The sequence below is a fragment of the Poecile atricapillus genome, chromosome 11 (assembly GCF_030490865.1).
Source record: "Poecile atricapillus isolate bPoeAtr1 chromosome 11, bPoeAtr1.hap1, whole genome shotgun sequence".
Classification (NCBI taxonomy): Eukaryota; Metazoa; Chordata; class Aves; order Passeriformes; family Paridae; genus Poecile; species Poecile atricapillus.
This window is the reverse complement of record NC_081259.1, coordinates 10179-126122: the sequence shown is the minus strand read 5'-3', so window position 1 is coordinate 126122 and position 115944 is coordinate 10179. Positions and strand designations below refer to the sequence as shown.

General features: G+C 43.6%; 1 protein-coding gene and 4 long non-coding RNA genes across 11 annotated transcripts; 3 read left to right on the top strand and 2 right to left on the bottom strand.

Annotated features, from left to right (window-relative positions):
- Positions 1–1986: 1986 nt before the first annotated feature.
- IQGAP1 (IQ motif containing GTPase activating protein 1) lies at positions 1987–56127 on the top strand. Its single transcript, XM_058846662.1, has 38 exons — positions 1987–2142; positions 3941–4040; positions 16482–16638; positions 16993–17070; positions 18724–18800; positions 20174–20241; positions 21259–21372; positions 21766–21944; positions 22609–22699; positions 23203–23366; positions 24404–24488; positions 25909–26072; positions 26438–26598; positions 27129–27253; positions 30374–30537; positions 33193–33283; positions 34371–34532; positions 34898–35040; positions 35389–35559; positions 36665–36748; positions 36846–36917; positions 37009–37078; positions 37846–38054; positions 39056–39211; positions 39421–39584; positions 40350–40574; positions 41786–41926; positions 42046–42130; positions 44335–44567; positions 45324–45456; positions 45794–45896; positions 47366–47501; positions 48778–48865; positions 49182–49394; positions 50447–50613; positions 52257–52379; positions 53221–53329; positions 54912–56127. Exons 1-38 carry the CDS (start codon positions 2091–2093, stop codon positions 55023–55025), a joined length of 4971 nt encoding a protein of 1656 aa, XP_058702645.1. The 5' UTR covers positions 1987–2090; the 3' UTR covers positions 55026–56127.
- A 9578-nt stretch (positions 56128–65705) lies between these two features.
- LOC131583062 (uncharacterized) lies at positions 65706–70510 on the top strand. 2 transcript variants are annotated; one of them, XR_009278436.1, is made up of 10 exons: positions 65706–65728; positions 65812–65891; positions 65969–67046; positions 67147–67188; positions 67283–67445; positions 67529–67608; positions 67686–68905; positions 69000–69162; positions 69246–69325; positions 69403–70510. It is a non-coding gene; the product is annotated as an uncharacterized LOC131583062 (long non-coding RNA). The 2 variants fall into 2 exon arrangements; XR_009278435.1 differs by having other exon boundaries at positions 65969–67188.
- A 24445-nt stretch (positions 70511–94955) lies between these two features.
- Positions 94956–99380, bottom strand: LOC131583234 (uncharacterized). The gene is made up of 3 exons (XR_009278469.1): positions 99205–99380; positions 95866–96159; positions 94956–95048 (listed from the first exon to the last, which is right to left on the bottom strand). It is a non-coding gene; the product is annotated as an uncharacterized LOC131583234 (long non-coding RNA).
- A 1230-nt stretch (positions 99381–100610) lies between these two features.
- LOC131583202 (uncharacterized) lies at positions 100611–102996 on the bottom strand. The gene is made up of 3 exons (XR_009278466.1): positions 102970–102996; positions 101501–101573; positions 100611–100655 (listed from the first exon to the last, which is right to left on the bottom strand). It is a non-coding gene; the product is annotated as an uncharacterized LOC131583202 (long non-coding RNA).
- An 855-nt stretch (positions 102997–103851) lies between these two features.
- On the top strand, positions 103852–112232 carry LOC131583321 (uncharacterized). 6 transcript variants are annotated; one of them, XR_009278482.1, is made up of 6 exons: positions 103852–104134; positions 106372–106518; positions 107448–107632; positions 109453–109497; positions 110710–110827; positions 112163–112232. It is a non-coding gene; the product is annotated as an uncharacterized LOC131583321 (long non-coding RNA). The 6 variants fall into 6 exon arrangements; XR_009278485.1 differs by lacking the exon at positions 103852–104134 and having other exon boundaries at positions 106005–106518; positions 107448–107510; positions 107589–107632; XR_009278483.1 differs by lacking the exon at positions 106372–106518 and having other exon boundaries at positions 103856–104134.
- Positions 112233–115944: the final 3712 nt, after the last annotated feature.

Below are 115944 nucleotides of genomic sequence, written 5' to 3'. Positions count from 1 at the left end.
ATAATATTTGCAAGACCATCTGACTAGTGCTCATTCAACATTAAGGAAAAAAAAAGACAAGAAACAGGAAAGACAATAAATTAGACACATAGATACATGACTCCTAACAAAAACATTTTGCAGTCAATAACAATCACCAGAAATCTTAAATGAGGGAAGCTGTTATAGATACCCTTGAATACAACCTTGAAGAGGTTCAAACCCGTTCTTCGATTATAAGCAATAATTGTGTTTTATTTTTCTTTTCAGAATGAGATGTTTTTGATGGAGGGTTATGGCACTGTGCAAAAAATGTTATGAGATTTTTAGGTGGAATAAAATGAGTTCTGCACTCCACAGTCTACATATAAACATTATTCTAAACGTCTTCTCATTGTGTAACTTCCAAGTGGCCACATGTGAAGTAATGCAAATGTGAACAATTAGAACCTTAACTGCATTATAAGACCTTTCGTTTTGTAATTTATGTTTGGCGTTCCCCAATGTAGTTATTTCTGTAATCATTCAATTGTGTCTTCCTTTAACCAATTAGGTTCTCTAAGACTGTTGAGTCCAACCAATGACTGAACACCAACCTTGTCAACTAGACCAAAGCACTAGGTGCAACATCCAAACACTTGCAGGGATGATGTCTCCACCACGCTCCTGGGCAACCCATTCCAATATCTAATCAGCCCTCCTGTGAAGAAATTCTTCCTAATGTCCAACCTATACCTGTCCTGGCACAGCTTAAGACTGTGTCTTCTTGTCCTAGTGCATGTTGCAAGTAAATATACTTTCTGATGGGCTTCAAATTCACTGAATTTGGAAGTGATCTCTGGAAGTCTCTAGTCCAACCTTGTTTCCTCAATGCCAGGCGAATTCAAGCGGGTTTGTCAAGGACCATGCCTAATTAGGCTTGAACTATCTCCAAGGGCAGAGACTCCACAACTTCTCCAGATAACTTGATCTAGTGTTAATCACCTTCAGAATACAAATATTTCTTATTTTGTTGAAGTGGGACTTTTATGTTTTTCAGTCCATTGCCCACTGCTTATTGGCATGTTCTCTCATGCTCTCGTCATGTGTCAGACCCTCCAAGCCCTTAATCAATTTCATTGTACTTGTTCCATTATGTCCATGTCTTCCTTGTATTGGGGAAGCTGAAACTGAATCCACTGCTGGGAGGATGAGAATGGTTGACTCCCTTACCTGCTGGTGATGCTTTTCCTAACAGGCTATTGGTCTTCCAAATTACTTAATTTGTGCTTAGGTAGTAAATTTACCTCCTGGCAGTGAAATTCATGGGACTAATTGAAATGGACACGTGGTGGCTGGCATTGTCGTGCTCTGACCCTTGAACAAGAAATAGGCAAAGCCAACAGTAGTATGTACTGAGGGGAAGGAAGCTTTCAGGGCACGATTCTCCTGTGGCAGCACTGCTGGATGTTGCTATTGTTTTGGGGCACCCTGTTTCAACTTCAGGCTGACAGTTGAGTTACCACGGTTTGGTCAGCAGAGCTGTTCAGATGGAAGGACACGGCTGCATCCAGCAAGGCCAGGCTTTGCTACTGTGAAGGGCAATGCAGCTGGGGAGCCTGGCAGGACAAGAGGGCCAAGGCAAAGCAGCACGTGGGAGGCAGCCGGGCTGCAGAGGCTGAGCTGATGAGGTTGCACTGCACACAGTGGGGCTAGCATGGCTGGGCTGGGAGGGTAAGATATGGGTCATGACCACGTTGAGCTGGGCTGTGTTCCGCACAATATGCTGGCAGAGTTTACATCAGAGCTTAGCTGGGTGTGTTACGAATGAGGCTAACGGGAAGATTCAGGGCCAGGGCGCTGGCCCTGTGAGGGGGAGGGACGCCGGGGAGAGACAGGGCGGCCAAAACGGCTCCTTCAGGTCTACGGGACGGGCCGAGCTAGACTGGGAGGGGGGCTGCGCAACTCCTCATTTCTCTCCAGCGGCGGCCGAAGGTTGCGGGGGCGTCCAGGGCGCAGCCGGGGCGGGGAGAGAGAGTGCGGAGGGGCGACTCCTCCCCCGCCACACCCGGTGCGACAGGAAGAGGAACAGCCGCGCCCAGCTCCCGCCAGCGCCGACCCAGCGCAGCACCATGGCGGCGGAGGAGGTGGACGGGCTGGCCGTGTCCCGGCCCCACTATGGCTGTGAGTGCTGGGGCCCTGGGGGTTCGGGAATCCGCGTGGCCGCTAAGCGACGCCCAGCACGAGCTGCCCGTGCCTTACACGGTCCAGCGCTGGGAGGGGAGGCTGGGCCGCCGCAGGCATGGGGGGAGCCGCGGGGTCCGGGCTCCGGGACTGGCCCGGGGGCGCAGAGCGCCTCGCCGGCTCTCCTCTCGGGCCGCGGTGAGCCGCCAGGCGGGCGCCGTGCTGCGCGGGAGTTCGTCGAAGCTCGACGGTCCTCCTGAGTGCTGAAGATGAGTGCTGGGAGAAGGCAGTGGATGGGCAGCGACGAGGCGTCCTACAGCTGTACCGCCGTCGTCTACCGCGGGTGGGTCCGGGGCCTCGCCCAAGATGTCCGCCGCGGGCGGGGCGGGGGCGGCCCTGCCTTCCGCCTTCCCGCCGATTTTGGCGACCGCACCCGATTTGCCGGGCGAAACACCGCTCCCATCGGACACCTTCACTGCCTTGTCATAGACTTGCTGTGGAGATGGAGGCTTTGGGTCTTGGTGTTCGACGCGCGGGCTCGCTTGTGCTACGATACCGCGTCAGAAATGATCAACGGCGGAGGAGAAGGTGGTGCTGTGAAGGGGCGATGTTGTAAGCGGCAGTCGGTGCGACCTGGCCTTTAACACTTCCAGGCATGGGGCCGCCACAGCTTCTCTGGGCAACCCGTTCCAATGCCTCACTATCTTCTTGGTTAAGGAATTTCTCCCTGTCAACTGGTCTGAATCTCTCCACTTCTAGTTTAAAACTGTTCCCCCTTGTCCCATCAGTATCTCCCTCTTCTTGTTATAAGCTCCCTTTTAAGTACTGAAGGACCACAATGAAGTATCCTTGGAGGCTTCTCTTCTGCAGGCTGAACAACCCCAGCTGTCTCAGCCTGCTTTTGTGAGAGAGGTGTTCCATCTTTGTTGCCCTTCTCTGGACTTGCTCTAACAGTTTTTGTGCTGAGGATGCCAGACCTGGATGCAGTGTTCCTGCTGGGGTCTCACAAGTGCACAGTAGATGGTTGTTGATGGCATTTTAGATGTAAGTTAACCTTTGCCTAATAACAGTATGAGACATTTTCTATTTGTCAAATTGGTCCATAAAACCTAAAAAAGCTGTGGGTTTTTCTTCCTTTTTGACATGAGATGTACTTAGCTGTAAGTATGGGAAGAGGAGACTTTTTCACTGAGGCTTTGAAAACACAGAATCTGGAAGATTTAGGCATATTACGCCTATGTAGGTCTTCAGCTTGGTCCGAAAATGGCATGCAGGTTGTAAATCCGAATGATTCCGCTCCGTGCAGGGAAGCCCTATATGAACTCCCATATAGGGAGTGTGTATTATCATTTCTACCTTGTTTTAAAGGTGGACTATAAAGATACAGAAGGGATTATATAATGTGAATATGTATTTGTGTCCTTCCTTAATCTTTTGCTATCAAAATCAGAGGATAGGTGAGGGGACAAGTGGTCACTGATGTGCTTTTGAAGAAGACAAAGGGAAAGCTGGAAGAAAATAAGAAAATAAAGGATTGTTTCTAAGAAATTGTACGAGGGATGGACTCAAATTAAGAAATCAGGAAGAAGGAAGCTGGCAAATTTATGTGACAAGGATAAGGAAATGGGGCGTCCTCTGTTGCTAGCAAAGAACAAATCATCAAATCCTTAGTTTTCTGAATAAAAAAAAAAACCGTGATGAATTTCTGTGGGAGAGGTTGGATCTGATTTTTTTAATGTGCCTGTTCCATTACATTTGATCTTCAGCCATCTGAGGGCCATGTTTTGTTTATTTTCAGCTGTCTTGGATAATGAGAGGTTAACAGCAGAGGAAATGGATGAAAGGCGACGCCAGAATGTAGCCTATGAATACCTTTGTCATCTGGAGGAAGCAAAGAGGTGAGAATAATTGATTTTTCAGCTGCTGGTGCTTTAAAAAAAGATGCGACCTTTGGTACGGGAAATAATTTGGATGCATCTTACCTCTTGTCTCAGTTTCTCAGTGGCTATATAGTTTCACTAGAAAAAGCAAGCAACTAAAAATACCAAAGAAACTCCCTTCCTCCCCGAAAAAACCAACCGACTTCTTATATGTGTATCTAATGTTCTCAAAGACTTAATGGCAAGGCCTCTGTAGCTGTATTGCTCCCTTGTTCCTAGCACTGGATGGATTCTCCTGATGCCATGATGATTTTTTACCTTTTCTTTTTATATACCTCTTAGATATCCTCAATACCCTTACCGTGCATACTTGAAATCCTTCAAGTCTAATATCTTAGCAGAGTCCTGGTATTCTATTAAGCCAGAAAACCAAAAATCCTAAAGGCCTCGCAGTTGGGAGGCCAAAAAACCTTACGCTATCTTGAAAATCCAAGACCTCCTCTAAAACATATCCTGTAAATTAAAATTAAGCCCATCTGGGGAAAAATACTTTAAGATAAGAAAATGTCACACTGTTCATTTAAGCCTCACTGGAGCATCAATGTCAAATATACTAATTAACAAATTCTATAAAATTGTATATGTGATCTACTGTGTGTGTACATTCGGTATATTCCACCTTAGTGAATTACTGCACCATAAAAATTCTTATTAGATATTGAGATAAGAATCTCTTTATCCCTTAACCATGTCTAACTCTTAATTCTAAACCCAAGAAAAGGCATCACTCCCTGTTGTGTAACTTGTATATGTCTGGTGCAATATTGCCTCCTGGTTTAGCAGTGCACATGAAAAACAGTTATTCCCTTCCTTTTAACTGAAACATTTTACAAATTTAAATTGTAGCAGTGTATATCCCTTGCACACTGAGAACTCAGCTCTTGCATATTTTTCCATGCATCCATTTATTTAATAGATCTGTAGTACTTCATCCTGGGTTGCTCAGACTTCTCTTCAGGTGCTCAGTGTCTTTCTGGAAGTCCACTGCCAAAAGAGAGAAAACTTTTTCAACAGGGTGTTAGTGGGCATACTTAAAAAAGAGTGCACCGATTATTTTGTATACCCCAATAGATTTGATAGTATCATACATTATTGCATGCTATCTGCTTTTTCATGATGTTATGGTATAGTAGAGTTTTGCTGAGTTGTCACCTTGTGCTGCTGAAATCTGTTTCTTGTCTTGTGTTTATATGGTGTTTATATGGTCTATTGTGTTTTCCCAAGTGTGTTACCCTTCACTTGATCCTGCTGAAGTAGATTTTTCCTGATTTTTGTTTAAAATATTGAAATAACTTTTATCTTAATTTTGTCTTCCAGACTGTGTGTAATCTCCACGTTTAATAAGCATATAAACATACTGTATATGTTCATTCAGACAATTAATTGAAAGTGTGATCAGAACACAGTAGATACTGTGAAAGAAAAAGGACCAGTATCAAAAATGGATGCATGAAGTCCTATTGTTGCTATTTTAAAAAATATTTTGCAAAGATTAGATCCTATATGCCCTATGTGAAGAATAGGAATGTGACATACATAAATACATATTTGACATAGCCGAGAGTGTGTTTTGTCATGGCTTATTGAACACTTAAGTCTCCCTTTGTTCTTCAAAAGATGATATGGGTTATGAGCCAGAAAACTTTTCTTGGCCGCATGGTGAATTTTGTATAAATCTGTGCAATTCTTTCTTAGCAAGGCAGACACGTTCAGCTGTAGTGACTTTATCGGGGAGGAAGTATTAAGTTTGTACAAGTTCACTGCTGGCAGAATATAAAGGATTTAATTCCTGGACTTTAATTTTACCAAGAACATATAGTATATTTTTGAAGGGGTGGGGAGCACTCAGTTTATGCTGTAGTCCTTTAAGTGCTTTATGAGAATTATCACTACTGTAAGTTCGCAGAGAGTGCTTAGCTACTGGAAGGTAATAATTTTCCTTCCATATGGACTTGAATGAAGTTTGAAGTAGTAAGATCTGACCATGTTTCAAAATAACTCCCTTTGAATCCAAAGTCTTTAGCAGCAAATGCTGGGCAAACAGGCAGAGATGAGTTGTAGTGTAGTAACTGTCCAAGCTTGAAGGAGCCCCAGATCCTTCACTTGTGGACTCTTCCTGTCATCAACCTTTGAGTAAATGCTTGAGGAGGTGCTGATTCTCTCTTGAATTCCATGCCCAGATCTGCAAAAAAAAACAAAAACCAAAAAAACCAAAAAACAAACCTCAGGCAAAGATATGTTCCACAGTAATGGCTTTAATATTTTCATCAAGCTCTTGCTCAATTGTAAATTTACTCTAAATAAATCAGCTTTGACTCTGAAGTTCTTAGTGATCTTGTCTCTGCTTCTGAGTGTCTTGATGTGGATGAGATTGAGCAGCTGGGCATTTGATTTTTGCCACACCTCGTCAGAAAAACAGCAGTTTTCACACTTGTCTCTGGGTGAGCCTTGAGATGTTTCAAATAATGCCTAGTGGTTGCCAGTATGTTCTGTAAATTATGAAGCAACACCTGTGTTGCTCAAAATGGAAGTAGTGGTGTGCAGCCTTCCTTGTATCCACCTTGGCAGTTGGAGCACTTATTTTTCAAGTGGAAGGTCTGCCTGGAGAACCTCAACCCTTATCCAACCTTGCTTAGTGGCATACAAACTATTAATGTATATGTGAGTGGGAGTTCCTTATTCCTATAGTTAAGGCCGAATCACTTAACGTAAGAGTTAAAGATTAAATTACTAGGAGGGGAGCAGACTTCTGAGTTTAATAATTAAGATATATGAAGGAGAGCAAAGGCTCGAGTTCACTGTCTGCTTCCAGGATTTTTTTTCCTTCCTGAGAAGTTATTTTTTAAATTGCTCTTTGAGTTTTATTACCACTAGTACAGTCTAGAAGAGGGCTCTTGGCTGCTTTGTTGGTAAGGAGTTTATTTAGCAGAAACAAATAAGAGCTGTAAGAGATCAGTATGTTTGAAATGAATGCCCTCGATAAGAGATTTTCTATATTTGACTTGGCCAGTAATGTAACTTGAGCGTAGCATCTGAATTAGATACTGTGGCATTTTGCTTGTGCTATTGATTACAGTCCCTCTGAGCTGTGAGAGGGCTAATAGTCTTTCTTCACAGTGAGAGAATGTCAGATTGGAAGTTATATTTCTAACGGGAAGAGGAGGACCTAAGAGCAGAGGAAGGTAGCTGGTGTACTCTGTGTCACGCACAGAAGCTGAAAAGGTGAACATAAATAAATATAAGTCATCATAAAGTTGATGATAGCCAAGGCAGGGTGGGAGGCAGCTGAAGAACAATACTTGATGACTCCTCTCCTCTTCCCCATAATCACATTATATTATTACAGTATAATACTGCATTCAAACACTGTACTTCGTATTTTTTTTCTACAACGTAAAGACACCTAAAGTAACGTGATTAACAACACACTGATTTGCATTGCATCAGCATTGTCAGAGGCTTGCTATCCCTTTAACTGAGCAACAGATAAGGAATATAGAAGCAAAGTGGGGTTTTTTTAAATATTAGAAGAAAGTAAAATGAAAATTGGCTAGCACATGATTTCGTACTGAAATAAAAAGTTTAGAAAAGTTTGAATTTCTGAACTGCCTGATGTGACAGCCCACGTGCAGTAACTTCGGGTGCTTCTGTACTCAATTTACAGCTATTTGCAGATCCATCTGCTAATGAGCATACATCAGAAGCATTATCAGAGGAATAATTTAAACTAACTTAATGATACTTCAGCATGTTGTTTGGTTGGGGTTTTTTCACTGTCACTGTTCTATTGTTATTTAGTAGTTTTTTATTTCAGTTAATAATGTGCAACAGTCTTGTGAAACAGGAATTAGTTCTTGCTAGTTGGAGAAAGGGAAACGGAGTGTAACTAAGTTGTTCAGGATTGTGAAAGACTGAAATGAAATTTGGAGTTAAAATGAAGATTGTGAATAGAGTGATTCCTCTACTATGTGTGGACCAGATGCCTCATTCTTGAAGAAAATTTTCTTTATTAATAAGTATTATTTAATACTTGAAGTTTTCTTTTTCACATTCTTTTTTGTTTGTTTCTTTGGATTGCTTTCCTTTTTTTTTTTTTTTTTTTTTCCTGTCTCCAAATCACAGTAGTCTAATAAAAAAGCTGTGGCAGTGCAGATAAAACTGTAAGAATATACTCTGTTCCGTTGGCAGCTCATGCTCACAGAAGGGTAGGGTAGGGGTGTATTTATCTCGAATAGAAGCAGCCTGAGACCTGATTTTTGCGGTCCTTATCCAGAAGTCAGGGTATTTTACTGTAATATCCTTCTTTGGTGTTTCTACTTGCAGATTTGGTCAGGTACTGGTTATGGATTGGTTGTTTGGATTAGTTTTTCATAAGTGTTGTTTTGTGGTGGTTTTTTTTTGTTTGTTTTCTGCTTCTCAGATATAATGCAAGTGCCGTGATAGATTGTAATCCAGGAGTATTCATAAATAATATTTTATTATCACTAGTTGGAAGTTGGAGTAACTTCTACTCAGTTCTTACCACTTTATTTGGGCTTTTATCAGCTCCTTTTTGAACTGGAGATACTAATTTACAAATCCTGTACTGTTTTGTATGACCTCATGCAGTTGGCAGGGAGTGGCTGTCTGGACTGGAAGTGGCTTGGAATGCACGTTCAGAACTGTATTTTTCTGAGAAGTGGGTGGAGAGAAGTACAGAAAGGATAGTGGTGAAGTACCACCATCTTTGCCTCACTGGATATTTCTTTTATGACTCACTGGAAATAGTAATGAAAGGCAGGCCAGGAGGAAAGAAACAACCGTTTGTTTAGAGATCAGGATTTTTCTTTTTGGAAGGTGCTTTCTGAAGGAATACTGTGTGTAATGTAAGAAGAGCAGCCCAAAACAACCAAAACAAATAGATGTCACTAAAAGTTCTTGGCTGTGAGTACTGTGGAGTGCTTTGTAATAACCCTTATTTACAAGAAATCAAGTTGGTCTTGGGGTGTGATAACTTCAGTGATGCTGTAGCTTGTAGCTTCCAAGCATTTAGGTCTATTTAGTTGCTAATGCTATGTGATCAAGGCAATTAACTTGAAAATGACTGCTATGTTTTTGATAATTATGTTCCTGTTGACTGTGGGCTTGGTACTAGGCTGAAAGCTCTCCAGGACAAATGACAAATCTTTCTGGCAAACATGGCAAATGCAGTAGTATCCTCATCAGCAAGAGCAGCTAAGGGAATTTTTACAGGTTGATGGCAGTGATTGCAAGTGAGCAGAGAGGAAACTCCTATTTACTTGTAAGGAGGCGGGAAGTAGTAAGGATTTCCATGCCAGAGTGTCAGTTTTGTCTTTGGTTCAGCTGCATGTTGCCAGGAAGAGTACATCAATCGCTGGGAAAAATCTGGCCTATGTTACTAATTAATTTCTTGTTCTTTTGTATCTTTGAACTGAAAATGCCTGTGTGGATAATGAGAACATTGTGAAACCTTTTAGCTGTGGGCAGTACTTGCTTTCCTAGCCCTCCATCTGTACAAACCTTACTGAAATGCATTTAAATATCCACCAGCTTTTCTAGAGGAGAACACTCCTGATGTGATAAATTTATTTTACTTTGCTGTTAACTCTCTGAGAGATCTTTTATCCTCAGAGGTGGTTCCTTGATTTGTTTAGAGTTGGAATAAGTTGTTTTTGTTAATTGTTAGAATAAGTTATTTTGAAGAGATGTTTTTGTTAGTGTGTTTTCCATGGCTGTCTAATGCTCTTGTTCAGGTGAACTGGATGAAGAGCTGAGGTTGTCTTCCAGGTTTTCTCTTCTTAACGTCTGTGAGAACGCCTGCCAAGTCTACATTTGTAACAGCACTAAAAATATTTGAGACACATGTGGATGATCTGCTGGAGTGTGAGAATCCTCATCTTTCAATAAAATGTGTAGTATCGTTAGTCCAAAAAATGCCATACCTGTGGTGCTAGCAGTAATGAACAGTGAAAAAGCTTTTAAGCCATAATTTCATACATTCTTTTGGATGGTTTATGTAGAGACTTGGGTGGGGAGAAAAAAAGGTGCTGCCCTTTTGCTCTCACTTCTTTTTCCTCTGCTGTGGTGCTGCAGCAGCCATGCATCTTTTTCTTGGTACACCTCTGGGGAATTGCAGTAGGAGGGCTACATGGTCATGAGCAGAAGCATCTAGATGTGAAGGCACCAAGTGCCACAGTTGGAATGACTTGTCTTTCAAAATGCCTGGATTAGCTGCTTGTCATCCAGATCCCAGCATGTTTGCGTTCGGTTTCACTAGATCCCCTTTGGAGGCAGAGCATTGTGAGCAAACGCTGGTGAATCCTGGAGGTGGTGCCGGACAGAGATAGTCATCGCTGTTTATTATCAAAGGGTATGCAAAGGCTTATCCTTATCTGTAACCTGTAAATTCTGCATGTGGTTGCCAGCTGAGAAAGTGCCCAGGAGATGTGAGGAGAGCTTGATGACTGGTCACCCACCATGTCAGGGCAACAGGTCCTGGACCTCCTGATGCTTGTTGGACGAGGTGTAATGGCTCTCTCCTGGGTGGATAGCTTGAACATCCTTTTCTTGCTTAAGTGATTGCAGGACAGTCTTTGTGGGCACCAGTTACTTTCTGATGTTTTTGAGTATAAAGTTGAATGAAACATGGGGGTGGGTGTTTCAGTTTTTACATCCAAATGCGAATCAGCTTCCCTTTTCAACAAGGTCTGGCAGATTTTGCTATGGTGTTGGTACAGGAGTGTAACTGCATTTCCTGACTGACTGCCACATATGGGTTAAATAGAAACTGGCTTTAGACTTAAGTTGAAGGCAAGAGGTTTTTCTTCTCTGGGGCAAGTGACAAAGATTAAATTTCTATTTCAGCTTGTTAGATTTTTCAAAACTATTTGAGTTGAAAGTGAAATTAAGAATGATGCTTTTGGTAGAGAAATAGAGGGTTGTAGATCAACAAGCAGTCAAAATGTGTTTTAGCAAACACATCTTTCTCAATAGAATAATTCAAATTACAATCCTGATAGTTTTATGGTAATTACTGGTGTAATTTTAATGGTTGTAAAGGTACCTGACCATGTGTCATACTGATACGAGCAAAGTCCTGAGTGTTAACAGATGTGATTTCAGATTTACCTGCATCAGAAGACTTTAAAGGACTGTTCTTGAGCATTGTATCTCTTGATGGTGATCTCGTTTCCCAGGATGTTAATTGTTACACCACCATGAAAGCCTTCCTGTGCTTCTCTTCCCCCCACCCTTCCCTGGGATGTGATTATGATCTTTGAAGAGTGGAATTCTAAATAAGTATTGTTGGTACCTTCCTTTAGATTTGACACCTGCTGTCTGGAATGTGCTGGTGTCTCTTAGTCTTTTTTTGTGAGCCTTGTTTCTGTAGGATGAGTTCTCGGGCGAAAGATGATAACGCTTTAAATTGTGTCAGTGCCGGGTGCTAGACAAGATGGGTAAAAAAATGGATGTGTTATGCAAATATGGACCTTGAGGGTGAGCAAATCCGTTGGAGAGTTAGGGACAGGGAGACAGTTTTTCTTTCTCGAGGTTTTGTTGTTGAGTGGAATGCTTAGTATTCTGTAAGTCATTGTGTGACATAATTTGTCATTTTTGTAGTAGGTATTAAATGGCAGGCTAGTGTCATTCACTGTCTCTTTTCCAGCTTCTGACTGATGGTTATACTGTGATCACTGAAACTCCGTTTGTCAGAGGGTTCTGACCTCTTGAGTGTTTTCTGCCATCTATAAGATTCTTGACAAATTCTCCTGTTACAGCAGCCACATGAATAAGATGCTATCACAAACTGTTACCTAAGGAGGTTTATATTGTTTACTGTTTGTCATAAATCCTGTGAAACAAACTACTTTCCACCGAAATAAACGTAGTTTTCAACACAGGGGCAGGTTGATTGTGTTACAGGTCCTTCATGTTCAAAATGTAGTTGTACTGGAATTGTGCAACTGGCAAATTAACTACCAAACACTGAAGCATAGGAATATTTTCAGGTCTTTACTGCTGCAGGCTTTCATACTGACTTTGGCAGATCAAGAGCAAATTTTTCATGAATTTTCTTGTGAGCAAAACTATTACCATATGTTTTGGGTTTTTTTGGGGGGGTTTTTTGGGTTTTTTGTTTTTTGGTTTTTTTTTGTACTAGACAACTTTAGGAACTTTTGCATTAGCACTGACATTTGAGAGTTACATTACAAAGGTATCCAATGTTGATTTTCTTGATGCTCCAGGCACTTTAAAAGTGCACAAAAATTACCTAATTTCAAGAATTTGTACCCATGTGTGAACACACACATGGAAATCACATGTTGAAGATATGTTTGAGGAATGTGATTTTGGGCAAACAGCCTGTGTATGTAATGGTTGTAAGAAGGAGATATTTAAGGCTGTCTAACCATGTTGGTAAAGCACAGGTTTGGGTAGGCTTGGTATGGTATAAGGTGTTACAAATATTGGAGATTAAGAGTCATACGCACCTGGAAAGAGAGTTAAGCTCTGTGCTCCTCTAGTCTATTTCCAGGCCTCATTCAGGAGGAAACAGAGCATATGCTTCTTGAAGAAGAAGACAACAGCCTTCTGAAATGTAGTTGGTAGGGGAATGCTAGAAGCAAAGAGGTACTGCTGTGGCACTGACATGCTTACAAAGAGAAGCATGATTCTGACCAATGATCAAGAACTCTGTGGCCAGTGCTCTCAAACTGGTGGCTCAGTTCACCACATGGAGGTTCTGTTTGCAGCTTTCCTGCTAACGAAACTGGTGAGGTGTGCAGTAAGCAGAATGTGATGTGGAACTGAGCTTCAACCAACAGTGTTGGTACCAGACCCGGATACAAATTGTACCAGTTATTCTTCGGCATGATGTGTCAAGGTTACATATTTTATCATCTTAGAGTTCTTATTTGCTAGGAGTGTTGTAATGTCACTCTTGTGCCCTGCGCAGCGGAGGTGACCACCAGGTGCAGACTCAGATGGTGTGTTGGGCTGCTGTGTGATCTCAGAATTGAAAAATGTCACTGGCTAGGTCTGTGTAAAAAAGGAAAGTCCGTTTTTTTGGAACTGTAGGACAATTGAAGGTTAGAAAATGTTATTTATATTTCCAATCCCTTCAAATAATTATTTTTACTTAGAAATTATTCCTACTTAATGATGACCAAGAAGTGAGCTTTCCTCATTGGTGGATAAAATCACTTTTTTCCAACTATTGGTGCCTTTTGTATTCTGTATGCCATGGTCAGTTTTCTTTTTGTGCTGGAACATACTGCATGGTATGAAGTGAGCAGCCTTCCTTAGAGGCTTTGTCCATTTTTAAATTTTTCTGCTCTAGTATTTTTGTTTATTCAATTTGATACTCTTGCAACAGTTACTGGAGAAACTAGCAGTTATCTAGTTCTGCTTCCTCAGGCTTGTCTATAATCAGTCTGAGAGCAAAAGAGTGACTTTTTATTTCTTTTCCACACTATTTCCATTGTCTCAGGCTTAGCCAGACTCAACATTTTCACAAGGGAAAGAGCGAAAGGTATTCCGTATGATCAGTATTAGGTTTTTGCTGTGTCTAAACTCCAGTTCTGGTTGAAAAATGCCTATGATACTTTTCAAACATAGGATACGTTTGTGTAACTTGTCACTATCCTCAGTAATGCTGTATTGTTGGAGAATAAAAAAGTTGTTAGTTGAGATGACTGATGTTATTTTTTTCCAGTCCTTGGTAATAGAGCAGTGTTTCCTTTGAAAGTTTGAACACAACCTTACTTGGGAGACTGGCTGCCCAACAATACCTGATGCTACATTTTTACTGTCGTGTCTTGTCAGGAAATGCTGGCTCTAAATTGCAGGTGATGATAGAAGCTGCATGAAGGTATTCAAGAATCATTTTCTAGGAGGGGGATTTTGTAACATCATGATTAGCTGATTGGAAATGTGCACTTACTACTTTAATTAGAACTAGCTTCAGTAAAATTGTAAGTCCAATGTTATCTATGCAGTCATATGATAAAACTTGATCGAAAAAATAATTCTGGGTTAAACATTGTTTTCTGTACTGATGAGAGGGAGGGAGCATAGTGGAAACAACCAAAGTAGCAGAAAAGAATTGAAAAGTTTCTGTAAAAAGCTTATTGATGGCATATTGTTCTAATGTTGAAAAGGAGTAGAGGTTGTTGCCCATCAGCCAGGTTCCCTGCTCATTGGGAAATGTATTTGTCTTGTTCATCTGTAAATTCCACAAGTATTTATGCCTTTTAACAATGACATGTGTTAATTTTAATCCAAGTATGTGAGCTTTTAAATATAAATGTGCTGGATGATGTTTTCTGAAAACATAGCTTTGTCCTCTGGCTTAGCAAATGGTTAAGCAATGCCACACCAAGCAGGAGCATTACTGTATGCAAATTGCTTTAGTTTTGCAGTTATATTAACACCCACTTAAGAACCTGTTGAAACAGGTATGAGTACATTGAGATGGCTTATGTTCTAATTATGGGCCATTTATCTTTCTATGGAGCGACTGGCTGCCTCTGTGTCCTTCCATAAGATACTAATTAAATGGCTTAGTCACATGTCCCTTCTGCTTCCATTTTAGGTCTTCTAGTCTGAAGGAAGTGGGTGTTTTTAATTGGTTTTTTTTTTTGTTTTCCAAGTAAAGTAGTTGGGAAGGTACTGTGAAAACTTGCTATGATTTGGACTCTTCCAGCATCTGAGTAGCTTTGTGTCCTCTCAGGAATCTTTGGTTGTAATGGTCTGTGGCATACAAGTGACAGTATCTTTTTGGTAATGGTCCAGAATTTTTAAACTTATGTCATGTTTATCACATATTTGGTTAGTATGTGCATCTTTCTAGAACTCAGTATTCAAGAGCAACTGAGTTCTGAGAAGAAAGTAGCGAAGCTTGAGAAAACAGTAGTTTTAAGAGGAACGGAGTTTCTTTTTGTAGCTTATGGACAGATGTTGGCCAGGTGTTCCCAGAAACCTTTTCTTCCTGGTAAACACTACTACTTGGTGCTTTTCCAGGTCCTGCTTTGGGTTGCAATCCCCACGCCCCCCCTTCTCCTGGGCTCAGGCTGCAGTCCACAGTGCAGTGGTATCTCATTTGGGATTTAAGGTACACTGGGTTGAAGCAGGATCATCTGCTTGCTTGTGTTTCAGATCAGTGCCAGTAATGTGGGCTTATCATCCTTGTGAGCCAAATTACTAACCTCGTTTACGTTATACTATCAGCTCTGTTTTATTGTATGGACTATTGCTATTTTGGACCCCTGTTGTCTTGAAAGCCACCTTTCTGTGATGTTAATTGATCCAAGGCTCATCTGTCCTGTAAGAGCTTTTAGAGCTCAGCTCCAAGTGAGGCATGATCTAAGTAAGATGCTTTAGAAAAGAGGCCTGTGGTTATGTAGGTCCCTTTTTTAGAGACCAGAGCAGTCAGGTAGCATGTCATCTTCAGGAGAAACTGTAGCTGAGCTTGCAATTTGCAGCCTCCAATAACTTGTAAAGAAGAAATATCAAGGTGCACTTCTGTTTTGAGAGCAGTGATTTTTCAAAATGTTTTGCTGTAGTTTTTATTTTTGTCATGAGATCCATGATACCATTACATGAGATGGAAGGCAACGGTATAAAGTGAGTTGTGAGGAGAAGAATGCCTGCTCCATGCTTTTTCCCCTGTTCTTGAAATGTATAGTAGGGTGGGAAAAGATATATAGGAAGATTAGACTGAGAACATCATCTTCATACTGAAAGAGGGTAGGTTTAGATTAGATATTAGGGAAAAATTCTTTACCATGTGGGTGTTGAGGCACCTGGAGCAGCTTTCCCAGAGAAACTGTGGCTTACCCTATCCCTGTAAGTGTTCAGGACCAGTCTTGGATGGAGTTCTGAGCAACTTGGTCTAGTGGAAGATGTCCCTGCTCATGGCAGAGGGTTGAAATGAGATAGGCTTTGAGGACCTTTCTGACTCAAACCATTCTACGATTCTGTGAACATTGTAGGGTAAGTCACGAAATAACTAGCAAATACTTAATAAGAGTAAAGAAATGCTTGAGATAAACCTGTAGAAGATTTAAGTTAGTTAAAAGGATGGGATGGCCCCTCTGTGTAGGCAGACTAAGTTGTGGGCTGAAGGAGAAACATGGAGATGATGTCTTAATCACTTTTGGAAAGCTGGCTGATGAATTCTGTACTTCTCCTTAATATTTTGTCCGACGTGTTACCGACTAGCATTTTAATGATGCAGATCCTGTGTTAGTGTTATATCCATTTTCAACCCCTAGTGCTAAGTGAATAGTATGCTTGAGTATGACAGCAGCAGCCGCAGGAGACTTGTTTGGCATGGGGTTGTGTTCACAAATTGGAAATATACTCATGTGACCAGCTTTGTTGTTCTTGCACTTCCAGATGGATGGAGGCCTGTTTGAATGAGGAGCTGCCTGCCACAACAGAGCTGGAAGAAGGATTGAGAAATGGAGTCTACCTGGCAAAACTTGGAAACTTTTTCTCCCCTAAAGTGGTTTCTGTGAAGAAAATCTATGACAGGGAACAGACTAGGTATAAGGTGAGTGCTGTTGACCATGGACATCTAAAATGGGAATATGCACACATGGAGGTACTGTGAGAAAATAAGCAGAAAGTTAATTTGTATTAGTCTTACCTGAGAAACTCTGCCTTCACTCTAGAACAGTGGTTAAATGAGGGGGGGGGTGGACTCTTAGTTTTATATCTAAGCTTGCACTTAGATTAAGTATTTTGTCATAAGCAGTCAATATAAGCATATATGAAAGACTTCAGACTTTCCTGCAAAAGTGCTGTTTTCACTATCTGTGTTAGTGAACCTTACTGCTGTTCTTGACAGGTGTTATATTTTATTTCTTACTGCCCTCCCTCTTGTTCCTGGTGGTTTTTATTTCAGGCAACTGGTCTCCACTTCCGACACACAGATAATGTAATCCAGTGGCTGAATGCTATGTCTGAGATCGGTCTCCCCAAGGTAACTTCTGTCTTGTACATCCAAATAAATAAATAATCTCAGAAAAGCTTTGCATTCTGTGGAAGCATTTGCTGTTATTAAAAAATCGGCACATTTACTCTAGTTATTCTTTGATTTCTAGATTTGTGTCCCTGTAGAAACTCTCCCCTGAAACTTGCTGAAAGATTTCATTCTCCTACATGTGTGAGAATGACTAGGAGCAAAATAATTTATCCTTGTGTACCACATCTCTGATATTACTTATCTTGCATAATATCTGCATTACGTAGTTCTTGACATGCGTTCTTTTGAGCAGTATCCAGGCTACAGTTTGATTGTGGAATTTTTTTAGAAATCAATGCTAAATGTAGCAGCACAACACAAAATACTGTGTTCTCTGTTTCTTCAGATTTTCCTATGAAATTTTCACGTTGAGTTGAAATGTTCCCATTGTAGCTCAATCAAATATAAATTACCAGCTTGACTAGAGAAATGGCCAGATAAGCTTCTCGGAGCTAATAAACACAGTTGCCTGAAAATATGTGGAACTGTGGTAGCACTGGGCTGATAGTCAAGTTTTCTTGTAGCCATGTTATGCATAGTTTCACCAAAACTGGCATTGTGTAGTTTAATCTGATGTATGTTTTCTTTGCATGTGTGCTTGCCAGTTGAACACTTCAGTTTTGGCAAAGAGCTTTAAATACCTTGTTGTGATTTACTAGTTGAGCTTTCCTGGGATCTGTGATGATCTTACAGAAACACATTTGGGATTAGGAAATACTGAAATATGTTGTTGGGGTGGTTGGGTGAAAAGAAATGAGGAGTGATTTAGACAGAGGGACATTAAGTGCCAGGTATGAGGTAATATTTTCAAATGCAAGTAGGGTTTGGGTGGAAGTAAATGTGTGAGATGTTAAAGAAACTGGGGCTGGGATTCAGTACATTTACACGAGATACTGATGCTTTAGGTATTTTCCCATGCAGAACAGCCAGGAAACTGATACTGTGGAATTGAGGGTCATTCAGTTGCTCTTGCCTTTACAGAAAGAGCAACACTGTTTTGTGCTCACAGGCAACAGCAAGGAACCTTCAAATAACTGGAAAATAACATACTTTATTATGTTATAATAAATCAGGACTTCTAAAATAGTTGAATCTTCAATAACAACCCCTTTTGTTAAACCTTGAAGAGCTTTGTGTTGGAGACTGACTGAAAGTTTTTGGGTCCAGCTAACTGAAAATACAGTGTGCAGAGCACCTCAGTGCTGGTTTGCATTTCCCTTTGAAACTGTCTCTGCTCTTGTTTCTCAACCACATTCAATCCAAACAAAATTCTCTTTTCTCTCTTCTCCTGGGTTTTTTTCATCCTTTGGCTTTCACCAAAGTCCTCCGTAATACCTCATGACCCGGTATCTTGGTGTACGCACAAAAGAAAGGTTCTACCCATTCACATACGTAGAACTTGTCAGGAAAAGGGGAGCTCTGATTTGCCTGTTAGAAACAAAAGGAAATATTGACACTTCAAGTAGGAGAAACATTGGTCCAGGGCAGAGAAGCTTGAGGAGTTTTGTTCCATGACCTGTTTCTCTAGTGTAATGCAGGAGAATTGAGCTGACGTGATTTAGTTGTATAGAGTGAATATAATTCAGACTGCTAACTTTGTTTTATCTTTAGATATTCTACCCAGAAACAACAGATATCTATGATCGCAAGAACATGCCACGCTGTATCTATTGTATTCATGCACTCAGGTAAGGAATACTAGACAGTAATCTGATTGCTTCTGAAATCTTTCTGCAAAGCTGAAAGGTGACAGAAGAGAGAGAGCTGAACTGAAGGCTGGATGAGGGCAAATTTTCTAGCAGAACAATCTTAACAGGTCAGAGCAAAGATCCATGAAGCCAATATTTTGCCTTGGGCAACAGCCAAATCAGATTCTGAAGGAAAAAAACAGTGAAGTATGTTGAGATTACTACCTTTTCATTCCAATTCCCACCCTCTCTGCTGTCTGAGGCAGAGCTAGACATTCTTTAACCAAGAAGATAGTAAGGCACTGGCACAGATTGCCCAGAGAAGCTTTGGCTGTCCCGTCCCTGGAAGTGTTCAAGGCCAGGTTGGATGGGGCTTGGAGCAGCCTGGGGTAGTGGAAGGTGTCCCTGCCTGTGATAGTGGGGTGAGTTGAAATTAGATCATCTTGAAGGTCCCTTCCAACCCAAGCCATTCTGTGATCTGTGTTGAGCTAGCATGACAGTCGAAAACTAGGAGTTGCATTTCTATTCACAGACCCATCTGTACACAGCTGTATGGGTCCATCCCTCCTTTGTAGCAATTCCATTTCTCAGGCTGCAGGTGAATACATTAACCCCATTTTTAGTAGGCCAAATCAGCCTAGTGAATACTAAACTATTGGAGATACCACATCTGCAGTCCTGAGTCCAGTTCTGGGCTCTCCAGCATTAGAGGGACACAGACATGCTGGAGAGAGTTGAAGGAATGGTCACTAAGATGATTAATGGACTAGAGGATCTCTCCTGTCAGGACAGGCTGAGACAGTTGGGACTATTCAGCCTATATAACATATAGTGCCATGGGAATCTCAACAATATGTGCACCTGTCTGAAGGGAGGATGCAGAGGAGATGTGAAGCCAGGCTCTTCTCAGTGATGTCCCATGATGGGACAAGAGTCAAACAGCATAATCTAAACCACAGGAGGGTCCCTCTTAGCATCAGGAAATGCTTCATTTACCTGAGAGAGTGACCAGGGAGTGGCATGGGTTACTCTGAAATGTGTGGTCCCCACTGTTTTGATCCTCAAAAGCCATCTGGACGTGATCCTGTGGAACTTGATCCTGTGTGACCTAGTTTGAAAAGGGAGCTTGACGAGACAAACGTGAGAGTGCCCTTCTAGCCTCAACCATTCTGTAATTCTGTGAAGACTTCATAGTGGTGGGCCAGTTATGTTCAGCTGAGGGGGAAAGAGAGTAGTCAGCTCACTCTCTCGGTGATTATCGGGTGTTGTATTGGCTTATCTGTCCTTGAATCTGTATCTCCTAAAATTGTGTCACTGTCAGAACCACAAGGGAAAATGACTAGTTCTAATTCTTTGCTTCTTTTCTTTTCTAGCCTGTACCTTTTTAAATTGGGTCTTGCCCCCCAGATTCAGGATTTATATGGCAAGGTAGACTTCACAGGTAAAAAAACCACAACACTCCTGTATGCTGCCTTTATCTGACACCCTTCTAGATCAGTTGTGGAACGCTTGTTTACATCAATTAAAGGATTGTTACGGTCGATGTACTAAATGCAAATAAAATTATAAATAATGGCTGTGAGGAGTTTTAGTAATTTAAGAAAAAGAGGCTTCATCTGCCAGCTTCTGAACCAGGCAGTTAGACAGTCGTTAGTTCACTAATCATTTACTTTCACAAACAACGTCTTAACTCTTTTGTCACTGTTGTAAGATGCTTAAGCCTTGCATCCGTCTCCTTGGGAGAGTTTTCAATTTGGAACTTAGTATGTGGTTCTGACCTCTCCTGGCAGTTTAGAGGTGCCATCAGCTGAAGAGGTGTTTGACAACTGATCTGCTGCAAGAGATGCCAGCACAAAGTTGTGTGTTCACTTCCTTAATTTTGCACAAGTGTCAAATTCCGTTTTGCATTAGTGAGGCTCTTGCCCGAGGGCATACATCTGGTTTAAAAGGTGTATAAGCTTTATTTCCCTGCAAATTGGTTGTTGATTATACTTATAAAATGCTTATCTACTAACGCTCTTTTAGAGTTGTATGGTATTTAGCGACAGCATGTGTTGATGCATTCCATTCACTCCTCTCGGTGTAGTCTGTTTGTGGGAAGAAAGAAAATGTTAAACTACTTGTGTGCATTTTCCTGACCTGTTGGCAACAATAGTTGAGGTACCTCAGAATGGAGTCTGTTTCCAGCTCCTCATGAGAGTTCTTGCATTGTTTCCTAGTAAGAAAAACAACAGAATACTCCCACACGAGTTTCTGGGAGAAATGTATAGTTTAGAAAAGTGTGCAAAATGTCTTAGCATTTTCATGTCTTGTTTCACTTACTGAGTTATATTCAAAGTATTATTTAAATAATAATTGTCATCTATTGTAGCTGTCCTTTTTCTTTTTCCAGCAGCAGTTAGTATAGCAGTGCTAATGCATTTAAACACACGTAACACTATTTTAATGTATGTTTCAGAGGAGGAAATCAGTAATATGAGACTTGAACTGGAGAAGTATGGTATTCAGATGCCTGCCTTCAGCAAGATTGGAGGAATTCTTGCAAATGAACTTTCTGTGGATGAAGCTGCATGTAAGGAAAAATGGCATTGTGTTTGCTTATTCAAATCAGCAGATCAGTTAAGTGTTGATTTTAATGCTGCATGCTTTAAGCCTAGTACAGACTTTCTGATAGGCCTTTTGGAAGACTGGGAAGATGTTTTTATTCTTCCCCTTGTGTATTTTTCTTTTTTCTGGAGCATGATAATTCAACTGCTTAAAATATTTTAACTACAAAGTAGGTTGCTATTTTTTTCAGCAACACAAAGCCATGATGAAATGAGAGATACTTGGATAACTCTTTTGCTTTCCAGTTAATTTTCAGATAATTTTTCTGCTCTTTTCAAATAAGGGATTATTGATTTCTTGATTTTTAACAGTGCTGTTTTGTTTGGGACTAACTGGCTGACTATGGCTTGTTTTTCAGTGCACGCTGCTGTCATTGCCATTAATGAGGCAATTGACCGTCGGGTTCCAGCTGACACTCTTACAGCAATGAAGAACCCTAATGCCATGCTAATAAATTTGGATGATCAACTTGAATCCACTTACCAAGCCACACTCTACAGAGCAAAGCAAGACAAGATGGAGAACGCTAAAAATAGGGTAGCTCAGTTCTTCTTTCGAACCGTTTGCATGCATTGCTATTTTGTAGTGCAGTGTGGGGCAAACTGTGGGGAGTGTGCTGAATGTGTGTTAAGGTCCTGTATGTGTAGTCTTAGGCAGATTTACACCTTGTGGCCTTCTATTATGTTCCCATGTCTTCTTGCAGAAAACAGGCAATAGTTAGCTGCATTAGTCTGTTTAGCTGTCTGAAATATGTGCCACAGAGATACAGAATTCCTGTCACCATTTTTTATGTTGGGAATGCATCCCTCTATTTTCATAGATATATTTTCCTAACAATGAAATGATGAGCAAAACTGACTTGATGCTGGAAGAGGTCCATGTTGCTTTAGAACACTGTATAACACATGCCTAGCTCTGTGTACTCTGAACTTGCTATGTTCTGGAGCTCTACTGTGTGTTCAGTTGAGCCATTACATTGAAATAAGATGTTTCTAAGCTGTCTGTATCAAGAGTTTGACTATAGCTGCTCTAAATGTATTTATGTCTAGGGCTTCTTTTTGCATGTGTAGAGGTAGTCTATGTATGGCCTATCACAGCTCAATATGGGTAAACAGTTACTCTTTGTGACCTTTTCAATTAAAAGGTCTGTAAAGGAGAAGGAAGCCATAGAAACCCTGATTAGTTTTCATTTCGTCTTCAGATTGCCTCAGAAAGTTCAGATAGAGAGAGAGATGTGTATGAAGAACTTCTGACTCAAGCTGAGATTCAGGGAAACATCAATAAAGTGAACAGTAAGTATCATGTTATAGTAATAGTCTTAATTAAAAGGGTACTTCAAAATGATACCTGTGCTCCTCTTTTTCTGTAATGCTGAAAAAAATTAAAGGCAGCTCCTCTTTTTGTGGGTTGTTTTAGTGGTGGGGTGTTTTGGTTTTGTTCAGTTGTGTGGTTTTGTTGTTGTTAGTTGGTTTTGGTCTTGTTTTGTTTCTGTAGTCAGTATTAATACACAGTTGTAAGCTTAATTCACTATGACTTCTGTTACCCTACCTTTTGGAAACGGATTGTCCGTGTTGCTGGGCCCTTCAGTTCTTCATCTTGTATACTGCATGCCATTTCCAGGCATTAGCCTGTTTTTCAGACTAATAATTCATAATTGACTTCATAATTGACTCTGGAGGTGTTCCTTTTGGATTGCATACCTAACTTGCTATCTGTCAGGTCTGAGAGTATTTCTTGCTGAGCGGTAGGTTATGTAAACCATGGGACCTTCTCAAAACTGTTTTACTGTTAATAGCTCACGCAGCCGTATCAAAGATTGACCTGGCTTTGGAGCGAGGAGATGCATTAGCACTGTATGAAGCTTTGGCAACACCAGCCCTGGGACTCCGAGGATTGCTACGAGAAAATTGTGACTGGTATTTCAAGCAGTTTATGAGTGATAGGCAACAGAAACGGGAGGTATGGAAAAGTGTAAATTACCCTGATTTGTGAGATTTTTCCCTTGCTCCTGCCTTTCACCATACAACTGTGTACTAATCACTTGGTGTATACCTGCATTACAGTTTAGTGTTGGCTAGAAAAAGTTAGAGAGATGTTAAGAGATGGAAGTGTTCAGTAAGCCTGTCTATTACTTAGGTTTTATCTCTGCATGTGAAAGGCCAGTATAATGTTTGTATGTAGGTGTACGTATAATTGACCAAACCTGAAACTACCAACTTGTATGTGTCTAGAACTATGAAAATTAAGGTGTGTCCTCCCTCATTTTACTATTGTCAGTGCCCAAATAATGTGGATATATGGGTTTTATAAACACCTATCAGATAAGTGTGAACTACTTTCACTTGTAAGAATACCATCATATGCCACTTGTGGGCATGGTGCTTAGGGACATGGTTTAGTGGTGGACTTGGTAATATTAGATGTGTGGTTGAACTCAATGATCCTAAGGATCTTTTCTCAGCTTCAGTGATTATTAAAAGCCTTTCTGCCTCCCTAGTTACTCAGTCTCATTTTCTATTTGTATTTGTGTGGTATCACATAGTCCAAGAAGCGTGTACGTATAAGTCAAAGTCGCATGTTGTCCATTTTGATGTTCTGCAAACCCTTTAGTTGCTCAGAGGTAAAACGCAGCATTACATAATGGATTGTTTCATGCCAAACTGCGCAGTTGCTAATCTCACTCCAGCACGCAGCTCATGTACAGGGAGTCCTTTCCTACAGAATCGTGCCTTTTGTCTTAAATATTTTATCATTTTGGAAGCAGTCTTGTCTTTAAATTGCTATGCTCATGAGACTGCAGTTCTGATATAATTAAGATCAGGTTGTACACACACGGTCTTTCAGCACCTGAACCGAGAATCTGCTGAGTAATTTCTGATTTCCTTATGTATATGGCGTTCTTTCTGTTTTAAGTTCAAGTGGAATATTTTTATTGAGGTAATTGAAATTAATAACTTGGCACTGTTTCACCCTTACAGTTTCTGTTTTCTCTTTAGACTGGCCTTACAGGTCCTCTGCAGAAGGAAGAGTTGCAGTTGGGAGTGGATGCTGCTAACAGGGCAGCACAACAGTACCAGCAAAGTAAGATCAGCAGAAATTATTGCAGCAAAGTCACCATGGATGTTATCAAGAAAATGAGGCAGCACCATATATGGGTCTATTATGAATGGTCATTATGAATGTTCTTTAAGTACTTTACAGCTGCTAAGAACATGAAAGAGAGTTCGTTGCCCTGATTATTTGTAGTGTCTTTTATCCAGCTCTTACAATGTGGCTGGAGATAACAGCATATAATTTGAATTAAGAAACATAGAATTTTTGCATCAAACTTAAATAACCTCTTTTTATAGAATGCTTTTATGAATTTTTGTGCTGCGGCTTTGTGTCGCACTATTGGGAATGGTGAGACAATATGACACGGACTCTCCTGTGAGTTGAACAGGAGAGTGAGGTTTATTACCTCAGATCTTCTTTTATAGACCGATATGCGAAAGTCCAGAAAGGTAAAACTCCTATTGGTCAGTGAACTATCACCACCATTGGTCGGTGGTGTACACCACCCCTCGACCTTCTCTTGCAAGAAAACAAGAAACTGACAAACAACACCTGCAAGGCTGTCTTCTATCTCTGGGGATTGTTTTGATTCCTCCTGATGATTTCCCAGGCCGCTTTCTCAGGCGAGTCTGAGAAAGTTACGTGGCCTGCTTTTCCACAGGCACTGTGCTCCCTGCTTGCTGCTTGCATTTAGCATCCGTAGCTCTGCATAAAAAATCTGGATTGCTCCAAGAGATGTGAAGGATAGGTTTATCTGCTGATCATTTACATTGAGCTACAGAACCGTGACTGTTTCTGAATATCATGTAGCAAATAAAATGCAGGTAATTTGCTGATTGTTTTTTGATAGATGCTTCTGAGACCACTCAGAGCTCTCTTACTGTGCAGGAGCAATTCACTTTGTGATAGGTAGAAAGGAGGCTACCAGATATTTGAGGAGAGAAGATTTAGAATATGAGAGGAAAATAGTGAATGCTGAATTAAGTAGGCAGCTGCCTTCGAAGTACCTTACTTGTTAGGCATGGAAGGCCTAACAAGTTTGCTTACCTACTTGCAGTGTTTTAAGTTAGCTAGCATGTACCCACTATGGAGTGCCTGTGTGACTGCCTTGAGCAGGATAGAGGTAGAAAGGAAGAGAAAATTGGTGTGATTCACCCATCCAAAAATTTGCAATGAGGCTTCTTACTAACAGAATACTGAAATGTTAAAACAGTCCCTTGATAACCAGACAAAAAAGGTGAACTAATACTAAATATGAGCATTGTGTGTTTTGTCTTCAGTACTGGAAGGCTAACTGGGGATGTATGGATCTGAGTTTTGCTCTTTCCCTGCAATTTGGGTGTTACTCTTTCTCTAGTTAAGCATTTGAGCAAAATAAAAGTGCTGTTATTATGGGAGTCTCAACTGTCTGCCTTCCTTATTCTTTATGCTCTTTGATTATTTCTAGGACTGGCAGCAGTAGCCAGAATTAATTCAGCAGTTCGAATGGGTGATGCTGAGAAGACTGTGGCAGAAATGATGAATCCAGAGGCCCAGTTACCAGAGGTTTATGCATTTGCTGCAGATCTTTACCAAAGGGAGCTGGCCACCTTACAGCAACAGAGTCCTGAAGTAAGTATCACCTTCTCTGTTATTTCCGGAAGTTTGCATGGGTCACTGGGTCTACCTTGTCTGTTTTCTTAACTGTATTTTCTGGAGCAAACCTGTCTTGAGTCTTCACAGAGCTGCTTTGGTATTCAGTCTGTTCTGATGAGGTTTAATCCTTAAATCTTGATCTGCTTGGCCTTGTAAGACTGTACCTCAGTTCCTTACTTGGTGCTCTAGCTTTGTTTATGATACCCACCTTTCTACGTTGTTATCTTAAAGGGTGTCCCTTTGCCTTGTTACATGTCTGTTCTGACAGCTTCTCCACTGTTTTTTATGTGCAGCAAATTTGTATAGAGCGAATGGAATTAATTTGTCCTTTTTGTACGCAGGGTCACCTCACCCATCCAGAACTATCTGTCGCTGTAGAGATGCTGTCTTCCGTGGCCCTGATTAACAGGGCTTTGGATTCAGGGGATATGAATACAGTGTGGAAACAACTGAGCAGTCCTGTCACAGGCCTTACAAACATTGAGGAGGAGAACTCGCAGAGGTGAGTAATTCAAGGAATTATGCCTGTCCTTGATGTTGCTTACATTCTGTGACTTCATGAATTTTCTTTTCCTTCTTTTAAATTTTACATTTCTACATTATTTGTTCCAGTATGGATTTAATCTGTGCTGTCTCTTGCATCTTGTTTTTGCGATTACTGTTTCTTACTGGTCTGATTCTCATGCTGTCTCTCAATGCTTTCTCATGGATTTCACATTAAAGCCACGCTATAATACCATTAGGTTGTCACTAGTACTTAACGCCAGTTCACCCACTGTTTTCTTTGCCCTGGACCCTTATTCAGTGTTTCAGTGCATTTTTCTGTTTGGAGTTTTGTCTGTTTGAACGTACTTCACATTTGTGCTGACATGCTCCACACATGCAAGCATTTCTCTTTTCTTCCCGTTTTCAGTTTCAACCCTTGTGTTACCTCTCCCACTTCATGTGCAGTTCTCAGTGCTCGGTTGTGTTCTCCCTAAGCAGCTTGTTGCAATGTGATGTTTACTGAGTTTGGGTTTTGTTTTCTGACAGATACATTGATGATTTGGTGAAGCTGAAAGCTGAAAGAAGTGCAGAAGGAAATGAATTTATCACGTGGAATGATATCCAGTCATGTGTTGATCATGTGAATAAAGTTGTGCACGAAGAACACGAAAGTAAGTTTTTCTGTTCAATTCATGCTAGACCGATTGTAGCTTATAAGGAGTTCTAAAATTAGTTGTGTGTCAATACAAAAAGTTACTGATTGACTTGTAGTTGTGTTGTACGCTAGATATCTAGGAAGATCTTAGTTGTGAACAAGACTTGGTGATCTGTAACGTGAAAGTCTTGATTGCAGGACTGCTTGTTGGAGTGATCAGGCAGTCTCTTGTGTTTGTGGTATTGACATCAGTATTTCAAAACTGTTTTTTAATCCTTCCAATGTAAATTTCAACCCTTTTTGGATTGGAAATGCATTGTCTGGTGTCAGTGTCTAGGATTAGTCTAGAATTTTCTCATTTTGCTTCAATCCCCCAAATTTAAGGTAATATTATCAAAATCTCTCAGTTGTAGCCTTGTCTTGGAGTGCTCCATCCTTCTTCCTAATTTGCTGCTTTCAGTAGAAGATATTTTCCTTGAAGTTTTATCCTTTCTTTGACGGCAACTTTTTCCCCTGTTCAGTTTTTCCTTTTACTCCTTTTTTTTTTTCATCTGCATTGGTCTGTTTACCTTCTCAGTATTCCATTCCCCAGTTTAGTTCCCAGTTTAGCTCCCTAATTGGAAGATGTGCAAAAACCCTCTGAAGTTACAAGTGTCTAACGCCAGATCACTGTTAAGACTCCAGCTCTCTGGGTGCAGGGACTGTGATATTTGAGCTCTCACCATGACCATGTTTCTGGAGTCAATCCTTCAGCTGTACTGTGTGTGTTACGCCCTGCAATCACACTGCTCAGTGTTTCCCTAGAGGGTTTACTGACCTGGAGCATGGAAACCTATTTCTTTGCAGTTATATAAAAGGTGTGATTGAGGAATCACCAGTAATACATTGCACTCACTTAGGGGCGTTTGGTCAGTAGCCCTATATTGAAGAGAACGGGAAGATGTATAGTATATACATATACAGTGCCAGGTTCAATGGGGCTTGGAGCAGCCTGGTCTGCACTCTTCTTGGTCTAGTGGAAGGTGTGCCTTACCTGTGGCAGGGAGGCTTGGAGCTAGGTGATCTTAAATGTCCCTTCCAACCCAAACCACTCTACGCAGCAAGTGTGAGTGCTGAAAATTATGTACTTACGAAGGAAAAAAAATCACTGATGGAAACTGAAAATGGTGAATGAGTCTTAATAATGTATTTTCTATACTTCTAGCTCTGCATGTTTTTTACTTTCTATTTCTCAGTAGTATTTACGTTAATACCAGTCCTTTAGCAGTGATAAAAGACTGAGCCTGAGTGTAATTATGAAAACTTCATGAGAACAAAAAATTGGAGTAATTGTTCTTGTGCTAAGACAGAATTCGTTGACTTTAAATTCAGAGTGAAGATAGAGGAGTCCTTGAAAATAGTAAAATTAAACAAACTTATTCTTCAATAGACCCTTGTGATGTTCTGTTTCAGATAGTTTAATATTTTTTTTTCTCATTTTCAGTAAGAGTTTTTAATTTTTGTTTATGACCTATACTGAAAACCTCCTGGGTTTGACACTAACTTTCAAGCCATCTTTGTAATATTTATAATTTTGTAATATTTAATATCTCAGCAAGGCTCAGAGCCTTGCACCATAAGGCAGGAGAGATTTGTCACAAGTCTGGAGGTGATCCTAATGTTTATGTTGTACACTGTGGCAAGCAGATGTCTTCTGCCATTCTTCTTGTGAACTTGGTGTGTTGTCTTTCACTGTGCAAAGCTTATACTCTAGGGAGGGTTAACTTTTAAATTAAAAGCTTGTTGTCCTGGTTAACTTGTTTCCTGCACCTCCAGGTAGACACTGTGTTTCCTATTTGGGTCACATAAGCAGATTTGTTGAAACCACACAAACAGGGCACCACACTGGGGGTGCACACGACTGTGTTAGTTTAATAGTAGGCGGTCGCAGGGGAATTCTAAAAGTCTGTGTAATCCCACCATCCTTGGTTCTTTTAATGCTCCTTATCCTGTAAGAAAAGGTGCAGAAAATCCTGTGTAATGAGGTAAATTGTTCTCCTGGGGAATTTCCTAATTCTTTGGTCTGCTTTGTATATGCCCTTATGCAAAGATAAGTTTTATTGTCTCTCTATGAATAAGTTAAATTAGTCAGAGAAGGTCCTCAAGCTTTGTGGCACTATGTGTAGGTGTATATATATTTTTCTCTTAAGTTATTGTAACTGTTTTTTGATAGAAACCATGCCATCATTTTAGTGATGCAGTTCTTGAAACGTCCTCCATATATATTTTTCCCCGATCTCTACTCAATCCAAATATAATCTCTAACCCAAGGTGTTCTATTCTTTGTATGAACTTCTTTTTTGTGAGCCTTGTGTTGAAGAGTCACAGTCTTTGAATACAATAACCAAAGCAGGAGATTCCCACACAGAGCTCCTTTCTTTTCTCTAAAAGACTTATTTGTTCTGCACTGAACAAACCACGGTTGTATACTTCTTTAAGCAGGAATTGAATTGGATGAACTCTGGGATTCTTCTCTACCTGAATTATTTAATGGTTTTTGGGACACAGTTGCTATAGATGTAGACTCTGTTTGCATTTAGCTGACGGTAGGGTCTTAATATTGCTGAATGGCAAATTTTACTGTACTTGGATAGCATCCACTTTTCTGATAATACAGCTGATACTACTTATGTCCTTAATAAAAGAGTTTTCTAAAATACAAAGTTACTGTATTTTTAAATGGTATTCCATGCAATCTTTAGTTTCATGTGAGGATTTCTTTCTGGAGAAGCCAGAACCTTGGAATATTGTGAACTCTGGTTACTCGGGCTTTGATAATTCTCTTCTAAAAGCTCTGAGCTGGGTGTCTGAGGATTCAGTTTTGTCCCTACATGTGATCTCCCTGAGGTTTTGGGTTTTTTTCTTTTAAACTTTATTTTTTTAATTGCAATGCTCAAGAATCATGACTGCTTTGAGTGGGAGAAGTAGCCTTGGTTTCTTTACTAGTAAATAATGTTTTCTGTTAAAAATGTAGTGGTTCTGAGCTGTTACTTGATTTAGGAAGGACTAACCGCACTTTACTTCTGAAGTGAAGCTTATGATTATTGTTGACCAAGAATGGAAGTTTGTTTTTCTCCCCCTTTGCATTCCTCCCTAGGGATTTTGGCGATTGGTCTTATTAATGAAGCTTTGGATGAAGGGGTCACCAAGAAGACTCTCCAAGCCTTACAGACTCCTGCAGCAAAATTGGAGGGTGTAGCCCCGAAGGTAGCACAGCATTATCAGGATACACTACTTCGAGCCAAGAGAGAGAAAGCACAGGTAAGTGCAGTTAAATGCACCTCTTGAAAGACCTGTGCATTAGTGTTACTGGATTCTTACTGGTCTTGAAAGACTGGAATCAAAATTGGCAATGGTGAGAGAGGTGGACATTCTGCATACCTTCAGCAGATCCTAACTAATCAGTTTGGATCCTTTGGTACTAGAGAAAGAGATTTCAGCAAACAGTGTGAATCCATGAACTGTGGAGATGGGTATAAGGATATCAAGTGTACGTTGTGGTTTGCTGCAACTTGGGTCCCCAGTGAGATATGTATCTTTTTTGTGGAAAAATAATATTCATCACCTGTTTTTGTGAGGAGACCATGTTCATTCCAGGAGTACTGAACTTTTGATTGCAAGTTTTCTGAAAGTTTAAGTATTTTCTTCTAATGTTCTTTGTTAAATGTAGTCTTAGATGTAGTTATATATGGCAAAAAAGAAAGTTTCGGAAAGCAGAAAAATCTGTAAATTGATAAATTAGAAAAAAGATGTGAAGCAACATACATGCTACCAGCATATACAGAAATATATGGTATTTCTCACCTGATGACATTTTCATGGCTTATGACTTTTGGGGCAGAAGTTGTCCTTATCCAAGGACTTCTACCTATTTGTACATAGTTGCAGCTTTCACTAACTGAAAGGTGAAGATGAAGAGAGGAAGAGCAAGTTCCGTCTTACAGGTATAAGAAAGGATGAAGAGTGCACATGTGTATACGCAAGTGGTTTTTGGGTAGTAGGGATAGGACACTGATTTTTTTTTTCCCCCTCATCTATTTACAGAGAAGTAGCAGATGTCTGCGTTCAGGGGCTTGAGAGTGTTCGGTTTTCTTTTTTCTGCTGTGGAGCTCATTGCTCTAAGTAGCAATGCACAATTTTGTAGAGTGGCTAAGGTCTAGATTTTGTTGAATGTTTTGTTTTTGACTAAAGGTAAACCGGTGTGATGACAATAGCGGAACACTGTATGCAATTCTGATGAAAATTGCTAAGCAGCTTTCCCAAGGGTCTTGACAGGGTTAATGTTCCTCAGGATCCATTTTGTGCTGAAGCATTTCCTCTCTCTGAGTCAGAATGAAACAATGACATCTTTTTATCCTGTGCTTAAACTTGTGCCAGACTGTGCTGGTAACTTCTGAGTGGGTATGAAATTACCTTATTTAGGCATAAGATAAATAAAGGGCTCCTCGCAGAAGCATGGGAGTAATTCCAGAAATGGAAGGATCATATTATAAAGTAACAATGTGGGGAAAATAAACACAAGCTGAAGCCAACTGTTACGAACTAGTGTTGGGGCTGAGAGGGATTATAGTTCACCTGAAGATGTTGCTCAGTTGCTTATTTACATGGGAAGTGCTGTATCATGCGTGTTTCTGATGTGATGAGGTGAAAGAGAAGAAAACAATAGACTCTGTAGTGTGTTACACTGTGTGTACCTTGCAGAAAGCCTTTCAGCAGTAAGACTAGAGAAGCACAGGATGGTTTTGGTAGTCTTTGGGTTGACTTCTATGGGTAGATAGTACAGTAGAGTTACAGTGTCCCCCATACCCTGGACAGGAATTTAGCTGTTGCTGGTACTCTTGTGGGACTGTCTGGCTTTCAGATGAAATCTGCCTGTGAAGGTCATGTTAAGCTCTGGAATGAAGTGTCATTTAGCCAGTTAGTTTCAGATCTGCCAAAAGCATGTAAGGAAACGTTCATTTTAAGTCTGGCCTTAAAGCTCTTGGGTGTTGTAAATAGTGGTTCTTTTGTGCAGTGTGATTACTATTCCATTCCAGAACTAAACGTTTCCTGTGTTCCGTTTGTATGAGGAAAGTTGTCAGAGGGATGGCTGTTGCATCTTGGCATTTCTTTCAGTAGTTACCTCCAGGAAGCACCAGTAGGTGGGGAAAAGCTTATGCTTGGCAACTGCTGGCTCATTGTTCTTTATGTATATTTTGGGACTTGCAAAACACTTGTCCCTTTCCTCCTCTCAAATTTCTGCATGTAACATGAGCTCATTTGGCTGGATTTCCCAGCCAAAGTACAGAATACTGTGTGATCACTCCTTTACAAGCAATCTGTTAAAATAAAGATTTAAAACATGGCTTTGACTGCTGTGTGTGTACACCTGTCCACAATACGTACAATGCTTTTTGCTTTGCTAGTTTGTACAGGTTTGTGAAGTGTTGTGGTCATGGAAATGAGCAGCCTAATGTGATGTTAGTTACCCAAAGGTTTATTAATTTCTGCACACAGGTGTGCATCAGCAGCTCTGTGTAGTCATCTTCTGGTGAAGGACCAACTTCCTGGAAAATAATATCCTTTTAGCTAGTATGGCTTTAGGACTAACTGGTACCAAGTCCCTGGCCTTGTGTTCGCTCAATTATTAGAGTGATTCCCACTGGCAGGATTTCTTGTTTGTTCTGTTTCCTGAAAAGATTTTTTTTGTCTAGAAGAAAGAATTGAGTTTGGTAATGCCATAGTAGTCTCTGCCAGTCACAAATCCACATGATGTCCGTGTGCTGAAGTCAGTTAGGAAGACTGAAATACTTCTTATTCCCTCTGATACGGAAAAGTCCTCTATTGGCTATTTCTGAATATAGGTTATCTTACTTTGCAAAAATAGTGATACTTTTCTCCTGATACCATATATTTTTCTTGTTGTATTCTCTTCAGGACACGCAGGATGAAACAGCTGTTCTGTGGCTAGATGAAATTCAGGATGGGATTCATAAGGCTAACAAGGACACAGAGGAGTCCCAGAGATGTAAGTATTATTGCACAGTATTGCAAGTAATCCCCACTACCAGCCAAATACCAGTTAATTAAGGAAAGGTTGGGGGCTAGAAATGTCATGTACACGTGGCAAAGGAAACCAAATGAAACTACAGGCTTCTGGTGCAGGTGTGTTTTTTTGAGAAGTGAAATTCAGATTCTTCAAATACTAGATGTCTTCTATTGTGGCGCGATATGCAATTTTTTTCCCAGTTTTGCGTGTGAGCATTAGGCAGACGTTACCTCGTTGGACAAATCTCTATCAAGTTGTTTGTCATTTGTGACTAATTGTGCATGTCTGTGGATGGTTAGTTAGATGCGAGAGTGTTCACATGCACGATTGAAATGGTGAGAATTCTGGTGAGAATGAATGAACGAATGACCTTTTATTTGCGTAAGGTATTGTTGTCTTGTCTTGGTTCTCTTGCATATGGGACTGTTGTCTTTTCTTGGTTCTCTTAGGTACTACCAGACAAACACTCACATGTTTTTCAGATACAGAGGGTACTATACATGTACACTATACTCACCTTTTCTCCTTAACGTAGTTTGCAGGTGGACTGATCCACCCATTGTTGCATCCCAGTCTTTATAACAATTTTGTTTCTGTCTGCAGAAACAATTAAGTAATTACTGCTCTTGTTGGAAAGACCTCTTTTGAATTGTGACTGGACTCTGCCAGAGGAAACTGTTAACTGAATGTAGTGGTTTAGATTTAGTGTGGTCAAACCACCACACTGAAACAGACGTCAGAGAAGAGCTGTAGCTTCGTGTGTTGAAAATTTTCTGGTGGTAAATCAGCACCATGCTGGGACTTATGGGCACACAAATTACATGCTGTCAGGTGCAGTTCCACATATGGTTGGACAGTCTGTACTGAAGAGGCCTCTATACCGCAAATTGTCCAGTTTGTTTTTTATTTATATTTCATGCTTAAAATGTACATTTAAAATTTGCATTGTCTTGCACACACCCCAGCTCTAAGGGTGTGTTCATGTTGCCTTGCTCTGTTCTGCCATTCTGTGCTTGCTGTGAGCTACTGAGCCCCTGAGCTAACCTGCTTCCTGGTGTTATCCAAGTCTCCTTAGGAATTCTGGCCATTAATGAAGCAGTAGATCATGGTGATGTTAGCCAGACCCTGAGTGCCTTGCGTTCACCTGATGTTGGGCTGTACGGAGTCACTCCAGAATGTGCTGAGACGTACCAACAAGAACTGTCAGAAGTCAAGAAAAGGGCAGCAGGTACACCTTAAGTAGCTAACCGTTAGTGAAATAAATGCAAGGTTATTGTACATGGAATTGGAACCAGAGGTAAAAAAGCTCCTGAGAAGAAATCTTGTGTTGTAAATGGTAGCTGTGGATGCTTTGTGAAATAAGGGGTTTCTTTTTCAAAGAAAGTGTGTGAGTAGTATAATGTTCTCCACGTGTAAAATGTGTTGTGTTTAGGTAGCTCTCTTATGATGTCATTAGGGACTCGGAAACATTCCTTTCCTCACTTGGAGGAAGAAGAATCTGTGAAGTAGATTTCCTGGCTGTAATGTTTGTATGTGTGAAAGGTAGGACACTTGTCAGATTTTCAGACTTCTAACTGCAGTTTCTACTCGTAGGGGGCAATGGCAGTGAGTGGGTGAAACACTGGGTGAGAGGAGGTTATCATTATTATCATAACCTACGGACCAAAGAGGGAGGATGGGATGAACCAGCAGAATTTGTACAGAATGACACTCAGCTGTCACGGGAAGAGATACAGGTAGAGTAGATTAACGCATGCCCTTTTTCTCAAAAGTTGATTTTGTACCATTCCCACCCTTAATGCAGCTCTAAGATAGAATGCTTCAAGGCTATAATCATGTTAAAAAGCTTAGTAACTCATTTGATTTGCTAGGCATCATCAGACTGTGTGTGTCACGACTCCTTGTCCTGTTTCAGAAGAATTTATCCTGTCACTAAAAGAGTACTGGACCGTCATGTCACTGTTTTTTGAATGACAAATTTGGAGTTTCTTGTAAGCATAATGTGGAAAGCTGATGTAACATCCTTTTTCTTGTATTTCCATTTTCTTTTTCTGGCATCTCTTCCTATCATAACATTAAATCAGAGCACCATATCCGGAGTCACTGCAGCATACAACCGAGAGCAGTTGTGGCTTGCGAATGAGAACCTGATTATGAAACTTCAGGCTTGCTGTCGAGGGTATCTTGTTCGCCAGGAATTCAACTCAAGAATGAATTTTTTGAAGAAGCAAGTCCCAGCAATCACTTGCATTCAGGTAATGAATTAGTTCTGTTTGGAACTTGTGTTCTGCAGTTGTATTCTGTATTTGACGGTTTTTATTCAGTTCAAAACAATCGCTACGGCAAAACAATAGCTACAGCACACAGCTGTCTTTGCCTTGTATTGTAAATTATCTAAAAACATTTCCTTCTCCCAGTGAGTTTTGGTATATTATTTGCTTTTAAGTGTCATATATAATCGATCCAATAATCACATGGAATGGGAGACAGAAAAACTTATTTGAGGAAGCTTTACCAATTATTTTTTTGCATGTTTCAGTGTTTTGGGAGTAAGGCAATGTGAACTGTGTTGTATGTGTTGATGGTGATAATACCATAAGACGCATTGCTGCTGTTATTCGTCATGAATTTGAGAGGAACAACAAAATTTTCAGTATTCTTGAGTAAAATGCTTCTCTTCAGATTTGTTCAGGGATTTGGAGGATTGAGGACCTGAAAGAGATGGTAGGATAATTCAGCATGAAATTGGGTGCATTTACAGGACAACAGCAAAAAAACTCTGTGGTGTTGTAACTGAAATGCTTGCAAGTTAAATAGCTGCTTTGCACCCTATTACCATTTTATTATTTCAGCAGTGTGTGTCTGTTTGTTTCTGCCTAAGTAGCACATACTCTGACTGTATATTTAACAAAACATACCTCCACACCCACTCCCAGCTCATTAAAATAAGGCTCTCTCCCTTTAAGTGTAGTCCAACCCCTTGCCTGACTTCTCTTCCCAAGTGTCCATGGCAGTGTGTCTTGGAAGGCTTAAATGTTACATCATTGTTCTCACCAGCAGCAGCAGCTAACACATGATCCTCAGGTAGAACAGCTTCTGTCAACTTGACTGTTTCACTGTGTCCTTGACCCCTAACTGTGCTTCAGAATCCTCTTCATGGGGTAGTTTCAAGTCTCTTATGATTACTGTTGGGAAATAGTTAATGTTTCACACAGTGTATCTCTTGGTAAGACAAGCATGTCTCCTTCATGCTTCATTTAGTCAAAAGGGCAGGTGGGAGCTGAGGAACACAAAACTCAGATTTGTAACTACGTCCGTTTAATTAGAAAAGTAAAGTGAGCGTGCCTGTTTTGATTTCAGTCTCAGTGGCGTGGCTACAAGCAAAGGAAAGCATATCAAATCCGATTGGATTACCTTCGCGCACAAAAGGACCAAGTAATAAAGGTAGTGCAGGTTCCCCGCCGACTTTTTTGGTAAACCTTTGGGGTAGTGAACTTTGTAGATAAGGTTTCTGTCTGATGTTTTGGTTGCCTTTCAATAGATTCAGTCAATGACCAGGATGTATCAAGCCAGAAGACGTTACAGAGATCGTCTGCAGTATTTCAGAAACCATGTAAGAGGCTATCTTGTTAAATGTATTCTGTACCTAACTTTGGTACTGTTTCCAGAGTGATGTCAAGTGCTTTTTTTTTCTTAAATCCTAGATAAATGATGTTGTAAAAATTCAAGCCTTTATCCGAGCAAACAAAGCACGAGAGGACTACAAAACCCTCAGTAAGTATTGCCAAGAGTATAAAAACTGATGTGCCTCAAATCTCTGTGAGGGATCATAGATTCATAGAAGAGATTACCCAACTCTCTCTGTCTCCATAGGAGAGATGCTCCAGCCCCCTGATCATATTTTTAGCCCTCCTCTGGACCCAGTCCTGCAGCTCCACATCCTCCTTATTATGTTGGGGTCCCCAGAGCTGAACACAGTACTCCAGGTGGGCTCTCATGAGAGTGTAGTGGAGGAGGAGAATCACCTGCCTTGATTCCTGACCACACTGCTTTTGATGCAGCCCAGGATGCAGTTGGCTTTCTGTGCTGCAAGTGCACATTGCTGCGTCATGTCAAGCTTTTTCTCCAACCAATAATATGATGTTGACTTATATGGCTGTGTGATCTATAACAGCAAGACAGCTTGGAGGAACAATTGGCATGAAGTTGATAGGGCAGCACAGGGAATAGGTAGTTCCTGAGGCTAAAGGAGAACTTTATTCTAGCTGTCTTTTTTTTTTTTTTCCTGCTGAAAAGTAGAACTATAGCTTTGCAGTTAGCTCTGACAGTGTGACTGCCCTATAGTAATACTGACTTCGTTTTTGATTTACTTCTCTTACATTTTTCTCAAAACAGGAAAATCAAAATGTCTGAAGCTGTCTAGACATGATGGTATTAATTTGCCTCTGGGTGCTTCTTGATATGCTGTTTAAATAGATAAGGCACATATTTATTTCTGTTTGCCATCCTCTAGTGTTGTCTATTTTCTTGCCTATTTTTAGTTAATGCTGAAAACCCACCTATGGCCGTGGTTCGGAAATTTGTCCACTTGCTCGATCAGAGTGACCAAGATTTTCAGGAGGAGCTTGAGCTAATGAAACTACGTGAAGAAGTTGTAACCTTGATCCGATCCAATCAGCAGCTGGAAAATGACCTCAATCTCATGGATATCAAAATTGGTTTGCTAGTGAAAAACAAAATCACATTGCAGGTAAGAAATGTGTTGTTGAGAGACCAGCTACATATTGAATTGAGCCCAGTGGTAGTTAGCATGGAGAGCTCCTGGCCTCAGATGTCAGTTGCTCGGGCTCAGTGGAAAACGTTACCCCAGACTTAGTTTTTACTCCATGTTCTTAGTCTATTCCACTAATTTAGTCTGTATCCCTAGAAAGAAAACTGTAGGAGGAGAAGAAAAAAAGTCCTGAAGCTAAAAAAGGCAACAAGACGATCTTGATCTAATGAATGCAAAAAGTTTTGTATTTAAGGGCTTTGTGACTCTTGTTGAACGAGTCACATGCCACAAGCCTGCAGGCAGGGGGGTAATTTTGGAGGCAGGAGACGTGCTTATGTCGCTCGGTTGCTTGTTGGTTAAAGAAAGCCCCCTCTATCTAAGCTTGGCTGGTGTGATAAATTTCAAAAAAAAAAAAAAAAAAAAAAAAGGCTCTTGCTGATACAGCACTGTCTTTTTCTTCAAGGTGAAGTACTGGTCAGCTTTTCATGTGGTCCTGGATTCATTACAATAGGCTTCTCTGAGTGCAAATTCTATTGGTGTAGTGGAATTTGTCTTAGAAGGAAGCTGCAGTGGTTGGGCTGGTGCTTGCAGTGAAAAGTGCCATTGCTGTCAGAGTATGTGGAGGTAGTGAGCTAGCTGAATATGGAACAGTATTTTTAAACCGTAGGCCCAGTTTAAAAAAGGAAGACATTTCCAAGCATCTTCAGAATGCTACTAGCTCTGATAGTAATTGCTACCAAGAGTGACTAACCCTTCTAGGGTTTCAGACAAATTCACAAAATCAGGAACAAAGCAGAACATGTATTTCCAGCTGGAGAAACTGCTGCCATAGCAAATAATGCTTCACTTTAGTAGACCCAGGCATTCCTTGACCCTGCATTTCCACGTCCAAAAGAAGTGGCTCTCAGATGCAAGTGTTCTCCATTGTTGCCTGTTAGAAACTTCTCAGAGTGAAATCTATACCTGTTTTTTCTTTCCAGGATGTTGTTTCTCATAGCAAAAAACTTACCAAGAAGAACAAGGAACAGCTCTCTGACATGATGATGTTGAACAAACAAAGGGGAGGTTTGAAAGCACTGAGTAAAGAAAAGAGAGAGAAGTTGGAAGCCTATCAGCATTTGTTCTACCTACTTCAGGTAAGCAACTTCTTACGCTGCTCGGTAACCTTTTGTCGTAGGAGGTTATATGTCTTAACACAGTCTTTGCTTATGCACTGTAGTTGTCATACAAGCAGTAAGGTTGGAAAAGACCTTTAAGATCAAGTCCAGCCAGCAACTCTTGAGCCTTAGTTTTTAGCGACACCAGCGGGGACATGCACACTAAGTAATTTTTCTTGTTGTTGTAGACTAACCCAACCTACTTGGCCAAGCTGATTTTTCAGATGCCTCAAAACAAATCCACAAAATTCATGGATTCTGTCATCTTCACGCTGTATAACTATGCATCCAATCAAAGAGAGGAATACCTGTTGCTGCGACTTTTCCAAACAGCACTGCAGGAAGAGATCAAGTATGTGGTAGCATACGGCACATTCTCACTGTTGAATCAGTTTTGGCAGTTCTTGAGATTGAGGCTGTTTTCATGTAAAGTCTAATTCTTACATGCAGATAATGCTGAACTGTCCCTTCATTGTCCTCTTCCCCTTTCATATCTGTCAATGTAGTCTATAAAAGAAGAATCAAGTATGTCTATTGAAGCTGAGGTCTTTTCACTTCAGTCAAGATTTCACTGCTCAACATGGCAGCTACTTTTGATCTGATGCAAAGTCATGCTAAAATTCAGTCTAATCTCAATTCTCTGGTGTCTGATTATAAATATGTCCAACAAACTGCAAACTTAGGCATTATGAGCCAGGAAGAAGGCTAAATCTAAGCTCTCTGGATTTCCAAAAGCTAATGAGGAGTCTGAAATCTCTATTGTTTGGCATTTCTGTTTTCTGCGTGTGTTAGAAACTCTGGCTGTCCTCAGACATGTTTTGTTGGATTGGTTGGGCTTTAGGAGCTCGGTGTTTGCACTTTACAATGCAGAGTGGCACAACTCGCTTTGAGGAAGAATATGCAATGAAATTTTTGAGGAACTGCCCTTAAGCAATTTTGGGAATGCTTTTTAAGCATGAAGATATTATATGACTTGTAGAAAATAACAGCTTTTAAAATACGTGTGTGTCGTACCCCCCACCCCCAAAGTCATGCTTGGATCAGTAGTCTATGGAAGTGTAGGCAGGTGATAGAGTTATGCATACCTGAGATTTCATATAGATTCTTTCTTCTTCAGATCAAAAGTAGACCAGATACATGAAATAGTGACTGGGAATCCTACTGTTATTAAAATGGTGGTAAGTTTCAATCGTGGTGCCCGTGGTCAGAATGCCCTGAGGCAGATCCTTGCACCAGTTGTGAAGGAAATCATCGATGACAAGTCACTTAATATCAAAACTGATCCTGTGGATATTTACAAGTCTTGGGTTAACCAGATGGAATCTCAAACGGGAGAGGCCAGGTATGAGACCTGTTAATACTGTATTTTTCTAAACATTGCTTAGCTGCTTTGCATTGCTCAGTTAATCACCATCAATGCATTTGTCCAGCTGATTGTCTCGTCAAGACAGCTTTCATCTCGAAGTTCTAAAGTTCATATTCTGGTTATGGTGCTGAGAGTATTGAACAGGAATGTCATTAGCTGATAGAAGAAGAAATGCTCTTTGGTGTTTTCCTATGTTAACCTGATAGTTAGCGATGAGATGCACTCTAACTTAAAAGAATGTATTGTAAGAAAATGCCTTTGGGAGTCGCTTCCATGTCAGTCCATGTTCATGTCATGTGTGGCCCACGCAAACAGGTACTATTTGCAAGCACACAAAGCTGCTCTTGCTGGCAGAAAGCATCACATTGCAGTTCTCTTGGTCCTAACATCTTTCTAATTAATATTAGCCACTGATGACAATTGTATTGAGCTATGTGATCTTGTGTCATTCTGGTTTCTTCTTCTTCGGTGGTTGTGATTTGCAAGAACTTGAGGATTCTGCTGTGTTATTGGGGTATTTTAACGTACTTCAAAAAAGAAGCAAAAGCCGTACAGATGAATGAGTTCCTTCATATCTAAAGCAATCTGCAGTCATATACCTGTGCGTACTTCATGCAAAATTCTGGACATGTTAAAAACGCAAGTGAAGATGTGTGTTCAGATTCTTCTCTGTACATGAGATTTAGGCTACACCTTTATGAATTACCAGCTTCATCTGTCTGTGTTCACTGGAATACTGTGCAATAGTTTCAGCTGATTGAAAGAAAGATAACTATTCCTTCAGCAGCATGTTATATTGATTTTATGGATGCTGCTCTAGCTTCTGCTTGTGTCCGAGTTTTCATCATCTTAATACCCAAATGCATACTTTTCATTTTCACCAATTTGCAGTCTGAAGTACCACTATGTGCTGTGGATGATGCTTTTTTTGCCTAGTGTGCATGCTGTAAAAAAGATTCCATTTTGAGTTAGCTGGGTCTTTCTCTCAGTGGCCATTGCAAGGGAAAGTAAAGGAAGTAAAAGCAAATGAATTTCAGCTCTGATGGTGCCAAACAGGTTAATTAAAGGCAGTTCATAGCTTTTGGCAGTGAAGTGAATATAAGCATGTTTCTGTGTCAGACTATACATTCCTGAAGTGTACCATCCTGAGTAATATTCTCCTCTATATGTCTGTCTTTTTCAAATAGCAAACTGCCATATGATGTTACGCCTGAGCAGGCCCTAAGTCATGAAGAGGTGAGGACGCGCCTGGATGCCTCAATCAGAAACATGAGGACAGTGACAGACAAGTTCCTGTCTGCCATTACTAGTTCGGTGGACAAAATCCCGTGAGTCTGATGCACCAGTGTTATCCCTGAGAAGTTGCTGGTGTCTTCATGCAGCATCTTATTATCTTCATCTTATCATCTTCTTGCAGCAGTCTTATTTGACTTTTTCTTTCTCTCAGTTATGGAATGCGTTTCATTGCCAAGGTCCTAAAAGACTCCCTGCATGAGAAGTTTCCTGATGCTGGCGAGGATGAGCTTCTGAAGGTGAGGATCTATACACCTTTGTGACTAATTGTCAGCCAAATTGGCCATGGAAAGCACGTCTCATTCTTCTCTCTTGTTAGGTCTATGTGTGGAGAGGAGCACATGTAAGCCTATTAATTTTCCTTTCTGGATAGAAAATATTTCACATCAGGTTATTAATGTTAGGTTCACACACATCACTTGAGATGTTTTCTAACTATTGTTTAGAAGGAGGTATCCTGATACTTCTGTTTTTCTTTTAGTATCTTGGTCATTTGGCTTTTTAGGTTTCCTAACCTGGAGTTACTGTTGCTCCTAGATGGTAAACCTTGAGTTAACTAGTGTGATCACAGCCCACTGCTCCTTCCTTAAAGAGACAAGTTAGAAAGTCTGTATGCGAAATTCTGATATTCCTAATGCCTCATTTGTAGCACACTAGGATATTTTGACAGCAGTATGTAGAGGCACTTCGCATGATGCCTAGTCAGTTTTGTATTTTGCATTTCAGTTGGTTTGGAGAACTAATAGGATCCTAATATTAGTTGCTCTTAGATTACTACAGCATTGGGGTTTTTGTTGAAATTTCTTTGGTTTTGTGGCTTTTGGTAAATTGTAAATTTACGCCCATGAATGCTTTACTTTTTAATGCAATATAGTTTGGTTATTAGAATACTTGACAACGTCTCTTTAAGCTTCTCTGCCTCTGCTCCATTACAAAATAATTACCAATCTGAATGCTGTTTTCTTCTCTCTTCTAGTTCTGTGCTTTCCCATTCTGAGACATCGGTTCTTTCTATGCAGGTGAATTAATTTCTTCCATCTGTAAATTTAGGTGGAAAACTGCAGGTTTTGTTAATCCTCAAGGAAGCAATGTAACTGTCCACATGAATGTCAAAACTGCAGTTGTGTGCAATAGCTACTTGTAGATTTTTTTTAGCAACCGAATATACCCATATAATGTACTGTCCTTTTTGCCCTGCAAGCTCAAATGTCTTTCAATTTCTTCCATGGATTTTTTTTTTTTTTTTTTCCTTTTACTGGCAGTAAACAGTTTGACTGTTAATGGTCAGTAGACTGTTAACATCCAGTGGCATAATTTGTGAGAGTACGGCAGAGGCTTGCGTAAAACACTTGTCAAAACTTGACCTCACTGAAACCAGTTACTAATTTCTGGGTCTGCTTAGCAATGGCTAGTTTTTTTTCCTCTGTGTTTTCAACTGTTTGCTCAGACCCCGGTCTCTTCCATGCATTTAAGTCACATGGCAAGCAGGTGAAGCCAAGATTCACTGACCTGGCCTTCTGCAAATGAGTATGTGGTGAGAGAGCTTTTGCTTTAAATCAGCATGGTGGGTTAATACCTTTTCATTGCTAGAGTTACTTTTGGCAAAATATCCAATACAGGGTAGAAGAATATCATGAGCATATGGATATAATGTGATAATCTCTATTTGTAGTTCTTTGAAATGTACTGCTGCTCATATTTGACTAGGTAAATTGGATTTTTGAAGCATCAAATGCCATTAGTTTGCTGTACTTCTGATTTTCTTACTTCTGGATTAAACGGTTTCTCACAAACTAGGGGTCTGTGCCTGAATATGTTGCTGGTTTACAGAAGAAAGCTTTTATTCTGAAAGAAAAAAGGTCTTTGGACAAATTTCCTCAGTTTAACTTTTTGGTGTGCCATTCTTCCTCCCTTTTTTTTGCTTTGTCAGAGATGGTAGCCAATGCTGCATGCTTATTTAAAAATCAGCTCTTGTTCTATACTGAAACTTCATTACTAGATTCCTCTATACCGTGGTCATTCTGCCCTTGCTCAGACTTACTCAATTGCACTTAATTCTCCTGACAGACTCTGTCTCATGTTCACATCAGTAGCTCATTGGTAACTTGTATCTCTTGTCATTTTTGTCATTGAATTTTTGTAAGTTGGAGTTCTGAATCTTTACGGATAGGAATATCTCCTGCTGTATTGTCCCGTGACTGGAAGTGCTCAGGCTTTCCACTGTGTTGACTGCCCTATCACATCCTTATGATTTTTTCTTTTTTCTTTTTTTTTTTTTTTCACCGTAGATTTTTTGGGATGGTATGTGCTTCTATACAGCAGAACCTTTGTCTTGGAAAGAGACTTGCAAGGAAATAATTTATCAAAACACACAGTAGTTGCAATAAAATTCAGCTGGGTCCTGTACTGTTGTTTATTGATGCATTTCTTCTCTCTTTCCCAGATTGTTGGCAACATACTCTATTATCGCTACATGAATCCAGCCATTGTCGCACCAGACGCATTTGACATCATCGACCTTTCAGCTGGAGGTCAGCTGACGACAGATCAACGCAGAAACCTCGGTTCCATTGCAAAGATGTTACAGCATGCTGCATCCAATAAGATGTTCATGGGAGACAATGCTCATCTAAGCATCATTAATGAGTACCTATTGCAGTCATACCAGAAATTCAGGTAGAAGACTGTAGCTAATTAAGCTGGGGAGTTTGGCAGAGGGTAACATTGCAAGTAAAAAGGGAAAACAGTAAATTTAGAGTATGGAAAATTCTGTCCCTGTCAAATACGCAGTCTGTTAAAAAGGAGAGATTTCACTCCAGACTGCCACAAGCATCAGTGACAGTGGCAGATAAAATGTGTACCTAAAATTTATGAACAGTATGTTGTGTGTTAATGAGATTGCAAAGTCAGGAGTTTCAAGTGTCCAGAATAAAAGTTGCTTTTGCACATATGTACCATGGTAGTTTGATGCGGACAACCAGAATGGACATACATTATTCAGTCCTATGTGAACCCTGGTTCCACGTGAAAATCTAGTGGTGATCAGGAATAAAGCAGGTTGGCATGTAGCTATTCATTCGTTAGAGCTTTCCTTCAAGAATTGTCATCTTATATCTCCTGTATTTTGGGAAATAGGGAACCAGAGATAGTTGCGGGCAAAGGCCAATAATGCAGTGGGGCAGGAGAATGAGGTCACCGAAGCTAATCCTGTCAATTCTGAAAATGAGCAAATGTCAACGTGGCCAGTATTTTACTAGGCTGCTTCAGATGTGTTAAACTAAAGCTGACAAACTGTAGTATGCCACAGTGTACCACAGTTGAAAGAGGTGAGTCTATGTTTGAGATTGTCATGGGGAGGTAATACTCTTGACACATCATGTGACTCTCTCTCAGTGAGTCACACTGACTGTTCTCTCCTTCTTTGCTCTGAAGACGTTTTTTTCAGGCTGCCTGTGAGGTTCCTGAATTGCAGGATAAATTCAATATTGATGAATATTCAGACGTGGTGACTCTCACTAAACCAGTCATTTATATTTCTATTGGTGAAATCATCAATACACACACTGTAAGTATACATTAGTCACAGTTGCTCCTTATAAGCAGTGCTTGCAAAGAAAATGCTGCTTCTGTCTAAAACACAAAGGTACCAAATACAAGGCTGAAAGCTGTCACGATTGTAGTTTGTGAGAGCTTGTTGATTTATAGAATCAAGTAATTTAGTAATGGCTTTAGTAAGTTTCTGTGGAAAGCATTTGAGTATGTGATATTGGCATAGCTCTGAATGTTGACATTGCTACTTTGGAATTCAGTTATTTTTTTCTAAAAGATACCAGTCTAAATAAATTTTACTGTTTGGAAAAGGATGTACTGTTAAAATGCATTTGTTTTCTCTGTTCATCTAGTTACTCTTAGACCATCAAGATGCAATTGCTCCTGAGCACAATGATCCAATTCATGAGCTACTGGATGATCTTGGAGAGGTTCCTACAATTGAGTCCTTAATAGGTGATCTAGTTTGTTCTGCTAAAGTAAAATGTGATATTACCTTAAATGACCTAAAGTGCAGTAAAGAAACAGTAAGAAGTCATCACAGCCTGTTTGGGAGGACGTTCTCTAAAAAGCAGCAGCAGATTTGTTGCAGTATATTTCCTCTGCATAACTTACTGCCCTGAAAAAAAACAGGGGTTCTTTCTCTTCTCCCCACCCACCCCACCTCATCCCACTCTAGAAGTTTCTAGAAGACAGATGGATATTGATGTATTTTCTTTGTTCCATTACGCTGGAGCTATTTCTCTTTGCTTGTGTCCCTGTTCCAGCTTGTTTGCAAAGATCTGTCCTCCTTTCTGGAGATCTGTAGGTGTTCCTTTCAGAGTGCAGTAATAAGCGTATTAAAGAGCACGTGCTCCTTCAAAAGTCTTTGGCATGTGGACAAGTAACATTTTTCCCCTCCTTTAGAGTTTTTTCCATAAGAAAAATAGAATTTTATGCTCTTCTGGTTGGGCGAAGAAGGAACTAACACTGCTAGTCTGTGAAAGTCTTCTGGAAACCCGAGCCACAGTTCACTGCTTCAGGATATAACACATACTGGAAAGATGCACAAGTTTTTCTCCTTCGTTGGTTTCTATGTTGCAATTATTTGAAGTTTCTAGTCTGGGGTGGGGGGAGGGGGGTGTGGGGAGGGACATGAACCAGGCACAGTTGTTGGAGAGGATGCTCTGACAGCAATCCAAGCACTTCCCTTGAAGTTGCTTGATGAGAAAGGTTGGAACCTTCTAAAGGAGGGATTGTAAGCACATTTTCTTCCAAGTGCTGGCAAAGAACAGAATGTAAGAAGCATTATCTGAACAAGCATAGGCCATGGGTTTAGCTAGAAATTGTCCTCCTTCCCCATTTCATTTCTCCTGTGTGCATTGTGTCACTGGGGCTAATACGTCAGAGTTAAATCTTTCTGCAGCCCTTTAAAAAATGGGGGGAAAGGTACCAACAATTGTCCTGGTGAAAGTTCATATGCAATTAGAGCAAGAAAATCTCTTTTTGATGGGATGGCTTACTTTGTTCAAGAGATGATTACAAGCTTGGTTGTTTACAAGGGCTTTGCTCTTAGATTGAAACATTCATTTTGATGAGGATACGGACATATGGACATCATCACATTTTTGTTTTGGCAGTTCAGCCACTCTTAGTGAGATACTGAGATACAGTGTGGAATACATGTAAATCTCTAAGGCATGCGAAGTGATGATTTTGTGGTGCTTTTCTGGACAGTGCATTTTCTTAGATTTGTTTTGAAAAAGTCTGTAATATATTCAGGATGATGTCTTTAAGAGTTGGTTTGGGTTTTGAAGTGTCCTTTTGACAGTATAGAAAACAGTCTAGTTTTTCTGTGATGCGTTATGTAGGGAAAAATTACAAAGTCCTAACAGTCAAGAAGGTAAAGAATGTGATTTAATCTATAAACTCTCTCTGCTTGGCAGGGGAAGGTTCTGGCAATGTTAATGACCCCAACAGGGAAATGCTAGCAAAGACTGAGGTTTCTCTCACGCTCACTAATAAATTTGACGTTCGCGATGACGAGAATGCAGAGATGGATGCAAGGACAATTCTGTTGAAGTAAGTAGGGTGTAACTACCTGGTATGTTACTCAAAAGAAGGAGCAAGTAGAACTTTAACAGTTAGTCTGCGTGTGAAAATAAGAGAATTGAGACGTCATTTAAAGAAATGTGGAAGGACTGTTACTCCAAATACACTGAGATTGTAGCCTTGTCCTTTTCCATGCTTTAGTGTAACTTTTAATTGATGAAGGCTAATAACCTTTTTGAGAAGAAAAGAGGAAAGACAGCAATGGACTGTCAGGGATTTTATTGTTGCCAGAATCTTTATTCTGGAAAACTTTTTACTGATAGTGACTCTTTGCTAATTTTAAGCAAATCCCTATTGACGAGATGTATAGAGCAGTGACCTGACATTCAAATGCATTTTTACCTCCTCCTGATGCATTCCTTCTCGGATTCTAGATAGTTTAATTGAAAAATCTTTGGTCAGCATGTACTTGACCTAGGCAGACAAGAAATCGCCCACAAGAAAATTATGTCTCAAAAAAATAACTTTAACCAGGCTTCTTAAAAGATACATCAGTGTTTTCCTACCCACCAGACAAATGTGACATTGATTTCAAAAGTAAAGATTTACCAGCTGCACTGATAGTCTTTTAAGTTGTGGATGATGAGGAAGGTGAATATGTGATGCAGTTTGTGTGATTCCAAAAACAATTCCAGCCTGACTGTAGAGATGCTATTTGGTTTCATTGTGTGGCTTAAGGATAGAAGTGTTTCAGAGTGGATACCAACTGTGGTTAAATCCCAGCTCAAATCAAGGAGCGACCCTGTCTATCGCTGGACTGGAGTTGAGATCTACCTTGTCTCCCATGCACATAAGAAAATAGTCCTTTGGAGCTTTTGACAGCTGTTATAGATCACTGAAGCATGCTTATGGATGGATAATGTTATAGAGCTTTTCTGGTTGCACAAATGGGCTGTGACTTCTAACTGCTTGATCTTTCACCTTGAATGCAACTTCTGTGTTCCGCGTGGCAGTACTGGGGCTACCTTGTAATATATGGGATAGCATCCTTGCTGTTTGAGGGAGTTCTGGAGAGCAAATTGTGCATATTACAGAGAGGAACCTTTCAGGGAACCAGTTTCCAGTAACTGTCCAAAAACTAAAGTGCTCAGGGTTCTGCTCTGGTTTAGCCTATGACCTGAGTGCTCATGCAGTAATAATCTGACTTTAAATAAATCAGTAACATTGGCATTGTTTCAGAAGAGAAGAGTATTAAAGGTCTTTCTCTTTAAAATTTTCCCTCCTATTCTCCTCGATTTCTTTGCAGCACAAAACGTTTAATTGTTGATGTAATCCGCTTCCAGCCAGGGGAGACGCTGACTGAAATTTTGGAAACTTCAGCTACCTCAGAGCAAGTATGATGCTGTTTATATCTGCTGGTTTTAGAGGGTGTACAATGGAAGTAAATTGCATGTGTGAATGTTACTCCTGCAGTAGTTGCTAGAAACTATTTATGTAGAAGACCATTTTAGATGGTAGGTAGGCTTCTGTTGGTTCCCGTGTGTAGAATGTGTTCATCAAAATGCGTTCATTTGAGTCAGTAGGGGAATCGCCAATCAAAACTCTTTATCTTGTGTTATGCCAGAGATCAGACAATCTGTTTCTGCTTCTTTTTGTCTCCTTAAAATTGATCTGTTTATGAACTTGTAGTTTTTTGTTTCCTTCTTCTAGGAAGCAGAGCATCACAGAGCTATGCAGAAACGGGCCATTCGTGATGCTAAAACTCCTGATAAGATGAAGAAATCTGTCTCTGTAAAGGAAGATGGCAACTTGAATCTCCAAGATAAAAAAGAAAAAATCAAGGCAGGCCTGAAGAAGTTGACAGAACTTGGGCCAGTGAATGCCAAAAATAAATACCAGGAACTAATCAATGACATTGCAAAGGTATACCATTAGATGGTTTCCTAGTAATCACAGTGGGGTTTTCCCAGTTTGTGGCTTTGTGAAACTGGCATGAATTTTGAGAAGGACAGTAAGGATTTTAGTAGCTAATTTATAGATAAAAATCATACCTTTTCTTGCAGCATTTCCACCTCTTGGCATCCTTGGGTAGTCCTTTATTTTTATACAATGTTTCTGGTCTCTCAAATTGACTGCATTGCCAGGTTCTCAGGTACTTTAAGAAAAAATTTAGTATCTTGGAAGGGAAGTCCTGATGTGTGATGTGTTTTTCTGTTCCATTTCACTAATTTAAGTAGTGCCTCTAGAAGCTGATTAACACAAGGAAGTTTTGGTCATAACTCTAAGACATCCTAACTGTTACTTTTATTTAAATGTGCCTGTTAAAGAATACCTAAACGATAAGGGGAGTTCCTGTGGAAAGCTTACAAAAAAGATCCAGTACTGTTGTACATTGCTGCAGTGACAATATATTTTACATCACTTCGTTTACTGAAAAACTATTCGGGAAATGTGACGTAATTAAACCAACTAAATAATCGCCTTTAGGAATCATGTCTCACAAATTAAAGTAGCAGTCAATGACTGTAGTGTTTTCTTGTTGAGATATTAAGGCAAGTGATGCTTAAAGGCTGACGAATAAAGAAAAAGAATGAAGTCTGTGTGCTGCTATGGTTGTAGTGCTTGGTTTGTATGATACTTTCCCTACCCAGTGCTGGCAAAATTTCTGCTTTCATATCATGCACTTTCAGTGCCCACTCTAGTCATCACAACTAGGACAGAACTGAAGTTTGAGAAAGCCACAAAAGGTGCAAGTGTACTGCTGTGTAGCATCGGTTAGTTCCACAAATAGTCATCACAGAGAAAAAGCTGTGACACTTGAACTGGGGCAAGTACAACTGAATGCTCAAGCCTGTAGCACAAAGCAAGATTAAGCAAAATCAAATGGTGTGTTTCAAGTACACAATGGCTGAGGGACCGAACACCTGCAGAGCTCAAGTGACTGTTAAGTCTGCCTGTCTTTCTCTTTGGTGTAGGATATCAGAAATCAGCGTAGATACCGTCAGAGAAGAAAGGCGGAGCTAGTGAAGCTGCAGCAGACATACAGTGCCTTGAACTCCAAAGCTACTTTTTATGGAGAACAAGTGGATTATTACAAAAGTTACATAAAGACCTGCTTGGATAACTTGGCCAGCAAGGGCAAGTAAGTGTCATAGAACCATAGAATGGTTTGGGTTTGAGGGTACCCTTAAAGGTCATCTAGTTGCCACTGCACTGTCACGGGCAGGGACACCCTCCAATAGGCTGGGTTGCTCCAAGCCCCAGCCAACCTGGGGTGGAACAGTTCTGGGATAGCGCAGCCACAGCTCCCCAGGGCAGCTTGTCCCGGGGCCTCACCACCCTCACAGGGAAGCTGTTGACCGCAATTCTTTGGGTGAGGTTTAGTCCTTATCCATTCCAGAGTGGTCCATCTATCAAATCCACGTCTCTTCAATTTAGACATAGGAATGTTTTGTGGAACGTTGTTGAATGCTTTTCACAAATACAGGTAGATGATGATTGTCAGATACTTTTCCCTCATCCAGAAATGGTGTGTTAACCCCCTTGTAGCAGGTCACCAAACTGGCCAGGCACCTGAGTGAAGGTATATTGGCTATCACCGATTACCTCCTTGTTTTCAATGTATCTTCGCATAGTTTCCAGGAGATCTTGCCAGTCATGGAGGTGAGACAGACTGCATCTTCCTTATTTTCCTTTTCCTGTTTGTAGGAGCTTCATTGGACTGCCACATTTTCTCATATATGATGGATAGTGGCTTAGCCACTTCCTCCACCCGTTCCCTGAGGACCCACAAACACATCTCATTAGGGTCCATGGACTTGCACACCTTTAGGTTCCTTAGATGGTCTTGAAGCTGATGACCTGAAGTGAGGGGTTCCATGGCCCTAGAAGTACCTCATACAAGAAAGCATGTGTTGCTGAGAAGAACCATAATGCTGTCTACTCAAAGCTCCTCATCCAAGCTCTTCCCCACAGCGACAGCCTTAGAGAAGGGGTCTCGGCAGCAGTAAAAAAATACGGGGAGAGGTCTTTGCCATGAACGGGGTCAAAAAGACAAACTTGAAACACTTTTTGATCCCTTTGGGAGAAGAGTGCAGAGAGTGCAGCTTGTTGCCCACATATGCACTTGCTGCTCAGTCAGTCTGTCCTGTCATCCTTCTTAGGAGCAGAGAATGAAAATAACATAGTTACCTACAAGGAAACCCTTGATCACAAATTGTCCCCATTTTTGTGCCAAATGAAATCAATTGTTATAGTGCTAGACAACTCAGATTTTCTGGGCAAAAAAATAGTTACCTTCTCCAGTCACATGTGAGAATACGAACCCTTTTCATTTGCAGAATAAAAAGACAAGCAAGTTTTTGAGTAGTCTCAGCTTTCTCCATGTCATTTGTCATTAGACCCCATTTTGCCTAATGAGAGATGATACTGCGTTTTATGAAATACCATACGATTATGTTTTGGGTGGGATTTTTTTGTTTGGTTGTTTTTTGTGATGATGATGATGATTTTTTTTTATTGTATGATTATTAATAATAGCAATAATAACATTTTCCTGCTTAAATGTTATTGGTAAATAGTAGGAAATTAAAGATCTGAACTGGGCTGCAAGTGCTTTGTAGGTAAACTGACTGGTAGAAGTACCTCATTATCTATCATTAGTCATAGTTCATTAGCTGTACTGATTCTATCCCCTCTTTCATATAGGATGAATATTTAGTGCTCAAAATGTTTTTACTTGTTTGAGTGACCTTCTAATTTGTTTCATTTGTCTTTTTTCCCCAGAGTCTCCAAGAAACCTCGAGAGATGAAAGGCAGAACCAGTAAAAAGATTTCTCTGAAATACACAGCAGCTCGACTTCATGAGAAGGGAGTGCTTTTAGAGATTGAGGACCTGCAAGGTAACCAGTGAGTATCTTTTTAAAACTCTTTAGGGCTAAATAATCTTTTTGGAGGAAAAGGAAAATAGGTATGCTGAGTTATTGTCTTTTTCTTAGAACTAGTCTAGGTGCTGATAGTTGAGGACCAGAAATTTTGAGACCTGTTTGAGGTTGTGTCACACTGTCTTGCAGTTTTGTTCTTGGAATTGTAATGTTGTGGGTAGACTTAGCTGTTGAAGCTGAAAAGGTTGTTTTGATGACCTAGGCTGGCGTCCCTAGGGCCAAGAAACCTTGCATAGTGATCACTCTTCAGTTCTTTTTTTCTGGTTGAAGCAAAGAAATTCTTTGAGAAGTGTAACATGACTTAAACATGACATCATCTTTCCCCCAGATCCTTCTCTGTTACCCCCACAGTTGTGGAAGGGTACCTCCTTGGGTGAATTGTTATTATGGTTAATAGCTTTCATTGTTGAAAAATCAGCTTAATGCTAGTCTGAGTTTCTCCAGCTGTAGTTTGCTAGCCTTGAGAAGCTGGCCGTTACTAGAATTTGTTCAGTTCTGAATCATACTTTGTACTCGGTGCACTAAATGAGGCACGAATGTGTAGAACTAAAGTAGACTGCTTAGACTGTACGAACTAAATTAAATGACCCTGTTTCCTGCTGCACTTGTGTGACGATGTGATTTACTGGACGTAGAATCTGTTAGGCTTCCGTTCATCATTGTATTGAGTCTGGTTGGCTTTTACGGGCTCATTTCAAATGGGGATAATAGAATAAAGAGTTAAGATTAGAATTCTTAGAAATTTATCTTCACATTCCATCTCATACGTTCCCTCCCTGTGATTTTTAATTTCTCAAATTTCATAGGTTTAAAAACGTGATTTTTGAAATCAGTCCAACAGAAGAAGTAGGAGATTTTGAGGTTAAAGCGAAATTCATGGGTGTACAGATGGAAACCTTTATGTTACATTATCAGGTAAGAAGTGTCCTATTTAATAGTGTCACATTAAGTTCCCCTTGCCAGACTCTTCATCAAAACGGCAATGACATGTTTTTTGGCTAGACAGTCTGAAAAATGCTCTCAAAAATAACCCATTTGTTGCAGGTGAAATAGATGCAACACGTACAGGGGATCCAAACTGCTTTTTGTTTCTTCCCGAAGAAAGCCTGGTGTCAGTCTGTGTTCTTAATTACATTTACACATACACACACAAAACAAATACTTGGGTTTTCAACATTTTCCTGCTCAGAGAATTTCCTCAGAGAAATTTCCTCAGAGAAAGTGTAGAGAGCTTTGGAGTCTGTGACAGCAGGCACCTGGGCTTGCATGTGATGGCTTCAGCCAGTCATTATGTATTGGTATTCTTTTTGCTACCCTATACTTACCCGTTTCTTTCCGGTTCTTAGGTGCCCTCCTTAGGTGTCAGGCTTTACTTAGGCCACCGGAACAGGTGTGCTGACTGACCTTCTCCCAAACAGTTCCCTGTTCTTTTTCCAGGGCCACTAATGTTGCAGCTGGTGTCTCTGTCCCTTTCTTCCACTTCATCACCCACCCCCTGTCCATCTTGGTCTTCGTTAGGTTTGTTAGTTGTGAAAGCCTCAGGCCTCTCAAAATAGATTGTGTGCAGGAGCTCCTTGCATTGCAGTTAGCCTGCGCCACCTAACTCGCTGCCTGGATGGACAGCTGCCTCACACCTTTTGTTTGCTTTGAGGACTCCCCGAGTTTGTTTCGGTCCTAATCTGTCAGAGCTGGTTCTGAACTTGTTGGTTCATGGGGCTACCCACGGCCACTCATTTCCAAGGCACGTGGTCTGCTATACCACTGTGCTTTTGTAGCAGTGCTTTGCATATAAAGCAGATGTTGTCAGAGGACAGCAACAAGGGACGCAACATCACACACGTCCGCCCACATTCCCACACCTACCCACCTTGTTACCTGCAGGAGTGGGATTGCTGAAAGAATGTAATCAGTGAGATAAAATCAGTGCAGGTGCATTGCTGACAAAGCAAAGTATAACTAGAAATACTGCCTATGTAAACACCTCAGAGAATAAATTGACATCGTATGCATTGTGATAATGAGATGCCATTTGTTTTGTGGCCCTAGACTGAACTGCTGGAAGCGGCTTCCCTGAGATGTGTGGCAACTAAAGATTTCAGAAAGGGACACCATGTTATCAGGTTTCATGGGTACATGACAGATTAAGTCAGATAGGAAACCTAAATGTTCTAAAAGTTACAGCAGCTTTATGGCTACTGTGCAAATGACAAGGCTGGAGATGGCTAGATCTGAAATTTGGATTACTTAGAATGGTCTTCTATTTCTGCTCTCTTTCGTATTTTATTTTTTTTTAACCCACTGCTTAAAATAAGAAAGATCTTAAAATGACTATTTTTTATACACTAAGAGCGGCTCTTTAATGAGCCTCTTGCTTTTCCATCTTAAGCCGTGTGCTTTTCCATTGATATTCCTTAAGATCCTACTATACTACGGGGTCTTTTATATTGTCTGTAAGCTCTTGAGGACTCCTCACTCATTAAGATATGCTTTTTGGCAGGATCTCTTGCAGCTGCAGTATGAAGGTGTTGCTGTCATGAAGTTGTTTGACAGAGCAAAAGTGAACGTCAATCTTCTGATCTTTCTTCTGAATAAGAAATTCTATGGGAAGTAACGGACCTCTGCCAGCAAGTCTGTGAAAGGGGAGATGGATAGAAACCTGCGCCTACAACTTTTCATAATGTAGTGATGTATCAGTATATTCCCACCCTGTGCTAATTGTATCAAATGTATTGTGAAGGAGGACTAAAAACCTCCTGTGACTTGACAGCCCTGATTGAGTGTGCAGGGAGTTGGTTACTTGTTTATTTATAATCTTCAGCTTTGAAGATCCCCTTTAAAGAGGTTAATTTAGAATGTATGTTTGTGTGGGTTTGGGAGTTAAACTAATTTAGAGTATACTTAGGTCATCTGAATGCTTAATTTACCTAATCGTGTGCTTTGTGAGGCTTGAATTATTGTTGCCTTTGCAAAGAGGATGCTGGCACCGTAGAGAGGTCTGTTAGCCTCTTCTTGAGAGCCGAAAAAGGGTTGCAGGTGTTATTTGGACTCCAGTTATTCTCAAGCAGTGATGACCAATATAAAACATGGTCAAGGTCCAGGTTACCTGTTTGCTTGCAAGCTTGCATTGGTTGTGGTGGCAGAGGCCAGTTGCTAGGATTAGAACTACTGCAGTCAGGGTAATCAGTAAACATCGTAAATAGTTGCTTAACTATTTGTGATTATGTACTACAGCCACATATAGCAGATTTAGTGTCTCATTTTTCTTGATTTGCTTCTTTTTATCACACTGTAGTAATTTACAGGTGCCCCCCTTAAATGGAGGGACCGTGAAATGTATTTACTAGGGCTTATAGATGAAAAGATGTTTGTGGAAGAGGAGGGTAGCTGAAAAAATGTCTTGTGACACATTAACTTTTAGTGTTGCCTGCAAAGCATTTGAAATGTAAAATTCACTTTTTTTTTTTCCCCAGTTTAGAGCAATGTTGTGTATATCTGTGTCTGATGCAATAGATGTTTTCTTCCTTGGACAAGTCTGCAGGTGGAGCCTATCTCAAATTGATTAGCTTTTAAAAAGTTAATTTTTTCTAGCTACACTTAAGTTTCTGTTTCTTTTATTATTTCATGGGAGTTTTGTCTGTGCTTTTTCACAGTGGTGGTGGTGCTGGTTGTTCTGCTGTATCCAATAAAAATGCAGAGACTCTTAAAAAATATAACCTGACCTTTAAATTAATTTGCTTCAGCTGTTCCCTCAGTTTTTCTCTTAACTTTTTTTAAGGAACATATCTCCTGCAAATTTCAAGTTGGCCTGCTTGCTCACGTAACCATTCAGAGTTTAAAGGAACTGTTTGATCTACACTGAGGCAGTTCTTTCAGCTTAGCTCTTTCTTCTCATGAAAGACACTCCTAGTATTTGGAATGGCTGTGTCACTGAGTATAACTTTTCTGCAGTTCACTTGGAAGGAAGTACATAAACTTGCTGGTGTTTAGACTGTATTTAAACATACTCTGGTGTTGGTGTATGTCTGGTCCAACCCGATAACAAAAATAGTTTACCAAGCCCAAGAAAGATGGAGCACATCAACCATTTAGCTTTCACCTCATGTTTTATCAAGGTGTTTATGGCCCTGCCAAGAGAGGGGTGTTAATTAGTGAGTCCCAGGCTGAGCCGTGACAGTAACCAGTTCTGTTCAAGCTGGTGGTTTATTGACACTTCCATTAGCCACACTATCTAATAAGTCCTGGGGTTTATTCCTGTTTCTCTTTCAACTTTATATCCACCTTTCCACCCCTTCTCTCTGTGTGTCTTTTGTGTTCCCTTTTTGTCCTGTGCCCTCCCCCTGGCATTCCCTTTTGCTACTTCAGTCTCTCTTGTTCTTGTTTTTCTTTCAAGAAATAAATACTCAATATTTATTTAATACATATTACTCTTATTATCAATTACTTATTATTATTGAGCCCTCTCCTATTCCCAGCCCCTGATACTGCCTGGAGGAGGTGAGGGGACCTTTGGGCAAGTGCGGGGCTTGAGGTGTCAAGTGACCCCAAAGTTGAGATCCCGTTAGGGTGGATAGGACAATTTCTAGAGACATTGATGTGATGATGATAACTGATTTGTGGCCTTATCAACAGCCCCGGGTTGCAGTGAGAAGCAGGAGCAGCTTTCAGCCACCGGTAGTGGGAAGCTGAGGAGCTGGAACTGAGGAAGCATAGCTGGAGGAGACACAAATATGGTAGGGTTTAGGGTGAAACTGTTGTGGGGCTGGGATAAGGAATATGGAGCTGGGATGCGAACTGCGTGGCTGGAGCTGAAATCAATGTAAGGGCTGGGATAGGGCCTTGCAGAGCTGTTTCTGCAGTAAGGATGGTCAGGTTGGGCTGGAATGTGGGTTCAAGAGCTAAGCTCACACCCCAGAGAGCTAGAGCTAAAACAGAGATCCTGCCTGGAGAGCCAGAAAGCAGCATGATGTGGCACTGCTGGGAAGATGTGGAGCCAGAAGCGCAGCACAAGAGCCGGCAGTCAAATAAAGCTTGTGGGACTGAAGCTGAAATCACTGGGGCCGGGGTGGGGACTGCAGTGCTGCAGCTGCAAACGCTGTTCTGAGGGGATAGTGACTGTAGATGTGGGAAGCAACCATAGAATGGTACACAATGGGATGGGCTGCAAATACAGTAAAGATTGCTTCGGGGTTGGGATGGGGTTGGAGTGGCATTTCTCGGCCTGGAGGTGAAACCTCAGAGCTGGAACCAAAACAAAGACCCTTTTGTCTCAACCTGGAGCAGCTTCACCTAGCGGAGCAGGGGAAAAGGAAGTGGGTGTGGAGCTGGAAGAACAGAGTTGACCGTGAAATGGTCTTGTGGACCAAGAGCTGAAGTGACTGGGCCAGGGAAGGGGTCACTAGGACTGGAGCTGTAATCACTGTGGGGCTGGGATAGAGACTGATAGTGGGATTGACACTGCTGGGTGAGGTAACTATGGTAGCATTCATATGCTGAAATCACTGGAGGTCAGTGATACTGATGTTGGGGCAGGGTCAAAGGGCTGAGATCAAGGGCAAAAGCTCAGCAATCAGGGGTCAATGGTTAAAGTGAAAAGTCAGGGATTCAAACTTCAAGGGTCAGGGTTCAAAGATCCAAGAGTAAAGGGTCCAAGGTCCAATGTTATGGGTTAATTTTCCAAGGTTATGGGGTTCAAGGTCAATTATCAGGGAATCAAACTTCAGAGAGCTAAAGTCAATAGTCAAAGGTCAAAATTCAGAGGTTAAGAGTAAAAGGTCAAGGGTCAGGGTCAAAGGTGAAGGGTCACAAGTTGGAGGTCAATGCCAGGGAGTTGCAGGGAAGAGGAGTATTTCTAAACTTTATCCATATTTCCCTGTAATTCTCGGTGTTTGGATTTCCTTTGTGCTCGTCAAGATAAGCCATAAACGAGCCCCTGAACTCTGCATCGATGTGTCAAACACTTCCACAGAAAGGCAAGTCAGCAGTGATTCTAGAGGAAAAATTAGAGGTGATGGCTTATGATCCATGGGGAATTACACTGGGAATTATGAAACTCAGACACATGGAATTGTGGAGGTGGAATTCCATTTTCAGCCTTGGGCACCTGGAGGAGGAGAGGTGTCCTCATCCATAGCAAGGAAAGCCTGGTGCCCCAGTGTGTCAGGTGCAGACAAGGAGCTGTCCAGGGAATGAGCAACAAGTTCCTTCTGCCCCTGGCCTCACTCTTGGAGTGGTAACAGCACAAACTGAACTGTGAGGATGATGAGGGCTCAGAGCAGCCCCAGGTGTGAGCAGTGAGGATGATGAGGGGACAGAGCAGCCCCAGGTGTGAGCTGTCAGGATGATGAGGGCTCAGAGCAGCTCCAGGTGTGAGCAGTTATGGTAAGGAGTGGGTGGGTCCTGCCCGGGGCTGTTTTAGGGGGAGGGTTTCCCTCACTTCACTTGGGCACGGAGCAGTTGGAGAAGAGGGGTTTATGGTGGGCTCCCCGGGGGTGTCTCATGGAACGATACCGAGACCATCTCACAGGGTCTGGGAGAACAACTGGATGCACTTGGACATGGAGCATTGCTTGAAGGAGGTGCCGAGGGACAAACCTTTGTGTCGCGAAGCAGCATCTGAGCAGGTGAGCCAGTGCGGGTTTGCAGGGGAGACTTTTCTCCTTTTCCTTTTTGATTTCATCTTGCCGGGGAGCGACAGAGCCGTACGGAGGCGAGGCGAGCTCTGCCGGGCCGGCAGGCGGGAGCCGCGGCGCGGAGCTGTGTCCATCCCGGCCGCTCCGCCCGCTCCGGGCGCGGGGCTCGGGCACCGCCGGGGTCCCTTCGGGCCGGTCCCGGTGCCGCTGGGCGGGCCGGGCTGTCCCGGGGCCGGGGCCGCCCCCGCCCGCCGGAGGAGCCGCTTTCCTGCCGGGAGCCCCGGTCCGTCCGGGGGCCGGGAGCGCGGGGCCGCCCCCGGGTGCCGAGTGCCGCCGCTGCCGGGGCTCCCGTGGCTCCCCCGGTCCCCCCGCACCTGGAGCGGCGCCAGCCCGGGAGCGAGTCCCGGCGAGGGCCGCTGGGGGAACACCTGTGGCTCGTTAGCTGCAGAGTGCGCTGGTAAAAGCCGCTGGGAGGAGGGGAGGGGGAAAAGCCCGACCTTCCGGCCTTTTTGTCTGCGGGCTTTGTCGGTGTTGCTCTTTAGCCGAGCCGCGCCTTTAAATAACGATGTGGCGCCTTCTAGAAACTGTGTCCAAAACATTTTGCACCCTCAGAGAGTGAGGGCTTCGAGCTCAGGTTTTTCCATTGCCGAGTTAATTGCAGGTCCAAGCTGGCAGCGTCCCGTGCATCTGGTGTGCATGAATCTGTTTGTGATGTTCGTTTTCCCCTGGATGCAGAGTTGGGCTTTTTGGGCAGACCGTATTTCTCAAACCTCGAGGGTTGTTAACCCTTTTACACGATTTTCTGGAGACGCGGGCTGGGGGAGAACTTTGTCTTGCTGCTGTACTAGGGGATGGAATGCAGGGGGTCCCCGCAATATCCCCGTGGAAGCTGGAATGTCCGAGGAAATGGATGTGACAATTCTCGGGGCTGAACCTGGCTCCCAGCGCTCTGCAGCGTAGGACGCGAGAGAGCAGGGCCGAGGGACAGCGGGGTAGGAGCGGCGAGGTGCTTCGTGCTCTGGGTTTGGTGTCGCTGATGTTTCCAGAGCCAGAGCAGGTTGATTTGGTTCTGGTGCACTGGAACGGGATCCAAACCTCGGAGAGATTTGAGACAAACTGGGAGGAAATGTTTTAAAATGAATGTGTTTCTTAATAGAAGGCAGGTTTCAGTCCATTTTTTAATTGATTTTAAAGGAAATTTTTTTTGAGGAAAAGTGAAAAAAAATGTTTATTTTAGTAAGTAGGGAGTAGGTAAGAGGGAAAAAAGGATGAATAACGTTAGATAATTTCTTTGTTGTGGAGAAAAGAGCAGGAGATTTAGAAGGGTTTTTCTGCACGTGTGGTTTGGATGTTTTTGGAGTTGGGCTGTGGCGTGGATCTTTTTGAGCCGTGGGGTGTTTTGGTGGTAGCTTGGGTTCTTGGATCAGAGTAAAGTCGAATAGTTTTAGAAGAAGATGTTACGGTTTTGGCAATTATTTTGTATTCACTAATCAATGAGAAATTAGTTTGAAAAAGTAAGAAATGGTTTTTTTGTTGTGTTAATAGAGTTGAGAGTGAATTTTGGTGAGGCTGTATTACTATTGTATATAGATTGTATGTTCAAAGAATTTTTTCTTTTTTAGTTTTGAAGTTACAGAATTTGTTTGGGCATAAAGCGGATGATAAGGATATAATATAATGTAATTTTAGAACATTTTATTTTTTGTTGTATATCTTTGGCTTAATGGTCAAATTAATGCTTTTTAGTTTTAGATACGCTTTTATAGAGATACAGGTAAATATAAATAGTGGTACTAATATTTAGTAAGTAGCGGTATTTATATGTGGTTTTTGTTCAATATTAGATTTTTTTGGTGGTACACAGTGTGTTGTTTGATTGTGTTGTGTACTACGTAAAATTTGGTTTTTGAGTAAAGATTATTTTATGAATGGGTTTGTATTTTAGGTAGAATCAATTAAAATGGATTTTGATATGTATTATTGGGTATTATTTATTTTATGTAGGGGTTCAGATTGGGTAGGGTTTGTTTGGTTAGCTGAGGTTTGGGTGTTAATTAGGTGGCTTTTGTTAGATGCAGTTTTCAATTTTTGAAAGTTTTTTATTGAGTGGTTTTAAGGTGATTTTTAGTAATTGATTATATAATTTTATTTTGTCTGTAGTTGGTGTATAATGTATATGTTCTATTTATTTAATGTTGTGCTTTTTAGTTTAGGTGTTGATGATAAGTTTGGATTTCTTTCTGTTGTGGTGTTTCTTAGTCTCATTTCTGGGGACACAGGCATTTATGTGGTGGATTTTTACAGGTATATTTTTGGGGGTGATGTTTTTTAACTTTTTAGTAGTTTATATTGGTTTTTTTATGTTTTCAATTAGCTATTAAGTTTTTTTAGAGTACTGGTGAGTATGTATTACTATAAATGTAAAGCTTTGGGTTTTTTTTACTAATGTTTAGGTTAGTTGAATGGTTTTGAGTTTAGTGAGTTGGTCTGATTATTTTTTAATAGTTGATGTGATTTGTTGTGTGGAGTTCAATAGGGTTGCTTTTTATGTTTAACTTTGCTGATGTGATAAGAACTCTTAGTGAAAGAGCATAGCATCTGTTTTTGCTGGTAGTTGGTTGTACGGTGTTGGTTTTGTTTATGTTACCTGTTTTGGGTTGTTTTCTTTTTTTGTTAGTGAGATTAAAGTTTTTATTTTGGGGTTAATTTGTGATTAAATTAAAAATTTTAGGGCAATTTAGGTTTTTGATTTGGGGATGCTGTGATGACAGTACTTTATTTGTTTTATGTGGTATTGGTGGTGTGGATAGGGGGAATATTTGTTTTGAAAATTTATTTTAGTATTGTTAGTTGAAGTGTTAGGATGAGTTGTGTTTCAGTGTTGAAACTTTTTGAGGAGGTTTGGATTTTTTTCTAGGTTAAGATTTTTTTTCCCTTGGTTGGTGGAGGTACTGCGATTTTATTGATGATATTGGTGGGAATTTGATGCTGTTTGTTTTTTGGTTATTTTATTTTTAGGAATTTTTTTTTGCAGTTGGACTGGAAGAATTCACTTTATTTCAGAACATATTAGTTTAATTGATGTAAAGGTTCCCATATTAACTCCCCAGTCTTTTAGATTCTTTTTCTCATTTAGGTTTTCCAGAATTTACTGATAATTTACCAATCAAGCAGGGATGGCACCCCGTTCTTGAAAAGATGGCTATGGAAAAACCTGTGTCTAACAACATGTACCTGACGGAGGGCAACAATTTTGCCGTTATTACAGGTCCAAATACGAGTGGCAAAACAACATTGGCATGGATCTGCTGGAGGAGAGGAGTTTCTGGTGGGCTCCCAGTGGCATCTGATGGAGTAATGGTGAGAGCATCTCATAGGGTCTGGGGGAGCACCTGGATGCACTTGGATGTGGAGCACCGCTTAAAGGAGGTGGTGACGGACAAAGCTTTTTGCCAGGAAGCAGCACCTGAACAGCTGAGCCACTGTGGATTTGCAGGGGTGATCTTTCTCCTTTTCCCTTTTGATTTCATCTTGGCAGTCCCTCCCTGGTGCCCTCAATCTGTCACAAGAATTCCAAGAAAAAAAAAAGGCTGAGCAAACAGTGAAAAGAAGGGGTATAGGTAAGGTGGAGTTCAGGTGTACCCCACCCCAAACCCTAAACAGCAGCCCTAACAGTGCTCCCGTTTCCCTGAGACAGCTGCAGGCAGGAATCCTAAAGCAGCAGAGTTCCAGAACCCTCGAGAGCTGCAGACAGTTCCCTGGTGCTAGGGTCAGCCAGGAGATAGTGGGGGGACGATCCGTAGGGTTGGGGAAACAGGGGGTTTCCCGCCCCGCCCCACCCTGGGCTCTCGGTCCCTCCGCAGCCGGGGATTGCTCCCACCCCTCCTCGAGGCGGCGGTTGGCAGGGCTTCGTGCCTAGCCTCCGCAAAGAGTTCGGCTCTGTCAGCCTCTGCCCTGTCTCAGGGCCAAACTTAGGTAGGGTAGGGAGCAACTGTGGATTGCCTGGTCCGGGCTAATGGACATCTCTTGGGGCCTATGGATAAGGAGCATCCCCGGTTGCAAGCGTAGGGTTCTAACTAAGTTTGTAGGGTTCAGCGGGGGAGCTTGGCACTGACACAGAGAGGCTGAGGGAGGGCTTCAGAGGTTGAGGGCTGGAGACAAACAGTGAAAATAAAAGAGGTACAGGTTTCGATATAAGGTAGAGTACAGGACTATTCAAACCCTAAACAGCAGCCCTAACAGCGCTCTTGTTTCCCTGAGACAGCTGCAGGCAGGAACCCTAAAGCAGCAGAGTGCCAAAACCCCTGGTACTGCAGACAGTACCCCTGGTGCTAGGGTCAGCCAGGAGATAGTGGGGGGACGATCCGTAGGGTTGGGGAAACAGGGGGTTTCCCGCCCCGCCCCACCCTGGGCTCTCGGTCCCTCCGCAGCCGGGGATTGCTCCCACCCCTCCTCGAGGCGGCGGTTGGCAGGGCTTCGTGCCTAGCCTCCGCAAAGAGTTCGGCTCTGTCAGCCTCTGCCCTTTCTCAGGGCCAAACTTAGGTAGGGTAGGGAGCAACTGTGGATTGCCTGGTCCGGGCTAATGGACATCTCTTGGGGCCTATGGATAAGGAGCATCCCCGGTTGCAAGCGTAGGGTTCTAACTAAGTTTGTAGGGTTCAGTGCGGGAGCTTGGCAGTGACACAGAGAGGTTGAGGGAGGGCTTCAGAGGTCGAGGGCTCGAGGGCTGGAGACAAACAGTGAAAATAAAAAGGGTACAGGTTTCGATATAAGGTAGAGTACAGGACTATTCAAACCCTAAACAGCAGCCCTAACAACACTCCCGTTTCCCTGAGACAGCTGCAGGCAGGAACCCTAAAGCAGCAGAGTGCCAGAACCCCCGAGAGCTGCAGGCAGTACCCCTGGTGCTAGGGCCAGCCAGGAAGAGATAGTGGGTGCTAGGGCCTACTGCTGTCATATAAGCTGGGGTTTCCATCCTTGGGGTACCCTGGGTTCCCTGTCCCTCACTGACTGGAGAGTCTTCCTCCCCTCCTTGAGGTGGTGGTAATTTGGCTGTCAGCCAATACTGCTGTGAAGCAAGCCTCTGCCTCCCTGTGGGGTGAAGTGTGCAGCCCATGAACCTGGGCATTCTCTAGAGAAGGTAAGTGCTGGGTTTTCACGGATGTGCCGCTAAGATCCTGCATTGATCTTTGGTCTTCTAGATTGTAGCTGACGAGGAGACGACATCCTGGTGATGGCAGGAACTTCCCGGATAGCGCAGTGGCCTTCCTTGGTGCTCCATCTGGATCCCCCACACCGGGCATCCGAGAGCTGAGTCAAAGGCTACAAATTGCAGAGGGGCTGAAAGCGGGGTGCCGGGTCGGGACTTGTGACCTGGGATTATGAAGTCAGCTTTGGGGACGGGGAGGTCCAGGCTGTGGCCCCTTAGACCACATGGTGGGAGAGCCTCACTTTTGTTCACAGTGCTGAGGTGCGCAGGACAGAGCAGTCCCGGGGTGTGTCGTATCACTTGTCCGTCGAGCCTTCTGTGTCTTCTGTGCCTCTCGTGTTGTACGTGCCTTGCCTTATCTCTTCTGGGGGCTTACCAGAAACCCCGGCGTCACTCCTCGCATCTCTGATCTCTGGGCTCCTCAGCCCGACACCATCGAAGCTTTGCCTCTGGAGCTCTCAGAGATCTTGGAATCGCGTCTCTCTTTTAAAAGCATCCGATCGGATGTCTTTTAGAGGTCTTGTTCCGAGCTGTGTCAACAGCCGTGCGCCGCGAGGATCCATTGTTGCGGCTTAGGTCTTGAAGAAACGCAGAGATAGGTAGGGGGCTGTGGCCCTCAGATTCTCGGGCATCCGTCTTGGCAGCTGCTGGAGTTTGTCATTCCATCAGCATCTTCTTCCTCCCGGGTTCTGCGAGCTTCATCAGCTCGCCTTCATTCTCACCCGGCTCATCTCGTTCCGCGTTCTCTCGGTCCTTGCGGCCATTCTTGTGGCCCAGAGTTTTGTCTCCCCATTGTGTCCCCTCGTCTGTTGTCTTGTGTGTCACGGGTGTCTGGGTGTAGTTGTCCTGGAGCTGCTCTGTCCTGCTGCCCAGCCTGGGTGTAGGTGTAAAAGGCCGAGTCCCAGGCCCCTGTAATTTGAAATTTGTCATGTAGGGTGTAGTTGGAGTCTAGCGGGTGTTCCTAGATTGACATAAGATGTGTGGAGCTGTGAAGTTACCCTGCAGCACTTTGACTTTTGTCTTAGCCTTCTTTCAGATGGGGACGGATGAAATCGGTGGCAGAGCGCCCCATCCAGGGTAAGGGGATTCCCGCGAGAAGGTAAGTCAATGTTTGTCTTTGCAGGGCAACTGGAACCGATCACTGTGTGACAGGTCTCCTCTTTGTCTTTATTTTTAGGCAGTAGAGCCAGCTGGCAGCAGTCAAGGCGAAGTGGGCAAGGTGAGCGTTGACCGGTGGAGGGAAGCTGTTGTTATCGCTGGGCTCTCAGTTTCTGGTGCAATGCTAAGCCTCCCATCTTGTTTGCGTGCTTTAGGCGGTCCAGTCGCGTTTCGCTGAGACGTCCTTGCCAACCGGCCGGCACAGCTGCTTCACCGCTCCCGTGAGCCCTGCGGAAGCGTTATGGAACCGTGTGACGGAGCGTTTTCCACGTAAAGGGGCTGTGTGGGTGGCTGTCAGGAACGGGCCGAGGGGTTGCCGTGAGTTGGGGATGTCGGGAGGAGGAGCGAGGGTCCCTTTGAGTTTCAGCAATGCTGCATCACTTTGTCTTCTCTTAACTCAGGCGCGCCCTGTGACGACGGCGTCCAGCTCCCAGTGTGGCCGAAGCGCGCGGCTTCAGGATGTGGCCGAGCGCAGGAGACCGTGAGTAGCGGAATTGTTGGGTTTTGGCTGATGCCCTGCAAAGATCAGCCTCTGATTTTGTGTTTTACTTATTGTAGCTGACCGAGAGACGGCAGCCTGGCGATGGCAGGAACTTTCCAGATGGCGAGGCGGCCTTCCTTGGCGCTCCATGTGGATCCTCCCCGCTGGGCATCCGAGAGCTGAGTCGGAGGCTGCGAATTGCAGAGGGGCTGAAATCGGGGTGCCGGGTCGGGACTTGTGACCTGGGATTATGGAGTCAGCTTTGGGGACGGGGAGGTCCAGGCTGCGGCCCCTTAGGCCACGTGAAGGGAGAGCCTCACATTTGTTCACAGTGCTGAGGTGTGCAGGACAGAGCAGTCCCGAGGCGCGTTGTATCACTTGTCCGTCGTGCCTTCTGTGTCTTTTGTGCTCCTTGTGTTGTACGTGCCTCGCCTTATCTCTTCTGGGGGCTTACCAGAAACCCCGGCGTCACTCCTCGCATCTCTGATCTCTGGGCTCCTCAGCCCGACACCATCGAAGCTTTGCCTCAGGAGCTCTCAGAGGCCTCGAAATCGCGTCTCTCTTTTAAAAGCATCCGATCGGATGTCTTTTAGAGGTCTTGTTCCGAGCTGTGTCGACAGCCGTGCGCCGCGAGGATCCATTGTTGCGGCTTAGGTCTTGAAGAAACGCAGAGATAGGTAGGGGACTGTGGCCCTCAGATTCTCGGGCATCCGTCTTGGCAGTTGCTGGAGTTTGTCATTCCATCAGCATCTTCTTCCTCCCGGGTTCTGCGAGCTTCATCAGCTCGCCTTCATTCTCACCCGGCTCATCTCGTTCCGCGTTGTCTCGGTCCTTGCGGCCATTCTTGTGGCCCAGAGTTTTGTCTCCCCATTGTGTCCCCTCATCTGTTGTCTTGTGTGTCACGGGTGTCTGGGTGTAGTTGTCCCGGAGCTGCTCTGTCCTGCTGCCCAGCCTGGGTGTAGGTGTAAAAGGCCAAGTCCCAGGCCCCTGTAATTTGAAATTTGTCATGTAGGGTGTAGTTGGAGTCTAGCGGGTGTTCCTAGATTGACACAAGATGTGTGGAGCTGTGAAGTTACTCTGCAGCACTTTGACTTTTGTCTTAGCTTTCTTTCAGATGCGGACGGATGAAATCGGTGGCAGAGCGCCCCATCCACGGTAAGGGGGTTCCCGGGAGAAGGTAAGTCAATGTTTGTCTTTGCAGGGCAACTGGAACCGATCACTGTGTGACAGGTCTCCTCTTTGTCTTTATTTTTAGGAAGTAGAGCCAGCTGGCAGCAGTCAAGGCGAAGTGGGCAAGGTGAGCATTGACCAGTGGAGGGAAGCTGTTTTTATCGCTGGGCTCTCAGTTTCTGGTGCAATGCTAAGCCTCCCATCTTGTTTGCGTGCTTTAGGCGGTCCAGTCGCGTTTCGCTGAGACGTCCTTGCCAACCGGCCGGCACAGCTGCTTCACCGCTCCCGTGAGCCCTGCGGAAGCGTTATGGAACCGTGTGACGGAGCGTTTTCCACGTAAAGGGGCTGTGTGGGTGGCCTTCAGGAACGGGCCGATGGGTTGCCGTGAGTTGGGGATGTCGGGAGGAGGAGCGAGGGTCGCTTTGAGTTTCAGCAATGCTGCATCACTTTGTCTTCTCTTAACTCAGGCGCGCCCTGTGACGACGGCGTCCAGCTCCCAGTGTGGCCGAAGCGCGCGGCTTCAGGATGTGGCCGAGCGCAGGAGACCGTGAGTAGCGGAATTGTTGGGTTTTGGCTGATGCCCTGCAAAGATCAGCCTCTGATTTTGTGTTTTATTTATTGTAGCTGACCGAGAGACGGCAGCCTGGCGATGGCAGGAACTTTCCAGATGGCGAGGCGGCCTTCCTTGGCGCTCCATGTGGATCCTCCCCGCTGGGCATCCGAGAGCTGAGTCGGAGGCTGCGAATTGCAGAGGGGCTGAAATCGGGGTGCCGGGTCGGGACTCTGGACCTGGGATTATGGAGTCAGCTTTGGGGACGGGGAGGTCCAGGCTGTGGCCCCTTAGGCCACGTGAAGGGAGAGCCTCACATTTGTTCACAGTGCTGAGGTGCGCAGGACAGAGCAGTCCTGGGGCGTGTCGTATCACTTGTCCGTCGTGCCTTCTGTGTCTTTTGTGCTTCTTGTGTTGTACGTGCCTTGCCTTATCTCTTCTGGGGGCTTACCAGAAACCCCGGCGTCACTCCTCGCATCTCTGATCTCTGGGCTCCTCAGCCCGACACCATCGAAGCTTTGCCTCTGGAGCCCTCAGAGGCCTTGGAATCGCGTCTCTCTTTTAAAAGCATCCGATCGGATGTCTTTTAGAGGTCTTGTTCCGAGCTGTGTCGACAGCCGTGCGCCGCAAGGATCCATTGTTGCGGCTTAGGTCTTGAAGAAACGCAGAGATAGGTAGGGGACTGTGGCCCTCAGATTCTCGGGCATCCGTCTTGGCAGTTGCTGGAGTTTGTCATTCCATCAGCATCTTCTTCCTCCCGGGTTCTGCGAGCTTCATCAGCTCGCCTTCATTCTCACCCGGCTCATCTCGCTCCGCGTTCTCTCGGTCCTTGCGGCCATTCTTGTGGCCCAGAGTTTTGTCTCCCCATTGTGTCCCCTCGTCTGTTGTCTTGTGTGTCACGGGTGTCTGGGTGTAGTTGTCCCAGAGCTGCTCTGTCCTGCTGCCCAGCCTGGGTGTAGGTGTAAAAGGCCAAGTCCCAGGCCCCTGTAATTTGAAATTTGTCATGTAGGGTGTAGTTGGAGTCTAGCGGGTGTTCCTAGATTGACACAAGATGTGTGGAGCTGTGAAGTTACCCTGCAGCACTTTGACTTTTGTCTTAGCTTTCTTTCAGATGCAGACGGATGAAATCGGTGGCAGAGCGCCCCATCCACGGTAAGGGGGTTCCCGGGAGAAGGTAAGTCAATGTTTGTCTTTGCAGGGCAACTGGAACCGATCACTGTGTGACAGGTCTCCTCTTTGTCTTTATTTTTAGGAAGTAGAGCCAGCTGGCAGCAGTCAAGGCGAAGTGGGCAAGGTGAGCTTTGACCGATGGAGGGAAGCTGTTGTTATCGCTGGGCTCTCAGTTTCTGGTGCAATGCCATGCGTCCCTTCTTGTTTGCGTGTTTTAGGCAGTCCAGTCACATTTTGCTGAGATCCCCTCGCCAACCGGCCGGCACAGCTGTTTCACCGCTCCCGTGAGCCCGGCGGAAGCTTTACGGGACCGTGAGGCGGAGCCTTTTCCACGTAAAGGGGTCGTGTTTGTGGCCTTCAGGAACGGGCCGATGGGTTGCCGTGAGTTGGGGATGTCGGGAGGAGGAGCGAGGGTCGCTTTGAGTTTCAGCAATGCCGCATCACTTTGTCTTCTCTTAACTCAGGCGCGCCCTGTGACGACGGCGTCCGGCTCCCAGTGTGGCCGAAGCGCGCGGCCTCAGGATGTGGCCGAGCGCAGGAGACCGTGAGTAGCGGAATTGTTGGGTTTTGGCTGATGCCCTGCAAAGATCAGCCTCTGATTTTGTGTTTTATTTATTGTAGCTGACCGAGAGACGGCAGCCTGGCGATGGCAGGAACTTCCCAGATGGCGAGGCGGCCTTCCTTGGTGCTCCATGTTGATCCACCCTGCCAGGCATCTGAGAGCTAAGTCGAAGGCTATGAATTGCAGAGGGGATGAAAGCGTGACCTGGGATTATGGAGTCAGCTTTGTTGATGGGGAGGTCCAGGCCGTGGCCCCTTAGGCCACGTGAAGGGAGAGCCTCAGATTTGTTCACAGTGCTGAGGTGGGCAGGACAGAGCAGTCCTGGGGCGTGTCGTATCACTTGTCCGTCGTGCCTTCTGTGTCTTTTGTGCCTCTCGTGTTGTACGTGCCTCGCCTTATCTCTTCTGGGGGCTTACCAGAAACCCCGGTGTCACTCCTCGCATCTCTGATCTCTGGGCTCCTCAGCCCGACACCATCGAAGCTTTGCCTCAGGAGCTCTCAGAGGCCTCGAAATCGCGTCTCTCTTTTAAAAGCATCCGATCGGATGTCTTTTAGAGGTCTTGTTCCGAGCTGTGTCGACAGCCGTGCGCCGCGAGGATCCATTGTTGCGGCTTAGGTCTTGAAGAAACGCAGAGATAGGTAGGGGACTGTGGCCCTCAGATTCTCGGGCATCCGTCTTGGCAGTTGCTGGAGTTTGTCATTCCATCAGCATCTTCTTCCTCCCGGGTTCTGCGAGCTTCATCAGCTCGCCTTCATTCTCACCCGGCTCATCTCGTTCCGCGTTGTCTCGGTCCTTGCGGCCATTCTTGTGGCCCAGAGTTTTGTCTCCCCATTGTGTCCCCTCATCTGTTGTCTTGTGTGTCACGGGTGTCTGGGTGTAGTTGTCCCGGAGCTGCTCTGTCCTGCTGCCCAGCCTGGGTGTAGGTGTAAAAGGCCGAGTCCCAGGCCCCTGTAATTTGAAATTTGTCATGTAGGGTGTAGTTGGAGTCTAGCGGGTGTTCCTAGATTGACACAAGATGTGTGGAGCTGTGAAGTTACCCTGCAGCACTTTGACTTTTGTCTTAGCTTTCTTTCAGATGCGGACGGATGAAATCGGTGGCAGAGCGCCCCATCCAGGGTAAGGGGGTTCCCGGGAGAAGGTAAGTCAATGTTTGTCTTTGCAGGGCAACTGGAACCGATCACTGTGTGACAGGTCTCCTCTTTGTCTTTATTTTTAGGCAGTAGAGCCAGCTGGCAGCAGTCAAGGTGAAGTGGGCAAGGTGAGCTTTGACCGATGGAGGGAAGCTGTTGTTATCGCTGGGCTCTCAGTTTCTGGTGCAATGCTAAGCCTCCCATCTTGTTTGCGTGCTTTAGGCGGTCCAGTCGCGTTTCGCTGAGACGTCCTTGCCAACCGGCCGGCACAGCTGCTTCACCGCTCCCGTGAGCCCTGCGGAAGCGTTATGGAACCGTGTGACGGAGCGTTTTCCACGTAAAGGGGCTGTGTGGGTGGCCTTCAGGAACGGGCCGATGGGTTGCCGTGAGTTGGGGATGTCGGGAGGAGGAGCGAGGGTCCCTTTGAGTTTCAGCAATGCTGCATCACTTTGTCTTCTCTTAACTCAGGCGCGCCCTGTGACGACGGCGTCCAGCTCCCAGTGTGGCCGAAGCGCGCGGCTTCAGGATGTGGCCGAGCGCAGGAGACCGTGAGTAGCGGAATTGTTGGGTTTTGGCTGATGCCCTGCAAAGATCAGCCTCTGATTTTGTGTTTTATTTATTGTAGCTGACCGAGAGACGGCAGCCTGGCGATGGCAGGAACTTTCCAGATGGCGAGGCGGCCTTCCTTGGCGCTCCATGTGGATCCTCCCCGCTGGGCATCCGAGAGCTGAGTCGGAGGCTGCGAATTGCAGAGGGGCTGAAATCGGGGTGCCGGGTCGGGACTCTGGACCTGGGGTTATGGAGTCAGCTTTGGGGACGGGGAGGTCCAGGCTGTGGCCCCTTAGGCCACGTGAAGGGAGAGCCTCACATTTGTTCACAGTGCTGAGGTGCGCAGGACAGAGCAGTCCCGAGGCGCGTCGTATCACTTGTCCGTCGTGCCTTCTGTGTCTTTTGTGCTTCTTGTGTTGTACGTGCCTTGCCTTATCTCTTCTGGGGGCTTACCAGAAACCCCGGCGTCACTCCTCGCATCTCTGATCTCTGGGCTCCTCAGCCCGACACCATCGAAGCTTTGCCTCAGGAGCTCTCAGAGGCCTTGGAATCGCGTCTCTCTTGAAAAGCATCCGATCGGATGTCTTTTAGAGGTCTTGTTCCGAGCTGTGTTGACAGCCGTGTGCCACGAGGATCCATTGCTGCGGCTTAGGTCTTGAAGAAACGCAGAGATAGGTAGGGGGCTGTGGCCCTCAGATTCTCGGGCATCCGTCTTGGCAGTTGCTGGAGTTTGTCATTCCATCAGCATCTTCTTCCTCCTGGGTTCTGCGAGCTTCATCAGCTCGCCTTCATTCTCACCCGGCTCATCTCGTTCCGCGTTGTCTCGGTCCTTGCGGCCATTCTTGTGGCCCAGAGTTTTGTCTCCCCATTGTGTCCCCTCGTCTGTTGTCTTGTGTGTCACGGGTGTCTGGGTGTAGTTGTCCCAGAGCTGCTCTGTCCTGCTGCCCAGCCTGGGTGTAGGTGTAAAAGGCCAAGTCCCAGGCCCCTGTAATTTGAAATTTGTCATGTAGGGTGTAGTTGGAGTCTAGCGGTTGTTCCTAGATCCTCACAAGATGTCTGGAGCTGTGAAGTTATCCTGCAGCACCTTGACTTTTGTCTTAGCTTTCTAAGCATTGCATTATTTGCTGCCCAATGTGGGGTTCAAAAGAGTAAGAAAAACCTATACTGATTACGTTATATTGGTACTTCTGTGTGTTGGGGTAAAGGACTTTGTAATGGTGTTCCTTAAGTTCACGTCTCTCAGGGTTGAGCCCATCATGTAGTTCTAGTCTCTGAGCTTTTTTTCAAGTTTTAATGCCTTTCTTGTCCCTAAGTTTATTTTTTTATCCAAAAATAACTCAAATATTGTCCCTAATACATAACTTTTACGAAATAAAAGGGCACAGATTAAAATAGCTGTTATGCTAAGCTGAGTAATAATGATTGATAAAAACTTTATAAAAGTACTGAAGTTTGTACCAAGTAGCTTTAGTTTTTAGTTTCTTTGTCCTCCCCTACATACCAATCCCAGTAACATGTTTTAGAAGTGTATTAGTAATTATACCCAGTTTATTAGAAGAGCAGCAACAAACCCCACTGCACTCTTTTTACTAATAATTCATACCACATCATAAAAGTAAAACAAAAGATAGAAAAATATATTAAACTTAACACAACCCAATCTACTTAAAAAAACTTAACAAGTTACTAAACTCAAAACCATTCAATGAGCCCTAAACATAACTAAAAAAAACCTAACCCAATTGCTACCTTCTAATTCATAATTAATAATCAATGCTCTATAAAAATAATGGAAGATCTCATTAACAATAAAAAAGATTAAACTACTAAAAAAATAAGAAATAACTACACAAACAAACTCCCTGTAAAAATCCATCATATAAATATTCATATCCCCAAAAATACAAATAATAAAAACTGCCAAAGCAATAAACAGGTACATGCAACTACAAAAATAAAAAGATCAAAAATAAACTGCAATTAACCATACAAAACAAAATTGTTCCTTACTCAATAATCTCATAATACCTCGAATCATCAAAATAAAAATACCATCTCCAAATAACCGCAAAACCAAAAAATAAATTTAGCCATAAGCAATATTTCTCACATTATCCATAAGTTTAAAACATATACTTCAATCAAACCCCCTGTAACAATAATCCAAATAGAAATATAAAAAACCTAACACATTAACTACATTACTGTACCCCAAACACACCAAAATAAACACTACATACTCACAATAATAAAAAACATCACTAAATAAATAAAAACCTACCCTATACCTCACAGTGCTACTCAAAATATCATCCTAAACCTTAAAAAACAAGTCCTTTAACAACATAATACCCCTAAAAAATTAAAGCAAACCATAAAACTCATTTCAAAAACAACCTTATCAACACCTAAACTAAAAAACATGATATTCAGTAAATAGACCGTATCCCCTACCGTGCACCAAGTACAAATAAAAAAATACAATAAAATATTAAAAACCATCTTAAAAACATTAAATAAAAAATCTTTCAAATATTAAAAAACATCTAGCAAAAGCCACCTAATTCATTAACACCCCGACCTCCACCAAGCAAACTAACCCTACCCAATCTAAACCCTGACATATCATTAACAAAACCAAAATCCCAGTAACAAATATAAAAATGTATTTGCAAAAGCAATTAAAATCAATTCCACTTTAAATTGAAAAAATTCCATAAAATTGTCTTTACTCAAAAACCAAATGACACATAATAAATAATACAAAAAACTAACACAATATATATCTCAAAAAATATATACCTCAAAAAAATCTAATCATTAAATAAAAAATACATATAAACATCACTTTTTACTAAATATCACTACTCTTATCTGTGTATATATAACTAATTTCCAGAAGAAACAGAACACCCCACACAAGTTATTTTCAAAAACAACACTCATTCCCCCACATCCTTCTCCAAACGATATTACCTACAACAAAACAAAAGTCTCCCTTATTTTGAATTAAGTTTCAACAAACTAAACCAAAAAAATTCTCCAAACTATATATATTTTTCCTTTCTCTTAAATCTATTCAAATGTACTCTAAACTAAAAACCCGAACACCAAAAACTCACACATCCAGCCCTCGGGGGTCTGGGCCTCAACACTTTCCAACACCAAAAAAACTAATATGTAACTAAACAAACAAAACTACACTTCCCAACAAGAACTCTCTAAATTGACCATCTCTTCAAACAACAACAAATTTTATTATTTATTATTATTCATTTGTTTATACTTATAAATACTTTACTCATTAAATAAACATTTTTTTTCAATTTTCCTCCAAAAAAATCTTTTCCCAAACCAATTAAACCAAACAAAAAAACACTTTTTACTGTCTTAAAAAACCCCATTCAAAACTTTTCTACCATCCACTAACCAACCCACACAACCATCCGAAAAAGCCACACCACACGCGCCCGCCAAAACACGCGTGGCACAGCATCCGAAAACCACACAAATGCACAGCGCCACATTTGACCAGAAATGCATGAGCACAACCATTTTTAACCACAAATAAATGCACATCACCATATTCAACCCAAAATGCATCTGCAGACCCCCATATCAAACCAGACGTACACATGCACCACCATAGTTAACTAAAAATGAATTCACACCACCATATCTGAACCAGAAGAACACAACCACCACCATTTCAGGGGTCAGGGTTATGAATAAGGTCAGTGGGTCAAAGGTCAGGGGGGTCATGGATCAAAGGTCAGGGGTCAAAGGTCACAGAGGTCAAAGGCCAAAACCCATGGGATCAAAGATCACAGGGTCAAAAGGTCACAGGGTCAAAGGTCACGGAGTCAAAGGTCATGGGGGTCAAAGGTCACTGGGTCAAATGTCAAAGGTCACGGGGTCAAGTGTCAAAGGGTCACCGGTCACGAGGTCAAAGGTCACGAGGTTGAATGTCACAGGTCAAAGGTTGAAGGTCATGGGGTCAAAGGTCAAAGGTCTTGGAGTCAACGCTCACAGAGTCAAAGGTCACAGGGGTTCAAGGTCAAAGGTCAGGGTTCAAATGTAAAAGGTCAGGGTTTCAAAGGTCTAAGGTCAGGGCTCAAAGGTCATGAGGTCACATGTCAAAGGTCGGGGTCAAAGGTCGGGGTCAGGGGGTAAGGAGGTCATGGGTCTGGGGTCAAAAGGTCAGGGGTCAAAATTCCAGGAAGGTATTTCTGGCACCTGCCCCCCTTTTCTTGTTGCAGCAGAGCTCCTTTTTGGGAGGGGGTCTAGTCCTAGAAGGGCTTCCAATAAAGCAGGGTGCTGTCCAGGGCAGTTGGAGTTGTTCTGTGCCTTCTTTGGGGGTGAGGAGCAAAGGCTGAGGGGGATGGGGTGGGCACTGGGGGGCTCCCGTGTCCCTTGGGGCACGCCGAGGTCCCCGGCAGAGGGAGGCAGGCGCTGCGCTGGAGGAGCAAGGTGAGCGGGGAATGGGGAGGGCTCGTGCCGGGTACCCTTGCCCAGAGGGGACCCCGAGCTGCCAGGAAATTCCCTGCGAGGGCTGGATGCAGAATCCAAAAAGCTGTGGAGCTGTTGTGGTTTTTACGGTAGGCATTGGCAAGGAACAGGAATGGATCTCTCTAAATTCCCTTGGAAAGAAACCCCCTCTCTGTGCACGCCGTCGTTAGGGTTTTGTTATGTCAGGAATGGCTTAGGGTTAAGAAAGTGGCTTTTGTTTTTCCACCTCTTACTTCCCTGTAAAATGTGAGTGTATGAAACACATCTGTGCATCAATGAGGCATTAAAATGCACCAAGTGAAATTTCTGTGTCTCTAAGTTCCATAGAGATGAGTTCCATAGAGACGAGTGCGTTCTGCACTCGGGGTTGACTAGGGCTTTATATTTTTGTTATTCTGATGTGTTCGGTGAATGAATTTATAGAGTTTAAAATTGAAAGAAATGCAAATTTCAAAAAGCAGAAAAATAGAAAGAGAAATAGATAAAGATATAAATGTAAAAATAGAAGGCCCTATAAATAGAATATATATAATAGAAATAATGTCCATAAATATATGCATCTAAAAGATAAGTAATCTTATGTATGTTATTGTAATATGCTTTAACCTATGTTCCATAGAATTAATACAGGAATATATACAAAATATAGCATAAATAAAAACTATAAATCTCAGTTGAAAATAATTATTTAAATCTAGTTTAAAATAAAGGCTTGTGTTTTTTTATTTGGGTAGAGGCAGGGCTTTTAAATAAAATGTACAATATAGAAATATATATATTAAATATATAAATATATATAAGGGTTATAAATACATACAAATAGGTTTCTATTTAATATATAATATGAATAATATAGATATAGTTGTTAATAGAGATATCTTTTAATATAGGATACCTTGTGTGTTATGCCTAGTTCAATATAGTATATAAACATGAATATAAATTTGATAAAAATAGGCATTAAAATATTTAAATAACCATTTAAGGTGAAGGGGCTTTTTGTTTTTTATTTGGTTAGAGGCAGGGATTTTAAATAAATAATATAGAAATTAAAATATACAAATCTATAATAAAGATATAAATATAGGGAGATATATATAGGCATAAATAAGAAATAAATACAAGTAATATAAATCTGTCTAGGGAATGAGCAATGGGTTCCTTCTGCCCCTGCCCTCGGTCTTGGGGTAACAGCAGCACAAACTGTGAGCTGTGAGGATGATGAGGGCTCAGAGCAGCCCCAGGTGTGAGCTGTGAGGATGATGAGGGGACAGAGCAGCCCCAGGTGTGAGCTGTGAGGATGATGAGGGCTCAGAGCAGCCCCAGGTGTGAGCTGTGAGGATGATGAGGGGACAGAGCAGCCCCAGGTGTGAGCAGTGAGGATGATGAGGGGACAGAGCAGTGCCAGGTGTGAGCAGTGACGATGATGAGGGCTCAGAGCAGTGCCAGGTGTGAGCTGTGAGGATGATGAGGGCTCAGAGCAGCCCCAGGTGTGAGCTGTGAGGATGATGAGGGGACAGAGCAGTTCCAGGTGTGAGCTGTGAGGATGATGAGGGCTCAGAGCAGCCCCAGGTGGGAGCAGTGAGGATGATGAGGGGACAGAGCAGCCCCAGGTGTGAGCTGTGAGGATGATGAGGGCTCAGAGGGGCCCCAGGTGTGAGCAGTGAGGATGATGAGGGGACAGAGCAGTGCCAGGTGTGAGCAGTGAGGATGATGAGGGCTCAGAGGGGCCCCAGGTGTGAGCAGTGAGGATGATGAGGGCTCAGAGCAGTGCCAGGTGTGAGCTGTGAGGATGATGAGGGCTCAGAGCAGCCCCAGGTGTGAGCTGTGAGGATGATGAGGGGACAGAGCAGCCCCAGGTGGGAGCAGTGAGGATGATGAGGGCTCAGAGGGGCCCCAGGTGTGAGCAGTGAGGATGATGAAGGGACAGAGCAGTGCCAGGTGTGAGCTGTGAGGATGATGAGGGCTCAGAGCAGCCCCAGGTGTGAGCAGTGAGGATGATGAGGGCTCAGAGCAGTGCCAGGTGTGAGCAGTGAGGATGATGAGGGCTCAGAGCAGCCCCAGGTGTGAGCTGTGAGGATGATGAGGGGACAGAGCAGTTCCAGGTGTGAGCAGTGAGGATGATGAGGGCTCAGAGCAGCCCCAGGTGTGAGCAGTGAGGATGATGAGGGCTCAGAGCAGCCCCAGGTGTGAGCAGTGAGGATGATGAGGGCTCAGAGGGGCCCCAGGTGTGAGCAGTGAGGATGATGAGGGCTCAGAGCAGCCCCAGGTGTGAGCAGCGAGGATGATGAGGGCTCAGAGCAGCCCCAGGTGTGAGCAGTGAGGATGATGAGGGCTCAGAGCAGCCCCAGGTGTGAGCAGCGAGGATGATGAGGGCTCAGAGGGGCCCCAGGTGTGAGCAGTGAGGATGATGAGGGGACAGAGCAGTTCCAGGTGTGAGCAGTGAGGATGATGAGGGCTCAGAGGGGCCCCAGGTGTGAGCAGTGAGGATAATGAGGGCTCAGAGCAGCCCCAGGTGTGAGCAGTGATGAGGATGAGGACGGGGTGGGTCCTACTGGGCACTGTTTCAGGGGGATGGTTTCCCGCATCTCATTTGGGCAGGGAGCAACTGGAGGAGAGAGGTTTATGGCCGGCTCCCCCGGGTGTCTCATGGAATGATGGTGAGGGGATCTCGCAGGGCCTGGGGGAACACCTGGATGCACTCAGATGTGGAGCATTGCTTAAAGGAGGTGCTGAGGGACAAACCTTTGTGTCACGGAGCAGCAGCTGAACAGGTGAGCCAGTGTGGGTTTGCAGAGGGGACTTTTCTCTCTCCCCTTTTGATTTTATTTTGCCATTCACTGCCTTGTTCTCCCAGAAAAAAAAAAAAAAAAAAAAAAGAAAAAAATAAAAAAAAAAGGAGGGGGGGGGGTTATGAGGACAAAAGAAGTTAAAACTGAGGGAAGAAACTCCTCCTCCATTATTGTCTGTGTTTAAACTGGGAGGAGTTTCACCTATGTTTTTGAGGGTACCGATAGGAGGAAAACCTGCCTTTTCCAGGGTGTTAGGTATATCGGTTGACAGCGAATACTTGTGTTGTTTTAACACAAGGATTAAGGAAGGGGAAAAGTATTGTTGCCGTATCATGTGTTTCATTTGTGGGTACCTCCCCTTTTTTCGTTATTCTGAGGTTTAAATTGAGGGGGAAGCCCTGTTGTCTGCACTTTGTCACGGTCTGAACTGAGATGAAAATCCCCCTTTTCCCATCATTTGAGAGATTTTATTCGAGAAAAATCTTTTTCTGCTGCCGTAGGGGATTGAAATGAAGTGTCGAGCGCACATTTATTTGCCATTGTATTGGTTTAAGATTGCAGGAACATACCCTGTTGCCTCAGTTTCCGGGGTCCAATTGACGGGAACACCGGCTTTTCCAGCATTTGGCGGGGTCACGTGTGGCCGTGCCGCTGCATTTGAGGGCGCTTCTGCCCCCGGCACCAAATGTCTTACAGGGGAGCGCTCCTGGCATTCCCTGGGGAATTGCTGAAGTGCAACGGGAATTTGGCGGCTGAGCAGCCCCCAGGGAGAGACAGAGCCGTGCGGAGGCGAGGTGAGCTCTGCCGGGCCGGCAGGCGGGAGCCGCGGCGCGGAGCTGTGTCCGTCCGGCCGCTCCGCCCGCTCCGGGCGCGGGGCTCGGGCACCGCCGGGGTCCCTTCGGGCCGGTCCCGGTGCCGCTGGGCGGGCCGGGCTCTCCCGGGGCCGGGGCCGCCCCCGCCCGCCGGAGGAGCCGCTTTCCTGCCGGGAGCCCCGGTCCGTCCGGGGGCAGGAGCGCGGGGCCGCCCCTGGGTGCCGAGTGCCGCCGCTGCCGGGGCTCGCGTGAAAGCCGCTGAAAGGAGGGGAGGGAAAAAATCGAACCCCGACCCCCCAGGCTTTTTGTCTGTGGGCTTTGTCGGTATTGCTCTTTAGCCGAGCCGCGCCTTTAAATAACGATGTGGCGCCTTCTAGAAACTGCGTCCAATACCTTTTGCACCCTCACGTGAGGGCTTCGAGCTCAGGTTTTTCCATTGCCGAGTTAATTGCAGGTTCAAGCTGACAGCGTCCCGTGCATCTGGTGTGCATGAATCTGTTTGTGATGTTCATTTCCCCTGGATGCAGAGTTGGGCTTGTTGGGCAGACCGTGTTTCTCACACCTCGGAGCTTGTTTAAGGCTTGTACATGATTTTCTGGAGACGCGGGCTGGGGGAGAACTTTGTCTTGCTGCTGTACTAGGGAATGGAATGCAGGGGGTCCCCGCAATATCCCCGTGGAAGCTGGAATGTCTGAGGAAATGGATGCGACAATTCTCGGGGCTGAACCTGGCTCCCAGCGCTCTGCAGCGTAGGACGCGAGAGAGCAGGGCCGAGGGACAGCGGGGTAGGAGCGGCGAGGTGCTTCGTGCTCTGGGTTTAGTGTCGCTGATGTTTCCAGAGCCAGAGCAGGTTGATTTGGTTCTGGTGCACTGGAACGGGATCCAAACCTTAGAAAGGTTTCAGAGAAACTGGGAGGAAATGTTTTAAAATGAATGTGTTTCTTAATAGAAGGCAGGTTTCAGTCCATTTTTTAATTGATTTTAAAGGAAATTTTTTTTGAGGAAAAGTGAAAAAAAATGTTTATTTTAGTAAGTAGGGAGTAGGTAAGAGGGAAAAAAGGATGAATAACGTTAGATAATTTCTTTGTTGTGGAGAAAAGAGCAGGAGATTTAGAAGGGTTTTTCTGCACGTGTGGTTTGGATGTTTTTGGAGTTGCGCTGTGGTGTGGATCTTTTTGAGCCGTGGGGTGTTTTGGTGGTAGCTTGGGTTCTTGGATCGGAGTAAAGTTTAATAGTTTTAGAAGAAGTTGTTAGAGTTCTGGCAATCATTTTGTATTCGCTAATAAATGAGAAATTAGTTTGAAAAAGTAAAAAATGGATTTTTTGTTGTCTGTGTTAGGCAATAGATTTGAGAGAGAATTTGTGGTAGGCTGTATCAGTATTGCACATGCGAAAAACGAAGTTTACATAATTTTTATAGAATTTAAAAGTTTAATAAAAAATATAATTAGGAGAAAAAAATAAACTATACAGATACGGCCGGGTGTCTCTGCATTCAGCCAAGAGTGCACACCTACTGACAAAGGATTGTCCCTTAAAAACAGAATCCTACTACATATCCATAAATTCTCATACATGTTTATACATTCTTCTTAGGATCTTTGGTGTTCTTCTGTTTAGTTTTCCCTTGCCCCCTTCCCAATAGATCAATCTTCTCGGTGCCATCGAGATTTACATTCACTGATACCAGAAATGTAATAAATTCCTCCCCCCAGAGTTCTGGACACTGCTGTCTTCATCTGGATAAGATAGTTTACAGATGCAGGAGTTCTCCAGCTAATTTTTTTTTTTCTCAGTCTTTGGGTTATATAAACAAAAGCAGTTTTTATTTTAATACTATACCATAGCCTAACATATATGTATTATACTACTATTTCTCAGTTTCATCAATAACAGAAATGAAGGAAACTGTTAATACCACAGAATTTCCCATTCTTATACACATAACATTCATTTTAATATTTGCGAAATGTGGGTTTTCCAAGCAAGGCTAACACCCTAGTCCAGGAGCCAGCCCGTGGCCTCTCTCCCGGGCCACCCTGGCCAATCTACCCACAAGACATCAATATGATGGATGGCGAAGCAATGGCGCTTATTGCAGGGGAATTTGACAATTTATAACCTAGGATCATTGTGTTACTCCCATCTACATACGTCACACCTAAGTGCTATTGGCTAATTGCAGGTTTTGCTATCCTAACAGAGAGGGGGTCTAGCAGCTTCTCGTTACATCCCGAATTCTTCCGCAGTGCAATGCCCTAGACTACAACATATTCCCCCCTCTCTATGAATAATTAATTTGCTAAAATATAAGGTATATTAGTCTTAAAAATTCTAATGTTATTTTTTATACGTATTTCTAAACACTTTGTCTAACTTATCTATATTATAAAGTTTTAAAAATGGATAATATAAAATTGAGTAAAATATAAAATACTTAACTAAAAGGCTAAAAGCTTATAAAATGGATACTACAGTTTTCATTAGTAAATAGGAGGCACAAGCGTTGACTAAGTATATTTTTAAAGCATCTGTTGCCTTTCTATAAACAAAATGTTGACTTTTTCTAGTTGGCTTTTAACAAAGGATACAAGCTTATTTAAAATATACGGTCCAAAGATTAGCACGACTAAAATCATCACAACTGGTCCAATCAGGGTAGACACCAGGGTGGTTAGCCACGGAGATTGGTTGAACCAGGACTGGAACCAGTTTTGCTGAGCTTCTCTCTCTGCCTTCCGTTGAGACAGCCTGTCTCGTAGCTCTGCCATGGTGTCTCTCACTACTCCGGTGTGGTCAGCGTAGAAGCAGCATTCTTCGTTTAAGGCGATGCAGAGGCCTCCTTGCTGCATGAATAGAAGGTCGAGACCTCGCCTGTTCTGTAAAACAACTTCAGAGAGTGAGGAGACTGATTTTTCTAGAAAGGATATGGATTTCTCAATTCTCTGTAGATCTTCATCTACAGTCATTTGTAGCTGAGAGAGACCCTGACTTTGGGTTATCAGAGCGGAGACACCCGTGGCTGCTCCAGTTGCTCCCAAGCCGAGCAGCATTGCTATTGACAGTCCTGTCAACAGCTCTCTTTTCTGAAGGCGGCCTGTTCGCTCAAGGTACTGGTCCACTTCTTCTTTGGAGTGGTATAGGACCCTGGGGATGATAACAGCTAATACACAAAAGTCAACCGAGGAATTAAAGCTTTGGGTATAAATGCAAGGGCTTGACTATTAGATCATGGGTTCTCAGCCTGTACCACAAGGTTGGGGCTCAATGCTTCAGGTGTTATAACTATAAACAGCGCAATTACTATAAGCAGTTTACCATGTAAATGACACCATGCTTACAAACTTACAGCTAAAACTTTTAACGTTAAATGAACCTTTAAAGATGCTTACACTACCTCTTAAAGGAAAATACTTATATTTTATACTAACATAACAATTATTACACAGGCTAAACACTTTATCTTAAACTATTATCTAACTACTTTAACATACATGCTCTATGTATATGTAGTCTAAACGTAAAAACAATTTGCTAAAAGGATAAACACACAATTACAGTTTGCTTTATATATAGTTAGATGGAGTCTCCACACCTCCCAAATCTTCTACAGAATTTCTCCAACACGATTCCGTCCTGGAATGTTCACTGCTCCCGTGATGTCAGCTGGCAGCTGATCGGTGACTGAGGGCTTTGATGTTCAAGTTGTTCTTTAGACCCTTCTAAATCTTAAACAAAGGATACCTGAAAAATTAATAGAAACACCACATCATAATAACAACAGAAAATTTCTGTTGGCAACTGTCTGTGTATTGTTCAGACACAACTGTGTCCTGACAGGTCCACTTCTGATCCAAGTCTGGAGTACCAAGGCTGTGTGATGACTTCTCTGTTCACTGGATCTTGTGTGTTCAGAGGCAGACAGTCTGGTCAAATGGACAGGTGACTTTTCTGAACCTGCCAACAAAACACAGGCACTTCTCTCTTAAAGTTAATGAATTACACTAATCAAATTGCTTTTAGGGTATCAATTTCCCCCGTTTTCTTAAAAAATAAAAATGAGATGTATTTCTGTTCAACATTAACACAAAACCTTATATACAATTAATAAGAACCTATAGCAGTTAAAAATCAATCAATATAAAAATACTGTTAATTATTAAAACACTGCACCAGCATCTCATATTTAACATACAAACAGAAACAAAAAATCAGTGAAGGATTGGATCATCACCTCCGGAAAATGATTCTCCAAGCCCACTTCAAAATTGATCCAGCTGTTATATTAATAGGGTCAAATTGCAAAGTCAAAAAGTGACTCAAATACTGATTTAGGACAGAAAACATCTGGATCTGTTAGCATTCTGTCCAGGTAAAGTTAAGACTTGGCCAGGGCCTTAGACTTTAAACTGGAAAGATGCCTCTTAACTCATTTTTAAAACAAGGTTTTCAATAGCAACAGCTATGAGATGCTTACAGCACAGCAAACTGTTAAAATGGATTTGTACAAAGCAAATGATCAGAAGTCTTAGGTACCAGACTAATTAAATCATTCAGCAGTTGGTTTAATTTGAAGCTTTTTTTATGGCAGCTGATCTTCAGCAATGGTACATTTTAAAATTCTGAAAACACTGAAAAATAAAAAAGTTATAGCAAACGAAACTGCAAAAATTGCAACAACTGAATAGAACTCCCAATGAAGTCTAGGGTGTCACAGTCTGCATTCATTTCTGTCCACAAGCAGGTGTTCATCTGTGGTTTATCACAGTTGCTTCAGTTGTAGCTGTTTTCATATTTCTAGGAAAATAACTATACTTTGCAATTTAGACAAGTGTTTCCAATAAAACATAAAACAATTTAAATTAAACAACATTTAAACTTAACAATAATTCTTTATAACAAAAGGAAATAGCAAAACTTAATTTTAAAAAAAATATCCAAGTTATACAGCTTAACTTAAAAACATTAAAGTCAATAGTAACATGGATTCACTATAAAATTATAAAAATGTAACAAATACATCACAATTCTATGTTATCTAGCTTTGAAAATAACCCACAATAACTACAAATGTTACCAAAAACACTCATTCACAACAAGAATTTGCCTAATATATGCTCAAATTAGCTAAAATTCCAAAGTGCAGCCTCTCTAAAAAAAGCCACAACACAGGATTGAACAAGTTGTCATTTAGCTTTTGCAACACTTCTCAAAAACATCAAGTCCAATTTTTAAACTAAAATCCAAAATCCAAATTGGTATATATGCAGTTATATGTGTTTTATATAACAAAAAAATTTACATTAAAATTTCCTTATTAAAATTGTCAAAAACTCAGCAAATGGGTAATATATGATTAACATAACTTTGAAATTACTGAAACAAAGCAAGAATCTTTTAAGTTTCTTGGGATACAAAAATACAACATTTAAACCTTTTAATCTATTTTTAAAGGCACTTCATTCAATAAAAACTTATTTTTAAATCTCAATTTTAATTACAACAATTTGCTAATTTATAAACAATACAATTTACAAAACTTATAATTTTTTTAAATTGTCTAATTAAAGCTCTCTCTTTTTTTATCCCTCTCAAAAATGTCCAGGTTTCTGTTGTTTTTTGTTGTTTTATTGCTTTACTTTCCGCGGTTCCATTGAAGTCGCTGTTACTTGTTTCACCGGCGGTTGCCATGGCAACAGCGTTCTGCCGTGTGTTTTCCTGAACTCGGCCGTGCCGGGCTACTTTTTAAATCTAAGAAAAACTCTGAAAACTCCAATTGCATAAACTCATAATTACTTAAAACACAAAATTAACTCCAAAAGGGTACATAAACACCTTTTAAAAACTCAAGAAATCATGACTTTGTAGCAAACTCGCTATTGTCCCAGCGCTTCTTCCGGGGGGGGGGTGCTGAACCACTCGTGTCTCCGTTACAGTTAGAACTCAACTGCTCAGCTACTTCCCGCTTGCTGTGCCTTTTCCTTGGGCTGTTCCCTCCCCCCTGGCTCCACTCCGCCTCCATCCCACCTTTCCCTTCGCCCTTCACTCCAGGCTCTAACCCGCCCTTTGCCACCCCTCCTTTCCATTGCCTCTGCATTCCAAGAATTCTGCACACATCCTCTGCTTTCTTCTCTACATTTCTTATCTCTCTCAACTCCCCAAGTGGGCCCATCTTCCAAGGCCAGCTTTTGTTCTTTGTTAAAGACATACTTTTCCTGCTCTGTAACATTTTTCTCAGCGCCATCTTTAAGTCCAAGGGGGGATGTGTCTCCTCTTACTTTCTTTGCTACATTTGCTACATTTGGGATACCTCAGGACAACGGCGGCTGCACCCCGATCATTTGGGCGGCCGAGCACAAACACATCGAGGTCATTCGGCGACCGCTGACCCGAGGGGCCGACGTCACCCTGACCGACAACGTGAGCGCACCTGGGGACACCTGGGGGGACCTGAGACACACCTGGGGACACCTGGACACACCTGGGGACAGCTGGGGACACACCTGGGGACACCTGGGGGGACCTGAGACACACCTGGGGACACCAAAACCACACCTGGGGACAGCTGAGATACACCTGGGGACACCTAGTGACACCAGGGGGCCACCTCGGGACAACTGGGGACACCTGGGGACAGCTGAGACACACCTGGGGACAGCTGAGGAACATCTGGGGAACATCTGAGATACCTGAGACACACCTGGGGACACCTGGACACACCTGGAGACATCTGGGGACACCTGGGGACACACCTGGGGACACCTGGGGGGACCTGAGACACATCTGGGGACACCAAAACCACACCTGGGGACAGCTGAGATACACCTGGGGACACCTGGTGACACCTGGGGGCCACCTGGGGCCAACTGGGGACACCTGGGGACAGCTGGGGAACATCTGAGATACCTGAGACACACCTGGGGACACCTGGAGAACATCTGGGAGACATTTGGGGACACCTGGGGGGACCTGGGGACAGCTGGGACACACCTGAGGACACACCTGGAACCCAGTCTAGAACCCAGTCCAGAACAGTCTAGAACTCAATCTAGAACCCAATCTAGAACAATCTAGAACCCAGTCTAGAACGCTCTAGAACACAGTCTAGAACAATCTAGAACCCAGTCTAGAATGCTCTAGAACACAGTCTAGAACAATCTAGAACGTGGTCTAGAACGATCTAGAACCCAGTCTAGAACAATCTAGAACGTGGTCTAGAATGCTCTAGAACCCAATCTAGAACGTGATCTAGAACACTCTAGAACAGTCTAGAACCCGATCTAGAACACGTTCTAGAAACACACCTGGAACACACCTGGGGACAGCTGGGGACATCTGGGACACACCTGGGGACATCTGGGGACACACCTGGGGATACCTGGGGACACCTTGGGGACACACCTGGGGACACCTGGGGGCCCCTGAGATACACCTGGGACACACCTGGGGACACCTGAGATATACCTGGAGACACCTGGGCACACCTGAGATACACCTGGGGACACACCTGGGGACACACCTGGGGACACACCTGGGGACACCTGGGGATAGAAGGAACACACCTGGGCACACCTGAGGGTACCTGGGGGGGGTACCTAGGAACATACCTGGGGACACCTGGGATAGAGAGGATACATCTGGGACACACCTGGGGACACCTGGGGACATCTGGGGACACCTGGGCACACCTGGGATAGAAGGAACACACCTTATTGGGTTTTGTTTATTGGATGTAGGAGTTCAGATGGGGTAGGGTTGGTTTGTTTAGCTGAGTTTTGGGTGTTAATTAGGTGGCTTTTGTTAGATGCAGTTTTCAATTTTTGAAAGTTTTTTTATTGAGTGGTTTTAAGGTGATTTTTAGTAATTGATGGTATAATTTTATTTTGTTTGTAGTTGGTGTATAAAAACGTATATGTTCTATTTATTTAATGTTGTCTTTTTTAGTTTAGGTATTGATGATAAGTTTGGATTTCTTTCTGTAGTGTGTTTCTTAGTTTTACTTCTGGGGACACAGGCATTTATATGGTGGATTTTTAGAGGTATATTTTTGGGGGTGATTTTTTTAACATTTTAGTAGTTTAGATAGATTTTTTATGTTTTTCATTAGGTATTATTTTTTTTATTGAGTATTGTAATTATGTATTAGTATAAAGGTAGAGCTTTGGGGTTTTTTTTAACTATTGTTTAGGGTTAGTTGAATGGTTTTGAATTCAGTGTGTTGGTCTGATTATTTTTTAATAGTTGGTGTGATTTGTTGTGTGGAGTTCAATAGGGTTGCTTTTTATTTACGTTTAACTTTGCTGATGTGATAAGAACTGTTAGTGACAGAGCATAGCATCTGTTTTTGCTGGTAGTTGGTTGTACGGTGTGGGTTTTGTTTGTGTTACCTGTTTTGGGGTTTTTTTTGTTAATGAGATTAAAGTTTTTATTTTGGGGTTGTGATTAAATTAAAAATTTTAGGGCAATTTAGATTTTTGACACGGATGCACTGTGATGAGAGTACATTAGTTGTTTTATGTGGTATTGGTGGTTTAGATAGGGGGAATATTTGTTTTGAAAATTTGTTTTGGTATTGTTAGTTGAAGTGTTTGGATGAGTTGTGTTTCAGTGTTGAATCTTTTTGAGGGGGGTTCAGATTTTTTCTAGGATAAGATTTTTTTTCCCTTAGTTGGTGGAGGTACTGTGATTTTATTGATGACATTGACTATTTTGTTTTTAGGAATTTGATTTTTGCAGTAGGCCTGGAAGAATTCACTTTATTTCAAAACATACTAGTTTAATGATATAAAGGTTTCCATATTAACTCCTCAGTGTCTTAGATTTTTTTTCTTATTTAGTTTTTCCAGAATAAATTGATAATTTAGCAATCAAGCAGGGATGGCACCCCATTCTTGAAAAGATGGCTATGGAAAAACCTGCGTCTAACAACACATACCTGACGGACGGCAACAATTTTGCCGTTATTACAGGGCCAAATTCGAGTGGCAAATCAACATCGGCATGGAATGCTGGAGGAGAGGAGTTTCTGGTGGGCTCCCAGTGACATCTCATGGAGTGACTTTGTCTCTTGATGGACTTTTGGATTTGGGTTCTTTTTCCCTTTGAACTGAAGATTGATGAGAGGGAGGTGAGTTTTCTCTCGTTCGGTCTCAGTTGTTAATTTTTTCTTATCAGCATTACAAGGTACAAGGAGCTATGTACACTATGATAGAAAAGGGGTAAAATGGCTAACAAAGATCTTCTTCAAGGTCTTTTATATGTCCATTTACCCAATTAACAGGTGCCAACTAAATTATTTTTCTTAGTGACCCAATGACCCAACACCTGTGTGCTGCACTGTGACATTTTCTACCCAATCACCTACTACTACCCAAACACCCCTAGGAGAAGAACATGAAGAAGAAAGAAGAAGGACAAGAGACAACACCCTAAATCCTCCATCTTGTCTCCTGTTCTCTAAACTACTTTTTCACCCAGTGATTTAAGAAACTTTCTAATCTACACATTTACACTTTTCCTATCTAACTTTAACATTTGTTTTCATGTGTCACCATGAAAACATGCACATGAATTTCATATTATATGAAATTCAGTGGTTCCTTGAATCCTAGAACTAAATATTAAAAACAAGGGCACACAGTCTGTATCTCAGACTCCAACATCTGCCCCTCTCTTTTTAAAAAAAAAACCAAAAAAACAATAAAGAAAATCAACCTAAATCTTTTATTGGATTACTTTTCAAGAAGGGTTATTTTTCCTTCACTCATGTTTTAACAAATGAGGCTTTACAATATTAATTTTCCCACTTTTTCACACGAAACCCAAAGTTCATCGCTCTCGCACGCGGGATCAAAGGTGTTCAGCCGTCAACTGCGGTCTCGATACGGTTCACATCTGCGTGCTCGCTCTTCTGCTCTTTGGGCCGTCCGTTTGTCTCTGCAGCTGATGAGTTTCCAGGTTCTTCTCTAGGAAGTTACTTCTGCTTTAAACCTGTGAATACACAAACATACACTTTCCTCCAAATTATTAATTGAAATGAATTTTTTAATCTTTTTGCTTCTGAACTTTTGACCAGAACCAAAGAATTCTCTCTCAACTTTGCTTGAGTCTTGTTAGAACAATACCTGATAATTGATGGAACTGGCTTCGTAAAAGACTTGTTTAAAAAGGACCGTTCAAGAATTATTTGCAATAGATATAAGATCTTTGCACTTTTTCCAAAAATTTAAGATTTATAAGGTTTTTATACTTCTGAGGCATAGCCTTGGTTCCCCCCTTTTTTTGTAATTAAGTAAGGTATTTGTTTTTTTTGTTATGACAATGAAAAACCATCAAATTAAAACACTTGCACATGTATACACATATAGGAAATAACACTTTTACAGAAATCAAAAACTTATTAAGAAGATTCATAATTAATATTATGCAATATTAAGCTTATCTGAATAATCTGTAATATGAATTACTAAATATACTAAATATATACTCTCATCCCAGAGTCTGTCACTGCTGATAAATCAATGGAAGATTGGAAAATCATGTCCGGATAACAATTTTCCAAGCCCGCTGTAAAATCCAGCTGCTATATTAATTCACTAATTGCCAAGTCCAATTGACCTGAGTATTGTTTTGATGCAGAAAACTTCTGGGTTTATTGGTAAATTCTCTATCCAGGTAAAGTCAAGGCTTGGCCAGAGCCTTAGGCCTCATCTGGAAAGATGTCTCTTAAGTCATTTTCAAAGCAAGGGGTTTAAAAATAGCAGCTATAAGATGCTTAAAACACAGCAAACTTTTAAAAGGCATTTGTATAAAACAATGATCAGATGTCTTAGGTAATTGACTAATTAAACCATTCAGTAGTTAATTTAATCTGAAGTTTCTTTCATAACCCTTGACTTTCAACCATGACACATTTTCTTAGAATTCTGGAAACTAAAATAATAAAGCTACATTGGATTAGGTAAATGCAAATCTTCTTAAACAAGGAAAAGAGTAAAAACCAAGACAAAAAAACTCTGTATAGAAGCAGCTGCATAACTTATTTACCAAGATGCATCTGTAGTGAGAAAACAAAAAAATCTCAAATGACACGTGTCTAAAAGGTAATTACACAAAGATACATTAAAATATGTATAAAGCTGCCTGTAAATACAATGACACTTTATAGATAATGCTCATCATAGAAATCTATAAATTTACATTATAGAATGAATATGTCATCAGTGAGTGTCTGAGGAAATCAAGATAATAAATTTAAAATATTCACGTCTTAGTGACTAAAAATGAATTAAAGTGAAAAACTTTAAAATTTTTTGTAAATAACAATCACTAAGTTTTTAATGCAACTTTTAGAAAACTAAAACTGTAGAGATTATAACAAACAATAGAACTTCTAATGAAATCACGGGTGTCACAAATTGCATTCACCTCTATTCTTAAGCAGGTGTTCACCAGAGTTCTGTCACCACTGTTTCAGTTGTAATTATCTTCATCTCTATAGGAAAATAACTATGCATTTTAAACAAATGTCTTCAATAAAACATAAAGAAATTTAAATTTTAACTTGTTAAAAAATAATTATGATAAAAGGAAGTAACAAAACTTAACGTCAAAAAATACTAAAGTTATAACTTAAGTAAAAAACACTCAAACTTAAACATAGTGAAATTTAACTTTGCTTAATCTTATTAACACAATCTATATTAGATGAAAACACAACTTAATCTTACTCTGTTATTATAAAAGAAGGCAATTAAAAGTTTGGTATACACTTCTTTGAACACAATATAACAGGAATATTGATTCACTATAGAGATTATAGGGATGCAACAAATTTATCACCATTCTATGTTATCTGGTTTTGAGAATAACTTATAATAACTGCACATGTTATTAAAAACACCATTCGTAACAAGAATTTGCTTGGTACACGCTTAAATTTGTTAGGATTTTTAGAATTCAGTTTTACTAGAGAAAAAATACAACACCACAGATTTGGTAATTTGCGATTCAGCTTTTGTAGTACTTTTCAGAAACATTAAGTTTAACTTTTTTAACTAAAATCTAAAATCCAAATTGGTATATATGCTGTTATACAGGTTTGTTTTTGTTTTTTTTTTTAATCACAAAAGGACTCACATTAAAATTTCTTTATTAAAATTGTAAAAAAAATACCAAGCAAATGGGTAATATATGGTTAATATAACTTTGAGATTACTGAAAACTGTATTGAACTAAATCTACAATACACTTATTCAAATGAAAGGTTAAAAATGTAAGAAACCTGTCATTAAATCCTTTTTCTGTAGGATTAATCATATGATTTTTCAACTTAATTTTAAAGAAATGCATCTTGTAGAAACTGACTGTAACTACAGTAATACTGCTTGATCACTCTATATCATACAATACTACATTATCGGTATATGTATAGAGAAGATAACATTTTCAAAACTTTCATGTATTGAGAATACTGAAACAGAAGAAAAATCTTTTAAATTTCTTGGGATGCATAAATATAATTTTCTATGTTATTCTGTAAAAACAAAACCAACAGCTATCATTAGAAATACAACATCTATATGTATTCTATTATGCAACATTTTTAAACTTTTTGATCCATTTTTGAAGGCACTTCAATAAGGGCTTCTTTCTGAAGCTTGTGACTGCTATAATTTGCAGATAAGCCAGTAATGCATCTTACAATGCTTTTGATTTTTGCTTTTCGGCTATTTTTCTGAAACCATTCTAGAGATGCTGGAGTTTGTATTGACATGTCCCGTAACCCTGAGTCCATGTCTCTGGGAGGATTTGTAGAGTGAACGAACTGTGCATTACCACGGCTGTGCTCAAAAGACTCTTGGCTTTGTGTGGTATCCAGCGAATCAATCTGCTGTGGTGAAGCTGTTGTTTTTTCCAGCTGTTGTTGCTCTGCTGCAGCTGTATTGCAAAGCGAATTCAATTTTAAAAGTGCCGCCGCAGCGCTCGGTGCACGCCGAGGCTCGGTTTCTCCACCCGCCTGTGCCCCGGCTCCGGGCTGGGCACGGAGGGACGGGACCAAGCCTCCCTGTGACGTCACGGGCGCCCCGGATGACGGCTGGCCTGGGGGCGGTGCCGCAGGCGGGGTCTGGAGCTGCGGCTGTGGTTGCGTCACTGCTGACGTCACGTTGACTGACAGCTGTGGCTCCAAGCCCACCCCTGGCAGGCGGGGCGCAGGGGCCGCCGTGCCCGTGGAGGTCCCGGACCGCTCTGGGTTGGGCCGAGCCCTCCCGTACCCCCCCAGGGGGGACAGGGCTGTCCACTCCACTCCCCTAGGGCCGGAAAGGGGCTCGGCTGCCGGCACGCAGGCGGCCAAGGAAGTTTCCCCTCCCTCTTCTGCCTGCAACAGTATACCAGGTGCTGGAACAGTTTCAAGAGAACTGAGACACTCTTGCAAAAGCTCTAAGACCCCTTTTTGCAGATTCTGCCCGCGTTTTAGAATTGCCTCCTCGTCTCTGTATAGTTGTTTTTCTGGGCTTTCAACAGGCTTAGACATTCTCTTTGCTAAGGTAGATTTCAGGCTGACACAGACTTTACAGCGTGCGGTAACAAGCATTCCGCATTTGACTGAAACAAACCCTTCTGTTTTTCTGGACCCATAGTGTCCCTTGCTTGAGTTTCAGAGTCCCATTTACTGGCGATGACTTCATAAGTCACTGCAGAAGCCGTTAGAAGTTCAGCTGCTACCTCGTCTCTAAGAGTGGTTTTTTCATATACTCTCACATTTATCTTCTCCCACAGGCTTGGGGTAAAAATTTTGTCTGAATCCACGTTAGGGAATTCTACCCGTACCCAGGATAGAAGGCTTTTAAGCTCATCCGTGGACACAGAGATCGGGTGCTCCTTTACCATAGCTTCCAAAATAGCCAAAACCTCCCCCTCAGGTCTGGACATGTTTCCCTTTTGACGGCTTACCTGACCTCAGGGTCAGCTTTCTCTCAGCTCCTCTATCTGTGATCCGTTCCACAGCTCACAGACGTCTGGCTCGGCTTGTCTGCTCTCACCAGCACCGGGATTACCGAGATCTTTTTCCCCTTTCCAGGGAGTTTTCCAGCTTTCCGCTGTCTTCACTTTTTTCCTTTTTTTTTTTTTTTTTCAACAGGAGCCTTCAGTTCAAAGTGCCCCAAGTTTGGGAGCCACTTGTCTCTTTATGGCCTTTTTGATTTGGGTTCTTTTTCCCTTTGAACTGAAGATTGATGAGAGGGAGCATGGTTTTCTCTCGTTCGGTCTCAGTTGTTAATTTTTTGTTATCAGCATTACAAGGTACAAGGAGCTATGTGCACTATGATAGAAAAGGGGTAAAATGGCTAACAAAGATCTTCTTCAAGGTCTTTTATATGTCCATTTACCCAATTAACAGGTGCCAACTAAATTATTTTTCTTAGTGACCCAATGACCCAACACCTGTGTGCTGCACTGTGACATTTTCTACCCAATCACCTACTACTACCCAAACACCCCTAGGAGAAGAACATGAAGAAGAAAGAAGAAGGACAAGAGACAACACCCTAAATCCTCCATCTTGTCTCCTGTTCTCTAAACTACTTTTTCACCCAGTGATTTAAGAAACTTTCTAATCTACACATTTACACTTTTCCTATCTAACTTTAACATTTGTTTTCATGTGTCACCATGAAAACATGCACATGAATTTCGTATTATATGAAATTCAGTGTTTCCTTGAATCCTAGAACTAAATATTAAAAACAAGGGCACACACTCTATCTCAGCCTCCAACATGAGGTGAGAGCATCTCATAGGGTCTGGGGGAGCACCAGGATGCACTTGGACCTGGAGCATTGCTCAGAGGAGGGGGTGAGGGACAAAGCTTTTTGCCAGGAAACAGCAGCTGAACAGGTGAGCCAGTGTGGATTTGCAGGGCTGATCTTTCTGCTTTTCCCTTTTGATTCCATCTTGGCAGTCCCGCCTCAGTGCCCTCAATCTGTCACAAGAGTTCCAAAAAAAAAAAAAAAGGCTGAGCAAACAGTGAAAATAAGGGGTACAGGTATGGTAGAATACAGTTGTACCCCACCCCCAACCATAAACAGCAGCCCTAACAGCGCTCCCATTTCCCTGAGGCAGCTGCAGGCAGGAATCCTAAAGCAGCAGAGTGCCAGAACCCCGAGAGGTGCAGGCAGTACACCGTGTTCTAGGGCCAGTTGAGAAGAGATAGTGGCCACGTAGGTCCCGCTTGTGTGGGATAACCAGGGGTTTCCAGCCCCGGCCCACCCCGGGGTCCCCGTTCATCCACAACCGGGGAGGCTCCCAAACCTCATCAAGGCGGCGGTTCGTTCGGATCCACAGCAATACCGGTTGAAGAGTTTCGCTCCGCAAGCCTCAGCATCCCAGCGGGGCTGAAGCATGCAGGCGAAGGACCCAGCCATTGTCAGGAGACCGTGAGTGTTGGGTTTTCACAGATGTGCTGCTAAGATCTTGCACTGATATTTGGTTTTCTTTATTGTACCTGTCCAAGAGATAACAGCCTGCCAGAAACGTGCCAAACGGTGAGGCGGCCTTCCCTTGTGCCCCACGTGGCTTCTCGTCCCCACGCATATGAGAGCTAAGTCGAAGTCCAAGACCTACAGAGGGGCATGAAAGCGGTGTGCCAGGTAAGCACTCGTGCCCAAGGATTCTTGAGTGAGCTTTGGAGATGTGGCGGTACAAGCTGTGGCCCCTTAGGCTACCTCAAGGGAATTCCTCACTTTGGCTCACAGTGCTGAGGTGCGCAGGACAGAGCAACCCCGGGGTGTGTCATGTCACTTTTCTACCGTGCCTCCTGTGCCTTTCGTACCTCTCGCGTCGTACGTGCCTCGCCTTATCCCTTCCGGGGGCTTATCAGAAACCCCGGTGTCTCTCTTAACATCTCTGATCTCTCTGAGAAGAACATGAAGAAGAAAGAAAAAGGGACAAGAGACAACACCCTAAATCCTCCATCTCGTCTCCTCTAAACTTTTTCACCCAGTGATTTAAAAAAACTTTCTAATCTACACACTTCCACTTTTAGCTTTTTGTATCTAACTTTAACATTTGTTTTCATGCATCACCATGAAACCATGCTCATGAATTTCATATTATATGAAATTCAGTGTTTTTCTGGATCTTATAACTAAGTATCAGAAACAAGGGCACCCACTCTGTATTCCAGACTCCAACATTTGCCCGCTCTTTAAAAAAAAAAAAAAAATCAACCCAAATCTTTCAAACCTTTTCTTTGATTAATTTTCACTCAGGGTTATTTTTCCTTCTCTCATGCCCTACGCACCAGCAACAGAACTGCTGCTCTGTTCTACAGAGCGCTCTGCCTCCAGTTTTGAACATCAGTTAACTGACCACTCAAAGCTAGAGAAATAGATCTAGGTTGCTTACTTAACCAGTAGCTTAATTTGTCTAATTCCTTTAAAGTTTCTGCTGAAACTGCTTGAATTGAAAGCTGAGTTGTTATAAATCTCTATCTGAAATTTCATGACTCAAACTCTTCACAATCAAGTGTGACTAAGATTGATATAAGGTTACAATAAGATGTTGACTCTTTATATAGAACATAATAAATAAAAAGAAAAATTGAATATTATACCAAAATCTATTTTCACTGAGATAAGGTATACTTTCTTTTGAGTTAACTAAAAGAAGCGATGCAGGTGAAATCGCATCACAAAGCGATCACCAAAATGATACAGCTCAAGGGGGATACCTGATTCACCTTCATCTTCAAGGACTTTATCTCTCATGCAGGTTTCTGAATCTTGACACAGTTCACACCACGCTTTAACAAATGAGGCCTTACAATATCGATTTTCCTACTCTTTCACACGAAACCCAAAGTTCATCGCTCTGTCATGCGGGATCAAAGGCGTTCAGCCGTCAACTGCGGTCTCGATACGGTTCACATCGGCGTGCTCGTTCTTCTGCTCTTTGGGCCGTCTGCTCGTCTCTGCAGCTAATGAGTTTCCATGTTCTTCGCTAGGCAGTTACTTCTGCTTTGAACCTGTGAATACAGAAACTACACTTTACTCCAAATTACTAACTAAAATTAATTTTTTATCTTCTTGCTTCTGAACCTTTGACAGGAACCAAAGAATTCTCTCTCAACTTTGCTTGAGTACTGTTAGAAGAATACCTGATAATTGATGGAACTGGCTTTGTGAAAGACTCGTTTAAAAAGGACCGATCAAGAATTATTTCCAATAGATATACAATATTGCGTTTTTTCCAAAATCTAAAATACATACATAGCGTTTCCACGCTTCTGAACCGCAACCCGTTTCCTCCCCCTCTCTTATAAACAAAGGTAAAATATCCACTGTCTTGTTCTGACAATGAAAAACCAAAGTAAAACACATGCATATGTATAGATATAGGAAATAAAACTTTTACAGCAATCAAAAAGTGATTAAGAAGATGCATAATTAATATTATGCGATATTAAACTTATCTAAATGATCTGTAATATGAATTGCCGAATGCACTAAATATATACTCTCATCCCAGAGTCTGCCACAGCTGATAAATCAATGCAAGATTGGAAAGTCATCTCCAGATAACAATTCTACAAGCTCACAGTAAAAATCCAGCTGCTATATTAATTCACTAATTGCCAAGTCCAATTGACCTGAATATTGTTTTGATGCAGAAAACTGGATTTATTTGTCAATTCTCTATCCAGGTAAAGTCAAGGCTTGCCAGGGCTAAGAAATTTAAAAGATTTTTCTTCTGTTTCGGTATTCGTAATACATGAAAGTTTTGAAAATGTTATCTTCTCTATACATCTACTGATAATGTAATATTGTATGATATGGACTGATCCAGTATTATTACTGAAATTACAGTTAATTTCTGCAAGATGCATTTCTTTAAAATTGAGTTAAGAATCATATGATTAACCCTACAGAAAAAGGATAGAATAAGAAGTTTCTTTCATTTTTAACCTTTCATTTGAATAAGTGTATTGTGGATTTAGATCAATATAGTTTTCAAAAATCTCAAAGATATATTAACCATATATTACCCATTTGCTTGGTATTTTTTTACAATTTTAATAAGGTAATTTTAATATGAGTCTTTCTGTTATAAAAAAAAACCCAAACATGTATAACAGCATATATACCAATTTAGATTTTGAATTTAAGTTAAAAAGCTAGACTTAATGTTTCTGAAAAGTACTACAAAAGCTGAATAGCAAATTACCAAATCTGTGGTGTTGTGGTTTTTTTCCAGTAAAACTGCACTCTAAAAATCCTAATAAATTTAAACATAGGCCAAGCAAATTCTTGTTACGAATAAGCATTTTTAATAACATCTGCAGTTATTATAGGTTATTCTCAAAACCAAGTAACATAGAAAGGTGATAAATTTGTTGCATCCCTATAATCTCTATCGTGAACCAATATTCCTATTATATTGTGTTCAAAGAAGCGTGTACAAAACTTTTAGTTGTCTTTTTTTATAATAACAGAGGAAGATTAAGTCATGTTTTCATCTAATATAGATTAAGTGTTAACAGAATTAAGCAAAGTTAAACTTCACTATGTTTAAATTTAAGTGTTTTTAACTTCAGTTATAACTTTGGTATTTTTTAACGTTAAGTTTTGTTGCTTCCTTTTGTCATAATTAATTTTTAACAAGTTTAAAATTTAAATTGCTTCATGTCTTATTGAAGACATTTGTTTAAACTACATAGTTATTTTCCTAGAAAGATGAAAAAAACTACAACTGAAACAGCTGTGATAGAACACTGGTGAACACCTGCTTAAGAACAGAGGTGAATGCTGTTTGTGACACCCTTGATTTCATTAGAAGTTCTATTGTTTCTTATAATCTCTGCAGTTTTAGTTTTCTACAAGTTGCACAAAAAAATAATGATAGTTATTTACAAAAAATTTAAAAGTTTTTCACTTTCATTCATTTTTAGTCATTAAGACAGGAATGTTTCAAAAATATTATCTTGATTTCCTCAGACACTTACTGATGACATATGCATTGTATAGTGTAAATTTATAGGTTTCTATGATAAGCATTATCTATAAAGTGTCGTTTTATTTACAGCCCGCTTTATACATATTTTGATATATCTTTGTGTAATTACCTTTTAGACACGTGTCATTTGAGATTTTTTTGTTTTCTAACTACAGATGTATCTCGGTCAGTAAGTTATGCAGCTGCTTCTATGTAGAGTTTTTTTTTGTGTTAGTTTTTACTCTTTTCCTTGTTTAAAAAGATTTACATTTACCTAATCCAATGTAACTTTATTATTTTAGTTTCCAAAATTCTAAGAAAATGTGTCACGGTTGAAAGTTAAGTGTTATGAAAGAAACTTCAGATTAAATTAACTACTGGATAGTTTAATTAGTCAATTACCTAAGACATCTGATCATTTGTTTTATACAAATGCCTTTAAAGGTTTGCAGTGTTTTAAGCACCCTATAGCTGCTATTTTTAAACCCCTTGCTTTGAAAATGACTTAAGAGACATCTTTCCAGTTTAAACCTTAGGCTCTGGCCAAGCCTTGACTTTACCTAGATAGAGAATTTACCAATAAACCCAGAAGTTTTCTGCATCAAAACAATATTCAGGTCAATTGGACTTGGCAATTAGTGAATTAATATAGCAGCTAGATTTTACAGCGGGCTCGGAAAATCATTATCCGGACACGATTTTCCCATCTTCCATTGATTTATCAGCTGTGGCAGACTCTGGGATGAGAGTATATATTTAGTACATTTGGCAATTCATATTACAGATCATTTAGATAAGTTTAACATCACATAATATTAATTATGCGTCTTCTTAACCAGTTTTTGATTGCTGCAAATGGTATCATATACATATGCATATGTATACATATAGGAAAGAACACTTTTACAGCAATCAAAAACTTACGGATGGACACATAAAACAGTTATTACTCCTGAGCTTTCTCGTACCTTCCTTCGAAGCACCCGGGACTAGTCTCGTCTAGTCCTAAGCTAATCACCGGGCCTCCCCTGCCAGGAGGGAAGGCTATCCCAGAGCCCACATCCGAATCTCAACTTACCCCACGTGACCTCGGCCGTAAGCGTCTCACGTGAGTAATTTCTTTAGGCCATAGTAACAAATATGTGGATATTATTTGTTGGTAAAATTATCGATGAAATGTGGGTTACTTCTCTGGAGACCTGAGGATTCACTTCTGCCTCTGGTCAGGATACAACAGAGAAGATCTGTGGTACAAATGGTCACAAGCAATCAAACAGGACATCCAGCTTCTCCTTGAACTTTGTGGAACAGGGTTGGCATCCAGCCTCGTCCTTAGACCGGGAAGCAGTTCCTAGAAATGGGAAACGGGAGGCAAGGAAGATTCAGGCTAAATATGGATTCAAACCGGACCGGCTGTTAGCGCAGGAAGAGACATTTTTCATCCAGACTGCCGAAATAAAGACCCGTAAAATCCTAGCTCTGCTTCGTGTTTCATGTACTTTTACGTGGTATTTACATTATCAGAAAAAATGAGCAAAGAATAAACACGACAGGTTCCCGTTATTGTTGCTCGAAGGCTTTTTTTAAAGGCCGCATACTCACAGTCTCTTTTTCACTCCAGGCTCGGCTTTTCCCCCGACGTCCGCCGCATCGGGCGTCGCGAGGATGGCCGGGTTCTTCAGCGGGGAGTCTCAGGAGTCAGTACAAATTCTGCTTTTTCTGAAGGTGCATGAAAGCGTGCTATCAAAATAGCTATTTTCTCCACTGAAAAGCTTGCCGTACACGACTGCCAAGGCACGGATGTGTTTTAATCACGTAGCTAGATGTACTTAGAAGATTATTTTTCAAGGCAACACTCGTAGTAGAATTTCATTCGGTTTGCGTCCGCGAGAGGCGGGCCGCCAAAGAGGCACGGTCGGGAACGAAGGACGGAGTAAATCTCCGGGGACGCGCGGCAAAGGACCGAGTCGCACGGAAGAGGCCTCTTTCTAAACCGCATTAATATTTCGCTGTAATTCGGGGTGTTTGGATTTAGCCTGGGCTTGTCAGCTAAGTCATAAACAAGCCAACTCGGCTCCTCAGCTCTCAATGAGCATTTGAAACACGTCCACAGAAGGCTAAGGCAGTAATGACTGCAGAGGAAAAATTCACGACTGAATGATTGCTGGGGAAAAATTCCTTGGGAGTCACAAACCTGAGACACGTGAAATTCTGAAGGTGGAATTCTAGTTTCAGCTTTGGGCACCTGAAGGACGACAGGAGTCCTTAGCCACATAAAGGGAAGCCGAGCGCCCCAGCGCGTCAGGTGCAGACAACGAGGCGTTCAGGGAACTATAGCGGCGAGCCCTTTCCGCCCCTACCCTCTCACCCAGGGGCAACAGCACCGGGTATTAGACAAACCTCTGTCCAGCAGCAGCAGCCGAGCAGATGAACTGGTGCATGGATTTGCAGGGGGGATCTGGATTTGCAGGGGGGATCTTTCTTCTTTTTTCCTTTTGATTTCATCTTCCTAGTCCCTCCAAAGCGTCCCTAGAAAAAATGGGGATGATGAGGACGAAAGTAGTTGAAACTGAGGGAAGCAACTCTGTTGGGGAGGGTGAAACAGGGAAACCTTATGAATGTGATTGTTTGTCAGAAGATTCTGAAAATATGAAGGCTAGAATCAAAGTAGAAATGAAAGCCTGCTCTGAGTCCTAGGATACCGAGTGCCGGTTAACCAAAGAACAATAGCCTAGCCAGTTGAACGAGAATCCCTGCTGACAAAACAATGTCCTTCTGCTGATCGAGAAGTCCAAAGGTAAAGAAGCAAGGAAAGAACTTGTAAAGCTTTGTAGAGTCTAAAGCGCAGCACTGTATGTTAATATAGGGAAGCGCATAGGCTGTATGTAAACTCTTTAGTGGCCGTGTCTCATGGTGATCGGTTACTAAGAATTAGAATATTCACGATAGAAAAAGATATATTGGATTGTAACAAGAACTTCGCTCTCAACTCTTACCCCTCTCTCAGCTCCCCTCTCCCCCGCTCTTACCTCTGAACCCCGCTCCCTCACCTCCTTCCCGTCTAGCCCTCTCCCCCACTCTTAACTCTCAGCCCCCTCTCCCTGCTCCTACCCCACTAGTCTTCCCTGCTCTCTACCTCTGGTTTTTCCCTCTTTCCCTCTATTGCTCTCTTATTCCCTCCCTCCCCTTTCCCAACCTCTCCTCCCCTGCTCTTACCCGTTCTCTCTCCCCTTCCCCGGACCACGCGGACGCCGAGGCCGGTGGCGGACACGGATCTTCCCCTCTTTTTACCCTTATAATAAATTGCTTATACTTGAACAGCTTGACCCCGGAGAAGTCTCTCACTGCGAGTGAGCGTTTTTACACACCAATACCTGGCGCCCGCACGTTTACGAGCCATCCCACGACTCCTCCATCGGTGAGACACTGCTCCATCATCACTGGCAACTACGAAGACAGTTTTTTTTCACCCTTTAAGGCCGTCTAGAGTGCAGTTTATGCGGCTGATCACCATAACACCGTAACTCTCTTTCCACTGTTCTGCGGCACCCTCGGGCACTGGCCGGCCGTCGCTCAGCAGCGTCGGCTCCGGAGCTCTAGAGGTATCTAGAGGTATAGCGTGGCTTTTTCGGGGCGCACGTTCCGAACGGCGTCCGCACCCCTGGTTTCCGCAGGGCCCCGCGGCACTGAGAAGGGTGGCAAAGCCACGCCTCTTCTGTGCTACACGGGACATCCCCTGCGTGGTTTCTTCGGGGTGAAGGTTGCCAAGCAGCGTCTGAACCCCTGGTTTCCGTGGAGCCCCCGAGCTCAGGGGGGCGTTGCGAGGCGACGTCTCACCTGGGCTAGGTGGGCAAAGCCTCTACGTGGTCGAGCGAGGGGCAGATGCTGTCACAGCATCTACACCCCGCCCGAACTCTCTAAAAGTTTTTCCGCTGCAGCGTACACACTGTAGTTTTTAGACGACTCTGCAGCGTGGTTATGTGCGAGTATTACTAAGTGACACCCGAGAACGGACGGGAGGTGCCCGGCCAGCACCCATCACCCGAGCTCTGAGAGACGAGCCGACATCATTAAAATAAGAGGTGAGTCACAAACCAGTCTATCACGGGTCAAAACTATTCAACCCCAGAAAAAAAGCTGTATAAGCAACTAAAATTCTCACTAAAAGCCAGCCAAAGTAAATTGCCTAAACGAGAACTAAAAACCCTCCTAACCTGGACTCTAGTTAATTTCCCAAACGCAAAACACTCAGAATTTTTTACTAGAGATTTTTGGGACACAGTTGGTAATAAGCTTTTTAATAACATCTCTCGCCGAACTGTGGCGGCCGCTAAGCTCCTCCCAGCCTGCAGAGCACTCGTAGAAATGCGTGCTGCCAATACACAACGCGTGATGAGCCCCCCGTACCCCCGCATCTCCTACCCCTCCCCCCGACCACGCGGCCCCCGCATCCTCTGTCCCCGCCGGCCCCCCTCCTTTCCTGCCCACTGAGACCGGCGCGCCCCCGACCACGCGGCGCCCGTTCCCCCTACCCCAGTTCCGGCACGCTCCGTTCCCACCCCTCCCCTCGCCTTCCCCGTCCCACCGCCCGCCCGCTTTTGCCTCCCTCCTGCCGTCCCAGCTACCCCCGATGTTGCGGTCCCGCCCCGTTCCGCCGTCCCCGCGGTTATGGGCCCCGCCGCCGCCGTCCCCGCGGCCCCGCCATCCCCCGCCGACACCGTGGTTCCCGGCTCCGCCACCCCGCCCACCCTCGGCATCGCCGTTCCCGCAGCTCAGCTCCCCTACACCCCCTCCGTGCCGCCCGCGCCGCCTTGCCGCCCCACAGGCTCCGCTTTCCCGGCACCTGTGGAGCCGCCGGCCCCGCCGCCGCTGTCCAGTGACACCGATCTGAGCGGTGCGGCCCGGGCCGATCCGAAACTCCCGCTGCCGTACACCACTCCCCCATGCTGCCCTGCGGCGCTGACGCCATCCACGCATGCGCAATCACTGCTTTTATCGCCGAGGCTCCTGCCGCCGTCCCCGCGCTCCCCGCGTCTCCCCCCCCCGTGCCAGCCTGTCAAACCGCAGAAGGGGAGAGAAATGCCCACTTCTAAAACACCAGAACAAGTCCAAAAATACCAGCGTCACGCAGTTTCAAATCACCGAGTTGAAAATTTCCAAAGGAATCCAATTGCAAAATACCAGAATACGGGGTTCTAAAATTCCAAAATGATTCCGTTTCAAAATAGTAAACTAGTGAGTTCCAAAATATGAAAAGCACCCAATTTCAAAATATCAAATTGCAAAATACCAGTTCTCAGATGTCTTACACCGGCAGGATTCCCAAACCCAAATGAACGCAATTATTGTCAAAACGGGATCTGCGCTACCAAACGACTATTTTCTTCCCTGAAAAGCTTTCCCTGGTGATCATCAATACACGTAGTTATTTTGATCATTTAGCCGGGCGTAATAGAAATTTTTCTTTAAAACCCCACTTTTGTAGCTGTCCTCAGCTCGCGTCCGTGACCCGCAGCCTCCGGGCGGGACCGCCGGGGCCGGGATCGAAGCAGAGAGCCAGCCCGGTCCCCGCGGCTGCGCGGGAAACACCGAGCGGCGAGCAAAGGGAGCATTTATAAACTATATCGATATTTCACTGAAATTCAGGGCAGAGCAGCGACGGGGGGCGCTCAGGTTCGGCCAGGATTAGCCCTAAACGAGCCGGGCAAACCCCCGACCGCTCAAGGGAAGCGGAAGTCAGTAACCGGTAATCGCCTAGGACCCCGTGAGGAATTTCCTCCGTAATCACAAACCCAGCACGCAGGGGATTTATGCGGCAGAATCCCAATTTCGGCCACGGCACCCGGAGGAGGAGACCAGTTCTCTATCGCAGAAATGAAAGCCCAGCACCCCGGCGTTTCGGGGACGGACCGCGGGACACGTAAGGGAGGGAACGATCGGCAGGATGTTTCTGCGCCTCACCCCCAACCCCCCCCCACTCCAAGGTGCAGCAGCCTCAGGCGTGATCGGTGAGGACGAGAAGGGAGCAGCTCCTTGCAGAGCAGTTTTGAGAGGGTTACCCGGGCAAGGCTCGCGCAGGGAGCCGCCGGAGGGGCCAGCGGGGCATCCCGGGAGTTCCTCCAGGAACGAGGGTCACGGCACCCATCAGGGACCGGGGGATCAGGTGGTTTCACCGGGCGGGGAGCGTCACTTTAAGATAAAGCCGAGAGAAAAGCCCATCCTGCCGAGCAGGGTCACCCGAGCGGGCGGGGCAGCACGCACATTCCCGGCGGGGGGGGGGGGGGGGGGGGAGGCGGCAGTTTTCAGCTTTCCTCTTCTACCTCGCTACTCCATCTCCACAGCCCCAAAGAAGGGATGGGTTATCAGGAAAAAAGGCGTTTAAGCTGAGGGAAAAAGCTTCCTTTTCCCCAATCGCCTGTGTTTGAATTGAAGAGAAATCCACTTCCCCTGCAATTTTGATAGTCTCAATTGGAGGTAACGCTGCCTTTTCTGTGCTGTTAGAGATATTAATTGATAGAGAACGCCCATTTTCTATTTTTTTCCACTTTAAGTGGAAAGGGAAAGCAGGGATGATGCTTTTTTATGGATCTGAATTAACCGAAAAATGCCCCCTTTTCAATCACCAGAGAGATTTAAAGTGAGGAAAACCACTCTTTTTCCCAATATTTGACGGGTTTAAATTAAAGGGGAGAAGCCATTTATTTACCACTGTATCTGTTTAAGTGGAGGTAGCTGCCCCATTTGCTCATTGTTAGCGTTGCCTTTTCCAGCATGTCCTGGGGTGACTTTATGATACCGGTATCCCCAATCGTCTGGTTTATGTTAAATATTAAGTTCTGCACCTTTAAGACTGGCTCAGAAAGCGAGAGCGGGGGGAAGAAGAAGCGCGCTGTTTGCATTAAGGAACAAACATCACTCCCACACATCCCGCTCCTGGACCGTGGTGTCTGCAGCACGGACAGGCAGTGGGACAGAGCTTCTCTCTGGCTTTTAGTTGGTTTTAGCTAGCTGAGGCAGAGGAGTTCCCTGGACCTTTGTTTTTTTTTCCTTTTTTTGTTTCCTTGGATCTGTGCAAACCTGCTCTGGACCGAACACCCGGCCAAACCCCGGGAGCTCACGCCTTTGGCCCACCGGGGCCCGGGCCTCGGCACTTTTCAGCGCCGGAAGGACCGATAAGAACCCGAGCGAGGCGAGCTACACCATGTGAAAAGGACTTTTCTTCCTAGACTTGCCATCCCATTGAACAGTGAGAGGTTTTATTATTTCATATTATTCAATTTCTGTTAAATAAACAGCTTTTTCCACTTCTTTCCAAGGAATTTTTTTTTTCCTTTCCTGGACCAGTTGGTAGGGAGGGGTCATTTCCCTGGGGAAACCCCCATTTGGAGTTTTCCTCCCTAATTTGCCCTAAACTAGGACACAGCATTTCAAGGGTTTAAAGCTGCATTTCAGGGTACCTCTACCCATGCCCCGGCACCAAATATTTCCAACAGGAGCGAGTCCAGCAGGTACGTAACGGTAATGCCAACTGGGAGTCTATTCTTTTTCTTATTTTCATTTATAATGTAGAGAGCCCTAATTAGAGGTCCCTATGAGACACCATTCATATCTATACTATTCTTCTCCACCCTAATTAATCACAGGGGGAGTGCTACTTAGTAATCACTAATACATAATTATGCAAGTCCATAAATTATCCAACTTAGCTGGCAACACTGCTGAAACACAAAGTTTTGCTTCTTACCTTTTTTTTTTTCCTTTGCTCCATTGCTGTGAGTAATTGCAGTAAAAAAAGAAAACACTGTCTTTTCCCAAAGAGTTTTCTCCTATGCAGAGCTCCTTACCTCAATTTTAACTCAGAGGAGCCAAACAGCTATGGTCCCTCTGAGGGCTTTTATACCCGGTGGGATTTGCCGCCTCCCTTTTCCCAGGCATCGTGGGAAAAAGAGGCGGGCTCAATTAGGGGTATATTAACCCCAGGCTGTGCTAAGGGGCATTATTCCCTCCAAGGGAATCAGCTGGGCTAAAGAGCTTGTCTCTCATTTCAGCGAAGAGGCTCTTTCAATTTACTCCAGCCTGCTTTTAGCAGGTATCTTTTGGGCATTTGAAGCAGCAGAGGTTTTGAAAACACCTTGAAGAAAACATTATTGAACACAGGGAGTATTTAAGTTCATGATTTTGGGTTGGGAGTTCAGGGGTGATAAGATGCTTTTATAATGATTCTTCTGTTTGGGTTTTTTTTTAGGAGGATTGCAGTTTCCTGAAGTTCTAGGTCACGTCAAGTGCGATACTTCAGATTCTCTCAGCAGATTCATCGTGACACAAAAGGGAACCGCTGCGGCAGCTTTCCTTAGCAGCAGATCGGTCTCTCCGATGGATTCGCTTCGGAGAGGTAAGTCGAGGGCTGTGGTCACAGAGGGGATCGAAGCAGGGTAGTGGGTTAGGATTCACACCGGTTAGGGTTTTGAGTCAGCTATGGGAAGGGGGAGGTTTGAGAACTGGCCTCTGGGGCCACCGTGAGGGAAAGGCTCACTTTGGCTAACAATGCTGAGGCGGGCAGGGCAGAGCAGTCCCAAGGTGTGTTGTCACTTGTCTGTCGTGCTTTCTGTGTCTTCCGTTCATCTCGTGTAATATGTCTCTTGCCTTAGTCCTCCCAGGAGCTTATGAGAAACCCCAGGTCCTTCCGGTCATCTCCCATCTTTCGTTCCTCGGCCCGGGGCCGACGCCGGCGAAGTTTCGATTCGGGAGGTCAGACAGGCGTCAGAATCGCATCTCTATTCAGAAGCATCCGATCGGATGTCTTCTTAGGTCTTGTTCTCAGCTGTGTTGACAGCTGTGTGCAGTCATCTTTCTTTACAGTGGATAAGGACTTGTGCCGATTCAAAGGCAGGCAGAGGCTTCCAGCCACAGGATTCTCAGGCATCCGTCTCCGCGGTTCTCGGAATAAGTCGTTCCGTTAGCATCTTTTTCCTCCGGGGTCATCCGAGCCCGGCGGGCTCGCCTTCGGTCCCCCCTCGGTCATCTCGTTCGGCATTCTCTCGGTCCTTGTGAGGACTTTCTCGTCTCAGAGAGTTTTCTCTCCCTGTCGTGTCCCCTCGTCTCACGTGTCACGGGTGTCTGGGGGTATTCGGTCCGGAACTGCTCTGCCCTGCCGCCCGGCCCCGTTGCAGGTGTTCAAGGACAAGTCCTGGGCACTTGTAGTGGAGATTCGTAATACGGGCTGTAGTTGGAGTCTAGGTAGTATTCTTATGTTGGCAGAAGGTGTCTGGAGCTGTGAAGTTACCCTGCAGCACTTTGACTTTTTTCCTAACTTTCTTTCAGATGCGGATGGATCGACCTCCCGGCAGAGCGCCCCGTCCCAGATGAGGGGATCCCCCTGAGAAGGTCGGTCACGGTTTTTCTTTGCAGCGGGGCTGGAACCGGTCACTGTGTTACAGCTCTGCTCTTTGTCTTTATTTTTAGGAAGTAAAGCCGGATAGCAGCAGCGAAGGCGAAGCAGGTAGAAGGTGAGCCTCGGTTGGTGAAGAGAAGCAGTTGTTCTTGCTGGGGTCTCAGTTTCTGGTGCAACTTCCAGCATTCCTGCTTGTTTGTGTGTTTTAGGCTGCCTCCTGATGTTGTGCTGAGGCCCCCTCACTGACCTGCCAAGAGACCCGGTTTGCTTCTCCGGTGAGCCCCAGCAAATGTTACCGGAGTCCGTGACGAAGCCTCGACCTCGTCCACGTGAAGGTGCGGTCCGGGTAGCCTTTAGCCACGGCCGAGGAGTCGCGGCGAGTCGGGGGCGTCGGGAGGAGCGGCGACGGCGCGCTCAACTTTTAGCGACGCTACATCGCCTCCTCTCTGTTTATTCTAGGCGTGCCCCGCGACGACGGCGTCCGCCTCGGAGCGTGGCCGAAGCGTGCGGCCCGAGGACCCGGGCGTTCCTAAGAGACGGTGAGTAGGAGCATAGTTGGGTTTTGGTGAATATGCCACTAAGATTCTGCACTTATATTTGGTTTTCTTTATCATAGGTGATGATACTTGTCTGAGACAACAGCCCGGCGAGAGAAGAACTTCCCAGACGGCGAGGTGGCTTCGTTTGGCCCCTGACCGGCCTCTCGCCGTGACTCACGTCTTCAGCCATCTGAGAGATAAGCGGAGCCCGCAGAGGGGATCAAAGCAGGGCGGCGGGTCGGGACTCAGATGGGTTTGGGTTTTTGAGTGAGCTTTGGGGATGGGGAGGCTCTAGAAATGACCCCATAGGCCCTGTGGAGGGAAAGCCTCACTTTGGCTCGCAGCGCTGAGGCGGGCAGGGCAGAGCAGTCCCAGGGTGTGTCGTCACATGTCTCTCGTGCCTTCCGTGTCTTCCGCGCATCTCGTGTAACATGTCTCTTGCCTTAGTCCTCCCAGGGGCTTTTGAGAAACCCCGGGGTCCTTCCGGTCATCTCCCATCTTTGCGTTCCTCGGCCTGGGGCCGACGCCGGCGAAGTTTCGATTCGGGAGCTCGGACAGGCGTTGGAATCGCATCTCTCTTCAGAAGCATCCGATCGGATGTCTTCTTAGGTCTTGTTCTCAGCTGTGTTGACAGCTGTGTGCAGTCATCTTTCTTTATAGTGGATAAGGACTTGTGCCAATTCAAAGGCAGGCAGAGGCTTCCAGCCACAGGATTCTCAGGCATCCGTCTCCGCGGTTCTCGGAATAAGTCGTTCCGTTAGCATCTTTTTCCTCCGGGGTCATCCGAGCCCGGCGGGCTCGCCTTAGGGCCCCTCATCGGTCATCTCGTTCAGCATTCTCTTGGTCCTCGTGAGGACTTGCTCGTCTCAGAGAGTTTTCTCTCCCTGTCGTGTCCCCTCGTCTCACGTGTCACGGGTGTCTGGGGGTATTCGGTCTGGAACTGCTCTGCCCTGCCGCCTGGCCGGTTGCAGGTGTTCAAGGACAAGTCCCGGGCACTTGTAATTGGAGACTCGTAATACGGGCTGTAGTTGGAGTCTAGGTAGTATTCTTATGTTGGCAGAAGGTGTCTGGAGCTGTGAAGTTACCCTGCAGCACTTTGACCTTTTTCCTAACTTTCTTTCAGATGCGGATGGATCGACCTCCCGGCAGAGCGCCCCGTCCCAGATGAGGGGATCCCCCGAGAAGGTCGGTCACGGTTCTTCTTTTGCAGCGGGGCTGGAGTCAGTCACTGTGTTACAGCTGTGGTCTTTGTATTTTTTTTCAGGAAGTAAAGCCGGATAGCAGCAGTGAAGGTGAAGCATTGTGAAGGTGAGCCTCGGTTGGTGGAGAGAAGCAGTTGTTCTTGCTGGGGTCTCAGTTTCTGCTATAACTTTAATCCCTTGTTTTTTTATGTTAGGTGGTCTACTTGCAAGATATCCCAGCCCAGGATGCCAGAGGACAGGTGGGTGCAAGCTCTAAGTGTGTTTTGGTGTTTAAGTCCCTGGTTTGCTGATAATGTTTAGTTCTCTAAGATAGAACGAAAGAACCATATCACGAATCCCACCTTGTGGATCCTGACACGAATCGGTGTCACGGACAGGATTCTGAGAGACAGAAGGGGTTGCAGATTTGTCATGCACTCAGTATCGGGGGAAAGACGTTTCGCCTCAGCCGCCCCTAGCCTGCCACGCGCGTGAGCAGTGTCTAGAAAGCAAGGGAGGCGATTCGAATTTTTTAAAAACTGCACACGCCTAGATGCAAAGCACCCCACACTCATTTGAGGGCTCTGTCTTCAGAATTTTACAAGGGATATTTGAGTACAAGAGTTTGGACTGACTGATTTTTCTGTTTAAAGTACTTGTTTGCTGATAATGTTTAGTTCTCTCAGATAGAATGAAAGAACCACATCACAAATCCCACCTTGTGGATCCCGACACGAATCGGTGTCACAGACAGGATTCTGAGAGACAGAAGGGGTTGCAGATTTGTCGTGCACTCAGTATTGGGGGAAAGACGTTTCGCCTCAGCCGCCCCTAGCCTGCCACGCCGGTGAGCAGTGTCTAGAAAGCAAGGGAGGCGATTCGAATTTTTTAAAACTGCACACGCCTAGATGCAAAGCACCCCACACTCATTTGAGGGCTCTGTCTTCAGAATTTTACAAGGGATATTTGAGTACAAGAGTTTGGACTGACTGATTTTTCTGTTTAAAGTACTTGTTTGCTGATAATGTTTAGTTCTCTCAGATAGAATGAAAGAACCACATCACAAATCCCACCTCGTGGATCCCGACACGAATCAGTGTCACGGACAGGATTCTGAGAGACAGAAGGGGTTGCAGATTTGTCGTGCACTCGGTATCGGGGGAAAGACGTTTCGCCTCAGCCACCCCTAGCCTGCCACGCCGGTGAGCAGTGTCTAGAAAGCAAGGGAGGCGATTCGAATTTTTTAAAAACTGCACAAGCCTAGATGCAAAGCACCCCACACTCGTTTGAGGGCTCTGTCTTCAGAACTTTACAGGGGATCTTTGAGTACGAGAGGTGGGACTGAGTGGTTTTTCTTCTGTTTAAGTCCCTGGTTGGCTGACAAGCTTTCGTAGTCCAAGATGGAATAAAGGAACCGCATCAGGAATTCCACCTTGCGGATGGTGCCAGTCATATTTTCTGTTTTGTCCGAGGTTCCGTGCAGAGAGGCAGAGCCGAAGTTTGCGATCGGCCGCACCGAAGCCGGCGCGGGGGACGTCTCGACGTACGCATCCTATCGAGGATGGGTCTTGTCCTATTACGTTACAAAAGGTAAGCGTCACAGGTGGAAGTTGGGATCAGGGGAAAAGCATTTATAATCAGTGGAGCCAATTTAAAGTTAAGGTACAGGACAGGGCTGTAGTGGGGTGGGCCCCTCTGAAGCCAAGGGAGAGGGTTTCTTTTCGAGCTCCCCAGAGCTTTTGCCGGGCAGGGCAGTTCCAATCCATCCTCTCACGCTCTCGCGTTTCACGTCGTCGGCCGTCTCAGCCTCTCGACGTCGTCGTGGATTTTTTCGTCCGAGGAACCGGCCTTTGCGTCCCCGCAGCTATCGCCACGTTCACCCGGCAGACATCGCCTGCGCTCGCCTCTGTAAAGTGCCTTGTGCTGTGCTCGCCTCTGTAAAGTGCCTTGTGCTGTGCTCGCCTCTGTAAAAGTGCCTTGTGCTGTGCTCGCCTCTGTAAAAAGTGCCTTGTGCTGTGCTCGCCTCTGTAAAAAGTGCCTTGTGCTGTGCTCGCCTCTGTAAAAAGTGCCTTGTGCTGTGCTCGCCTCTGTAAAAAGTGCCTTGTGCTGTGCTCGCCTCTGTAAAAAGTGCCTTGTGCTGTGCTCGCCTCTGTAAAAAGTGCCTTGTGCTGTGCTCGCCTCTGTAAAAAGTGCCTTGTGCTGTGCTCGCCTCTGTAAAAAGTGCCTTGTGCTGTGCTCGCCTCTGTAAAAAGTGCCTTGTGCTGTGCTCGCCTCTGTAAAAAGTGCCTTGTGCTGTGCTCGCCTCTGTAAAAAGTGCCTTGTGCTGTGCTCGCCTCTGTAAAAAGTGCCTTGTGCTGTGCTCGCCTCTGTAAAAAGTGCCTTGTGCTGTGCTCGCCTCTGTAAAAAGTGCCTTGTGCTGTGCTCGCCTCTGTAAAAAGTGCCTTGTGCTGTGCTCGCCTCTGTAAAAAGTGCCTTGTGCTGTGCTCGCCTCTGTAAAAAGTGCCTTGTGCTGTGCTCGCCTCTGTAAAAAGTGCCTTGTGCTGTGCTCGCCTCTGTAAAAAGTGCCTTGTGCTGTGCTCGCCTCTGTAAAAAGTGCCTTGTGCTGTGCTCGCCTCTGTAAAAAGTGCCTTGTGCTGTGCTCGCCTCTGTAAAAAGTGCCTTGTGCTGTGCTCGCCTCTGTAAAAAGTGCCTTGTGCTGTGCTCGCCTCTGTAAAAAGTGCCTTGTGCTGTGCTCGCCTCTGTAAAAAGTGCCTTGGCTTGGAGCTGCCCTGCCCTGGCACATAGTTAGAGTTAGGTAGAACAGGTATAAAAGGTTATAGGTCCTGTTTTCTATGAGGTTTTTGTGTACAAAATGTGTGGGCCTAGAGGGGGGCTGAGTCATAGCTACATACAATCCCTCACTGACCACCTTGTGTTGTCTTGCAGGTCTCTGATGCCTATTTTCTGAGGATCTACCATTTGATGTTGAGAAGCAGCAGCGAGAAGATGTCTCGGGCATTTTGTTCAGCACAGTGTTTCAATAAGGGTTGCGGTCACTGTGTGAGTTAGAGTCTCCTGCTGTGTGTCAGAGCGTGTCTGTCTGTGAGAGTCGGTGGGTCTGGGTGTGCTTGTGTGTGTGCGTGTTGTGCAGTTCTAACCTTGTGTGTATTGCTTTTGCTTTTCAGGACTTTAAATTTACTTTTAAATTTAGAATAAAAAATCCCCAGCTGGGGGGGTTTTTTTTTTTTCCCTCCCAGCTGGGGTTTTTTTTCCTCGGTCCCGGCCGGTCTGCGAGGCGACAGTCATCGCCTAAGTTTGGGCACGGACCGGCCCCGGACCGGGGTTTTCGTCAGGCAGGCTGATTTTTGAGGCCCCTGGGAACTGTGTTCCCGTGGGGTAGGAGGGGGGTGTGTGTGGGTGTGTGTTGTGCGGTTCTAACCTTGTGTGTATTGCTTTTGCTTTTCAGGACTTTAATTAACTTTTAAATTAGAATAAAAAATCCCCAGCTGGGGGGGTTTTTTTTTTTTTTCCCTCCCAGCTGGGGTTTTTTTTCCTCGGTCCGGCTGGTCTGCGAGGCGACAGTCATCGCCTAAGTTTGGGCACGGACCGGCCCCGGACCGGGGTTTTTGTCAGGCAGGGTGATTTCGAGGCCCCCGGGAACCGAGTTCCCGTGGGGTAGGAGGGGTGTGTGTTGTGCGGTTCTAACCTTGTGTGTATTGCTTTTCAGGACTTTAAATTAACTTTTAAATTTAGAATAAAAAATCCCCAGCTGGGGGGTTTTTTTTTTTTCCCTCCCAGCTGGGGTTTTTTTTCCTCGGTCCCGGCCGGTCTGCGAGGCGACAGTCATCGCCTAAGTTTGGGCACGGACCGGCCCCCGGACCGGGGTTTTCGTCAGGCAGGCCGATTTTGAGGCTCCCGGGAACCACGTTCCCGAGGACCGCCGACGGCAGGGTTATAACGGGGCAGTGAGAGGAGAGCGAAGGTGAGTGTGTGTGTGAGCAGAAGCCGGCTTCTGTGGTGAATGAGTATTGTGTTTTCTGCGTGCTCCTTGTGGTTTGGGGGAGCAGTAATAATGAAACAGCATGTATTGTCCTTTTCAGAAATGGTTATATTATGTTAATATGTATTTGGCTTGTATTGTTCTGTATTTGCTGCTGTGTTTCTCTGTATTGTTCTGTATGTGAATTAGGAGTTTTTCAGTGTGTACAGCAATTGTATTGTATTGTAATGCATTTGTATCCAGTTTCTATGTGTTTTTCTGTACTGTAAATAAATTCATTCAATAAAGTTGCCTCACCCCTAATAAAGATGATCCCCCCCACCCCCTCCTCCCCAACCCCTGTGTCTTTGGTGTGGTGTAGTCATTATTTTCATTCTATTTCTTGCTTTTCTGTCTCTTTCTAACCTTATTTCTGTCTGTCACTTCCTCTATTTTTCTGTTTCTTTGCTCTCTGACTCCAACCCTTTATTTTCCCTCCAACTCTGTTTCCTTTCCTTCTAGCTCCGAGTTAGACAGACAGCAAATGGAGTCGATTCCTTTCCACTGTAACTCAGTTCCAGTGAACAGGAATTGTCTCTGTTTCCTTTCTCTCTACCTCTGAGTTAGACAGAAAAGAAATAGAGTTGGTTTCTCTCCACTCTCCCTCTGTCTCTTTTCTCTCCAACTCTGTTTCTTTTCCCTCTAGCTCTGAGTTGGACAGACAGCAAATGGAGTCGATTCCTTTCCCCTGTAACTCTGCGTTACAGGGACCAGGCATCGTCTCTGTTTTCTTTCTCTCCACCTCTGAGTTAGACAGAAAAGAAATAGAGTTGGTTTGTCTCCACCCTTCCTCTGTTTCTTTTCCCTCTCGCTCCGAGTTAGACAGACAGCAAACGGAGTCGATTCCTTTCCACTGTAACTCAGTTACAGTGACCAGGAATTGCCTCCGTTTCCTTTCTCTCTACGTCTGAGTTAGACAGAAAAGAAGTAGAGCTGTTTTCTTTTCCCTCCAACTTTGTTTTCTTTCCCTCTAGCTCCGAGTTAGACAGAAAGCAAACGGAGTTGATTTCTTTCCACTGTAACTCAGTTACAGTGAACAGGAATTGTCTCTGCTTTGTTTCTCTCTACCTCCGAGTTAGATGGAAAAGAAAGAGAGTTGGTTTCTTTTCCCCCATCCCTCTCTTCTTTTTCTTTCCACTTGAACTCTGTTTCTTTTCTCTCTCACTCAGAGGGAAAGGAAATAGAGTTTTTATTTTGTTCCACTCTCCCTCTCTTTTTGTTTTCCTTCTAACTTTGTTTTCCTTCTAACTTTGTTTCCTTTCCCTCTGTGTTTCTTTGCACTGTCCCTCTCTTTCTTTCCACTCTAAGTCTCTCTCCCTTTTCTCTGTAACTCAGCCTTAGACTTAGACTTTATTTCTTTTTGTTCTCTATTTCCTTTCCCTCTAACTCTGAGTTACAGAGAAAAGAACCTTTCTTTTCTCTCAAGTTTGAGTTCATCCTTTCTTTTCACTCCAACTTAAAGTTTGAGTGAAAAGAAATGATCAACTCAAACTCCTTTCTCTTCTAACTTTGTGTTTTGCTTTCTAGCTTTAAAGTTTAAAAAAAGCAGCAGTAGAACCTTTCATGCTCCCGGGGAGTAAATAAACAAAATAAATCTTGATTATAAATAGATACCATTTACTCCCCGGGAGCACGAAACCTTCTACTGCTGCACCAGACTTATAGTTTTTATTCTTTTCTTTATACTATATACCCTATAGAGGGGGTCCCCACCCATACACACCCCCACTATACCCACCCCCTACCCCTGTCACACCACCACTGCCTCCTAACACCATGTAACCACCACTGACCCATCCCCAATGACCCACCCCGCGCCTGCACCCCCCAGCCCCAAGCACCCACCGCCTTATACACCCCCAGCCACAAACACCCAGTCCCAAATGACTCAGCCAACCCCAAGCACTCCCCTGCACACGACCATCCCCTGTGACTAATCCCTGCACCAACACTGCTCCACAAAAAACCACCAGCCCAATTACAGCAAAAAAACCGCAAAACACCACCCCCGCAGCTGTCCATCACGGCGCGCCGCCCCCGCCCCGCCCCGGAGCCGTCCGTCACGCCGCGCCGCCTCCGGCCCCGCCCCGGAGCTGTCCGTCACGCCGCGCCGCCCCCGGGCCCGCCCCGCAGCTGTCCGTCACACCATGCCACCCGCGGCCCCGCCCCGGAGCTGTCCGTCACGCCACGCCGCCCCCTAGGACCACCTCCGATGACGTCACACAGCCGCCATGCTGAAAAACGACAAAAAAAATATTTAATAAAATACGTACAAAACGACAAAAAAACGGCATAGTAACACAAGCACAACACCCCCCGCCCAACCCGCCGACCCTCCCTGCGCCAAAAAACCCGCAGCGAAGGACCGCAATCGATCCGAACCGCCGCCGACCGTACGAGCGCCACGCCGCCGCGGGACGGCCCCGCAGCGACCCGAAACGAACCCCCGGCGCGCTGGCGCGCGCCGGGGGTTCGTTTCGGGTCGCTGTGGGGCCGTCCCGCGGCGGCGCGGCGCCGGCAAACCTCCCGACACGGGCGCCGCCATCTTGGCCGGAAGTACGTCACGACAGCCATGGCAACCGCCGGAAATCACACATGCGCATGCGCGCCGCCATTTTGTCGCCAAAAACAAGCACCATAGCAACCCGAAACGCGGCGCCGGAAACCGCGCAGAAAACGTCGCGAAATG

Excerpts from the sequence above, each read along its gene's own strand:
- IQGAP1 (XM_058846662.1), top strand. The coding sequence starts at position 2,091 with ATGGCGGCGGAGGAGGTGGACGGGCTGGCCGTGTCCCGGCCCCACTAT. Across the intron at positions 45,897-47,365 it reads TACAATTGAGTCCTTAATAG|GGGAAGGTTCTGGCAATGTT; the intron begins GTGATCTAGTTT and ends TCTGCTTGGCAG. Across the intron at positions 52,380-53,220 it reads GAGGACCTGCAAGGTAACCA|GTTTAAAAACGTGATTTTTG; the intron begins GTGAGTATCTTT and ends CAAATTTCATAG.